We start from the raw sequence: 142231 nt of genomic DNA on the forward strand, positions 1-142231 counted from the left end.
TATTTCAATCGCTGTTATTTCTGTTGGCGATGCTTTATTATTATCATCAATAATCATTAATACTATCGATCGAATTGTTATCTCACTCGCGGCCGCTCCCGTTCCCGCTGGCGACGCGTACGGGTGGCGGCGCGCCGATGCGCGGAGCCGCCCGCGGGCCGCCGTTTTCCGCCCGGACGCGCGAGGCCGGGCCGGGCCGGCGCCCTCAGCGCTTCCCGGGCCGCTCCGGCCGCGCCGCCGCCCTCTCTGTGGCGCTCCGGCGAGCCGCTCTGGCCGCGCCGCCCTCTCGGACGAGCCCAGCCATAGAGCGGAGCGGCGGCGGTCCCGGCCGCCCTCCTCGCCGTTGCCATGGCCGCGAGCGCCGCCGCCGGCGCTGCGGGGCGGCCTGGAGGGCGGCCCGGCGGCCGAGGGGCGGGGCCTGGCCCGGGCCCCGCCCACGCGCCCTGCTGGCCCAGTCAGTCGGCGCCCGGCCTTCGGCGGAGGCGGCGGCGGCGGCAGCGGGGCGGAGGCCGCGGCGGGGACCGCGCTCGGCCGCGAGCAGTAAGGGCAGCCGCGAGAGGGGCGCGCGGGAGCAGCGGTCGGCCTTGCTGGTTAACGTGGGGCTGGGGCATCTGTGGGGGGAAGGGCCGCGCGGGAGAGTGAGTGCGCTGGGGGCTGGACGGGAGGGGCGCGGCGGGGCGGGCATGCCAGCGGAGGGGCTTGATTGGGGGAGTGCGGAGGTCCCGGGGGGAGATGGAGAGGTGGGCCCACCTGTGCTGGGGGCCGGGGACGGGACCCCTGAGATGGGGGACGGGACCCCTGAGATGGGGGACGGGGGACGGGGGACGGGGCCCCTGAGATGGGGGACAGGGGACGGGGGACGGGACCCCTGAGATGGGGGACGGGGGACGGGGGATGGGACCCCTGAGATGGGGGACGGGGGACGGGGGACGGGACCCCTGAGATGGGGGACGGGGGACGGGGGACGGGGGACGGGGGAAGGGACCCCTGAGATGGGGGACGGAGGACGGGGGACGGGACCCCTGAGATGGGGGACGGGGGACGGGGGAAGGGACCCCTGAGATGGGGGACGGGGGACGGGGGACGGGACCCCTGAGATGGGGGACGGGGGACGGGGGAAGGGACCCCTGAGATGGGGGACGGAGGACGGGGGATGGGACCCCTGAGATGGGGGACGGGGGACGGGGGACGGGACCCCTGAGATGGGGGACGGAGGACGGGGGACGGGACCCCTGAGATGGGGGACGGGGGACGGGGGAAGGGACCCCTGAGATGGGGGACGGAGGACGGGGGATGGGACCCCTGAGATGGGGGACGGGGGACGGGGGACGGGACCCCTGAGATGGGGGACGGGGGACGGGGGATGGGACCCCTGAGATGGGGGACGGGGAGGGGACCCCTGAGATGGGGGACGGGGGACGGGGGACGGGACCCCTGAGATGGGGGACGGGGGAAGGGACCCCTGAGATGGGGGACGGGGAGGGGACCCCTGAGATGGGGGAGGGGGATAGGACTGGGGAGGGGGAGGGGGGAGCCCTGTGGTGGGGAGGTGAGGTCTTCTGTGCAGAGGGTGGTTGTTGTTGTTGTTGTTGTTGTTGTTGTTGTTGTTGTTGTTATTCAGAGATCCAGGGTTGGGTGGTGGGGAGAAAGTGTAGAATCTGTAGGGATGGAAAAGTGGCGCTGTGTGCGTGGATCCAGCTGTTGCTTTGAGGGGAAGCCATGGCGGGAGGGCCGCGGAGTTCATAGGGCTGGGTAGTCTCTGTGTGTGTGTGTGTGGGGGGGGTGAGTAGGAGGGGTTTAACTGAAGAGCAGGAGTCCCTTTTTGGTGTGGGTGGAGGTGAGACATGTGGCGTGGTGGTCAGTGTTGAGCTAATCGGGGCTGGGGAGGTTCGGGCTCAAGTCGCTGCCAGCTAGGAAGTCTTGGGACCAGTCGCTGTCTCTCAGCCTGACCTACCTCTCAGGGTTGTTGTGAGGGTAATGGGGGAGGCAGCTGTGTATGCCTGCTTTGTGCTCCTTGGAGGAAAGGGAAGATGTGCACGTGATAAATAAAACAATAAACAATGCTGGGCAAAGCAGAGGTGGGGATGGAAGCTACTTCTGCCTTATGAGAGACCCCCAATTTTGGGGTGGTGGGTCAGGAGGAAGTGTGTGGCACTCTGAGGGCGGGTTAGCAGTTGCTTTGGGAGGGAGCCTCGGGAACTGAGTTTGTTGGGCTGGGTTTTCGGGTGGGCTGGGGTGAGGAGATTGTCAATAGCATGAGGGGGGTGTTGGGGGCAGGGGCTTACTTGGAGGGAGACCAAGAGAAGTGTGTGGGTGGGGGAAGGCTTGCATTTTTGGGCTACACTTGGGTGGAAGGAGGAAGTGTTAGATCTGTGGGGCTGGCAAAAGGGGGTCTGTATGGAGAATGGGGTGTAGATGTTACTTTGAAAGGGGGCTGTGAGGGAGGTTGGGGGGAGGTGCAAGGAGGCTGGCTGGGGGGCACTGCCTGGTTGGAGAGAGCGATTTAAGAGAGCTTGGGAAGGAAGGGGAGATGGAGCCCTTGCCCTGTGGACTGCAGACAGAGAGCTTGTGCTGGCTGGGGTGAGGCAGAGCTGGAAGGGGAAGAATGATGTGGAAGCCGAGGTCGCTGGCCTAGCCCCACCCTCCTGGTCTCTGTGTTGGGGGTGGCCAGAGCTTTGTTGTGGTGCCCTTGGGGTAATGGCTCCTTTGGAGGTATAGGAAATGCTTCTCTTCACTTAATGTAGGGGGAAGTTTTGTCCTGGTACCAGCAGTGTCATTGCAGACACCCCAACAGCAACGGCCAGTCTGCAGAGTCCATTTTCTTGCTGGACAGTGGGTATAGTACGGGTGTCAGGTATTGGGACCCTGGAGTGCTGAAATAAAGTTTGTTGCGAGTAAGAATGCACCTTAAGTTGCAGGTTTGCCATGTGTTGCTAACTGCTGCCTTTGTGGTATCTAAATGCTTTAAAGCATCCAAAAGGTTTGCTGTGCGTGTGCAAAGGTTCTTGGTTAAGAAGTGTACCATAAAACCTCAGTTTGGCGGTGTGTGGAACTGCTAGACTGTGGCTGGAATCTTATGCACATTTACTTGGGAGTAAGTCCTACTGAGCCCGGTGGAACTTATTTATTTATTTCATTTCATTTCATTTCTATACCGCCCAATAGCTGAAGCTCTTTGAGTACTTCTGAGTAAACGTGCTTAGAATTCTGTGTGGTGTGTCACCAGATGGAAATTGTATTCACATTTCTGCATTGCTTTTTTGCAGCTGTAGCAAATACGTCTAAAGGAAATACCCCTCCCCACTTCCGTTTCAGCAGCAGATTGAGAATACGCGTTTACTTTTACGTTTTAGTAGATCAGTATGCAGTGGCAACCGGCAGTGGGTGCTCTAAAAGGAGTGCGATCAGCGAGTCAGGCCTTAAAGGTGATTGGTCAGCTCAGAGAAATGTCTGTCTCACACAAAGGTTATTCCTTTCCGAGTACAGAAGGATTGGAAACATCCATTCATATTGCATTGTCCTAGGCTGAATATGTTTTAAGTACAAATAGGAGTTAGAAGTGTATCTATGTTAGGTAAGAGCCAGTGTGGTGTAGTGGCTAGAGTGTTGGACTGGGAGCCAGGAGATCTGGGTTCTAGTCCCCACTCGGCCATGGAAGCTCACTGGGTGACTTTGGGCCAGTCACAGACTTTCAGCCCAACCTACCTCACAGGGTTGTTGTTGTGAGGATAAAATGGAGCAGAGGAGGATTATGTACGCCACCTTGGGTTCCTCAAAGAGGAAAAAAGGTGGGATATAAATGTAATAAATAATTAAATAAGTTCTGCTTTTGGAGAGAATCGACCCCAGCCTTGCCCTCCACATGTTTTGGACTGCAACTCCCATCACCCCCCAGCCAGCATGGCCAAGGGTCAGGAACACTGGGAGTTGTAATCCAAAATTTCTGAAAGGGAGGCTAATCTACACAGTATCTGGGTTCCAGCTGATGGCATCTCTGGTAATGGAGGGGAGGTTCTGAAAGGTCTTGCTTTTGTTACTGTGGTGGTGACCAAGTCTTCCTTGTTCTCTGTTTAGTTTCCCACCGTCACTCTGTGTGATGAAAAAATAGTTTGAGGAGCTCTGAACACTGGGCTACCTTTAAAAAAACAAACAGGTTGACTCGCCAACAGTAACATTGAGGTACCTTGTGAAATGGCTTTATTCTCCTGGCACTAGCAAAACCTTGTGCTGAATTTGTTCACTGCCTTGTTATAAATTTTGCTGTAGAGATCTAACATTTTCTGATTTGAAATTGATGAGCTGGTCCGTAGCCAATGCTTTGTGTTGTATTCTGTCTTGTGGTTAATGGCTAAAATGATGAAACTCGTGATCACGTGATGTCCCTCCTTAAATCCCCACAGTGGTCTCTTATCTGCTTTTGGATCCAGCATAAGCTGCTTTTCCTTGCCTTCAAAGCCCCATGGCCTAGTCCCCTTATCTCTCTCTGCCCTTAAGCTGATGAATTCCTGCCTGTGGTCTCCAGCTGCACCACCCTTCACTGTTCAAAGGCCTCCCTGCCCCACCCCCAGAAGGCTCTGCCTTTTCTCCCTTACTGCTGTGTATTTCTTGGAGCTGCCTCCCAGAACACGCATGTGAAGCCAGCTCTCTTCATATCTGTCCTCAAAACCTGCCTTTTCCATGAAGTCCATAGCACAGCCCCCTCCCTCCCATGCCCTGCTGTAACTGAGCCTGTAACTAAGCCTAAGCGTGTGTAACTGAAACAATCACGCATGTTTCTTTCGTTTTCACCGCAGCCTCCCTGTCTTCTCCTGTTTCTCCTGTGTTGAAATTCAGATTGTTTGCTCCTTGGGGCAGGGACTTGGCCTCTTGCCGCTCTGGAAAACAACATACACACTGATGGCTCTGTATCAGCCTTCCCCAATGAGGCGCCCAGATGTGTTGGACTACAACTCCCATCATCCCCAGCCAGCGTGGTTAGCTGGGGTGTGCTGGGAGTTAACTAACTTATCTGGAGGGCACTGGGCTGGGGAAAGGCTGGTCTCTAGCAATAAAATTAATGTTGCACTCGGACTCAGACATGGCATGCGTGCCTCTCTTCTTGTATTAAATCATTTGCTCTCCAGATGTTTTGGGCTATGGCCAGCATGGCCAGTGGTCAGGAATGATGGAAGTTATAGTCCAAATCATCCCAGGTTTGGGAAGGCTGCATTTATTTGCTCTCAAGGTGTGTATATATGCAAGGGGCAAAGATGTTTCATGCCCATGGTTTGGAGTTCGCTGCTAAGTTAGTGTGCAGTTTTATCTTTGGAGCTGAACGTGTTTTTGTCTGGTATGTGTTAAAATCCACTTGGTGTAATCTTGATATAGGCTTTGCCCTCAGTAGTTTTGAGTTACACAACTCCTTCCTCCTTCCTTGTGCTTCTGTGTAGCGCAAATAAGGAACAAGAGGAAATGGTTCTTGGGTTTCAGCATTCTCTTTAGCTGGGTTGTGGACTGGAAAATAGGGTGTTTGTTTACTTGGGGCTATCTGCAACAGCCTAGAAGACAATGGTGCATTGCCAAGCTCCAACTAAGGTCAAAATTGCTCCTTGAGATAATCTAGTCTAGTTGCCTGTTGATTTTGTCAGGAGATGTAGCTTGTATGGGGTAAGAGGGAAATGCATGAACATCAGAAGCCTACTTATACCGAGTCAGACCACGGGTCCATCTAGCCCAATACTGTCTATGCTGTCTGGCGGCAGCAGCAGCTCTCCAGGGTTTCAGGAAGGATTCTTTCTTTGCCCTACCCAGCCAAGGATTGAACCAGGGACTTCTGCATGCAAATCAGGGGCTCTATCACTGAGCCACCACACTTGCCTAAGGAGTACTATGAATCTACATGATTTGCGCACTGCTCTTGGTATCATTTAGAACTTAATGGAGCGTGGCCAGTGTTGCATGGTGACTTGTGTGACAGTGGATAATTGAATTGCTTAGGAGAAACAGGCCAAGGAGTCTTGTTGTATCTGTAATTGCTGTGCTGTAAAAGTTTGCTGCCTCTGGGGCTGGAACATTGTGATCCTGTACAACCTAATGTGCTCCCTGTAAGGTATGGTGCTGCAGCAGGAGAGGACAGTCCCTACTTAGTTGTGGTTGAGCTTTGATCTGGCATCTCTGGAATGTAGTCCTGGGAAACATTTTAAAACAATGTTGTCATTTTTGGAGGGATTGTCAAGGGCATTGATCTGGTACTGAACCTGTGCATTATGTGTATAACTCCATCCACATAAGGTATTGTAGAGAACATAGATGTTCTGTTTTGCACATAATGCTAACCCATGGTTTATTTCACTCACGGTTAACCCATGGTTTGTCTGGCAGACGATCAAACAAACCATGGTTTGTTTTCTCAATCCCTGGGTTTGTTTCTCTCCTCCTTTGCCCGCTCCATGTTCGTGGTTAACAAAGCATTGTTTATTAGGGTGGCTGCTGTGCACTTCACGACAACCCAGAATTTAACAACCCATGGATTAAATAAACCATGGGTTAGCGTCATGTACGAGCCAGTTCAGTGTCTTACAATCTGTGTAGACTGCTGTATTCTCAAATGTCTGGAACTTGTCAGCTGCTTCTAAACTTATTTGGCCATCTAGATTCCACTTAACCAAGGTATTTGATGGATGGGATTTGCTGGGCTGGGACAGTTCCAGATACCTACGCTCCTAAAAAGAAAATGGATATTGGCTTAGTTCCTAGAATCTCCTGGTTGTGTGCACATTTGAAATACATTTGTAGCCTTGTTGATGGGGATGATGGGAGGTTGCATGTCTGGTGCTGGGTAGTGAGAGGGAATTGAGTTCAAGGGAGAGAAAGTGAGGCTACAGCTTAAAGAGGGGCATCTTGAATTTTGTAACATCTAATTGTTAACAAATGTGTTTGAACTGTGGAAGATCTTGGCAAATGTATGCTGGTGTTATTCCTTTATTTATTAAATTTCTTAATCGCCCATCTGGCCAGTCACCCAACCACTCTGGGCGATGTACAATAATACAAACCGTTTAAAAACAATAAAATTACACATTAAAACATTTTCTAAAATTTCCCTAACCCACCCCAAATGCCTGCCTGAACAACCAAGTTTTCAATGCATGGCAGAAACTCATTAAAGAGTTTTATTCCTGGGTAAAGAATTAATTTGACCATTTTTGATGCTGGGAAAAGGAAAGCAAAAAATGTAAAATAAGAATTGGATTCTGCCACAAAATATTCCAGTGTGGAATGTCCTGTTCTGACTTCCAAACAGCCATGCCCCCTCCCCTGGGATTCTTGGTTCTATTCCCCCCCCCCCAAAGTCTCTTTTCCAACTGGTAGTCAATATTATGTGTCAGAGCACAGTCAGTCCTCACTGGCTGGATTTTGGGGCAGGTTGGTTCCCGCCCGTAGTGTTTATTTTTACAAAGCTACACAAAAACCACTAATGTGGGGTGGACATTTTTCTGGAAAATTTTCCAGTGTTTTATTTTTCCACTGAAAAATTTCCATTTCATAATTTCATTAGTAGCAACGAATGGATGCCAATTGCAAATACAACATTAGGTAAGCTTGGTGGTTTCAAAGCTGTAATTAATGTTTTTCTGATGATTCAGCATTCCAGTGAAAGATCCTACATGATCTAACATATAAATCACATTAGGTGTGCTTTAATTATTTTCCTCAAATGTTTCAGGACAAATACCTGTGGTGTATTGAGACACAAAATGAATGCAGGCAACTTTATTTTTAGCTTTGTTGGGGACACCTTTACCTTATTAAATGCAAGTAAAATAAACAAGCGGAACTAGATCATTATCTAGGGTGGGGGTGGGTATCTTGTGGCCCTCGAAACATTTTGGCCTACAACTATGATCCCTCATCACTGGCTGTGATGGCTGGGGCTGATGGGAGTTGTAGGCCAAAACATCTGGAGGGCCAAAAGTTGCCTACCTGAGCTCTAGAGCATCAGAAAATTTCCTGGTGCAAACTGAAACTTTTCCAATGCAAATTACCTTACCTTACCTTACCTTACCGTAATTATCTTAATTTGCATAGGGAAAATGTTGTGGAGAACTTTGTGGAAAATGTTTGGTTCAAGGTTTTCTGGAAAACCCTCATCACCAGACTTCTTCCTTGTCCTGACTTCCTCCTTGCCCTCTGTCCTTGCTCGCCTTGTCCCCACCCACTTCATGCTCTGTTTCCGCCCTCCCCAGTTAAAATGTGTCTTATGTTGTGATTTGGCAGCTTGGCTGAGTTTTTACATTCTTTCTCTGATCTTTCCCAACGTGAGCGTCCACATGCGTAGTTCTTAGGTTTTCGGGATTTGTTGTACTTCTGCAACTCTTGGGCTTTACTTGAGCCCACAGAGACCTCCCTCTTGTCTGTGGTGGTGCTCTGGCTATAGAATGATCAGCACGTGCTGTGAAGCTTGCTATTAACAGTGTTATGCGCTGCCCACTTCTCTGAGTGGTGAGAGGTTCTAAGAGCACAGCACTTATCTGGGCTTGGTTCCCTTTGGAAGGTGGTTATTGGAGCCCTGTTGATGTTTTGTGATACGTTTATTTATTTCCAATGCAGGTTGATGGTAGGTGGAGTACAGCTTAAGCCAGCCTACCCCAAGCTGCAGCCCCCAAATGTGTCGGACTGCATGTCCCGTCACCCACAGCCATGATGGGCCATGCTGTCTGGGGATTATGGGAGGTGCAGTCCAGCATATCTGGCTCTTGCCAGGTTGGGGAAAGCTCCTCCAACAGACAGCCAAACTCAGCTGTCTGTGTCTCATTCTTTGACTCCAACTGCAATTTTGTCCTTTTGTTTCTTCCTTGCATTCAGACCTCTAGATCACATTAGCTGTGGGAGTGGGGAGGTGTTCTGCCCCCCTCCAGGTCTGAAATCCCTACCCCCACCCCCAAAGTCTTCTTACTGGAGGGAAATGGTCTAACAGTTCTCATGGAAATGGCCCTGCCATTAACAAGTCCAAGGCTCTGGCCAGGAATTATCTCAGGGCAACTCACATTGATGGTCCTCCTTGGAGAAATCTGATGGGAAACCCATAGCAATAGGAATGATGATAAAATGAGCAGCCTGGCTGGATCAGCTCTTTGTATCTCATTCTCTGACTTCAACAGCACCAAACGTGCGTGATGTCACCAAAATAAACTTGCTCCATAAAAGTGGGTCCTCTGTGTGTTTCTACACCCTTATAATGCTGTCTACTCAAAACCTGTAATTTAAATAAGCAAATAAAAGGGTAAACAAGAGTCCCAAATTAGGGCATCCCTCTGTAATTTTATCCCATCCAATGTGTTGCTTTCAGCCGCATTGCAACTCTCACCTGTACTGTAAACTGGATCAAGATTTTTAAGTACGAGGTAGTTACCATAACATTCTTGGGGCTTTGCTTAAATGGACAGTTTACTCAGGGATAACGTGGAGTTCCTTAATTATTCTAAGCTCTGAGTTGTTTTTGCAAGTTGGAGGTGAATCAGGCTGAAGTGAGTTGAAGGGAGAGAGGGTTTTTTTCCAATATGATTGATGGATGATCCTAGGCATGCTTACTTGGGATTAAGTCACACTAAGTTCGATGGAATTTACTTTCTAATGGGTTTAAGGTTGAACCATAGATAGAGAGGTTAACAAAAAGGTTAAGGTGCCTCTTCCCCCCCCCCCCTCGCCCGCTTCCCCATCTCGCATTGGAGACTGCAGCCTGGGTGGCAGTTTTAGATAGAAAGAAAACGTAAGGGGGAAAAACGACATGTGATGCATGTCAGATGTAGTTGAAGCCTGTGAATCATCCGAGAGCCAGTCAGGGGGTGTGATTCATAACTCAGATTGTATGAATCATTGTTACCTCAAAATTACAGCCCTGAACTGAGAACCTCTGAATGTGGATCATGTAGGTAAGGCAAACGCTCCTGCTGCTGTTTGTTATGTGTAGAGTCAGTACTTTTTTAGGAACATTGGGAGCTGCCTGACTTACACAGAGTCCAACCCTTGATCCATCTAGGCCAGTATTGTCGACACTGACTGGCAGCAGTTCTCCAGGACTTCAGGCAGGAGTTTCTTCATCCTTGCCTGGAGATGCTGGGGATTGAACTGGGGACTCTCTGCATACAAAGCATGTGCTCTACCACTGAGTCACAAGCCCCTCCCTCGGATCAAGTGTTAAGAGGCACCTTAACCGTTTCCTTAACGTCTTCATCTAGGGTGCAGCTGTTACCTCCGGATAGCGCCAAATCGTGGCTGATGCCATCTGTCAGGGATGCTTTGACTTAGATTCCTGCATTGAGCAGGAGGTTGGACTTGATGGTCTTACAGGCCCTTTCCAACCCTACTATTCTACGATTCTGTGATTCTGTGTCCTTGGTTTGGAGGCAAGATGTCGGCTTTAAGGCAGTATGTCAACATGTATGGAAAGAGATTATGTCATGCTGTGCTTGGGAAACAGCAAAAAGTTGCTTTCTGGACCCAAACATGGTTGGTTGCGAGCTCTTCTTGAATGAGACTTTCTGTGCTGATCCAAAGCTTTGTTGTTGTTGTTCAGTCGTTCAGTCGTGTCCGACTCTTCGTGACCCCACGGACCATAGCACGCCAGGCCTTCCTGTCCTGCGCTCTCTCCCGGAGCGTGCTCAAGTCCATATTCATTGCATCGGTGATGCTATCTAGCCATCTCATCCTCTGCCGTCCCCTTCTCCTTTTGCCTTCAGTCTTTCCCAGCATCAGGGTCTTTTCCAGAGAGTTTTCTCTTCACATTAGGTGGCCAGAATATTTGAGCTTCAGCTTCAGTATCTGTCCTTCCAATGAGCACTCAGGGTTGATTTCCTTTAGGATGGACTGATTGGACCTCCTGGCAGTCCAGGGGACTCGTAAGAGTCTTCTCCAGCACCACAGTTCGAAAGCATCAATTCTTCGGCGCTCAGCCTTCCTTATAGTCCAGCTCTCACAGCCATACATTACTACTGGGAAAACCATAGCTTTGATTATACGGACCTTTGTCGGCAAGGTGATGTCTCTGCTTCTTACTATGCTGTCTAGGTTGGCCATAGCTTTCCTCCCCAGGAGCAAGCGTCTTTTAATTTCATGGCTACAGTCACCGTCTGCGGTGATCTTGGAGCCCAAGAAAGTAAAATCTGTCACTGCTTCCATTTCTTCCCCTTCTATATGCCAGGAAGTGATGGGGCCAGATGCCATGGTCTTAGTTTTTTTAATGTTGAGTTTCAAACCAGCTTTTGCACTCTCCTCTTTCACCCTCAACAAGAGGCTCTTTAGAGCCTCTTCGCTTTCTGCCATTAGGGTGGTATCGTCTGCATATCAGAGGTTGTTGATAATTCTCCCGGCAATCTTAATTCCGACCTGTGATTCATCCAACCCGGCATTTCTCACGATGTACTCTGCATATAAGTTAAATAAGCAGGGCGACAATATGCAGCCTTGTCGTACTCCTTTCCCAATTTGGAACCAATCGGTTGTTCCATGTCTGGTTCTTACTGTTGCTTCTTGACCCTCGTACAGGTTTCTCAGGAGACAGGTAAGGTGGTCTGGTACTCCCATCACTTTAAGAATTTGCCACAGTTTGTTGTGATCCACACAATCAAAGGCTTTAGCGTAGTCAATGAAGCAGAAATAGACGTTTTTCTGGAATTCTCTTGCTTTCTCCATGATGCAGCGAATGTTGGCGATTTGATCTCTAGTTCCTCTGCCTCTTCGAAACCCAGCTTGTACTTCCGGTAGCTCTCGGTTCGCATACTGCTGAAGCCTAGCTTGTAGGATTTTGAGCATCACCTTGCTGGCATGTGAAATGAGCGCAATGGTGCGGTAGTTTGAACACTCTTTGGCGTTGCCCTCCTTTGGAATTGGAATGTAAACTGACCTTTTCCAGTCTTGTGGCCACTGTTGAGTGTTCCAGATTTGTTGGCATATTGAATGCAGCACTTTAACAGCATCATCTTTTAGGATTTTAAATAGCTCAGCTGGAATACTGTCATCTCCGCTAGCTTTGTTGTTACTAATGCTTCCTAAGGCCCACTTGACTTCACTCTCTAGGATGTCCGGCTCAAGTTCAGTGACCGCACTATCATGGCTATCAGGGACATTACGATCTTTCCTGTATAGTTCTTCTGTGTATCCTTGCCACCTCTTCTTAATGTCATCTGCTTCTGTTAGGTCCCTGCCTTCTTTGTCCTTTATCATGCCCGTCTTTGCACAAAACATTCCCTTGAGATCTCCGATTTTCTTGAAGAGATCTCTAGTCTTTCCCATTCTGTTGTTTTCCTCGATTTCTTTGCATTGTTCATTTAAGAAGGCCTTCTTGTCTCTCCTTGCTATTCTCTGGAACTCTGCATTCAGTTGGATATATCTTCCTTTTTCTCCCTTGCTTTTCGCTTCCCTTCTTTCCTCAGCTACTTGTAAAGCCTCATCAGACCGCCACTTGGCTTTCTTACATTTCTTTTTCTTTGGGATGGATTTCGTTGCTGCCTCCTGAACAATGTTACGGACCTCCGTCCATAGTTCCTCAGGCACTCTGTCTATCAGGTCTAATCCCTGAAATCTATTCCTCACCTCCACTGTATATTCATAAGGGATATGATTTAGGTCATACCTGAACGGTTTAGTGGTTTTCCCAACGTTCTTCAATTTCAGCCGAAATTTTGCAAGAAGCAGCTCATGATCTGAGCCACAGTCAGCTCCAGGTCTTGTTTTTACTGACTGTATGGAGCTTCCCCATCTTTGGCTGCAAAGGACATAATCAATCTGATTTCGATATTGACCATCTGGTGATGTCCATGTGTAGAGTCGCCTCTTGTGCTGTTGGAAAAGAGTGTTTGCTATGATCAGCGTGTTCTCTTGGCAAAACTCTATTAGCTTTTGTCCTGCTTCATTTTGTACACCAAGGCCATGCCTGCCTGTTATCCCGATGATTTCTGGACTTCCTACTTGAGCATTCCAATCCCCTATGATGAAGAGGACATCTTTTTTTGGTGTTAGTTCTAGAAGGTGTTGTAGGTCTTCATAGAACCGATCAACCTCAGCTTCTTCGGCCTCAGTGGTTGGGGCATAGACTTGAATTACTGTGATGTTGAATGGTTTGCCTTGGATTCGTACTGAGATCATTCTATCGTTTTTGAGATTGTACCCCAGTACTGCTTTTCCCACCCTTTTGTTGACTATGAGTGCTACTCCATTTCTTCTACAGGATTCTTGCCCACAATAGTAGATATGAATTAAATTCGCCCATGCCTGCCCATTTTAGTTCGCTGATTCCCAAGATGTCGATGTTCAATCTTGCCATCTCATGTTTGACCACCTCCAACTTACCTTGATTCATTGATCTGACATTCCAGGTCCAGATCCAGATTCCAGATCCAAAGCTTACTAGCCTGATATCTGGGTTGCGCTGGTATCTATGAACAGCTCTTGCTTTGAGTATATGAAGCTGCCCAATCAACCAATCGTCCATCAGCCCAGTGCTGTTTACTCCAATTGGGCTGAGAACCTTCTTTCCCAGCTCCGCTATGCTTGAACTGGCAACTGAAACTGCATTATTCTAGTCAGATCCTTGATCCAGCTTGCTTGAACTGTCTGCTTTGACCGGCATTTGCATATTTCAGCCCAAACCTCTTATTGCCAGTATCTAAGCCTTAGGAGAGGCAGTTCAGGGTTTCACAATGGGGGAAAAAACTACCCCAAAGCTGGGAAGCCACTGAACAATCTGTGGTGGGGGTAAGGGGGCTGAACCAGGAGAAGGGGGTGTGGCATTCTGGGGAACGTGGGAGGGCTGGATTTGCACCCCTGGATAACTAACTGCAGCTGAGTTACGGTCCTTGTCACTGATCTGTGGCTACCCCCAACCACTCATGGTGCACTCTTCACGTGGATTTGTATCTTGTACCCCGACTGGAGATAATTCCTCTCTTGATGGCAGCCTAAAAATTATTTTTAAAAAAGGAAGACAGTCACTTGCTGGCGTTCCTTTTTTGCAGAAATGTAATCATCTGCTGTGCCGCGCTTTCCTCCGTCTCCTGTGATGTTATGCTCTGTGGTCTTGCATCATGCCTCCCATGTGTTCTCCTGTTCCCTTGAGCCTTTTTGGTCCTCTGATCACTGTGGCTCTGGCAACCTGCTGAGCTCTTGCGTTCCAAGTGTGTGTGTGGGGGCACTGTCTCTGGTTTTGATGCGACACAACTAGTTTATTCAGTTGCATCTCTGTTAAATGTGGGACTACAGCTGCAGTCCTGCAAGAACACGGTAGTTGCCTTATATTGAGTCAGAGCATCTAGCCCAGTGTGGCACCCCACGGACAGGCATTGGCTCTCCAGGAGCTCGGACAGGAGTTGATCTCGTCTGGTCTCGGAAGCTAAGCAGGGTCAGCCCTGGTTAGTACTTGGATGGGAGACCGTCTGGGAATCAGGCTTCTTTCACTGAGCAGGGGGTTGGACTCGATGGTCTTGTAGGCCCCTTCTGACCCTAGGATTCTTCCCGGCCTTGCCTGGAGATGCCTCGAGTGAGTGAACCTGAGGCCTTTTTGTGTGCAAAGCAGGTGTTCTGTCACTGAACATCAGTCCTACGGGGTAGATTGGCTGCACCTTCTCTCTGTATAACTGTATAGCAGCCTTTCCCAACCTGGTGCCCTCCAGATGTGTTGGACTATGGTTCCCACCATCCCCAGGCAGCATCCTGGCTGGGGCTGGTGGGAGTTGTAGTCCAACCTGTCTATAGGGCGCCAGGTCAAGGAAGGCTGCTGTACAAAAATCAGGCCTCAACAGTTAATCTGGTTTTGAGAATTAGGAAGACTTGGACATCAAGCTTGACGTGTGAGGACGCTAGTCGATTGTTTCTTAATTGGAGGAAGTGTGTGTGAGTGTGTGTGTTTTGAGATATCCCTAATGCCAAATGGACAGCTTTGGCTTGCTGCAGATGTCTTCTATGATAAGCTTGTTTGGGTAATGAATGCAACAGATGGGTGGCTGTCTGAGAAATGCCAGGGCCTGTGTACAGTCCGTGTGTTAAAGAATGTCTCAATTGTACTGGGTTGCGGTGCATTCTGAAAGGAAGCTTCTATAACTACTCGAGCAGGTGTGCACATGACTGTTTATCTTACAGCGAGTGGCACAGACTGTTTGGAAAACAGTTTTGTGTGTCAGCATGACATTTTTAATTGAGTGCTCCTTTGCATTGGCTTCAGAATGGACCATCTTGCTAAGGTTGGCTTTTGGGGGTGTTTGCAAAGTGCTTGGATTCAATAACTAGACAGACACGCGTTTAATTTAATCAAAGTATTTCTGTGCCGCCCCTCACCCCGAACGGCTCCCAGCCAGGCATACATGTCATCAGTCAAACAACACAGCCCCGCCCCCAGGCTTACAGTCTAAAAAGACGCAACAAGCAAGGAAAGACAAATGAGGAGGGAAAAGGAAAACATGGAGCCACTTCCCACCATACAGTGTTAAGGTGCGTATGGAGGATGTCTTACACGTGCAGCTGAAACTGTAGAATGTAAATGCAGCAACTGCAGGTTATTGTATATAGGAAGATGGGAGGGCCTTCTAGTCCTCGTCCCACAGTGGCTGGCCAGACGCTTCTGGGAGGGAAGCCCACCAGTGGGGCATGAAGGTAACCCGTCCCCCTCATAGTATGTCCCCAGGATCCGACAATGAGGTATACTGCTTCTGAATACGGAGGCTCCATTTCTGAGCTCCCAGTGTTAACAGCTACTGATGCGTGTGTGCCATGAGTTTATGTGACGCTTTATAAGAGCCTCCTGGCTGGATCAGAAAGGGTCTCTGGAGTATGGCATCCTGCTCCTCACAGTGGCAAGCAGTTGCGTCCAGGGCTTGGCGGCAAACGGCCCTTTCCTGCTGTCGCTCCCTAGCAACTGGTGAGGTAGACTCATCGGGGATTTCGGCTGTGGGTCCCTGCCAAATATCCACACTGTAGTGGCTGTGGGGCTTGCGCCAGAATATGTGTAGCCTTTAGGTTGGCATTTTCTCTCCCACTGGCTCTCTGAGGTTGAAGCAGGCCTCTCTAGGGAGCTGTGGTCACTTCCTGTCACCCAGGAGGCTCAGGTTCCTTCCTGTCTCTTGACAGGGGGAAGGATTTCGAATGTCAGCCCTTGTGGGTGGTGGGACTGGCTGTTCTCTTTCTGATGGACATGACTTCTTGTCGTAGCTGTCCACCTGGCGAAAAATGGCTGGGGAGGCGATTGGTGGGGAGAGGAAAGACGTGGACAAGATCCAGCTTTCTCCTCGTTGCTCCCACTCATCCAAATTTATTGCTGACCCCCGCTTTACAGGGCATCTGATGCAGTGGTCCGGCCTTCCCCAACTTGGTACTCTCCAGATGTGTTGGACTTCAACTCCCATGCTGGCTGGGTGTGATGGAAGTTGAAGTCCAGCCCATCTGGAGGGTACCAAGTTGGGGAAGGCTGGACTACCGTTTTCCTGAGGTGGGAGGCCCCAGGCTGGGTGAGTTAACAAACCTGGAATTTACAGTTTATAAAGAAACCAGTGACACGTATTCGTTTCCCACCTCCCGTGTGCCCTCCCTTTTACGGCCAGTCGCTCTCCTGTTCCACAGTTCTGTTTCATATCCACTTGCATAAACCGGAGCCTTTACTAGCACAGTAAGTTCTGGTTGGCAAAGAACTGTTATAAAGCGTGAGCTTTCGTAGAGGAGAATGGATGAGGAATGGACGCAGGCATTTATATACACCAACAGTAACACTTCAGTTTGTGGGAACAGTAGAAATGGGCTTATATGTAGATGCCTTGTGTTGGTTTGGTGATCCATTTAATGCAGTATGTCCTACTCAGGCTGTCAGCCATTCTCCAACTTCTTGGGGTGACTGGGTGGGGTTTCCAGCCCCCATACCTGAAAGATGTTTTAGCTGGAGTTCCTGGGGATTGAACTTGGGAACTTCTTGGTCTCTGGGGATTGAAGGAGAATAATTCCTCTATGAGGAAAGGTTACAACATCTTGGACTGATGTGCTTAGGGAAAAAAAGGCGAGTGAGGGGAGGCAAGATACAGGTGTCTAAAATTATGCATGTTGTGGAGAAAATAAATAGGGAGATATTTTTCTCCCTCCCTCCTAATATTAGAACCCAAGGTCATCCCATGTAACTGAACGGCAGGAGATTCAGGATGGATAGAAGGAAATACTTCACACAGCACATGGTTAAACTATGGAATTCGCTACCACAGGTTGTCATGATGGCCACCACTTTGGATGGCTTTAGAAGGGGGTTTAGACACATTTGTGGAGGAGAAGGCTCTCAATGGCTACTAGTCCTGATGGCTATGTGCTACCTCCAGTATCAGAGGCAGTATGCCTATATACGAGAGGGTGCTGTTGCACTCATGTCCTGCTTGTGGTTTTCCCAGTGGTTTGGCCACGATGTGAACAGAATGCTGGACTAGATGTTCCAGACAAATGGGTGTGTCTATAAAGCCTTCAGTTGATGCTCGAGAGGTGAGCATTTGGGGTGTCAAGGTGAACAGCGTGGGAGCAATGGGCCTTAACCCAGGGAATAGAGTCTGTTGGTGGTAGGGGTGTTCTTGCATGTGCCCCCATTGCAAAAAAAATTAGTGAGAGATGGATTGTACACTATGTTAGCGCTTCATGGTCTGAGAAGTTTGGCCTCCCTTGCTTGTTCCACATAAGCCCCGGGTAAACGGCTGCCCCGTGCTCTCACCTGGGTTGGGGAATTCAGTATTGTTCAGCCCTGCAGAAGGTCTCTGCCAGCTGTGGTATCTTTAAAACAACAGAGAAGTTTGTATTCTGAAAGATGAAGAGTCCTTCCATTTGGAGGGTGTGGTGAGGGAGGGCTGTTCAGTGTGGGGCTGAGCTAAGGAGGGTGCCTGAGAGAAGTTGTGTTCAAGTTTGGATTCATACATCAGGCTTCCTCTGACCTGTTTGGAGGACAGGTTTCCCTGTTGATTCCTACCTGTAAGGAACTCTGCGTCACTCTTAATTGGAGCGCAAAAGTCTGACGTGACCAAATTCCAGTTGAATGCGGTGAGTGCTCTCAAATGGCAGAGCAGGAAGCGGAGCAGCCTTGGGTTCAGGCAGGAGACAAGAGTGCAGAAACTTAAATAGTACGTACCGCTCTGATGATGATTTTACTTGTGAGAGTGAGCGCTACGTGGCGGGAATGTGGGTTTTAGTTGTTCGTCTGCACCTTTTCTCCTTGACCCTGTCTTGGAGGCATTTCTGTATTCCGATGGCATGAAAGCTAGTCAGGAAGTCGCTCCACGTGCACGCTTCTTTTGTATTGTGTTCGGAGTGACCCTCAGCCTTGGCTGTGGAGTTCATGAAACTGCCTTATATCGAGTTGGATCGAAGTCTAGAGAGCTTCGGCTATTGGGCGGTGTAGAAATGTAACAAATAAATAAATAAATAGACCCATGACCATGCGACGACACTGCCCGGTCTCGCTGGTTCCTGTTTGAAATCCCCTCGATCGCATCCCACGGCCAGACTGGGAGGTAGCTCACCCTTCTCCAACCACCCGTGGCCATGCTGTTGAGCCCAACACATCTGGAGGGCACATGGTGGGGAAGGCTCAGCTAGGCCAGGGGTGGGCAGAAAGTAGATCTGATGTTTTGGATTTCATCTCCCGCCGTTCCTGGCCCTTGGCCACGCTGGCAGGGGCTTCTGGGAGTTGAAGCCCAGAACACTAGCCATCTACTTTCTGCCCACGCCTGAGTGAAGTCATGTGGCTGAGTGGGGAAGGAGAGGATGGAAGGAGAGCATCGTGGGGGTGACTTGTTTCCAGATGTGCCAGGTGTGTGTGCCACCTTGATTTCCTTCAGGGCAGGGAGCAAGGGGCTGTTGCTCCTGTCACAGCTATCAGATGATTCCCCTCCCGCCCCCCCCCCCCCCCCGGCAAGGAAAAGGGTTATACAAGATCCACCCAACCCAGCAGTTATATTCTGTTCGTTATATTTTAGTGATCTATTTCTACGAGAATGATTTGTGCCGCTGGGGCGGGGTGGACAGTGGATCTAGCACACTGCTTGCCCGGGAGTGATTGCCTTGCCTTGGGCAAGTGGCTAACTGCTGGGCTGAGTTAAACGGAGGAATAGCCTCGGTGGATTTGTTTTTTCTGAACTTCTTGAGCCTCTGCGCAGGGTTCAGGGTTTGATCTTGTAGCCATTTCTAGCCTGACTGCCATCTTGCTGTGCTGTGCTGTGTGAGTCATCTGACCTTTTTTACGGTGACTTTTTCCTGGTGCAAATACTTTCCTGAATTCAGAATAGCAATAGCCTTAACTTTCACTTGTGCCTAATGCTTCACTTGGCAATGAAGCTCACTGGGTAACTCGGGGCCAGACACTGACTCTCCGCCTAACCTACCTCACAGGGTTGTCATGAGGATAAAACAGGGAGAAGGAGAACCCTGTAAACCGCTTTGGGTTCCTTGCAAGAGGGAAAAAGGAGGGATCTAAATGTAATAAAAATAAAATAACATATAAATGGAATAAAGATGCATCAGCCAGTGGAAATTAAGCATACCCCTTTTCTGAAGCATTCATCTCTCTGACTGCTCTTGTAGGCCTTGTCCACAAAAACAGATGTTTGTGTACATTTGCAAAGCATTGTGTGGTTCTTCAAATGCGGCTTTTGGACTTGCAACCAAAATGGTTGAGTGTTGCAAAACAGATGGTTAACCCAGAAATGGCTTGCAGGGTGGGCTGGAAGTAGCACTTGGAGGGGAGGCAGATGGGGCACAGGAGAGGGGATGCTGGAGCAGGACTGACATGTCCAAAATATGGTTGGGTAGGGATGTCCGATAGGCGAAAGTGCCTCACCCCAGGGGCTCGGCAGTTCTTTCAGTCTAGGTGGATGCTCAAGAGAAACAGCCAGTAGCCGGGGCAGTGTAGCAGGTGCAAAAGCAGGTAAATGGAGGTGGTTTCAGATACATAAGGTCAAATTTTGGGTGGGGTGAAGGTTTCAAAGGAAGGTGTGTGTGTGTGAGGGGCTGAGAGGCACTAGCTTATCAGATCAGTATATTGTACTCTTTATTTTAAAAAATTGGCAGAAGTAATATGGAATCCCCCCCCCCCTTCTGTGGAATCACCTTATATGAACATCAGAAGCACCCTGCTGGATCAGACCAAGGGTCCATCTAGTCCAGCAGTCTGATCACACAGTGGCCAACCAGCTGCCCACGGGAAACCCACAAGCAGGACACGACTGCAACAGCACCCTCCCGCCCATGTTCCCCATCAACTGGTGTACATAGGCAGACTGCCTTTGACACTGGAGGTAGCGTATAGCCCTCAGGACTATACTGTGAGGACTAGTAGCCATTGATAGCCTTATTCTTCATCAATAATGTGTGTGTGTGCAAAAAGGGTACAGCAGGAGATGGAGGTGTTGTGAGCTGGTTCACATGCTGGCTTTTTTTTAGGTGCGTACTTTAAAACAGTAGAGTGTGGAGGCACCAAACTGCGTTTGCAGGCAAGTATGCCTGCCTGGGAACAGCAATTGCCTGTGGCCCCCGCTTGAGTGTACACCTGGAAGACAACCCAGGTTTGCCAGTTCAGCCTTCTCCAACCTGGCACCTTCCAGATGTGTCGGACTGCAACTCCCATCACTCCCAGCCAGCAAGCCGGCACATCTGGAGGGCGCCAGGTCGGGGACAGCTGCGCTGACTAGTGCTGTTTTGCCGTGGTGGAGGCTGAAGGGAGGAAGCGGGATGTTCTAGCCTACAGTTGCTTGCTGGAGCTGGGCTAAGGAGGTCACTAGTTCTAGAAGTTTCTCTTCTGTAGCCCATCGTGGAGGGCTCCAGCTTCATAATCCAGAGCGCCCAAGTGCCAATGCCCTGTGCCAATGGCAGGACCCAGCAGTGACCTAACGGTCTGGCCCTCCACTTGTTCAAGGGTCGTTCTGCTTCCTCGTGTCCGGCGGAGCCTCCCAGCCTTCTGTTTTCTTTCATCGCTCTTGGTGGTGTTGATGGAGCTGACGTGGCACTGTAATTTATTCACCCCCCCAGTGAGCTGTAGGAAGCAACTGTCTCAGCAGTAGCACTTGCCAGGTCTGTCAGCGCCTCTCATCAGTTTATCCTTCATAAGGAAGGACTTGGCAGCCGTCTTACTGTTGGAATGAGGGCTGAAATGACAGCGATGCCTGGAAGGAGGAGGCAGGCCTGCTTGGGGTCTGTGGAGCCTCTTTACCTTTGTCTTGCCCAAAGGGGAGCGGGATCCCTGAACCTTCCCCCATAACTGTTGCAACATGTAGGTACAGCTGGATAACTTGACTGTCCTGTCTTTTAAAAATGTCATAATCATATGGGTGGAATGCTCAATGCTTACGGCACTTGGCATGTGCTATTGCAATCATCTCTGCAACAACTGTGTAAGGTAGGATGGTATTTCATACGGAGACAGAGTTCAGTAACAGCTCAGGCCAACCTGGTGAGTTGTCACGAGACTTGAACCAGGAACCTCTGAATGCGTTGCTCAAATTCTTACCCACTTTACTATATACCTGTGAGAGTATATGGACCTAGCTTCCTGTTTGTTGGTCATTACCTGTATCTGCTGCTTCTAGTAATTTCTGGAGATGGCCACATCCTCCCCACCCAAGAATCCTAGGAGACCACCCACCCTTGCAAATTATATATTTGGACATCCCTCTTCTTTCTGTTTTTCCTCCAGTCCAGGGCTAGGCAATTTGTACCCCCCCCCCCTGTGCCCAATGTTTTGGCTTACAGCTCCCATCAAGCACTAGCCAGCAGACCCAATGAATGAATGATTTACTTATTTATTACAGTCACAGACCTACAAGAATTTAAGTACAAAGAACAAATACAGCTAGATAAGAACAAATAGATTTTTAAAAAGGGGGTTGAAAGGAGGCCAACATATTTTTTTCTCCTTATCTGCATTGAAGTTTAAAAAAATTGCAGCTCTCTCAGTAATATAGGGCAAATCATCCCTTAAGCAGACCAATACCAGATCTTCAGAAGATCATCTCAGGAGAGTTCTTAGTAGAGGAAGAAGCAGCCTTTGTACAAATTACAATGCAGGAGTACATGATCAGCAGACCATGCTGGCTGGGAATGATGGGAGTTGCAGTCCAACCTATTGGGAGAGCACCAGGTTGGGGAAGGCTGCTCTATTGATCAAGGGACTGGAAACAAAGCCCTATGAGGAGAGACTGAAAAACTGGGCATGTTTAGCCTTGAGAAGAGAAGACTGTGGGGAGACATGATAGCACTCTTCAAGTCCTTGAAAGGTTGTCCCAGAGAGGAAGGCCAGGATCTCTTCTCGATCATCCCAGAGTGCAGGACACGGAATAATGGGCTGAAGTGACAGGAAGCCAGATTCCGGCTGAACATCAAGAAGAACTTCCTGACTGTTAGAGCAGTATGACAATGGAACCAATTCCCTAGGGAGGTGGTGGGCTCTCCCACCCTGGAGGCGTTCAAGGCAAAGCTGGACAGCCATCTGTCAGGGATGCTGTGACTTGAATTCCTGCACTGAGCAGGGAGTTGGACTTGATGGTCTTATAGGCCCCTTCCAACCCTACTATTCTATGATTCTATTACTCCAAAATCACAGGTTTTAAGGCAAGTGTTAAAACTGAGCATTTTTTCATCCCCCAGCTCTTCTTTCCCTACCAGCAACGGAAAAAGCGAAAGCGTGCGGAAGGAGAAACCTGCAAACAAACAAAAGAGGGGAGAGGTGGGGAAGAAGAGACGCTGCGAAATAGGGTGGAGGGAAGGATGTGTAGGGAGGGTTGTCTTTCAAATTATGCCGTGCCCGAGCTCCCCTCCCCAAACTGTTCTCTCCGCTCGAAGGAACTGGCTTTCTCTACCTGCTGGACTGACCATAGCGTTATTTGTTTCCCCCCCAGTTATCATGTGGGCAACATGTTGCAACTGGTTTTGCCTGAACGGACAGCCCGAGGAGATACAGCATCGGCCGCAGCCGGGGACACGAGCCTACGCCAACGCCGGCTACAGCTCCTTCCCTTCTCCCACTGGTTCTGAGCAGAGCTGCAAAGCCTGCGGGGCCCGTTTTAGCAGCTCCTCCCTCAAGGTGAGTGGTGAGCAGCAGTGCGCCTGAGCGGGAGCTCGCCCGCCGTCAGCCGCGAGTGCACAGCGCTCGGTACCAGCGCATCGTGATGATGGCGATCAGGGCTCATGAAAAATTTGCAATGTGTGCCGGGACCAGTCTGGACGCAAGGAAGTGCCAGAACCCCCATAGTGAGACCGCACTTCTACATGGCCAGCTCGATGCAAATGTCGCCGGGGCTAGTGAAGGAGGCAAGGAGCCATGTGAGGGGTTTCCGAGAAAGAGACCAAAATGGGAATGGCCTCGGACAAACCTGTGGTGCGGCTGGGGGCAAGAGCAGGAGTAGGCCATCGCCTTCGTGTCCTGACTGGGGGCTTCCTAAAAGCAGCTGGTTGGCTACTTGGGGAGACAGGATAGTGGATCACCTGGAATGATCCACAGGAGCGGTTCTTCTATTTTAATAGATGTAATAGTTTTTGAATGGACTGTGTGCTCAGGATTGATGGGGGGTCAGCCCAGGGCTGGCCAAAGCCCTTTTCTTAGTTACTTACATCATTTATATACCACCCAACCCACAATGTCCTCTGGGCGGTTCCAATAAGTTTAAAAGCCATCAACAAAGCCCTAAGCATCAAACAGAATAATGCCATGGTTAGGACACGCAAATAGAGCCCTGCTGGAGCCGAGGAGCTTCCATCCATTTCAGCGAGGCACATGTGGGGAACATCCTGGCCTTGTGTCTTGTCACCCTGATCCTTGTCTCCTGCTCTGCCATCCTTGAGAGCACCCAGCCCCCTGAAGCGGTGGGGCAACTCCTGGAGGAGCGGGGTGGCTGGCTGCCTCTGCTTACTGCCTCCTGCACTTCTCGAGCACAGCTCACTTGGTTCTCTTCCCAAAAAAACACCAAGTCCATCTGAGTGACAGGGGAAGGTGAGGACGTAGAATCATAGTAGGGTTGGAAAGCGCCTATGAGACCATCGAGTCCAACGCCCTGCTCAGTGCAGGAATCCAAGTCAGAGCATCCCTGGCGGATGGCTGTCCAGCCTCGTCTTGAGTGCCTCCAGTGTGGGAGAGCCCCCCGCCTCCCTAGGGAATTGGCTCCATTGTCGCATTGCTCTAACAGTCAGGAAGTTTCTCCTGATGTTCAGCCGGAATCTGGCTTCCTGTAACATCTCTGCTTCTAATGACTGGAGAAGGCCCATCTGCTGCTGCCTGCTGCTGCTGCTACCACCCTTGGTCCTCTTGAAAGCTGGTGTGATTTGCTGTTGTTTACAGCAGTTTTATCCCACTCTTCAGCCCAACAAAGGCTCCCAGAGCAGCATACAAAGATTAATAATGAGACAGCCCCTGCCCTCTGGCTCGCAATCTAAGAGACACGACACAAAAGGAAAAAGGATTGGGAGGGAGCAGGAGAAGAAAGCAAAACTAAGGCACCACCTCTCCATTTCAATGTTCTTACAGGTGTTCTGTCTGACAGGGAAAGGCAAAACAAGCTCCCTGCAGCGGTTCTTCTCTAGCCAATGTCTGGGGTCCTGTTGGGCTCCCCCTTGCCATGATGTTTATCCAGGGAGGCGGGGGTGCAGTTCTCTGGCTGATGGATGAGTGTGATGTAGTGATTAGAGCCGCCTTCCACAAGCTGGTGCCCTCTAGCTGTGTTTGGACTGCATCTCCCATCATTCCGGATGGATTGTGACTTGCTGGACAGACTTGTCTCCCAGTTTGCCATTTATAATGGCATCCTGACCCATTGTCTGAAATGGCCATCTTAGGACAGGGCCATCTCTAACACTGGAGTGTTTTGGCTGGCAGACTGGAGCCCTATAACAGCAGGGGGCCTGTGTTGAAAGGGCGAGAGAGCCCATTTGCAGATGCCCTTGCTGCCAGCATGCCCCCAGGACAAGCGAAACACACAAGGCTGCCAATAAAAATAGAGCCAGTTGTCTAAAGGCTTTAAACAACAAAAAAAGACCCCCCCCCAGCTATTCTCTCACCATCTTCTTATCTCCCAATTTTTGTTCCTCTCTCTGTCATGAAGGAGTCTGTGGCAGAAGCCTCTGTTCCCCGCAGTCTGGTTTTTCTATTTATCCTTGTCTTATACATGCACTTAGCTTTCGCGCGCTCAAGCTTGCCAAAGCCGTCTGTGTCCCAGAGAGCAAGATGAATCGACAACATCCTTTGCCCGAGGAAGTCTGTTTCATTGGGGAGCTTCTCCCAAAGTGTTTTTCTGGGAAGGCTTTCTGAGAGGTGGCGGGAGTCCAAGCGTTTAGTTTCTCGGCAAGGATTTGATCTGTGGCAAATTCCCAGGCAAAAGATGGCGAGCGGAACGCTGAGACAGGCGCATAACCTTCGGGTGCTGTGTGTGCGTATGTGCGCGTGGCTGCTGTCAGGGCCCACTTCTGATACCTGCGCTGGGCCCCCTTAATTATTTTTCCTTGGCCTGGCCCTCTGTACTTGGCCCTCGTGGCTATATGCTACTACCAGGATCAGAGGCAGCATTCCTCTCAATATGGGTTGCTGGGAAACAGCAGGAGAGAGTTGTTGCCCTCGTGTCATAGGAACCAAGGAAGCTGCCTTTATATATTTATATTTATTTATATTTGTTTATTTATTACATTTTTATCGCACCCAGTAGCTGAAGCTCTCTGGGCAGTTCACAACAATTAAAATCATAGACTAGACAATAAAATACAGATGATAAAGTACAATATAAAAGTGTAAAACTACAGTATAAAAATAACCAAACAGAAGCAGTGCCAAACAAATTAAAATACAATACCAGATAAGAACAAACTGAAAAACTGAAATGCCTGGGAGAATAAAAAGGTCTTCCCCTGGTGCTGAAACGAGCACAATGTAGGTGCCAGACAAACCTCTCTGGGAAGCACATTCCACAACTGGGGTGCCACAGTAGAAAAGGCCCTCTTAGTAGTAGCCATCAACCTCACTTTCTCTGGCAGGGGCTCCTGGAGAAGGGCTCCTGGAGCTGATCTTAGGGTCCTGGGCATGGAAGGAGATGATCCTTCAGGTAGCCTGGCCTTTATACCAAGTCAGTGCATTGGTCCATTTAGTCCAGTATTGACTGGACTGACTGACAAGCAGCAGCTGTCCAGGTTTCAGGGTAGGAGGTTTTCCAGCCCTACCTGGAGATGCTGCCGGGGATTGAACCTGGGACCTTCAGGACGCAAAGCAGGGGCTCTGCCATGGAGCCACAGCCCTTCCTTCCCTGCTTGTGGGCTGTGGAGAAACGGGATGCTTGTTGAGATAGGCCCTCAGTCTGGTCCAGCAGGGGAGGAAGGGTCTCAGCCATTTAATTAATCAGAAGCGTGAAGCCTTCCCTGAGTTTACACATGGTTGGGGGAGATGGTAAACAGTGAGGTCAGAGGGAAACGGAGTGCAGAAAGTACAGACCTGCCGTTCCCAACCTGGTGTCCAGATGTGTTGGACTACAACTGGCTGTGCAGGGAGGGCACCTGGTTGAGGAAGGCAGTAACAATTACATTTATTAACCGTGGCCACCCAGCCACAAAACAGTTGGTGGTAACACAGGCATCATGGCATTGGCAAGCTAATTAGCCTCGTGTGATTTAAAAAAATCTGTCAAGTGGTCTGAAACAGCTCTGGAGTTCCCCAGATGTGCTCCCTCCCCCGATTTCCCCTCAATGGCCAATTTTTGGTGGTTTCCCGGCTTTTGTGATTTCCCTCATTGTAAAAGGTGGAAATGCCTCTCCTAAGGCAGAGAGTTGGCGTCTGAGCTCCAAAACACAGACAGCACTGGAGGGCAGCGCTTCCCTTTACAGCTTGCCATTCTCCCTGTTTTAAAAAATTAATTATGGGTACAATTCTATACCTGTTTAGGCAGGAAAAAAAGTCCTACTGCTCCCAGCATTCCCCAGCCAGCCATGTTGGAGTTGTAGGACTTTTTTCTGCCTAAACAGGTATAGGATTGCGTCCTTTAAAAAGAAGAGAGAAACTTAAGATCCGGAGAGGCAGCGAGCCTGGTGTGCATCCAGACAGGTGACTGCAGACACATGGGGACCTACCAGCCCCAGGTCCAGATGGCCGTTGCCCGGCTCTTTTGAGACGGTACGAATGGTGTGTCTTTCTCCACCTGACGCTTCTCCCTCTCCCCTCCCCGGGCAGCGCATCTGCTTGGACTGCAAAAAGAACTTCTGCCTGGCCTGTTCACACCAGCCCGAGGACAGCAGCCTCTGCCTCTGCCACCTCTGCACACGCTTCCGTGCCACGGCCTTCCAGCGGGAGGAGCTGATCAAGATGAAGGTGAAGGACCTGCGGGACTACCTGGAGCTCCGGGAGATCTCCACGGAGCTGTGCCGTGAGAAGGACGAGCTGGTGTGCTTGATCATTGGCCAGCAGCCTGCCGGCCCCCAAGGGGACTGGACTACCCAGGTCCCCCCCTTGACACCTGTCTCCGCTGCCCAGGAGCAATGTTCGCCTGCCTCGCTGGACTACCCTCCGGAGTGGGCCCCTCCGGAGCCTGCCTTGCAGACTGAGCCGCAGCCGCAGGTATTTGCCCCGCCCCAGTAAGCGAGCACCGTTGCGCTCTTGGGTGACTTGGCAGCGTCCCCATTGTGTGCAGCGGGAGGCTTCGTGGCTGCATGTGCTCTTGCAGCTGCTGTTGTACGACGGCATCTGAACCGCCCGCCCCCCCCGGTGCCTGTATCTTGGGGGAGCTGAATCTCTTTCAGCCCCGAGGGCCGAATTCCATTTTGGAGGAGCTCTCAGGGGCCGCATTCCAGCCATGGGCGGGGCCAAAGGCGAAAAGGGATGGGGCCAGAAGGACCACCATATTTTCACTTGAAGTGCTCACTGCCAGTAGGTAAACCTTAGAAGAGGCATTTCAGCCCTTGGGAAAGGGGGAAAACCAGCAAAAGCTGGGAAACCTGCCATCTGATAGGCGGGGTTTAAGGGGACCCCAGGAGGGCCAGGTAATACACAGGGGCTACAAAGTCATGGACCGCACAAGAATCTATGGTGTCGGCAGGGGCTGAAGCTTGGTGATAAGAGCGCAGACTTTATGTGCAAAGTTCACTCTCCTGGCATCTGCACAGCTAAAAAGGGTTCTTGTGCACAGCTGGCTAATGCCAGTCACTGTCAGGCTAGCCCAGCCTTCCCTAACCTGGTGCCACACAGATGTTTTGGACGGCAACTCCCAGCCTTCCTGACCATTGGAGGCACTGACGGGAGCTGACGTCTGAAACCCTTGGAGGGCATGGGGCTGGGAAGGCTGGGCTGGACCATACTGGACTGGATGGAGCAGCGTATAGGGCTTCCTTGGGTTCTCATGTGGGCTGCGCAGCTTTCTGAACTTTGCTTAGAAGGCTGACCAGAGCGGATGCGTACGAAGCGACTATTCTGTTTTTGTGCACGCGCCTCCTGGCAGAGTGCTGGAGCTGCGCAGCAGCTGAAGCTTTCTGTTTAATCTCTCCCTCCCTCTTGCATGTACTTAACCTCCCCTCCCGACTTCTAGGTTTCTCACGCAGCCCCCCACTCAACGTCTGTGGCCCGTACTCCAATAGCCGAGACGCTTGGATAGTATAAGAGCGTGGATCCAATTATGCCGCAGATCCATGATGGGATCTCCTGAAGTTTTTGTCTCCACTTTCAAGCTGGGTCTGAGTAGCAGTGCTGGGTGCGGGTTTGTCTGACCTCCCCTACTCTTTCCCTGATCTAAATCTCTCCCCGCAACTCTTTGGACTACTGGGGAAAAACGGCAGATCCTTCTCCTCCTAGTTGGGGCTACTAGCAGCTCTGAGAGAGCAGATTAAGGTCAGGAAGGGACGACTCTCCTCCCCCACCCCCACTGCTCTGATCCGGTGTGTGGCCTCTGTATGTAATTTGATTCTAACTATATCATCTGGCATCCTGTACTGACCTGAGCACTGTAAGAACTGTAGCGTTTCCCCCCTCCCTGTAAATAAATGTCTAGCTATTAAGGTTTTAGAGATCATGAGGATTTCTTGCATAGGGAAAGGTCTGGGAGTGGAGCCTCCAAGCCCCACAGGCTTCCTTGACTGTCTGGCTCCCACCCTGCCCCCCCTTGCAGGCAGCATGAAGAATGTTGAATTTGTGTTCGGATTTGTGTAACTAGGTGGCAGGACTTGGGGTTACCGCAGTGCAGAATTCAGCCAGGGGAGAGAGGGCTGGATGCTACATCCACTATTAAATGAGTTGCCTTCCTCTCCCCACTGCCATCGGACAATGCCCAAAGCAACGTGCCTTGAACCCTCTGTGGATTTCTCTCCCCCCTCCCTGCAAAGTAGTAGTTGGAATCCCTTCTGAGGGGCCGTGGCTCAGTAAGCACCTGCTTTGCATGCAAAGGGTCCCTGGGTCAGCCCCTGCCATCTCCAGGTAGGGTTGCAAAAATTCCTGCCTGAAACCCTGGAGAGTCGTTGCTGCCAGTCAGTGTCGACAGCGCTGGGCTAGATGGACCAAGGCGGGGTCTGACTAAGGATTAGGCAGCTTCTTAAGTTCCCATTTCAATCAGCCCTTAATTCCCAACCATGAGGACTAGAATCTTACGAGGTCCCAGCTTCAATCCCTGGTGGCATCTCCAGGTAGGGCTGGAAAATGTCCTGCGTGAACCCCTGGAAATCCATTGCTGCCAGTCAGTGTCAGCAATGCTGGGCTAGATGGACCCGTGGTCTGACTCAGTAGAAGGCAGGCAGCTTCCTAGGTTCCTAATTTAAATTGCCCATTATTCAGAGCCATGAGGATTGATACCTTACTTTTTCTTTAGAGGAAGGGCCATAGCTCAGTTGTGGAACACACAATTTGCATGGAGACGGCCCAGGTTCAAACCCAGGTATCTCCTGGTTGGGCGGGAAAACAGCCCTGTCTGAGATCCTGGAGAGCCATTGCTGCCAGCCAGTACTGGCAATCCTGACCTATATGGATCTGTGGCCCAACTTGGTCTACAGCAGCTTCCTGTGTTCTTCCTCTACCCACCTTGTGCCACCCCGTGGCAGTTTTTCCCCCTGGCTGTGCTCATGCAGCTGTGTGGTGTCTTGGCTTGGCGCTTTTGTCTGCAGTCTCCAAATGGGAGGGGAAAGGTGGGGCTGAGGACCCCTTGCCCTCCCTGCAGGTGCCAGGCTGGAAAGTTCTCCCCCCTCCAGAGATGGGGCATGCTCTTGGGTGGGCAGCGGCTGTGTCACAAAGAGCCAGAGTCTGCCTGGCATTCTCCGTGATGTCGTGCCACGTCACAATGGAAGGGCAGCAGAGCAGAGCCAGGCCAGGAGCTGCACAGCGCCGTCTCCTGGTGGCTTTCTGCAGCCCAATCATGACTGGCTTGGCTCTGCTTCCTTGGAGACACCACCCGAGGGCCTTACTACTCCAGCCCAGGCGGTCCTAACGTGGCTTAGCCAGCAAAAAGGTGAGGGGTTGCTGCGGCAGCCTAGGTGGGAGCTGTTCTGTTGAGCCGGTGGTTTTCCCTGCCTGCCTCTCGTTGTTCTTTTGGCATTCTCCTGGTCATCCTTGAAGAGTACAAGAGGGACCTGAGAAGGCCCACTCGACTCTCTGCCCCTCACCCCTTCTGGATTTTCTGGGGACTCAGCAGCATGTCTTCCTCTCAGGCAAATGGGCATGTCTTATCGAGCCAGGACGACATGGCGGAAGTCGAGAATGCAGTGGAAACGCAGATCGATGAAGAGACACAGGTAGGTGGGCTGCGGGGTGTTGCCCAGCGAGTTGATGTGGGGCAGCCATCTCTAGGTGGTGCCCTCCAGGTGTTTCGGACTACACCTCCCAGCATGCCCCAGCCAGGGGTGTGTGAGTGTTACATGCACGTACATAAACCCATCTCATGATAGAATATCATCCAATTTTGCTTGTATGGAACAAGTGGGTTGTACCCAGTGGTGTCCTTCCACCAGGGGAATGGACATCACCAGTGAATCAAATTCTGCCTTCCCGTCTGCCTGAACTCTGATTGCATTAGCGAAAGACTACTCCTGTAATAATGTTGGATTTAACCAAAAATGGTTGGCTCACTCTTGTAGCTTCATTCCCCTCCGCCAAACATTCTGTGTTGCTCTTGCCACAGCCAGCTTGGGGGGGGGGAGGGGGGAGGGGGGGTTATTCCCGATTCATTATTTTTAACGAGAGCGGCCGAGCTGTCAAAAAAGCAGTGCCCCGTCCACCTTCTGTATCCTCGTTCATGCAAAGGGACGAACCCATTGATAAAGGCCGCTGTGCCAAGGCCAGAAAGGCTTTGCGGGTGGAGTATCTGCTTGTGTCTCCGGATGCTCGGAAGTCCCAGGACCCTCGCATCCTTGACAAAACACCCTTCTGTGACCGTCTGGGTAGCTAGTGCAGCTGCGGCCGCACCCGAAGAGGCATATTGTAGCGTAGGTGCTGTGAAATATAAACCGGAGCACGTGCCGGAGATGCCGTCGTAGGTAGCGTTTTGAGAGGGGCGATTGCGATAGTAAGTCAGGCTATGGCAGCCTTCCCCCAAGCCGTGCTGATGGGAATGAGGGGAGCTGTAATCCAGCACATCTGCAGGGCACCAGCTCGGGGGAAGGCTGGGCTGCAGCGTTGCCACTCACCCCCCAACGTGCTCCGTTCCAGTCCACCGACTCGGAGGATAACCTGGTTGCGGGACGGAGGGCCTCCCTCTCTGACCTGACGAGCATGGGAGACATCGACGCCCTGTCGGTGAGGCAGCTGAAGGAGATCCTGGCGCGTAACTTTGTCAACTACAAGGGCTGTTGCGAGAAGTGGGAGCTGATGGAGAGGGTGACCCGCCTTTACAAAGAGAAGGACCTCCAGCAGCTGGGTAAGGTGGCTGAAACTAATAATAGGCTTTCAGTTGGTACTTTGATAGTCCAGTAACTGTGGCAATAAGAGGGATTCTTTGGCCTTTAAGATCACAGTGGAACATAGAGAAGAGGCAGGTCCTTTGACGCGTGGGGACCTGAGGCACTTGGGTGTTCCTCGAGGCCAAACTGACCCCTTGAATTGTCTGTAAGGGAGTGCTGGATTTGGGACAAATCAGGGTGTGTTTGGGGCTCCCAGTGCTTCCCCACCCCAGTGCTTTCCCCCAGAGCAGAATAGAAAAGGGCTTAAGATGCATTCCGGCAGTATGGCCTCCCCCTCTCCAAGTTTCAAAAGCCATTTTGCAAGCCTGGTTCCTCTCCTGGGAAGTAATTTTTCGGCCTTCTCCCCCTCCCTCCCTAAAGCTGATGTTGTGGGGTGGGGGGTGAGGGCATGATGGTCATGGTTCTGTTAATGTATCTCGAGTCCTGTGGCGGGAGATCTCAGCACACTCATGGATTTCTTCTTTTGTGTTTTAGTTTCCGACACAGATGATCAAACCGGTAAGCAGTTCCTCTTTAATCAAAATGGTAGACTGCAGAGTTATTTTGTGGGGGGAGTCCTTTTTTTTTTTGGCCTTGCTTTCACTTCTGGAAAGTGACCAGTCATAAATCTCCACGACGTCGTGGCATGACCTCTGTCCTTAAAGAAACTTGCTCATGAATGGTCTGAATGACTGATTCTAGTATAAACCCCCCACCCACCCACCCCATAATGCCTCCAGCAGAGGAATGAAAGGCAGGTGATGTGAAATCAGCCCTCTACACAGGCTCCAGAGGTTGTCTTAGAACAGGGGTGGGCAACTAATCTGGCCCTGTGGTGTTCCTCAGGTGGCCACACCCCTTCTGCTGCCCCCACCAAATTTCCCCAAACCACTGTTTGTGTGGTGGGTTCCCGGGTTTTGCGCCATCTTTCTCCCGTTCTGAGAGGTTGACATGCCTCTCTTAAGGCTGAGTTACTGGCAGTGAGAGCTTGAAGCTACGGTATACCGGGGTTGGTTTGGGGGTATTTTGCGGGCCTCCTACTTTGCCTTTGGCCCTGCTCACCCACTGGACTGCATCCCCTGAGAGCTTCTCTGAAATTGAACTTGAGGCAGGTCTTCTACCTTCTGGAAGTTGAGACCAAACTAGGGGAGGGAGTGCGCGCGCGAGAGTGTTAATTACTTCCTCCCATGACATTTTCCCCAACTGAAATCCACCCCATCCCCAGAAGCTGCTATTTGCCCTAGAGGCAAAAAAGGTGGGTATCTGTATTTTAGCCGCAGTGGGGTGTTGTTTTGACCAGGGGAAGTGGCTAAAGCACCCTCTTCCCTCCCTGGTGCCAATCAAAATCTGACAAAAACCCCCCCCCCCCCATTTCTTTTTAAATGGCACGAGACTCCGCTGTGAATCTCCCATGTTAATGTCTGTTTCGGCCATCAGAGGTATACTGCAGGACCGTTGAACCTCAGGCCCACAGGCCAAATCCAGCATGCCATTCATTTTGTGGTTTCCTGGCATTTGTGCAGTTTTCCCCCCATTCTGAAAGGGGAAAATGCCTCTCCTTGGGCTTAGTTACTGGCCGGAAGAGCTTGAAGTTGCAATAGGCTGGTATTTTTGCCCTTCCCCCATCCCTTTTGCCTTCTGCCCTGCCCACCACTGGAATGTGGCCCCCGAGAGCTTCTCCACCATAGAATTCGGCCCTCTTGCTGAAAGAGGTTCTGCACCCGGCAAGGTGCCCTTTGAGCTGTCCACTCAAGAGATGGGCCTTTCTTCGAGTTGTCTACTCAGGGCCTTCTCTTGTTGTTCTAGCTCCGCCTGGGAATGCCACGCTCCCTGGCTCGGAGGAGAACCTCTGCAAGATCTGCATGGACTCTGTCATCGACTGTGTCCTGCTGGAGTGTGGCCACATGGTCACCTGCACCAAGTGTGGCAAGCGCATGAACGAGTGCCCCATCTGCCGCCAGTACGTGATCCGAGCTGTCCACGTCTTCAGAACTTAAGGGCACCTGAAGCAGGGCAGATGTTTGCCTTAGAAGACTCATTCACTGTGACCTGGGGAGCACCCATCCCAGCTATCCAGCTGCCATTCCCAAGAAGCCCACGGGTGCCAGGCGAGACACGGGATGGAGGACTGAGCTGCGACTGGCGGTGCGCCTTGCGTGATACTGTGCATTCTACCACAGTGCCTGGAGAGCTGGAAGTCCTCCATAGATCTAGAAAGCAACAGGCTCTGCCTTTCTCTTGTCTGCTTGCGACTGGGCATCAAGACTTTTCCCAGACACTGAGGCTCTTCCCCTCTGGAGTGAATAAACAAGTTGGTCTAAAGAGGAAGAGAGAGTGGCTGCTATCAGTTCTCCTTTCTCTTAAACATTCTGAGGCCTTTTACAGGGACTTTGATTTTTTTATTTTATATTTCCGGGACTTGTTCTGTATGAAGGTGTTTAATTTAATTTTTTTTAAAAAAACTTGGTTTATTAGTTCGCCTTGAAACTCAGGCTGAAGGTCACCCATTCCACTGCCTTAGAGACTCCCATATGGAGTAAATCTAACTCCAGAGTCGCCTCGTCAGAACATCTACGATGGCACCTGCCGTCGATGCAAGGCGGGGCTGGGAGTTGATTTGCACCTGTGAAGGAGAAATTTAGTGGGGTTTCTCGCGCACGGGTATCTCCGTGCCACGTTCCCGGTGTAATGTTTTGTGTGACTCTTCTTTTGCCAGCAAGTGCAGCGGCCTTTGGGGAGTTGCGCAAGAACTGGTTAGCCTTGCCTTTTTCTGTCACAGGAGAACCCCTTGCGTTTGTGCTGGATCTCTCTTGTGCAATTTGTCATGGGCACAGTAAAGAAAACCACCCGTTCTGACATACCTTTGTACTCTGTGAACGGCCGTTGTGCGATCATAAAGTGCTGCATTAGAATCTGCCTAGGGCATATGACGCTCTTTGCTTTATTGTTTTGTGATAAGTTGGTCACCAGTGATTCTCTCTGCTGTGATTTCTCCTTGGGCCTGTTGAGGCATTGCAAGAAGCCAAGGTTTCTGGGAAGCTTGGCTTATTGGGAATGGCTAAACCAGCCTTTCTCAACCTGCTGCCCTCTAGATGTGTTGGACTACAACTCCCAGCACCCCCCAGCCAGCCATGCTTTCCATACCTTGTTTGTTGTGATGTCTGAGCTGGAAATTCTAGCTTGCCTCTGTAGAGACAAGAGTCATAACCCAACGAACTGTGGCTTATGACTCTATTTCAGAGTCATAAGCCATGGTTTGTTGGCTTACAGTTCTGGCTTGTTTGGGGAGAGACAAGCCAGAATCTCTAGTCAGATGTCACCATAAAGATGTGTCGGATGGAGAGAGTGTGGCTTGTTGGGCACTCTGCACTGGCAGAAGCAGCCAAGCAGGGACAATCAGGCTGCGGGCACAAGCACGCTTGCTTGACCCTGATAAGCCAGGATCCTCTGGAACCCTGGCTTACTGCGATGTCCAACCTGGAAGAACCAATGTCCAGGCAGTCCTCTCCAGGAGACCAACGACTGCTTTTTTGGGATGCATGTGGCTAGAGAGAGGGCTTTGCCAACGGTAGCTGAGGCTCCTGGAGGGGTCCGTGCGTTCTCCACAGAGATCTGCCTTGGAGCGGTCCTCCCCAGAGCCGTCAGTCTGTAGTTCATACCTTCCTGTGAACCTTGGACTGAACCTCGCTCTTGGAAGGGAGTGTCTGGAGATGACAAAATAAGTGACCTTTCCCGACCTGTGAACAAAAGCTGGCCTCTGCACCAGTCACTGTGGAGTAGCTTATCAGCATCTCCTGACGATGGCTTGGAGCTGTCTAGGGGAGTTGCTCTGCTTGTTTACACACCTCATTCTCCCAGGGCCACGTCAAGAAGCCTGCTTCTGCTGCACTCTCCCACGTGGTTCCAGAGCCGTAAGCACCGTGGTACTTCCCTTTCAGCTGCTTCCTTCACAGTCGTGTCTGAACTCTCAGTGGGACCTTGTGGCCTTCTCAGTTGAACACCTTCCACTTTCTAAATTATTGAATGCCTCATGCTGCTTGAGGAGGCCTTCACCTGCCTTAAACCCTTAGATGTGTGCGTGAGTGTGTGTGTGAGGGTGTGTGTATATAGTGAGATGAGCTCAGGGAACATAGAGATTGGCTGGGGTTGTGGAGACAGTCTTGCTGCTGGCCTGGGGATAGTTGGGAAGCTGTAGACCACATTCCGGTTGTGACAGCAAGCCCTTCTCCTCGTGCCCCCCGATAGTCACGGAGACAAATTTGAAGCACCCAAAGAAAAACCTTTTCAGAAACTAGTGCGCATACCCTTGTAGTATTTCCAAAGATCTAGGCCAGCCTTCTTCCCAAACCCATTGGCCTCCAGATGTGTTAGACTATAATTCCCATAACCCCACAGTCAGCTACGTTTGGGAAGGCTTGGGAAGAAGGCTTGGCTAGCCTCGAACTTGACTGTGGGCATCTTCCAGCCCAAGGTGCCTGTCCTAGGGGGACTATAATTTGGTGGGGAAACAACCCCCCCCCCCCCAATCCTTGTTTTCAGGTAGCTTCTGTTCCACCTTGGCTTGTTTGTCATCACTGCTCTTCGTGCCACTTGGCAGGCACCTTCTCTCCCTGCACGTGTCTCTAACTTGAGCTGGCTTACCGGTTTGGGGGACAGTAAAAAGCGTTCCGCTTTGGAGAGATTCCAAGCCAATGAACAGCCTTGGTTGCCTGCTGCCGCATCGCTCACATACAGGAAACGTTTTTATGACCCACATTGGTGCCTCCAGCGGGAGGAAAAAAGGAGCCACGTCTCAGCCACGAGATGTAACAAAACAATGTGAAAATCACTTTTAAAAAGATTGAGATTTGGAAACCTCCGATGTCCAATTCTTGCCCCAAAGTGAGAGAATATCTTACTTGAGCCACTTCCCTTTGGTCTTTTAACTTTCTCCTCCTCTTCTTGGGAAGAGCTTTTGCAAAATTCTCTGATCTTAAGTTCACACTCCAGCTCTGGGCACTCCAATGTCTGCGAGTATATAGGCCAGGTTAATATGGCAGACTTCCCCAACCTGGCTGAGGGATTCTGGGAGTTGTGGTCTAACACATCTGGAGGGGACCTGGTTGGGTAAGGCTGACATATGGTAACTTAGCAGGAAAATTATGGTCACGTCCATACTTAACTGCAGCTTGAGAAACCACTTTAAAAAATGTATTAATCAGGGATAAAGGAAAGTTACTGGTGAGAAATTTGGGGGTGTGGTGGCGGTGGGGAGAATAGGTGTTAGATAACCAAAGAAGGAAAATATGCAAATCTACCCATGACCAGTTAAGTGCATTAATATACTTAACAGGGGCTATTCATGTTACGCAATAAACTCTAGGAAGCAAACTTGGCTATAGCGAGAAAATGATTGTGCTGTGGGGTGTGTATGTGTGAGAATCATCATCCAAGCACTGGTAATTCAAGTAGCTTCGCTCCATCTCAGTAACAAGTCGCAAGATGTGAACCTCATTTGGTTTTATGATTAAGCACCCCCTCCGGGCTTGGTTGCAAAGTTCGATGTTCTGTGTGTTTATGATCAGATAATCTGGCAAAGTGAAACCCCCTCTACAGCGTGATGCTGGTTCATGACTGATAGGAAGCTGCTGCTGCACTATGCTGTGGAGAATAAGTTCTTCTGAAAACGTATATTATTTTTATATAGCAATGTAGGCCTGTTTGTTCAGCACGGAAGTAAATACCATCTGTGAGAAAATTGTAGTTCGACAGGCCTCACTGGCACAGAGTCCTGCTTTATAATTTTGTAATAAAATGGAAATGTGTTTTGAAACGGGCTCCTGTTGTTTTTCCGATGGAGAATATGCTTCCTGTCAGCGGTAGGTTCTTGGCTATGAGATAGCATTTGGCACGTTGGGGATCATGCAGTGCCCACATCGTCTGGGATGGTATTAGAGATTCTAGGAAACGACTGTTGCATTTCTATGCCTTGGAACTGCGCTCATTTCAGCACACCCTGCCCCAAACTATGAAACTACAGAGCGGTTGCACTGCTTGAGACCTGCTCATTCCTTATCTGAACCACTTCCTTCTCAAAGATCAGAGGTAGCCCCCCTCCCACCTCATGTGTGAGCTAATGCACTAGTTCAAATGGGCTCCTCTAAGCTGCACTGGTCTAGAGGTGTGCAATACAGTGCTTCCTCCCCTGTGATTGGATTTGTTCCTCTAGAGCAGGGGCAAGGAACCTCGGCCCTGGGGTCCCAATCCAGTCCTCCAGGGTTCCCCAGAGAGGGACGCCAAATGTTTGGTGGTTTCCTGGCTTTTGTGGCCCCCCTCCCATTCTAAAAGGCTGAAGTGTCTCCTAGTTACTGGCAGGAATTTCCTGGTATTTTCTGTATTTTTGGTGCCATCCGCCACTGAAACAGGCCCCAGGAACTTCTCCGAAATCGAATTTGGCCCTCTGGCTGAAAGAGGTTCCCCACCCCTGCTCTAGGGAAACTGGAGGCTATTCCTTGCATGGCTTGGTCTGGGAGCCTGTTTATTGAGAAAGGGAAGAGAAGAAAATCCCCTGCTCCTCAACACTGTCCAAACTAGGGCAGAACAAAGGCTTGTGCTCCCGCCTGACACATGGGCGTTCTCAGTGTTGTTCAGGCCATAAGAATGCAGGCTGCACCGATACCGCTTGCTATTTCCCTGTCAGTGTTCTGTACCTACAGTTCCCCAATCAGACCACTTCTCTCTACCCCATTTCCCACTTCACATCAGCCTGTGGTATCAGCTTGCAACTGGTTAACATAGATTTGCATGCAGACTGAAGCTGGTTGCAATAATACATCCTCCAAGCAGAGGCAGCTCTGCCTTTGGTCCCTGCCGTAATGGTTTTTTGCCCCTTGAGATGGAAAGCCGTGCTCTAATATCACCTATTCCCAGAATGCGGTAGCAGCCCCCACTGAAGCCTGGATTTCACTAGTGCCGTTGGCCACTCACCTATTGCACAAAATTGCAAGAGTGGGGCAGCTTTGTAACCGCTCCGAACTAGATGTTTGCATGCAGGTGAGTTTTAAAAAGCACATGAATGCAGGCAAGGGATAACCTCCTGATGGGATTGAGCATCAAAAGTCTCTTGTGAGGCAAACACACAAACGTTGACTCAATGCCAACCTGGTTGTTTTTAACAGCAACGAACGCTTGATAGCCAGTAACGGCTCAAGGCTCCACGTCCAAGTGACGAGCAGCACCACACCTAGCTCAGGACTGTGTAATACTTGATACTTGTTCTGGAGTGGCCCAGACATCATACTGGGCGGTGGTTTTTGCAGGAGTGTTGTCCCATTTATTCATAAAAATGTGAACAGGAAAACAACCCAGCAGCTGTGATGAAGTTGATCTCCATGGCAATCGCTCTCCACGTTGGTTGTGTGTAGGTACTAATTTCATTCCAGAAGGTGTTGATTATTTAAAAAATACATTGTTCAGGAGTCCTTGGAAGTTGCTCTAGGACTAGTTAACGGACGAGCTCTTCCTGTGCCTTCGCACGAGACCAAACGTGAGCTAGCAAGGGGTGACCAGCCTCCTTTTCCGAATACATTCCCAGATCCAGTCAGGGGAGACCTGCTTTGCAGCCGGGTTCTCTTCTACATCCCCCATCACGTGTGTCGCTGAGGCAGTGTCAAACTCTCGGACCAGGTCTCCGTCGTACGCTACGAAGTATCGCCTAATTTTGCTGAAGCCCTCCACTGAAGGAGGCAAGTACAGCTTCACCCCAGTGAATATGTCCAGCAGCGTCTGCTGTTGGAAAAGCACAAGAGGATGATGAACAGGAAAGGGGAGTCATAGAATCATAGAGTAGTAGGGTTGGAAGGGGCCTACAAGGCCATCGAGTCTAACCCCCAAGAGTCAGAAATCCTTCATGGAAGGAAAGCAGGGCTCTTTCACGGGCTCCGATTAAGAGGGAAACAGCCAGTGACCTGGTTCATACAAAACCCTAAGCCACGGTTGTGGTTTCTTGGAATGTGGCTCAGACTGTCTGAATCTATCCCTAAAAACGAACCACACATAGAAGCCATGGTTTTTTGTTGGCTTACCAACAAAATCTGGCCTGTTTAAACCAGGGCTTGTCTGGTGTCTTAACCCAGAACCATGGCTGATCCCTGGCTTCTTTGTGCAGCTTGCCTGCCCTGAAGCAGAGGCATCCGACCGAAACAGCTGGAAAAATGAAGCTGTTCTGAAGGGCTGGCAAAATGGATGGGAGAAAACTAGGACGAGGGAAAACAAGCCACAGTCTGCTCAACTGCAAGACCATTCACAGCTAAAGCAACAAACCCGGGTCGATGGAAACTAGCTTAAGCGTTCTGTGTGAATGCAGCCACTGTAGTTTTCACAGACCAGGGAAAACAAGCATATGGGTCTGTACCCACTTGAGGCACACGATGAAGGGGGAAACGGGAGTCAAAGGAACAATTCCTTTGCTTAAGAAGGAAGGAAAACCAAGGAAATGTCATGAACTGGCCTGGGTGGTTGCAACTGCCCAGCAACGACTACAATCTAAAGGAGTTTCCCCTCGCATAATAACCAGCAGCAAAGAAACCAGCCGCTGTCAAGCCAGCTGAAGAATCTGCATTTTGCTTTTAAAAGGTTCTAGCTCTCAAGGTTGTTGAAAACACCTAACACACACTTGGGCAGCTTTCTAAAGTCTTCCACCAGGTTCCCCCCCCCCCCCTTGTCATGGGCAGAAACCCACTCTGGCAGCTGGGGAAGGATGGATGGATGGACGGACAAAGCGGCCAAACTCCTGCTTAAGTATCAAACTACTTTCCTGCACGCTGTGCTAAGAAGACTTGGCCAGCTGGCTTTTTCCGTCTGCAAATAAGACTAGGACAACCAGCTCATTCCACTTCAACCTTTTAATGGCTTCTAACTGCTGGTGTGCCGAGGATGTCACTAGCTCTTGCATATGGGCTGCTGTTCTTAGTGCCTGCCTTTGCACAAAAAAGTTAGCTTCCCTGCTAGTGCTCTGTTACGCCGCCTCTGCAAGAAAAACAGTGGCTGTGCTGAGGAACTGGCTAAGCCCAACCTTGCCCACTGGGGCTTCCTCCAACCAAGCTGGTCCCTCATTTTGTGGTGGGTGCGCTGCTTGTTAGAAGCAGGAGGACAACGAGCCTGCTGGATCAGACTGAAGGGAGCCACGGTCTTAACTCAGATGGGGGGCGCCAGGTCGTGGAAGGCTGATCCAGACCAACAGTCTTCTTCCAACAACGCTCAACCAAACGCCTTTGGTAAGTCCACAAGCAGGACACGAACGCAACCCCCCTCTCCTCCGCTTGTCTGCAGGATCTGGTAACCTGAGGCAGACTGCCTCTTAATAGGGAAGTTCCATTTAGCTTTAATGGCCAGTAACTGTTGCTCTGTCTATCCTTCAAGAATTTTTCTGAACATAAGAGGAGCCCTGCTGGATCACATCCAGGGTCCATCGTGTCCAGCATTCGGTCCATACAGTAGCTGGCCAGCTGCCCCCGGGAAACTCACAAGCAGGACGTGAGTGCAACAGCACCCTCTCACCCATGTTCCCCAGCAACTGGTGTACACAGGCACACTGCCCCTGATACTGGAGGCGGCATAGGGCCATCAGGACTAGTAGCCATTGATAGCCTTATCCAACCCCTTCTAAAGCCATCCAAATTGGTGGCCATCACTACCTCCTGCGGTAGCGAGTTCCATAGTTTAACTCTGTGCTGTGTAAAGAAGTCCTTCCTTATATCTGTCCTGAATCTCCCACCAATCAGCTTCATGGGATGACCCTGTTGGGTTCCAGTATTATGAGAGAGGGAGAAAAATGTCTCTCTCCACTTCCTCCATACCATGCATAATTTTGTACACATCTATCATCTCTCCTCTTACTTGCCTTTTCTCTAAACTAAACAGTCATTGACATTATAACCTTCCCTCAGAGGGAAGTTGCTCCAGCCCCTTGACCATTTTAGTTTGCCCTTTTTCCAACTCTACAATATCCTTTTTTAGGTGCAGTGGCCAGACAGCACCCTCCTGCCCATGTGCTGACTGGCCACTGCACAGCACTCTCCTGCCCATGTTCCCCAGCAACTGGTGCCTATACCCATGCTGCCTCTGGTACTGGAGGTAGCACCTTATCCCAGCTTTCTCCCTGCTCTTCGTTAAGTACTGCCTGTGTATATCTTCTGATGCATACATTTCCCAGTTACCGAGGAAAACTCGAGCAGGTCTTGAATCCAGGACTTTTCTAATTTCTAAATGGCAAAATGCACAACATCCCTCTGAAATGGGAAGCCAAAAACATTGTTTACAAGATTCCCTCCCGTGTGGCTTTAGGGAAGCATAAAAATTCACATCTATTTCTGCTGATAAACCTGGGAGGTGGCTGGCTAGAGGTAGGGGTGTGTGTGTGTGTGTGTGTGAGAGTGAGAGAGAGAGAGAGAGACAGACACACACACACACAGAATGAACCCTCGCCCCCAGTAGTCGAGAGCAGAGTGAGGCCAACTGGTGCCCTCCATGGTTTTGGACTAAAACTCCCATCAGCCCCAGGCAGCATGGCCAATGGTCAGGGATTATGGGGGCTGTAGTCTAACACAAGGAGCATACCAGCTGGCTTACACCTGTTCTAGAATCTCCACCCTAATTTTTTAAACCCCCTGCAATTTAGTTTGACTAAGCTGACCTAACTGTACATTTGTGCACAAGGGCCCAATTCATCCCAGCAGGAAAACAAAGGGCTTCTGCTCTCAGAAACTGCATGTTTTTGTGAGTGAACTGATCTGGGCTCTAGCTTACCTTTCTCTTGTCTCCCTCTAGCTCAAGCGCTTTTCTTTTTTCTCCTCGCTTCTCCTCGGCTTTCTTCAGCGGGGATCTTTCAACTAGTTTGCTGGCTAAAAAGAGAGCACCCTCAGCATCAGTGGTTTAGGGTTCATGGGGAGGAGAGGGGCGAGAAAGAGTTGCATGCACGGGAGAAAAAAGCTGCATATGCAAGCAGAGGTGGCCGACGCTGACAATGGTTGGTGTCATTCCCATTCAAGAAGTTTCAATTAAAAAACAGTATTTTAAAACAGAACGTTTTAAAATACTCAGTAAAATACTTTAAATGTACTAAAACATGTTGATTTTATAGCCTGCCTCATTCCAAAGATGCATTGTGGGTAACCATTAGTTAAATTAATTAATAATTAAAAGCTACCTGCATCCCTTCAACCTCTCCCAGGTCACTAAAAAGCAACCTGAGCAAAATCCCATTTTATATTGAGCTTTGGCTGGACTGCAGGTTGGTCCAAAGGGTATCTGGAAGGCAGGTGAGCAGAAATCAGCACGGGACATGCTGCAACAATTGCTGAACAAAGTTGGCCTACATGGGAGATTTTGTTTAAAATTTTGGTGCTGCTTTTGCAGAGCTCAAAGCCACTTCCAGGATAAAAGTACAATAAATGGAAATCACAAACAGGCATCGAAAATAAAACGGGGAGGGATTCAACTGGTATCGGCTGGCTTCCACTTCCTCGGAAGGACCAGGTTCAAAGCTGGGGGTCCTTCTAGACTCATGTTGGCAACACTTGCTAGGAGTGCCTTTTAAAGTGGGCCTGGCCTGAGTCACGCGTGCACTAGTGTCATCTAGACTGGACTACTGTAATGCGCTCTACGTGGGGCTGCCCTTGAAGAAGACTCGGAAATGCTAGCTCGTTGAAGCTAAACCAGGGCTGCGGAAACTTAGGGTCAGGGGCCAAATGCAGCCCACTGGGGGTACAAATCCAACCCTCCAGGAGGTCTCTGGACTTCAAGGGGAAAATAGTTCTGGTGTCAGAGCCACCACCGTAACGGCCCTGTTTCTGCAGCTACAGTTCTCACCCTGAGAACATGACGCAGAGGAACCCAGCTAGTGTAGGGGAGGCACTACCCAAGGGAGCCTCTCTGACCCCTCCTTCTCCCACCCCCTCCTGCCACCTCACCTTCAGGCCTCTTGGCTTTTGCAGGCGATTTGCTGGGGGGCGCCTTTACCGCCTTGCGGGGGGTGGACGACCTGGTCTGCCCCTCGTTCTCCCCACTGCTGCCGGCTGTGGAGGTCTCCTCCTCCATGGCAACCACACTGAAGTCAGATTTCTCTTTGGACAACTGGTACAGCTCCTGTCTCCCAAAGGATTCCCAATTTAAAAAAAAAACACTTAAGTTAAAGTGTTCAGCTCCTCTCTAACTGACCCTTCCACCTTCCCAGACCTGGTGCCCTCCAGATGTGTTGGACTGCAACCCCCATCATCCCCAGCTGGCATGGCCCTCCATCATCTGGCCCCCGGAGGGCTGGGGGGGTGTCATCTGGCCCCCCACCATAACCTGGTGCCCTCCAGACGTTTTGGACTACAACTCGCACAATCCCTAATCATGCTGTCTGGGGCTTATGGGACTTGCACTCCGAGACCATCGGAGGGCAGCAGGTTGCCTACCTCCACCCTCATGCTGCTCCTGCCAAGAACAGAGCTGGGGGCAGGTTCCAGCCCAGCCTAGATGCGGGAAGTTCTTGGGAGATATTGGAACTGATGATTTGCTAACCTGAAGTGTTTTATCGCCCTCCCTCCCTCCCTTCCTCCCTGGTGCGCACGTGCACTGGCTTCTTGTTCGTCATTTAGCTGCTGCTGCTGTCAGGTATCCTCTCTTGGATTCTGTGCTTTATGTCAATGGCTTGTAGCGGCTTTCGCCGGAAAAAAGCCGCAGCACGCAGGTTTCCTTGCCACGAATTTCCGTTCAGAGTCTCCCAGAGGGCATTCCTTGACTTTGACGGGGAAGGGGACCAGGCAAACCAGGGCTCAAAGAAGGCCCTCCATGAAACCCTGCAGAACTGGGGAACATGTACAACACATGGTCTGCAGACACCCACGAGCGCATGTGGCTCGTAGGATATTCACAAGCTGAATATGAGCCAACAATGTGATGTGGCTGCAAAAAAGGTAAATGCTATTTTGGGCTGCATTAATAGAAGCATAGCTTCCAAATCCCGGGAAGTACTAGTTGACAATGGAACCAATTCCCTAGGGAGGTGGTGGGCTCTCCCACCCTGGAGGCGTTCAAGACGAGGCTGGACAGCCACTTGCCAGGGATGCTCTGACTTGGATTCCTGCATTGAGCAGGGGGTTGGACTCGATGGCCATGTAGGCCCCTTCCAACCCTACTATTCTATGATTCTATAAACTTAGAGTGGAGGTACAGCCAAGGTGATGCACATGCTGTCGGGAGGGAGGAAAAAGTGATACTAATTGGGAAGAGGACAGAGAAGATGGATCATAGAATTATCATAGAATAGTAGGGTTGGAAAGGGCCTACAAGGCCATCGAGTCCAACCCCATTGGATGAAGAGGTCTAGGACAGAGGTGCTGAACCTCAGGCCCGTGGGCCAAATCTGGCTCACCTGAGATCCTCATCTGGCCCTCCAAGGTTCCCCAGATGGCCACAGCCCTTTCCCCCCAACCACCAATTAGGTGGTTTCCCAGCTTTTGTGCATTTCCCCGATTCTAAAAAGTTGAAGAGGCCCCGCCCCCTTTGCCTTCAGCCCCGCCCACCCCTGGAATATGGCCCCAAGAGCTTCTCCAAAACTGAATTTGGCCCTCAGGCTGAAAGCGGTTCCGCGCCCCTGCTCTAGGAGGTCAGAGGGTGAAGAGGCAGCCTTGCTGGGTCAACCAAAGATCTCCTTGTCCAGCTTCCTGTCTCCAGGTGTTGTCCTCCAGCAGCTTTTGGGGCCGCCCACCAGCAGGATGTGAAGGCAATAAGCTGCCCCCACTGTAGGTCTGCAACATCTGGTACTTAGAGGTGTACTGCCTCCGTCTGTGAAGGATCCATTCCTACAGATCGCAGCTAGTAACAAGAAAAATCTTGCTGGATCAGAGGAAGGGCCCTTCTGTTCTGGCATCTTGGGTCCACAGCTGGCAGCCAGATGCCTCTAGGGGCTCACAAGCCGAGCATGAAGGCAATGGCCCTCTCCTGCTGCTCTGCCCCAACATACTGCCTCTGATAAATGGAGCTTTCATACAGCCATCTCAGCTAGGTAGGGCAGCCTCCCTGCACCCAGATGTTTTGGATGACAGCTCTGAGCATTCCTGGCCATTGGCCATGCTGGCTGGGGCTCGGAGAGCATAAGTCCAAACCATCCGGAGGGCACTAGCCTGGGAAAGGCCGGGGAAGGTGATTGAGGAGATGAGGAACCCGGAGGAAGCGCAGGCTGAGAAGCAGGGATGGAGGAGGCAAAGGCCTCGGGGGCAGACGAAGGCGAAGGATGAAAGAAGGCGCCAAACAGGACTGTGGGGAAGCTGTCATGGAGCTTAGGGTGGGCTGTGTGCTGCTGGCAGAAGAGAGCAGGCTGGCAAGAGAAAGCGAAGGTGAAGGGGAGGCCCTGGGATGTGCGCATGGTGCAGGAGTTGCACATGCTGATCTGCATAAAGCAAGCTGTCCAGCTGGCGGTTCCCCGGGACTGCAGCCTCTGGCCTCATCCACTGGCCAGAGGTCCAAGGGCCACTGAGGGGCTGTGCCCCCTGCCTCCCAGGAAGGACATCACAGCAAGGGGAAGACTAACCTGGCCCCAGACATCAGCCCACAAAGAAAGAGCTACAGGGAGCTGCTTCTGCTCTTCCCTGCCAGAAAGAACACCTATGAGAACGCTGAAACTAAGAGCTGGTGCTGGAGTTTTGCTTTTCTCCTCCTCCCTCCCAATCCCTTTTCCATCTGTGCTGTGTCTTTTGCATCGTAAGCCAGAGGGGCAGGGACCGTCCCATTATGAATCTTTGTGAGCCGCACTGGGAGCCCTGTTTTGGCTGAAGGGTGGGGTAAAAATGCTGTAAACAAACAGGCACACAGAACGATGCTCTGCAGGTCTCTAGGAAACCAGAAGCGGCCGACTCACCCTGAGCTGCGGGAGGGTGGTGGCCATCGCCCAGTCTTTGTCGTCACGGATGCGTGTGCAGCGGGGGAAGCGGATGGAGATCCCATCGGCGGTATGAGCCTCCGCTTTGGAGAACTCGGCGCCTGTGATCTCCCAGACCGGCGCGGCCTAAGGAAGAGCACAACCGTCACCAGCCAGCACCACCTTCCTTGTCGCTGAATGCCAAGCAGCCAGCCCGATTCAGGATTCAGCATTCTGGGAACCCCGGCCTCCTTCTTCGTTTGCCTTCCAAGCATTTCCTGCACTGAGCAGGGGGTTGGACTCGATGGCCTTGTAGGCCCCTTCCAACCCTACTGTTCTATGATTTAAAAGAAAGCATCTAGTCCTCGTGGCGGCAAAGATAGGCCTGCCCGTCAGTGCACGTTAGCTGTAAGGGGTGCAGTTCTGGTATGTTTAGCACACAATGCCTGGATGATGCTCACTCTGCCGGGCTTTCCAGAGCTTGAGGAATTCTAATTTCCCTCTGCTCCGCATCTTCCGGCATGGGTGTCTTCTATCGCTAGAGACAGAAGATCTGAGTTGTTGTTACACCGTGCACGCCCAAGTCTACGCAAACCCACTTTGAGTCCTTAATTTGGAGAAGAGGCGGGACGCGTCAACTGAATGGACGGATAGACTGCAGTGCGCGCTACGCGGGGCTGCCCTTGTAGATGGACGGATAGACTGCAGTGCGCGCTACGTGGGGCTGCCCTTGTAGATGGTTCAGAAGCTGCGACTTGTGCAAAATGCGACCAGATTGACAGCAGGAGCCAGACGGTCTGAACATATAACACCAATTCTGGCTGCCTCTACATTTCTGAGACCAATTCAAGCTGCTGGTTTTGACCTATAAAGACTGAGATGGCTCAGGACTGCAATACCTGAAGGAACACCTGTGCCGGTATGACCTGACACACTACGGCCAACATCGGAGGCCTTCCTTTGAGTGCCTCCTCTGAGGGAGGCTCAGAGGGTGGCAACAAGGGAAAGGGCCTTCCCAGGGGTGAAATACTCTCCCTGGGGAGGCCTGCCTGGAGCCAACATTGTCATCTTTTGGGTGCCCAGGTCAAGATTTTCCTTTACTCCCAGGTATTTGAAAGTTGATGAAATGGCATTTTAACCATTCCTGGGATTTTTATTTGCTGATGGTTTCAAACTGTTTCTATATTTTTGCATGTGAATGGTTTCAGACAATGCTATTATATTGTAGTTTCATGGTTTTAATCTTTGTAAACCGCCCAGAGCGCTTTGGCTAGTGGTGGCAGGGGGGCAGTATAGAAATGTAATAAATGAATGAATAAACAAATGAATATACTTATATTTATTAAGTACAGGTCCTTTTAATTATGACCTGCTGTGAAATAGAAGTTCTGGTGCTCTCTACTCCGTATCTGCTTCACTTCGACAATCCTGCAGCAGCATGATGCTCCCAGACCACTTAGCGCCCCCCCCCCCCCCCCCCCGGGCTCCATGGCACCTTTGCACAGGAAATATCTCCTCCCGCAACTCCAGCCCTCTCAGGCAGCTTACCTTTGGGTCCGGAACAATGAAGTCTGGATAATAGTTCTTATTTATCTTTAGCCACCCTGGAATTTTACTGGGTTCCTAGGAGGGAGAAGACACACACAGACATCAGAACTATCTGGTGCTTCAGCAAGCCCGTAGCACATCCCCAAATGTTTATTAACGATTAAAGCCAAAAGTGGCCCCGAAACATCCACCCGAGAGACTTTTGCGAGGAGGGCTTGCCATCAGCAAGCAATGAACCCCCGTTTGAGCCGTCTAATCAGGCCAGAGACCCACTTGGTAGCTAGGCGGACCAAAGAGAGCTGCGATCCACAGGGATTTGAACAGACAGCTTCAAAGGGGTAGTTAAGGGTCCCAACAACTTGGCTGGCCAACAGAGGTTTTGAACGTTTTGGACTAGAATCATAAAATAGTAGGGTTGGAAGGGGCCTACAAGACCACTGAGTCCAACACCTGCTCAAGGTAGGACTACAACCCCTATAATTCCCAGCCTTTGGCCATGTGGGTTTTATTGGTGTTGTGTGGTTTTAAAAAATAGTTTTTACACTATTTTTGGTATATTTATTGCCTATTTGTATATTCTTGTATGGCTTTAATCTTGTACGCCGCCTTGAGAGGGTTTTACCCTTGAAGGTGGCCTAAAAATAGTTGTAAATAAATAAAGAGAAATAAAATAAAGCTTATGGGGGTTGCAGTCCAAAACAGCTGGAGGGCACCAGGTCTTAAATATTCAGTCAGAAGAAGCACAACAAAATCAGGTTGTCCAGCTACCTCCAAAACGGGAGACCAGAGGCCAAGGCAGGTTTCTTGGAGGCCTACTAGACCTGTGTCTGGCCTGTACCACTTCGGTCTGCAGGGCGAGGCGGGAGGGTTACACATAACAGACAGCCCCCCCATGCCCCCCAAATCCCTTCACATGGAAAATTAGATTGTCAGGGCTCAGCTAAAACGTCTCTCCCCAATGCCTGTCTGTTTTCAGAACATGGAGAAAGACCTACTTCCATGCTAAATTACGTGCTTTTTACCCACATCCCAGTTGAAGTGTTGACCTTGCGGTTTCCCTGGCAAACGGAGGGAATTCATGGCCAATGATTCTGATCTGTAATCAATAAATGTGCCAAGTGGCTTTCTCTGAAGCCCTTATGTGCCCATGGATTGTTTTGGGGACCCCCCCCCTTGTCACAGGTGCCCCATGACCAATGTCTAAAGGTCCAGTCTGGGATGAACCCAGGTTTCCTAGAACATGCCCAAGTTTGTACCTGTGTGTAGGAGAGCATATTCGGTAACAGAGACCTGGGTTCTACTCCCCATTTGACCACGAAGCTCACTGGGTGACTTTGGGCCAGTCACTGCCACTCAAAGTGCCCTACCTCACAGGGTGGTTGTGAGGATAAAATGGAGAGGAGGATCGTGTACGTCTCCTTGGTGGAAAAATGGCGGGATTTAAACGCAACAAGTACAACAAAATAAATGCATGATTGAGGGCTGCGCCGTTCCCTGAAACACAAACCTTGCTGATCTTCACCATGTCCAGCTCCTTCTGCAGCCGGGCAAGGGTGGCATCATCATGCCCGCCGGCACATTTGGTCACCGTGCACCACTTCTGGCTGTCAGGATCGTAGCACCCCATGAGAAAGATGGACATCATCCCGCCTGGAGCAAAGGAGGAGGTGGGAAAAAGGAGGTTCCGGCTTTCAAGAGGCGCAACTGGAAGAGAGCTTTTTACTTGATGCATCACCCTGCCCCCCTCGATCGGCCTTCCCCAACCTGGCACCCTCCAGACGTTTTGGATCCCAACTCCCATTAGCCCCAGCCAGCATGGCCAGGAATCCTGGGAGTTGTAGTCCAAAATACCTGGATGGCGCCAGGCAGTGGAGGCTGGTGGCTCTGATGTCAGTGGGGCAGTGCATCCTTGGCAGAGCACCTTGGATAGCGCCTTTGGGGTTCTGAGTGGTTCTGGCTGCAACCCGGAGCGGATTCATGGCCCCACTGACATCGGGGCCACCCGCCTCCACTGGTGCCAGGTTGGGGAGGCTGCCCCAGATGGACTGCCACAATATTTTTACCCCACACGTGGTTCCTCCTGGTAGCTCAAGGCAGTGCACACGGCCGCCCTCTGCACACGGCCGCCCTCACACCCACCCTGCGAGGTAGGTTATGCCAAGAGCATGGGACCGGCCCAGGTTCGTCCAGCGAGCATCGTGCCGGGAGCTCATCTTCTGTGGCCTAAGGCTAGTGTTCTGGCTCCTGTGGAACACGGACTCTTTCCTCTCACAGCCCCCCTGACGCACCGTCCACACGTCCTCTTCTCTCAGTGCCTCAGCATACATCGCGGGCTCATGCCAGTCCATCAGGGGCCCACGTCAGGCAAACATGGATGAAAACGGCAGCCTGATTTTGTTGTGGGGGCAGCTAATCTATGCCACCCCCAACTGCACTCTTAAGTGGCCCAGTCCCCCAAAGAGCTGTACAACGTGACAGAGCCAAACGTGTCTTTTTAAGTAATCTTGAGGATGTGGGCTCTCCCGCACTGGAGGTGTTCAAGACGAGGCTGGACAGCCACCTGCCAGGGATGCTCTGGCTTGGACTCCTGCAATGAGCAGGGGGTTGGACTCGAGGGTCTTGTAGGCCCCCTCCAACCCTGCTACTCTATGATTCTATGTGGGGAGGGGCTGTAGCTCAGTGGTAGAGCCCCTTATTCACATGCAAAAGGTCTCAGTCCATGGCGTCTCCTAGTAGGACCGGGAAAGAGCCCTGCATGAAACCCCAGAGAGCCTCTGCCAACCAGTACAGACCAGGGATGGGGAACCTTTTTCAGCCCAAGGGCCAAATTCAATTTCAAAGACGCTCTCGGGGGCCACATTTCAGTGGCGGGAGGGGCCACATGCCAAAGGAGTGGAGCCGAATTCACTGAAAATACCAGCCTGCTGTAGCGCTCACTGCAAGCAGCTCAGCCTGAAGAGAAGCATCCCAACTTCTTAGAATGGGGAAAACATGGCACAAAATCCAGGAAACCACCAAATCATAGGTGGTTGGGTGAAAGGGCTAGGGAAAGGGGGCAGGGCCATCTGGGGAAACTCAGGGGGAGGATCCGGCCCCACCCCTGGTGTAGACAACATTCAGCTACATGGACCAATGGTCCCACTCGGCATAAGGCCACTGCACACTGAGACATTTAATCTCGCCTGATCTCGGAAGCTAAGCAGGGTCAGCCCTGGTGAGTTAGTGCTTGGATGGGAGACCGCCTGGGAATCAGGCTTCCTGCATGGAGCACGGGTTGGGCTTGATGGTCTTGGAGGCCCGTTCCAACCCTAGGATTCTATGATTTCCTAGCTTCCTAACAGACATCTGAAGAAAAATATTCCTCCACAGCTGGTTTGTCACTCTGGCTTTGGAAAGACACTCACCTTTGCTCCCTTGGCCATAGAAGGCACCCAAGACCACCAGATCCGCGGTGTCGGCCATCGCTCCCTCGTTCAGGTAATCCTTTTTCACTTTGAGCCAGTGGCGTTTTCCTGGCTCGTAGGTGCTCTATGCGAACCAAAAGGAGGGAGAAGCATCAGAAAGGGTGGTGGGCCAGATCTCTGTCTAGCGCAGCCTCCCCCAACCTAGTGCCCTCCAGATGTGCCGGGATCCCAACTCCCTGTTGGCTGAGGGTGATGGGAGTTGGAATCCTGGCACATCTGGAGGGCGCCAGGTTGGGGAAGGCTGGTCTAGTGCATACGCTATCCAGAGCTGTGCGTTTCACATAAAAACAAAACAAAATCCCCAAGGTTCTAGTTCTGATGCTTGCGCTCACGCATGGACAATGCCTGCTGATATCTCTGAAGCCAGAGGGGTGGGCGGTGGGTGGGTATGAATAAGATTTCCGGAAGAGAAACTTCAATTTTGCAGCCATTTGCAGAAAGAGAGCGTCAGAAACCCAAGCCTACGTGCCTTCACATCTTTCAGCACTAATCCCTCCAGCCCTTCACGGATGACCCGATTGATCATATCGGCAAGGTCTGAAGCTTTCTAAAAGAGAAATGAAAAGGCCGTGTTAGAAAAGGAGGGGCTGAGATTAAGGGCTCATTAACATTTACTGGCCTGGGGAAGGTGCGAGGAGAGACACCCGAGCGCGAGCAAATGGGTTCCCAAATGACGTTTGGAGACTGTGCTACTTCTGCGGCCGCCCCCTCACCCTGACTTGTCGGGCAAGATCAGAACGCTGCGTTTTCTGCAGAGCTTGATGACAGGCCGGCCAGCGAACCAGGTTTTGTCAGCCCTCCGTTTCTGTTGGAGGTTGTCCACCTACCACAACCCATCTCTGACACACCTGTAGTCAGTGCAGGGCAGGCCTGGTTCGGCACCTGCCGAGGGCCCACACCCCAGCAGGGGCCCACTGATAAGAGCCCGACAGAGATGCTTCTTCTCCTTGTCCCCATGGCCACCTGCTTGTTCCCCTGCCTCTTGCAGGGGAGCAAGGGGTGACGGCGGTGGCGAGGAGGAGGAGGAGCGGATGCCGCGGCCTCCTGGCTCCCTGCCTGGCAAGCAAGCAAGCGGAGGCAATGAGGAGGAAGAGGAGGGGGAGCGAGAGCGAGGGCAGCTGGGGACAACGGCAGAGAGAAGCAGCCTCACCGAGGGACTCATGGAGGGTGTCTTGGCCAAGGGCCCTCCAAAACCTGGACCTGGCACGGCCTGCATGAGTTATGGGAACTGGACAGGAGCGAGCTGCTGTCTACAGAGTCATCCCGTGGGTCCATCGGACCTGGCCTTGCCTGTTCTGACTGGAGCAGCTCTCCAGGGCCCAGGCGGAGAGAAAAGTCTCCCCCCAAAACCGTTTGCTCCTTTTAGCTGGGGATTCTGGGGGCCCAACCTGGGAGCTCGGGCGATCAAACCAGGCGTGCCGCAACTGGGTCAGACCAGTGGATTACCCGGCACAGGATTGCCCGCTTCTACTGACAGGCCCCTTCGCCCCACTCTTTCCCAGCTCAGCTACGCAAGATGGCCTTTTTGACAGGAGAGGCCAAGAACTGACCTTCAGATTTGGCTTTGGCCAAGCGTGTATTTTTATTCAAAGCACCTCCAATTGGGGGGACAATGACCATCTGACGCCTGGATGCAGCGATTGAATTTTTGTACGGTTTGGACATTTTTTATTATTGTTATTATTATTTGCTTTGCAAGCCAGAAGAGAAAGGCTCAGAGAATCCCAAGCACATCTTTTGGGGGGCGGGGGGGTGGAGATGTTCAGAGACTCTGACATCCACCCCCAGGACACTGTCAAGCTTCTCCGTGCCGCCCCGTCGCCATCGCCAAATGGTACCCACCGTGACGTGCTTCATCTCGGAGAAGAGGATCCGGTTGGGGATTTCCACCATGTTGTCGTGGAGGAACTTGCGACGCTCACGGAGGGGCCTGGGGGGTGGGCAGGACACCCAGGAGAGGGATGTAGAGAGAGAGAGGGGAAGAGAGAACGATTTAGTGATTTTCATGCCAAAACCAGATGTGCCTTTTTTTTTTAGACACCCTGTGGAGAACAGGTAAGATCGCCTTCCCCAACCTGGCGCCCTCGTCGCAGTCCAACACATCTGGAGGGCACCGTTAAGGATTCCTGGAAACTCTGTGTTCTGCTACCCCCTTTCCGCACCCAAGCCACTACAATCACATTTGCCAGCTCTTTCCCCTGCACTCACAAGACAAGGTTTGGGATGCTGTATCCGCCTAGCCCTGATGAAGGGGAAATGGCCTCTGCTTCACCTCTCCTCCCTTTCCTGGGAAGTCTTACATGCCTGCTTGGGTGAGACACCCCACTTACCATTGCCTGTTAAATACTCTCATAACCCGCTGCTGGCTTTTGACTGGTGAAATTCTCCCAGCCCGCCAAACTTTTCCCCTTCTGGTCTCCCCACATGGCCCCCACTCCCCACCCAGCACCCCCTCCTTCCCATCAAAAGAAGGTTTTTCTCCAGTTTGGGGAAAAAAATCTTTCTCAAGGCTTGACTTTTGACAGGAAAAAGATCTTTCCCCCAAGCTAGGGATGAATTGCACTGGGATTTAAAGTGCCCCGTCTCTGAAACTCAGATGGAGGGGAAACCCACATTCCACCATGGGTCCTCTGGCCACGAGGGCCCATGGTGGTGGACTGGATTCCCTGCCCCCCAAATCTCATTTTCAGGGACGAGGTGCTTTTAAAATTTTCCACAGCCTTGTTTTTGTGCAAAATGGGCTGATTTTTTTAAGGGCTCCGACTGCGATGAAGATCGTAATTGGAGCTGGGAAGGGGGGGATCAGCAGGGGAAAAGGGGGTGCGCGTGACAGCCCCTCCATGGCGCCATTTGGGCACCATTGGAAGGGCTCTCAGAGGCACGGGGAAAGGGCTTCTCTTGCTGCCCAAGGCCTTTTACCCACAACGGGCTGGCATGTCTGGGTTCGGGCAACACACCAAACCATCATGGGGAAAACAACCCCTCCTGCAGAGTGGGTTCTCAGGGTGGGTTGTCTGGGAAAAACAACCCACCCTGAGAAGAACGGTCCAGGTTCAGACGACACACTAACCAGTGATGATTTGTTCCAGAAAACAAACTGTCATTGTCTGGTGTGTCGTGGGACCCCAGTCTATGATTCTTAGGAGAAGGACCGGCCACCACCAATGGGAGTCTGGCGGGTGTTTAGCAGCAGCGCTCCTCCTTGGGCGTAATTTTAAAAACCCTCAGGCGGTGGGTTCCTTCCTAGCTCATAGGTTGGTGGAGGGGGCGGGGGCGGCTAGCTTAATTAACAAACAGCTTGCTCTGCCTTGTGCAAACACGCACAAACCTCTACCCCCACCTGTCCATCAGGCTGATGTCGTTGAAGTAGATGCAGTCGAAGACGAAGAGGCAGACGTTGGCATCTTGGAAGGCAGCTTTCTGCAACGGAACGGACGAGAGCAGAGAGCGTCGTTTTGTAGATGGCAACAAGCAAGCATGTTCGGCTTTCCGTGGGGATGAGCTCGGAGTCAAGCAGGGAAGGGCACCAGGGTGGAGGAAGGAGGGCCTAATCCAGGGGCCAGCAACTTGTCCGGGCCGTGGGCGCATCTGCCAATTTGAGACACTGCCCTGGGCACCTCCACAGAACGGCTGCCATGGGAGGCGCGGCAAAGGGCAAGGAAGCTGCCCAAAGGACTCAGGACAAGGCAGAGGTGAGGTCTGAGCCCCAACACGCTAAGCAACTCCTTTGAACCCACAGTTTTCAGCGCCGACAGAAACCTATTCCACAGCAACCCCGGCAGCCGCAAGAAAATATTTTGATTAAAAAAACATATTGGGAGGGGTGGGACACCTTGGTGGGCACCAAGAATGGTGTCCGAGGGCACCACATTGCCTACCCCTGATCTAATGGACTTAGGGGTGGGGGAAAGTATCCCTTCACCTACCTTATGGACCCCAAGCGTCCCAAAAGGCAGCGGCTTCCCTGTCTCGGTGTCGATAAGGAGGACTTCGGCATCAAGGATCATGCTGTGTCCTCCTGGGAAAGCCTTGGGGATGAAGTCCTTAAAATGGGCCACCTGGTTTAAAACACACCGAAACCCTGTTGACCTTCTCTCCGCGATTACAGAGCACTGTTTGAAAGCGCTTACCCCTTTTATTTATTTGTTAAATTTACATACATACCGCCCAACCGGCAGCTGTCCTCAGAGTGGTTTACCACCATAAAAACACATATGCAATAAAACAACCAAAAAAAGAAAATAAAACAGCGAAACATTAAAAATGCTGAAGAGCTAGCAGTAAAGTTAATAATCAGAGCCAAAGATTAGAGGCACAATCCTATGCCTGTTTAGACAGAAAGAAGTCCTACAACTCCCAGCATTCCCCAGCCAGCCATGCTGGCTGGAGAATGCTGGGAGTTGTAGGACTTTTTTTCTGCCTAAACAGGCACAGGATTGGGGGACTTTCTTCTGCCTAAACGTGCACAGGATTGGGGGACTTTCTTCTGCCTAAACGTGCACAGGATTGGGGGACTTTCTTCTGCCTAAACGTGCACAGGATTGGGGGACTTTCTTCTGCCTAAACGTGCACAGGATTGGGGGACTTTCTTCTGCCTAAACGTGCACAGGATTGGGGGACTTTCTTCTGCCTAAACGTGCACAGGATTGGGGGACTTTCTTCTGCCTAAACGTGCACAGGATTGGGGGACTTTCTTCTGCCTAAACGTGCACAGGATTGGGGGACTTTCTTCTGCCTAAACGTGCACAGGATTGGGGGACTTTCTTCTGCCTAAACGTGCACAGGATTGGGGGACTTTCTTCTGCCTAAACGTGCACAGGATTGGGGGACTTTCTTCTGCCTAAACGTGCACAGGATTGGGGGACTTTCTTCTGCCTAAACGTGCACAGGATTGGGGGACTTTCTTCTGCCTAAACGTGCACAGGATTGGGGGACTTTCTTCTGCCTAAACGTGCACAGGATTGGGGGACTTTCTTCTGCCTAAACGTGCACAGGATTGGGGGACTTTCTTCTGCCTAAACGTGCACAGGATTGGGGGACTTTCTTCTGCCTAAACGTGCACAGGATTGGGGGACTTTCTTCTGCCTAAACGTGCACAGGATTGGGGGACTTTCTTCTGCCTAAACGTGCACAGGATTGGGGGACTTTCTTCTGCCTAAACGAGAACAGGATTGGGGGACTTTCTTCTGCCTAAACGTGCACAGGATTGCGGGACTTTCTTCTGCCTAAACGTGCACAGGATTGCGGGACTTTCTTCTGCCTAAACGTGCATAGGATTGCGGGACTTTCTTCTGCCTAAATGTGCACAGGATTGCGGGACTTTCTTCTGCCTAAATGTGCACAGGATTGCGGGACTTTCTTCTGCCTAAAAATGCACAGGACTGTGGGACATTTTTCTGCCTAAACGTGCATAGGAATGCACCCTAAATGCCTCTAGAAGAGGAAGGTCTTAACCTGGAGTCTGAGTGTATACTTTCATGGCAAGGGATTGAGAGGTCCAGCTCGCCTTGTGAGGAAGGACAGGTTTCAAGCTGCGGCTGAAGTAGCTGAAGTGCTCTCCTTTCTTGTGCACCTGAACACGCTCTCCGTCATACTTGATCTCCGAGTACATCCCGTTGGGACACTTCTTCATGGCATACTCGATCGACTTGCAGGCTTCAGCCTCATGGGACAAACAAGCAAACAAAAGAGGGGAAAAAACCCCACTTCAAAACTTTTAAGTTGCCAACTGCTCAACGAAGTTAGGTCCATGGAACCACCTCCCACAGTCCATCTAGGACAGTACAGTCTACCCTGAGCGGCAGTGATGTGTTAGACTACAACTCACATTGTCCCCACCCAGCATGGCCATGGGCTGATGGGGCTTGTAGTCCAACACATCTGGAGGGTGCCAGCTTGGGGAAAGCTGTCTTAAGCAATAAATTAACTGTGAGCCTGCCCCATCAATACCAAATAGGGATGCGTGGATTGTCAAATCCACTGTCTGAGTTTTGCCGATTGTCAGGCGCCTTTTGTCCCATCGTCTGTTCGTTGACGGAATCGGAGCTTTCGTATGAGAATTTCAAATGTGTACTTGTGCAAATCCTCCCCAAAAGTGAAACACACACACACACAAAAACAGCCCGCAAGTCTGCAGAATCCGCACAACTTGGAAAAAGCTGGTCCTGTGGCAGAATTCCTAGAAATCCGAACCCACTGGAATCTGTTGCGGATTCCTCCCATATCCCTAATACCGAAGATAGATCTGGGGGGCAGGAAGGTGGAGACGACAACTCATATGAGATGAAAAGCATGGGGGAAAAGAACAGTCTTCACTAAGAGACAAAAGGCTGGCAGAGGGAACCAGCAGAGCCTACAAGGGGAGCTTCCAGAGTTGAGGTGCTCCAACCGAGAAGGCCCTGCTGCCCATGAAGCCTTCAGTGTGGTAGGTCTTTACCAGCATGGGCTGAACGGGAGTCATCAGCGAGGCCTGTACGCTGAGAGCTCTCTTCAGGCCTGGCACCTTCTCGGACTCCTGCTGGTTCCTCAGCACCCTCTCCACCACGTCGTGGAGGCTGCGTGACGCCTTGAACGCCTCGTAAGCGTTTGGGTCCAAAGCATCGAGCCTGGACAGGGACAAAAAGAAATGCTCGAGTAAAATATATCATTGCCTCCACCCACTTGTCTAGTCCAGCCTTTCCTAACCTGGGCCCCTCCATGGGCTTTGGGCTGCAATCCCTATCATCCCTGACCAATGGCCATGCTGGCTGGGGCTGATGGGAGCTGGAGTCCATCGTCATGAGACTCTGGTTGGGGAAAACTGGTCTTAAGACACACCACAGGCCCTTTTCGGTGGTGGCGTCTTTCTTCCAGAGCTCTCTTCAAGGAGGATCACAGAAGCCTGTTCTGCCTGCTTTTAGAAAAGGGCGCAAGAGGATCCTTTAACAAAACCCCACAATGTTTTAATTAATTAACAGTCTCTTAATAAGAGTGCCAACATCCTGTATCCCAAGCTGGCCACAGAGATGTCTCTGGAAAGCCTGCAAACATGGCATGAAGGAAATATACTGTTGCTGAACAGAGGAGCTTCCATTTCACTGCCTTTCCCCAGCCCGGTGCTCTCCAGCTGTGTGGGACTGCATTGGTGGGAGTTTATTCACTTTGTTTTATTATTCAAATTTATAAATTGCTTTGCAGACAGGTATCGAAGAGTGACCCTGCGGCCATTATTTTATTATTCAAATTTATAAACTGCTTTGCAGAGAGGTATCAAAGAGGGAACCACAAGATAGAGTGGCATCAAAACAATAATAAATGTTGCAACAAAAATGACACAACAGTTCATTGGCAATAAAACTGCATGACCTGCTGTGTGCTATGAACCACGGCTGGCTGGGTCTCACTTCAGGGAAAGCGGGTGTAAGGAGACACGTGTTAAGAGGACGTCTGAACGTCAGAACCATGGGGGTCTGTCTAATTGGGAGAGGGTCCCAGAGGGTGGTCGCCACAGCACTAAATGCTCCACTGCAAGCCTGAGCCGAGCCTCCGGGGCATGTGGCGCCCTCGGAAGGGCCCCCTCTGATGACTGCAGAGATCAGGCAGGGACATAAGGGGGAGGCGCTCCTCACGGTAACCTGGTCCCAAGTTGCTGAGGGCGTTATACGTTAGCAACGCCTTAAATTTGGTGCAGGGGCTGACCGGCACCAGCACAGTGCTTTCAGCAAGGGTGCCACTTGCTGTTGGAAGGAGGCCCTAGTTGGCAGCTTTGCCCCTGCAGTCTGCACCAGCCACAGCTTCCAGACCAAGCCCAAAGGTAGTCCCACATAAAGCGCATTACCCTAATCCGATGCCTGCACTGTCCAGGAACGGCCACAGTTGGCATAGCAGCTGAAGCTGGTAAGAGGCTCTCCAAGCCATGGAGGCCACCTGGGCCTCAAGGGACGAAGTTGCCGTCCAACTCAGCTCGCAGGCATCCAGGTTGGTGAAAGACTGCCATGGAACCACCATGCCATTGACAGACCGCTCCCCTAATGGGTCGATCTAACTTCCTTTAAAAACATGTTGGCTATTCACCTTCACCACATCCTGTTGCAGGGTGTTCCAGAAACAAACAATGCACTGTGCAAAGAAAGCCCTGAATCTACTGCCCATCTACAGTGCTGCAGTATTTTTATTTATTTATTTACTTTCTTACAGGATTACATAATGCGCTGTAGCCAATAAAATTCCCCAGTGGTGGTGGTGGTGAAGAATCAACATACAGAAATAAAGCCTTTAAAATCAGAATGTTCCGATAAACCCATGGTTGCTAAGTCAGGGAATGGTTGTTTAAATAAAAAGGTCTTCAGCAGGTGCCCAAACTACAAAGATGTTGATGCCTGCCTGACATCAAGAGGCAGGGAGTTCCACAGAGAGGGAGCTGATACACTGTAGATGTGACTCCAAGTGGACTCCAAACAGACTGCTGGTCCATGTGGAACCATTCTTAGTGCCTCTAAGAATATTTATTTATTATTATTTTATTATTATTTATTATTAAATTTATTAATCGCCCATCTGGCTGGTCACCCAGCCACTCTGGGCGATGTACAACATACAATAAAACAGTTTAAAACAATAAAATTCTACCATAAAAACACTTTCTAGAATACCCTAACCCACCCCAAATGCCTGCCTGAACAACCACGTTTTTAATGCACGACGGAAGCTCATTAAAGAGGGGGCATGACGGAGTTCCCTAGGGAGGGAGTTCCACAGAGCGGGGGCCACCACAGAAAAGGCCCTCTCCCTCGTCCCCACCAGTCTAGCTGTCCTGGCTGATGGGACAGAAAGAAGGCCATCCGAGGCTGATCTTGTTAAGCGGCCTGTCTGGTGGTGCTGGAGGCGCTCCTTAAGATAGGCTGGGCCGGAACCATATAGGGTTTTAAAGGTCAAAACCAACACCGTGAATTTGGCCCGGAAAACAACTGGTAACCAGTGCAACTCCTTCAGCACTGGAGTGATGTGATCTCGCCGGCGGCTGCCTTTAATCAGCCAAGCCGCCGCGTTCTGTACCAGCTGCAGTTTCCGAACCGTCTTCAAGGGTAACCCCACGTAGAGCGCATTACAGTAGTCTAAACGAGAGGAGACCAGGGCATGTACTACCGATGGGAGCAGATGGTCGGGAAGGAAGGGGCGCAGCCGCCGTATCAGATGGAGTTGATACAGCGCTGTCCGGCTCACAGCTGACACCTGAGCCTCCATGCTGCTGGGATAAGTGTGGTGTATGTATAGACTGTTTAGTTGTTCAGATGTCTTAATAAATTAGCATGAGCTTTTGTGGATTATAACCGACTTCATCAGATGCTGTATGTGGAACTGGAGCCTTGGAGTCCGAAAAAACAGTTAAACAGGTATATATTTAGTTATTCTGTGCATTTTTCCATCTGTGGCTGTTCTGTGGCCTTCTCCCCCTAGTCTTTATAATCAGTTCTGGATCAGAGAGAAAATGGGACACATCTCTACCGTCTATTGTGGGCTGGTTTTAATTGCTCTTGTATGTAAATGGTTTTAATATTATGTTTTATATTGTGTTGTTAAGGTTTTAAAGTTTTGTAAACCACCCAGAGCTTGGCTCTTGGGCAGTCTAGAAATGTAATAAATCATCATCACCATCATAAAAGAAGCCTGGGACACATGTGGTCTCCGTATGCCTCCATCACAGCCTGTTTTCAGAGTTCAGCATTCTTTCTGGAAATGCTGCCCGCCCGCCCGCCAAACTTACACGTGCTTCGCGCCGGCATTCATTTTCAAATCGTGCTTGATCAACCTGACAATGCACTTCAAGTCGTTGCCAGTGCACCTGAAACAGAAGAGGCTGCTCAATCAGTGGATCGGGCCCTGAGCGGCTGCTTCCTGTGAGAATTAATATAACTGAAAAGGGCCCCAGCAACAACATTAAAAAAAAGTGACAGACCATGAGAGGTGAGCTTGGTGAATTGCAGCCTTGACCAACCTGGCAGTCAAACACTTCTGGAGAGCGCCAGGTTGGCAAAGACGGAATTGCGGGGTTTGTACTGTGGGAAAAAGAATTGCACAAGAAGCCAGGAGTAATGCCTCTGAAGCTTGGCCATAACTGTTGCACTCTCCTCCTCTTTTCATGGATAGCCCATGCTTTAGGATGCTGAAAAAAGATGCATTTATCACCTAGTTACAGGCAGCCAGTAACCTCATTGCTTCCCGATTTCAGCACCGCCAATGGCCAGGCTAGCTGGGGATAATGGGAGTTGTAGTCTATCACATTTGGAGGGTGCCAGGATGGTGACAGCTAGCCTAGAGGTTGTACACATCAGGGATCCACCCCCCACCTTTTGGGGTCGGTGGACACACTTGCAATTTCAAGAGGGTTTCTGGGCACTCTCACAAAATGGCTGCCATCATGGAGCGGGGGCTTGCCCACTCTTAAAGAGCCTGCCATGCCATGGTGGTCACGGCTGGTCACAAAACACTCTTTTAGAATCATAGAATAGTATGATTTTCCCAGAAGGCAAACTGGTGGGACTAAAAGAAAAGTAACCGACCCAAGGATTGAAGTACAAGGCAGAGGTGGGGGGCAGAGCTCCAAACACAAAACCTCTCTTTTCAACCCAAATAAAGATGGCCCTGGAGGGCAGCACTTTGCTTCGCAGCATGCCAGCTTCCCAGTTAAAAACAAAGTAATTTTAAAAGTTGTAAGAAATAAAGCAAAAATCAGGAGGGGTCTATGTTGGAGACTACAGCTGTACATTTTTGTCAGCGATCTCAAATCTAATCAGAAACAATGCCTCTTCTGTCATAGAATAGTAGTAGTAGGGTTGGAAGGGGCCTATCAGACCCTCGAGTCCCACCCCCTGCTCAGCGCAAGAATCCAAGTCAGAGCATCCTTGACAGATGGCTGTCCAGCTTCATCCTGAATGCCTCCAGTGTGGGAGAGCCCACTGCCTCCCTAGGGAATGGGTTCCATTGTTGTATTGCTCTGACAGACAGGACGTTTTTCCTGATGTTCAGCCGGAATCTGAGCCCATGATTCCGTGTCCTGCACTCTGGGATGATCGAGAAGAGATCCTGGCCTTCCTCCCTGTGACAGCCTTTCAAGTCCTTGAAGAGCGCTATCCTGTCTCCCCTCAGTCTTCTCTTCTCCAGGCTAAACATGCCCAGTCCTTTCAGTCTCTCCTCACAGGGCTTTGTTTCCAGTCCCCTGATAATCTTTCATTGCCAACAAGATGCATTAATCCCCCCCACCCCTACACACACCTTCAAAGTCTTATAATGAGGACCAAGTAACTTGGTTTTGTTAAACATGAAGATGGCACCCATATTAATGCTTTTGCCAGCCAATGAAGCACACACCAGATCAGGCAGCAGAATTGAAAGCAAAGTCTGGTGAGCATTTAGAAAGACGGGCACGCTGGCAATGCACGCTGAACAGAGGAATGCAGCAAGGCATATGGGTGATGTGTCCAAGAAGAGAACATGAGATAACTTAGCAAGGCTTTCATGCTAGATTACTTCAATGTGTCCCTGGTTGGGCTGCCCTTGAAGACTGTTCAGGAACACCAGCTGGTTCAGAATAGAGTGCTTCAATTAGTAATGGGGATGCACCCATCTAATCACATCACACCTGCATTATGGGCTTAACGGCCTCCCAGTGTGTTTCTGGGAACAATTTAAAGTGCTGAATTCTCCCGTATGAACCTACCCATAAAGCAAGATCTGACCTGGAGGTTCTCCTCCAGCCGTAAAGATGCTAAAGCTCAGAAAAACAAACAGAAAAGTTCAGGGGATGGGGTAACGGTTCCTATTTCTTCTTCCACTTTTCCCATTTAAAGATGGCTTATGAATTATGGTTTCTTTGGAAGCAGCTAATGATAGTTGCTGGTCCATATGTAACAGGAAGCTATGCCTCTCTGTTGCTTCCTGGTTTTCTTATCTGCTCATGCGAAGGGAGGAGTGATAAAGGCCTGTGGTTTATTAAACCACAATTGATAGCTTACCATGACGTGTGAATGCTGTTGCTATCTACAAGTGTGTGTGTGTGTGTGTGTATCCTGGCAGCATTCTAAATAAGGCATGCAAATGGAGCATGCTTATGCAAAATAAGCTGAGAACTTGTATCGACTCTATGTACTTTCAGCTCAGGATCTGGGCCTCTTATGGCAGGGAATAGGACCATCTGTGGCATCTGTAACTTTATTATTATTACTATTACAAAAGTATAGGTCACTTCCCCCCATGAGAAGCAGCCTTGACCTGACTTGCACACAAATCCATAATTAATGCAACAGAAAAAAACAAAGCCAACCATCAGCTACGATCAGCGTGGTAATACAAACAAGATCATAACAATCTAATCTAAAAAAAGACTACGAAAAGTGATAATCTGCAAGACATAAATCTCTCCCCCCCACAGCCTAAAATGAACACAACAAAAGTAACATACAACCATGGGGCCATGACTAACGTTCAAAAGCTTGGGAAAATAACGTCTTTGTCTGGTGCCAAAAAGATGACAGCATTGGCTTTGCGGAGTCTTTCCACACGTGCTCCCTCTCCCTCTCTCGTTTGTTCCCCATATGCCTCGCCCTCCCTACCTTTTTGCAACCTCCTGCAGCAGGCTTTGCTGGTCATCCTCTTTGGAGAGTTTGGACAGCTGCGTTAAGAACTCATCTACTTCCTGGATGGTCAAGAGGCTCTTGGCTGCAGGAGGGCAGGACCGGCTTTGCTCAAAGAAGATCCGCACTGTTTCAGAAACGTCACCCTGGCGCAATACAAAAAAATACGATAGGAGACAGATGCAAGGAACACTAGGATGCTTGCAGGAGGACACCGGTAAGAATTAACCTCCCTTTTGGCTTCATCTATAATAAAAGATTATAGCTTCAGCAAAGGAGATCGTTACCTTGTCGTGGGGCTGGAGCTTGAGCACCTCAATGACGTCATGAGCTAAACCGTGAAGGGACACCCAAGACGGGAACGTCATGGCAGAGAGGTCAGACTACATACGATCCCTGGGGAAGGAAACAGCAACCCACCCCAGTATTCTGGCCGTGAAAACTAAATGGATCAGTACAACCAGAGATATGTCGGTTCACCATCGGAAGATGGGACTCCCAGGTCGGAAGATGGTCAAAATGCTACTGGGGAGGAACAGAGGATAAGTTCAACTAGCCCCAGATGTGATGACGCAGCTAGCTCAAAGCCGAAAGGACGGCTAGCAGCCGATGGTGCTGGTGGCGAACGACGAATCCGATGTTCTAAAGATCAACACACCATAGGAACCTGGAATGTAAGATCTATGAGCCACGGCAAATTGGATGTGGTTATTGGGGAGATGTCAAGATTAAATATAGACATTTTGGGTGTCAGTGAACTGGAATGGGCCATTTCACATCAAATGACCACCAGATCTACTACTGTGGATAAGAGGACCACAGAAGAAATGGAGTAGCCTTCATAATTAATAATAAAGTGACTAAAGAAGTGCTTGGATACAATCCAAAAAATGACAGAATGATCTCAATTCGAATTCAGGGTAAGCCATTTAACATCACAGTGATCCAAATATACGCCCCAACCACCGATGCTGAAGAAGGAGATCAGTTCTATGAGGATCTGCAGCACCTCCTGGATAGTACGCCCAAAAAAGATGTTATTTTCATTACAGGAGACTGGAATGCTAAGGTGGGTAGTCAAACGACACCTGGAATTACAGGCAAGCATGGTCTGGGAGAACAAAATGAAGCGGGACATAGGCTGATAGAATTTTGCCAAGACAACTCACTGTGCATAACAAACACTCTCTTCCAACAACCTAAGAGACGACTTTATACATGGACTTCACCAGACGGTCAACACCGAAATCAGATTGACTACATCCTTTGTAGCCAAAGGTGGCGGACATCTATGCAGTCGGTAAAAACAAGACCTGGAGCTGATTGTAGTTCAGATCACAAACTTCTTATTGCACAATTTAGAATCAGACTAAAGAGAATAGGGAAGACCCACAGATCAGTCAGATATGAGCTCACTAATATTCCTAATGAATATGCAGTGGAGGTGAAGAATAGATTTAAGGGACTAGATTTAGTAGATAGGGTCCCGGAAGAACTATGGACAGAAGTTCGCAACATTGTTCAGGAGGCAGCAACAAAAAACGTCCCAAAGAAAAAGAAAACCAAGAAGGCAAGATGGCTGTCTGCTGAGACACTGGAAGCAGCCCAAGAAAGAAGGAAAGCAAAAGGCAACAGTGAGAGGGGGAGATATGCCTAATTAAATGCACAATTCCAGAGGTTAGCCAGAAGAGAGAAGGAATTATTTTTAAACAAGCAATGCGCGGAAGCAGAAGAAGATAATAGAATAGGAAGGACAAGAGACCTCTTCCAGAAAATTAGAAACATCGGAGGTAAATTCCAGGCAAAAATGGGTATGATCAAAAACAAAGATGGCGAGGACCTAACAGAAGCAGAAGAGATCAAGAAAAGGTGGCAAGAATATACGGAAGATCTGTATAGGAAGGAGAACAACATCGGGGATACATTTGACGGTGTGGTCAGTGAGCAAGAGCCAGACATCCTGAAGAGTGAGGTTGAATGGGCCTTAAGAAGCATTACTAATAACAAGGCAGCAGGAGATGACAGTATCCCAGCTGAACTGTTTAAAATCTTGCAAGATGATGCTGTCAAGGTGATGCATGCCGTATGCCAGCAAATTTGGAAAACACAAGAATGGCCAACAGATTGGAAAAAATCAATCTCTATTCCCATACCAAAAAAGGGAAGCACCAAAGAATGTTCAAATTATCAAACAGTGGCACTTATTTCACATGCCAGTAAGGTAATGCTCAAGATCTTGCAAGGTAGACTCCAGCAATTCATGGAATGAGAATTGCCAGATGTACAAGCTGGGTTTAGAAAAGGCAGAGGAACTAGAGACCAAATTGCCAATATCCGCTGGATAATGGAGAAAGCCAGGGAGTTTCAGAAAAACATCTATTTCTGTTTTATTGACTATTCTAAAGCCTTTGACTGTGTGGCAAATTGTGGCAAGTTCTTGGTGGTATGGGGATACCAAGTCATCTTGTCTGCCTCCTGAGGCATCTGTATAACGACCAAGTAGCAACAGTAAGAACAGACCATGGATCAACGGACTGGTTTAAGATTGGGAAAGGAGTACGGCAGGGTTGTATACTCTCACCCTACCTATTCAACCTGTACGCAGAACACATCATGCGACGCGCTGGGCTTGATGAAGCCAAGGCTGGAGTTAAAATCGCTGGAAGAAACATTAACAATCTCCGATATGCAGATGATACCACTTTGATGGCTGAAAGCGAGGAGGAGCTGAGGAACCTCATGACGAAGGTGAAAGAAGAAAGTGCAAAAGCTGGGTTGCAGTTCAACCTCAACAAAACCAAGATTATGGCAACCAGCGTGATTGATAACTGGCAAATAGAGGGAGAAAATGTGGAGGCAGTGACAGACTTTGTCTTTCTAGGCGCAAAGATTACTGCAGACGCTGACTGCAGCCAGGAAATCAGAAGACGTTTACTTCTTAGGAGGACAGCAATGACAAATTTTGATAAAATAGTAAAGAGCAGAGACATCACACTGACAACAAAGGTCCACATAGTGAAAGCAATGGTATTCCCCATAGCAACTTATGGCTGCGAGAGCTGGACCATAAGGAAGGCTGAGCGAAGGAAGATAGATGCTTTTGAACTGTGGTGCTGGAGGAAAATTCTGAGAGTGCCTTGGACTGCAAGAAGATCAAACCAGTCCATCCTCCAGGAAATCAAGCCAGACTGCTCACTGGAGGGAATGATATTAAAGGAAAAACTGAACTACTCTGGCCACATCATGAGAAGACAGGATACCCTGGAGAAGATGCTGATGCTAGGGAAAGTGGAAGGCAAAAGGAAGAGGGGCCGACCAAGGGCAAGATGGATGGATGATATTCTGGAGGTGACAGACTTGACCTTGGGGGAGCTGAGGGTGGCAACGGCCGACAGGAAGCTCTGGCGTGGGCTGGTCCATGAAGTCACGAAGAGTCGGAAGCGACTGACCGAATAAACAACTGTAATAAAAGAGGTCATGTATCTGTCTATCTGTCACTGCCATAGCACCAAGACTGTTAAGCCTAAACACCTGAACCTTGGCATGCATGGGTGTGCACCTTGGGGTTATTTTGTTTTTAAGATGCATTAATTAATTTTAATCTGTCTAACTGTGTCCCTGTACTGGAAGCCTGCACTAACATCTTTAGTCACTAGGTGGTAGTCCTTCCTATCCGGCACATAGCTTTGCAGCCCATACAGCTTGAAACCAGGGGAGATTAGTAGGCCAAGGGAGAGGTCTCCGCCTGCCTCCTCCTTGCCACTGTGGGGCAACCCCTGCTCAGAGGAATGGCGTAGAGAGAGTCCTCCCTTAAAGGGCTACAAGAGTACACCTGGTGGGAGCTGTGCCTAGGGGTGCCAGAGGGCATGGCTTCACTCAGAGAGGGCAGGCACAATGTGTCCAACTCTGACAGATGTGTAGATTTGCTTGCAGCCTTTGCTGTATCAATGTAAGGGCTACTCCCAACCCTTCAAAGCTGGGGCCATTTGCTAGTTTTGTCATACATAGGAGAGAGACGAGGTGAGTTTGAAACTGGGTCCCGCTTCAAAAAAGGCCATCAAGACACAAGCGAACAGACATGGCAGCGAGGCTGTCTTAATGGCAGTTGTTTATCTGCAGTAAGGTGAGGGGACCTTTTTTATTGCTTGTGAAACGGACTGAGCATTTCATGGAGGACAAGGTGGAGGTGCAGAGGTTAGAGGCAGTAAGCAAGCAAAGGAAACTTCCCAGAGTGTGTGCCAAGGGCTAAGAGAAGGGATATCTGTACTTTTAAAACGTGCCGTAAGCTACTTCAAGCATACAGGATAGGTTGCTTGTATAAATCAGGGGAGGCCAACCTTGGTGGGTGGGTGGGTGGGGGCTGCAGTGCTCCCTCCAAACCCGCTGTGGGCCATACCCCTCCTCCGCTGTCGGAAGTGGCCACGTGGCTGGATTCCCAGCGATTCTGCTGGGGCTGGAAAATAAGGCGCCCACTCTCTCTGTGTCCCCTTCACAACAGAATTGATGGGAATCTGGCAGGAGGGAACCTAGCGGGGGCCGCAACCCCCTTGGGGGGATAGTGGTTTACATGCGGTCTGGGTGTTGCCCACCCCTGGTATAAACAAGTACGTAGCAGCATGTAACTATATTAAAAGTGCAACCCTATGCATGATTAGACAGAAAAAAATCCAGCATGCTGGGAGTTGCAGGACCTCTTCCCTGTCTAAACATACATAGGACTGTGCCCTCATGCAATTAGCCAGCGATCCCACATCTGTTTACTAACCTGTTCCAGGTCCCGGACCATGTCTTCCTGGCTGCAGTTGAATATCCTACTAAAGAGCTTGACAATCTGCTTGTCATTCAAGTTATAGACACTCTTAATGACTCCTGGCAAGAGCAGCTTCACGGTCAAGTAGAGGTCCCCACAAAAGCCATCTGGAACAGGCAGAGACGTGCGTCATGTGTGAGTGGAGCGGGGCTAGCTTTTCCTCTGCAGGCTGCCAATCCCAGACTGTGCTCGCCTGTAAGAACGATGCCAGGCGAACGCAGGCTCGAACCGCCGCCACCTGCCCAGAGACCTCTGCCTGGGGGCCTTTAGGCGTGGGCAGACTTCAGCAACCGCAGGACCTACTTATATTGTTTTGTACTGGAACCTGAGAAGCACCAACTGGAGTTTTGTGCAAAAGACGTACGCTTAGAATCAAAGAATTCTGTGCCCAGGAATGTGTTTTCAGTACTAGAACTGAATGGGGCTCATAGTTCCTCCATGGAAAAATCCATGGTTAGCCCAGATTTCTTCCTTTCAGCAGTATAATTTAGGGCAGAAGTGTTTTTACTGCTGCTACGACTGGGAGTCAGAAATCCTTCCTAGTCTACCAGAAATCACCCAGAGATCACCCAGTAGATCCAGATGTCCCTTCTGCCCACCCCGGGTTTAGAAGATAAAGCTGAGTATTCAGAAGCATATTTTATTCTGAAAGCTTGTGTCAATGAGCCCCAAAACACCAGATGCTGTACAACAAGTTAAGTTAGAAGGAAGAGGAATGAACTGTGTTCGACCTGCCTCCATCTGGTAATACATTGATATCATTTGCTCTTTTAAGATTGCCCTCTGCTTTGAAACAAATGCCTCCAAATTGTTATTTTTGTTATGAAGGGTGCAATCATATGCATGTCTAGACAGAAAAAAAGGTCCTACAACCCTATGCATGTCTAGGCAGAAAAAAGTCCTACACCTCTATGCATGTTCAGACAGAAAAAAGCCCTACACCTCTATGTATGTTTAGACAGAAAAAAGTCCTACAACCCTATGCATGTCTAGACAGGAAAAAGCCGTACAACTCCCAGCAGGCATATGATTGTGCTTAGGCATATAGGCCATCCTGAGAGTCTTCCCCAACCTGGTGCCTTCCAGATGTGTTGGGCTACAATGGCCATGATGGCTGGGGATGATGGGAAATGTAGTCTAGCATTTCTGGAGGGTAGCAGATGTGTTTGATCTGGTTGGGGAAGATTGGGCTAAGCTCCCAGGGCAATAGGCACAATATAATAATTTTAAAAAGAGGGAGAGAAAAGAGATTGCACCTCCACTGCTTCCCTTCTGCAGAAAGTCCTGGATAATCTGGGTTTTGACGTTGTAACTGGGCTTGTCGGCCACCATAGCACAGAGCTTCCTGAATTCCCGCAGCAAACAGTCCTTGTGCTTCGGGTTGCTCTTCTCGGCGGACAAGCTCGGCTTGTGGGAATAGCTGGGGGCCGTGTCTTCTGAACTGCCCGGCTTTGCTGTACAGACAAGACACTGTCGGTGGAAGATGCCACTGACTATAGCATAATCCGTGGCTTTTTTCCTCCACCCCACGCTTTTATTTGTGCTTCCAGCCCAACCTGGTGCCCTCCAGATGTTTTGTACTACAACTCCCCATCTGGAGGGCCCCAGACTGGGAAGGTAAAGCCCCCCCACCCCCGTCTTCCCCAGCCCTCCTGCCCAAGGTTATTTTACTGTACATGTCAAGAAGAATATATGGGGCTTTCTAAGGATTTCCACCGCCCCTCCACATCCCTTAAAAATATAGCTCACAAAGAAAGCAGACAGATCAATAGGAAGGACCATATGGGAAGGGCCGTAGCTCAGTGGTAGAGCACATATGTTTTGCATGCCAGGTTCAATCCCCAGCATCTCCAGGTAGGGCTGGAAAAACTCCTGCTTGAACCCCTGGAGAGCTGCTGCCGCCAGTCAGTGTTGACAATACTGGGCTAGATGGACCAAGGGTCAGACTCAGGATAAGGCAGCTTCCGATGTTCCTATCCTGGGTTCAAGAGAGAGACAGAATGTGATTTGCTGCCATAGGACACAGTAATGCAGCCTTCCTCAACCTGGTGCCCTCCAGATGTTTTAGACTATAATTACCAGCATTCCTGACTGTTGGCCGTGCTGTCTGAGGCTGATGGGAGCTGAAGTCCGAAACTTCTGGAGAGCACAAGGTTTGGGAAGGCTGTAGTAACAGATGCTGGCTTTGATAGCGTTTAAAAAGGGGGATTAGACAGACAGATTGATGGAGGCGATCTAGCAAAGGTTATCATCTACAGTATTTAAATGGATCCTCCATGTACAGAGACAGTCTATCGCTGAATACAAGGTGCTGGGATGTAATTCCTCTCCTCCCAGACATTTGGTAGCATATGATAGGTTTTTAATCAGGTCATGGGATATTGTTTGGAAGCGTGCATGTACATGTGTCTGCTCCGTTTATATGTCTGTAGCTGAACCTTTTTTATATTATGCATGGTACTGTATTTCTAAGGTTTTTTATCTTTGTGAACCGCCCAGAGAGCTTTGGCTATTAGGCAACATCAAAATGTAATAAAGAAATGAAACAGAGCAGGAGGCGTGTTGCCTTCACATCCCGCCCACAGCTTGCTTAAGATGGGTCCCCCCACCCATTACTACTTCTGAGCTGAAATGCCGCCAACGCATCACAAGCAAAAGGCCTTCTGTTGCTCACGCACCTGTAAAACCTGAAAATTTCTTTGGTGACGGATCAGAAGCAGCTCCGGGAATCTTCTTGGGAGAAGTTATTTGCCCACTGGGAGAAAGCTTTGCCTGGACAACAGCCTTTTTCTTTGGCGTGCTCGCACCTTTGGAAGTAGTGTCTAGGAAGAAGAATCACATGGTCAGGACTTAAAAGCTTCAGCATTTTTAGGTAGGGGGCACATTTGGGATTTTGATGGAGTGTTACGAGTGCTCTCACAAAATGGTTGTTGCCATGGGGGCGGTTTGCCCATTCACAAAATGGCGGCCACGGTGAGCATGGCCAGTCACAAAGGACTCATTTTCCAGAAGGCAAACTGGTGAGACGAGCTCAGTACAAGGCAAAGGTCTGGGCTCCAAAACACAAAACCACTCTGCTGAACCCAAGTAAAGATGGGAGTGGAGGGCAGGACTTTGTTCTGCAGCATGCTAGTCTCCCAGTTAATTTTTTTTTAATTAAAAAAATCTTACAAAATAAAATAAAAATCAGGAGGGACAGGGAAGCCAGTGGGTGCAAAGAGAGCTGATCGGGCATTCTATCGGCAAAAGAACGGAAGCAAAGATGGTTAATATCAGTGGAATTTTGCAAATGTAGAATCTGGGATGATGCATTAGTGTTTAAGCTGACATATTTCGAATACCTTTGAAAAAAAGGAAAAGCAGGCTTAACAAGAGATATTTGCTGCATTCAGACATCTCACCCCTGATGATCCAAGCTAGGGCTTGGATGGAGGATCAGGAATGAGCAATCCCTCTCAGATGCTCCCTCTTCTCTCACATTCCTTAGGGGGCAACCCTTTGGGGATAGCAGGCCACCTCTGAACTCAGAGGCAACCAACTATCCAATGCAGGGCAAGTGGAGGGTGCAGGGGAATCTTCTCCTCCGCACTCTGGCCACCCTGCATTTGTGGCTAGACGATCAGTATCGCCTAACTGGAGTGGCTCAGAGCTGGGGGGGGGGAGGCGGCCAGATGGTGCATGAGAAGCGTCATAACGGTGCTTCCTCCAACCCTGCCCCCAGGAACACCCCCTTTCCCCCTATTTCACACTGCTCTTCCGAGCATGGAGCGGGAGACAAACTGCACCGCCTATAAGGTGGTGGGGGAGGGGGCAGGGAGGCGGTTTTCTGGGAACCAGTCTCCAACGTCGGTCCCCAAAAGCCAAAAAATCCCATGGCTGCCTAGCAGCCACAGGATTGCACCCTTAGACTTCCCGCTTTATTATTTTTGTCCTTTGCCACCATGCCCCACTTGGTGAGCTCTGAGTGATCCTTCCAACTCAGGATTGAAAACCCATAGGATGCTGCAAGTGTTCAGAGCACTTTGCGACTTCACAACAGCCGTGCACAGCAGGCCAGTACTTCAACCTGCAAACAGTGCTTTGGGCAGGATAGTCAACCAGGCCTCTAACTGCAGTTCGATCCAATTTTAGCCCTGTGCAGCTGGGATGGCAGAAGCTGACTTCCCAGTCCCCTCCTCCCCACGGCAGGCAATCCACGCCCCCTGAAAATCCTACATGGAGAGTTGGGGGACCCTGCTGAATGCGGTGAGATGTCGTGGGAAGGGGGGGGGGCTTTCTAAAAGTCGGGTGGAGGTACCCTTATGTGCAAAGAAAACAGATCCCAGATCCAACCCCACCTAAATGCCGTGATTGCCCACCCCGCCGCATAGCTCACCCAAGATGTGCTGGTTTATCAGCTCCTTCTCAGCATCTTGCAGCTCCTCCCAGCCCTCCAGGTCAGTGATGTCCTCAATCTTCTTTGTCGTGGCCCGCGCCCTCTCCAGCTTCTCGAACATGCACTTGATGTGGTACCATTCCTTCATGTCCCCGCCGGACTCCGTGAACGGGTTGGGCACGACCTTGCCGATACGTACCATCCCCTTGAGGATCTTCTCTTTGCACTTCTTGCAGCCGGCTGTGCCGCGCTTGGCATAGTCCACGCAATACCGCTGCTCCGCCATCCCGGAGGCTGGGCACAGGGGCTTGAGAAGCGAGATGCGCAAAGGTGCTGGAAAAGCAAAGCCACTGGCCCACGGCCAGCGTTGCTGGCCAGCCAAAGGCAGGGGAGCGTTTTCCCACAGCCACGGGCGCCCGTGGAAGGCACCAGCCTTTGGGGAGCAGAGGAGGATGGGGCGAGCTTGAGCGATCGATTTCTCACTTCTGCCGAGGGCCCTGGCTCTCTGAAGGAGACGTGCCTTGAGAAGACAATGCATGCAGCTTTCCGAGCTCAATTCGACGCTGTGCAAGAGAGGCGAGAGCAAATGGGGGAAGAGCTCAGGTCCAGAGGGAGAGCAGTATTAGTCCGTTGCATCAACCACAAGAAAGTGGAGGTGACAGCCCAAAACAACTACCGTGGAGGGAAACATGGCGTGTAGGGGATATTATTCCATCAGAATCAGGAGGAAAGCAGGGGCAGTATTTGAGAACTGGCACGTTGTTGATAGCGTCGGTCTAAGACTGGGGACAGTGAGGTTCATACCCATCTGTTCACTCATGAAGCACCTTGGTCGAGCCGTTAGGTCTCAGCTTAACCTCCCTTGCAGGGTTGTTGTGTGCAGAAAATATTGAGTGGGGAGAAGAGCCAAATGTATTTTTATTCACTTATTTAGAGTGCAATCCTATGCATGTTCAGACAGGAAAAAGTCCTAAAACTCCCAGCATGGCTGGCTGGGGAATGCTGGGAATTGTAGGGCTTGTTTCGAACTAAATATACATGGGATTGAGCCCTTAAGGTATTTCTATACAGGCTTTCTGAAAAACACCACAGTGGTGTACCAAGAACACACCAGCACCAACCTGAGCTCCTTGGGGCATGAGCAGGATTTTAAAAAAGTAATAAGCAAATGGATGATCATAATAACAACGGAAATTCGGCATGGCCCATTCACTCACTCTTCCTTTGAACCCCACCACCAACAGCCTCGCCCACTTGGAAACAGCATTTTTAGCCTTTCAGTTTGAAAAATATAGTGCACGTTAAGATCTTTGCACTGCTGCTGGCTTCTACGCTGCTTTTTTAAACTTTGGTTTTATGGCGCTGCTTTAAACACAAAGTTTTTATATCACGTTTTACTGGGTTATATTTTACTCTGATTACTATATACTATGTTTATATTAGGCGTCACTAACTGTACTCTACAGTCTGAAGTTTGGCTCTGTGAGCCGCTCAGAGAGCTTCAGCTAACAGGAAGTATGAGCACATAATAAAAATGAATAAAATAATCCTCAATAATAATAAATAATAGTATTACTTCTTACATTATAAGATGATAACGATGATGATAATAACCAACCCAGAAATACCTGTGGGTTTACCCATCTACTGCCCCGCTCGGCTCACACACACACAGCTCCCCCCGCCTTGCCCCGTGCAACCCAGTCTCTAGCTCAGCATTCCCAAACCTGATGCCCTCTCGCTCTGTTGGACTACAACTCCCACAATCCTGGCTGGATTATAATCCATAATATAATACAACAATAATCCACAATATGCTGTCTGGGGGATTATGGGTGCTGTAGTCCAAGCCTGCAAGAGGGCCCTGGCTGGGGACGATGGGAGCGGTGGTCCAAGCCCACGAGGGGGCCCAGCTGGGGGGGCGCTGGCTGGGGACGATGGGAGCGGTGGTCCAAGCCCACGAGGGGGCCCAGCTGGGGGGGGGGGCGCTGGCTGGGGACGAAGGGAGCGGTGGTCCAAGCCCGCGAGGGGGCCCAGCTTGGGGGGCGCTGGCTGGGGACGATGGGAGCGGTGGTCCAAGCCTGCGAGGGGGCCCAGCTTGGGGGGGGCGCTGGCTGGGGACGATGGGAGCGGTGGTCCAAGCCCGCGAGGGGGCCCAGCTTGGGGGGGGCGCTGGCTGGGGACGATGGGAGCGGTGGTCCAAGCCCGCGAGGGGTCCAGCGGGGGGGCGTTGGCTGGGGACGATGGGAGCGGTGGTCCAAGCCCGCGAGGGGGCCCAGCTTGGGGGGGCGCTGGCTGGGGACGATGGGAGCGGTGGTCCAAGCCCGCGAGGGGGCCCAGCTTGGGGGGGCGCTGGCTGGGGACGATGGGAGCGGTGGTCCAAGCCCGTGAGGGGGCCCAGCTGGGGGCGCTGGCTGGGGACGATGGGAGCGGTGGTCCAAGCCCGCGAGGGGGCCCAGCTTGGGGGGGCGCTGGCTGGGGACGATGGGAGCGGTGGTCCAAGCCCGCGAGGGGGCGCTGGCTGGGGACGATGGGAGCGGTGGTCCAAGCCCGCGAGGGGGCCCAGCTTGGGGGGGCGCTGGCTGGGGACGATGGGAGCGGTGGTCCAAGCCCGTGAGGGGGCCCAGCTGGGGGTGCTGGCTGGGGACGATGGGAGCGGTGGTCCAAGCCCGCGAGGGGGCCCAGCTGGGGGGCGCTGGCTGGGGACGATGGGAGCGGTGGTCCAAGCCCGTGAGGGGGCCCAGCTGGGGGCGCTGGCTGGGGACGATGGGAGCGGTGGTCCAAGCCCGCGAGGGGGCCCAGCTTGGGGGGGCGCTGGCTGGGGACGATGGGAGCGGTGGTCCAAGCCCGTGAGGGGGCCCAGCTGGGGGCGCTGGCTGGGGACGATGGGAGCGGTGGTGCAAGCCCGCGAGGGGGCGCTGGCTGGGGACGATGGGAGCGGTGGTGCAAGCCCGCGAGGGGGCGCTGGCTGGGGACGATGGGAGCGGTGGTCCAAGCCCGCGAGGGGGCCCAGCTGGGGGGCGCTGGCTGGGGACGATGGGAGCGGTGGTCCAAGCCCGCGAGGGGGCGCTGGCTGGGGACGATGGGAGCGGTGGTCCAAGCCCGCGAGGGGGCCCAGCTTGGGGGGGCGCTGGCTGGGGACGATGGGAGCGGTGGTCCAAGCCCGTGAGGGGGCCCAGCTGGGGGCGCTGGCTGGGGACGATGGGAGCGGTGGTGCAAGCCCGCGAGGGGGCGCTGGCTGGGGACGATGGGAGCGGTGGTGCAAGCCCGCGAGGGGGCGCTGGCTGGGGACGATGGGAGCGGTGGTCCAAGACCGCGAGGGGGCCCAGCTGGGGGGCGCTGGCTGGGGATCTCCTCAGACCGCGCCGCAGGGAGGCGGCGGCCCGCTCCGGACGCCCGGCCCGCGTCCTCGGCGCGGCGCGGCGCGGCCCGGCGCCTACCTCTGCTGCGCGCCTCCCGCGGCCGCCGCGGCGCCCCTTTGAGTCCGGGCAGGCCCTCGCGCGCGCTGCGCATGCGCAGGGCCCGGCGGCGTCCCCCGCGCGCCTCGCTCGCCGCCCCGCCCCGCCCCGCCCCGCCCCGCCCCGCCCGCGCGGACGGCGAGGAAGCGCGGCAGTTCCCGGCGTCCCTCGCCCGGCGCGGCTGGCGGGGAACGCCGGGAGTTGCAGGGCTTCGCCTGTCCGGACGCGCGGGGGGGGCGCCCCGCAGGGGTGGGGGTGGGGGTGGGGGTGGGGGTGGGGGTGGGGGTGGGGGGGGCCCCTTCATCCCCTTCTCAGGGAGAGCGACCCTGCGAGTTCTGTATTGCATCTAACGACGCAGACGGAGCGGTGCCTTGAAATGTGCAGCACGTAACATGAAAATGTAACTTGAAATATAACCTAAGCATATAGCTTAAAAAAGCATGGCACGGGAAGGAAGCGCACACAGCTGTTCGCCGTCTGGGGGAGAACTAAAAATAAACGGGGGTGGGAGGCGGGAAGAGCCTGGTCCCGCCTGCAGAACAAGCCATTGCTAAAAGGAATAAATTATGGCGTATAAAGCTTTATATCCCGCTTTATAGCCACTAAGAAACTCTCCCAGTGGCTTGCAGACCACCCTTGGAATAAAACACGCAAATGGGTGCTGTTCCAGTACAATTCTCTCTCTCTCTCGCTGCACACTTACCTGGGAGCAAGCCCCAGTGAGGTCAATGGGACTCCTCCTGAGTAGACATGCATAGTTCCCGAGCTTGTAAAACGGCACGGAAGCCTCCCCGGCTACAAGCGCCGTTCTCAAGCTCGTTCAGGCTCGGAAGAGATTTGCTGGGGGAAGCCCTTCCTTGTCTGAATGAGCGGCTAAGCCGCAAAGAACGACCTAGCGAAGTGCGCCAAATGCTTGTGTCTTGAAATGCTATACTCCGCCCCACCCGTGAGGAAAACTGCCGGCGCTCAGTTTCTAAAATGAAAGGTGCTGGAGAAGCCATCTCCGTAGCCCTAGATTTCTTGCATGCGGTCATTATTACTCGGAATTTTAGTGGCGATGGAAAAGAAGTTCTGTACATGCACAGCAGCTCTTTTTACATCCCAAGAAAAATGCCTCGAACTGCCTCCCATAAGGCCTCTCGGGGGCTACCTCTCTTCTGTCAAATCCCCCCTCCTCCCGCACCCCCAAACCCCACCTTTCCTATGCACCCTTTGGCACAACCCCTTGGATTAGCAAAATAACTCGGCCTATGTGCGTGTCACCGAAATATTCGCAGCATGTATGTGAATGGTGCTATTAATATTAATATGAATTAATATTAATATAATGGATATTAATAACATTAATATTAATAGATAAGCATTTATGGTCCAGCAATCACTGTGGATGGAAGGGATGCTCTGACTTCGATTCCTGCATTGAGCAGGGGGTTGGACTCGATGGCCTTGTAGGCCCCTTCCGACCCTACTATTCTATGATTCCATAAACATGCATAGGATCGTAGGACCTTTTTCTGTCTAAACCTGCATAGGGTTGTAGGACTTTTTGTCTAAACATGCATAGGCTTGTAGGACTTTTTTCTCACTAAACGTGCATAGGCTTATAGGAGTTTTTTTTCTCACTAAACATGCCTAGGGTTGTATGACTTCTTTCTGTCTAAACATGCCTAAGATTGTAGGACTTTTTCCTCACTAACTATGCATTGGGTTGTAGGACTTTTTCTCACTAAACATGCATTGGAATGTAGGACCTTTTCTGTCTAAACATGCATGGGATTGAAGGACCTTTTTTCTGTCTAAACCTGCATAGGGTTGTAGGTCTTCTTTCTGTCTAAACATGCATAGGCTTGTAGGACTTTTTTCCTCACTAAATGTGCATAGGCTTATAGGAGTACAGTACAAATCTTTATTATTTAAAGCCAAAGGCCATCACCATTTCAAGTTAAAATAACAATTAAAATACATGAATAAGAGTTGTTGTTGTTGTTCAGTTGTTCAGTCGTGTCCGACTCTTCGTGACCCCATGGACCATAGCACGCCAGGCCTTCCTGTCCTGTGCTCTCTCCTGGAGCGTGCTCAAGTCCATATTCATTGCATCGGTGATGCTATCTAGCCATCTCATCCTCTGCCGTCCCCTTCTCCTTTTGCCTTCAGTCTTTCCCAAAATCAGGGTCTTTTCCAGAGAGTTTTCTCTTCGCATTAGGTGGCCAAAATATTTGAGCTTCAGCTTCAGTATCTGTCCTTCCAATGAGCACTCAGGGTTGATTTCCTTTAGTATGGACGGGTTTGACGGGTTCCTTGCAGTCCAGGGGACTCGTAAGAGTCTTCTCCAGCACCACAGTTCGAAGGCATCAATCCTTCGGCGCTCAGCCTTCCTTAGAGTCCAGCTCTCACAGCCATACGTTACTACTGGGAAAACCATAGCTTTGATTATGCGGACCTTTGTCGGCAAGGTGATGTCTCTGCTTCTTACTATGCTGTCTAGGTTTGCCATAGCTTTCCTCCCAAGGCACAAGTGTCTTTTAATTAATTAATTAATTAATTAATTAATAAAAGACCGAAAAGAAAAGAAGAAAAAAACCCAGATAAAATACATTCCAGTAAGAATATAAAGGAAGAGAATTAAAATATTTATAATAAAACAAGAAAATGACACTTCCCCCCAGGACAATACCATAGGCACAAGGCTTCCCCTAAGACTGGCTGGCAAGAGCAGTTAAATGCCTTGCCCTCCGCTTCCTGGCAGCACAAACAAATTTGGCAACTTGTAGCGTAATATAATCATCATTACCTGCCAGCAAAGAGCAAACCTGTTCCATAGGGGATCTATTTTCCAAAGAATTAAGAGCATACTGGAGGAATTTGGGGACTCATAGGGGGGGCAACGAAGGAGATAGTGATCAATATCCTCAACCTCACCGGTCTCATATATATGAAGTCGTAGATGGGATACGACTTTTAAAATCTTCCATCCAGGAAAGCGGAGGTCATGCTCTGTACTCTCAGGGCTGTAAATGATTTTCTGAGGGGTGTAACAGTGAGCAGGGTAAAGCAGCGCTCCAGCCATACGTTGTTTTATACAGGGGATACCAGGTGGAGTACGACATATTGGAGATGGAATGTAGATCTCGACGTTGTGCATATAGGGAAATTCTTTCCTTGTAGAGCTGTTTTACTCTGTCAGTGTTAGAAGAGGGTAAAACCTCTGTACTAATCTCATAGTTATATAAAATGTGTTTTACAGATTTTACCCAAGGATTTTGTGTTGATGTTTGCAGTTGTTCTTAAAGACACTGTTTAGGTAAGCGGGAGTCATGCCTGCACGATGCCTTCAGCCAGTACAGAGCAAATGCAGCATGCCCCTGTGCTTCAATAGAGAGCATCCCTGTCTCTGGCCGCAATATGGGGGCTGGTGTAGCTTGGGGGACAGCTAGAAGGGATCCCATGAAGGAGTTCTGCACCACCTCTAGGATACAAACATTTGTCTATCCCCAGGTCTCCGCACCATATAGCGACTGGGGCAATATCTTCCTCAGAAATATCCCAATTGCTGGTGTAACCAGGCTTCCCCCTTGAGATTTAAAGAAACGCATCAGAGAATAAATGGAGTGGGAGGTCTTCCACTTAGCAGCCTCCAAGTGGCATTTCCATGAAAGAAGAGCATTAAACCCAAGTCCTAGATTTTTAAAACTGTGCTGTTGGTCAATGGGTTTATTACCCAGTTTCCATCTTTGTATTTCTATTTCCAAAAACTACCACTTTAGTTTTGGAGTGATTATTAGATCTTCATTTATAGAATCATAGAATCGTAGAATAGTAGGGCTGGAAGGGGCCTACAAGGCCATCGAGTCCAACCCCCTGCTCAAGGCAGGAATCCAAGTCAGAGCATCCCTGGCAGGTGGCTGTCCAGCCTCGTCTTGAACGCCTCCAGGGTGGGAGAGCCCACCGCCTCCCTAGGGAATTGGTTCCATTGTCATACTGCTCTAACAGTCAGGAAGTTTTTCCTGATGTCCAGCCGGAACCTGGCTTCCTGTAACTTGAGCCCATTCTTCCGAGTCCTGCAATCTGGGATGATCAAGAAGAGATCCTGGCCTTCTTCTCTGTGACAACCTTTCAAGGACTTGAAGAGTGCTATCCTATCTCCCCTCAGTCTTCTCTTCTCAAGGCTAAACATGCCCAGTTCTTTCAGTCTCTCTTCATAGGGCTTTGTTTCCAGTCCCCTGATCATCCTTGTTGCCCTCCGCTGAACCCTCTCCAGCTTGTCTGCATCCTTCTTAAAGTGTGGTGCCCAGAACTGGACACAGTACTCCAGATGAGTCCTAACCAGTGCTGAGTAGAGGGGAACTAGTACTTCCCGGGATTTGGAAGCTATGCTTCTATTAATGCAGCCCAAAATAGCATTGGCCTTTTTTGCAGCCACATCCCATTGTTGGCTCATATTGAGTTTGTGATCGACAATAATTCCAAGATCCTTCTCGCTTGTAGTGTGGTTGAGCCACGTATCCCCCATCTTGTAACTGTGCATTTGGTTTCTTTTTCCTAGGTGCAGAACTTGGCATTTATCCCTATTAAATGTCATTCTGTTGTTTTCTGCCCAGCGCTCCAGCCTATCAAGATCACTTTGAATTTTGTTTCTGTCTTCCACAGTATTAGCTATCCCACCCAATTTTGTGTCATCTGCAGATCTGATCAGCATTCCCTGCACCTCCTCCTCCAAGTCATTAATAAAAATATTGAAGAGCCCTGGGCCCAGGACTGAGCCCTGCGGTACCCCACTCGTTACCTCTCCCCAGTTGGAGAAGGTCCCATTGAGAAGCACTCTTGAGTCCCATTCTGTAGCCAACTGTGGATCCACCGGATCGTTGTTTCCTCTAGCCCACTTCGAGCTAGTTTGCTCATCAGGAGATCACGGGGCACTTTGTCGAAAGCTTTGCTGAAGTCGAGGTATATGATGTCTACAGCATTCCCACGGTCTACAAGGGAGGTGACTTGATCAAAAAATGAGATCAGATTTGTCTGGCAGGACTTATTTTTGACAAATACATGTTGGCTTCGAGTAATCATGGCACTGTTTTCAATTTGTACAGAACTTGTTCAGTTCAGTCAATAGTCTCTGCATTCCAATTAGTGTAGTTGAACAAATGACAATGTCACAGGAGGTCTGAGAGTTTTACATCCAGAATTGGGGCAGGAAAGAATTCCAAGCCGCTCTGTTCTTGAATGACGTTGTTTATATAAAAATTGAGCAGGAAGGGAGCCAAAAGGCAGCCCTGGCGTACGCCTCTTTCGGTCAAGATGTTTTCTGAAGCAGGCCGTTTGCCCCAAGTCTGACCCTGAGAGAGGTATTAGAGTGGAGTGTTTTAATTAAATAATAATTAACTATTTAATTAAATTAAATATTAATTTAATATTAATATTAAATATTAATATTTAAATAATTAAATATTAACTTTCTGTCAATATTTGTGGTAGATAACTTTTCCCATAGGCGCCTTCTGTCGATAAGATCAAAAGCTGAGCTGAAGTCCACAAAAACGGCAAATAGTTCTTCTCTACCACGTTGAGAGTATTTTTGAATAAGACGGTAAAGAACAGAACATTGGTCTATTGTGGACTTTCCCTTTCTGAATCCTGCCTGTTGTTCAGCAGTGATTGAGTTTTCAACAGCCCAAGACTCTAGACTGCGTAATAGATATTGGGTGTATAATTTCGAGATGATACTTAGCAGACTAATTGGTCTAAAGTTCTTTGGATCGGACTTAGGGCCTTTCTTATGAATTGAGACTACGATACTCACCTCCCAGCCCTGAGGAGCTCTCCCATGAGAATTTATAAAAGTGAGTATGGTGGCAAGGACTGAACACCACCAGTCAGAATTTGCTCTGAGCAGTTCTCTGGGGAGCACATCCTCACCGGGTGCTTTTTTTGTAGGGAGGGAGTTGATTAAGCCTTTATCTCATCTGGAGTAACTGGATCCCATTCAAGTCAATGAGGGCACAACGTGAGTTTTGTATTATACGGTAGGGCTGTAGCAGTCCAAGGTAGGGATGGTGGAGAATTCCACCATGGATTTCAGTGAGGCCGAATGCACTGGCATTCGGCCCCTCGAAATCTGTGGCGGAACGGCCTGCCCCCCCGCCCCCCCCGCGAATTTACGTAGCCTATCATGGCTGGGCAAAAAAACCAAAAACCAAAAACAGCGTAGGCAAATGGCGACGGCTATGGCGGCCGCCATTTGCGTTCCCTATTTTTAGCCATTTTATCTTACGTAAGTATTTACGTAGGCTATTACGGCGAAAAAAAGGGGAATGCAAATAGCGTAGTGGGTGCTATTTGCGTTCCTTTTTTTTCGCCGTAATAGCTTACGTAAATATTTACGTAGGCTAAAACAGCGGAGAAAAAAAGGAATGCAAATAACGCCCACTACGCTATTTGCATTCCCCTTTTTTTTCACCGTAATAGCCTATGTAAATACTTACATAGGCTAATGTACTATTAGCCATTTGCGTACGCCGTTTTTTGTTTTTGCTTGGCTTTTTGTTTTTGCTTGGCTTGCCGTGATAGGCTACGTAAATACTTACGTAGCCTATCACGGCAAAGACCAGGATGCAAATAGCAGCTGCGGCAGCTGGTCGAAAGACCAGCTGCCGCCGCCTCTGGAGCCGCTGCCGTCCGGAACATCCGCCCCAGGTAAGCTTCGTCCCGGGGGGAATCCGCGGGGGGGGGGGCGGTGGGGCAGGCCGTTCCGCCACAGATTTCGGGGGGCCGAATGCCAGTGCATTCGGCCTCACTGAAATCCATGGCGGAATTCTCGGCCATCCCTACCTTGGACTGCTACAGCCCTACCGTATAATACAAAACTCACGTTGTGCCCTCATTGACTTGAATGGGATCCAGTTACTCCAGATGAGATAAAGTCTTAATCAACTCCCTCCCTACAAAAAAAGCACCCGGTGAGAATGTGCTCCCCAGAGAACTGCTCAGAGCAAATTCTGACTGGTGGTGATCAGTCCTTGCCACCATACTCACTTTTATAAATTCTCATGGGAGAGCTCCTCAGGGCTGGGAGGTGAGTATCGTAGTCTCAATTCATAAGGACCTTTTTTCTGTCTAAACCTGCATAGGGTTGTAGGTCTTCTTTCTGTCTAAACATGCATAGGCTTGTAGGACGTTTTTCCTCACTAAATGTGCATAGGCTTATAGGAGTACAGTACAAATCTTTATTATTTAAAGCCAAAGGCCATCACCATTTCAAGTTAAAATAACAATTAAAATACATGAATAAGAGTTGTTGTTGTTGTTGTTGTTCAGTTGTTCAGTCGTGTCTGACTCTTCGTGACCCCATGGACCATAGCACGCCAGGCCTTCCTGTCCTGCGCTCTCTCCCAGAGCGTGCTCAAGTCCATATTCATTGCATCGGTGATGCTATCTAGCCATCTCATCCTCTGCCGTCCCCTTCTCCTTTTGCCTTCGATCCTTCCCAGCATCAGGGTCTTTTCCAGGGAGTTTTCTCTTCACATTAGGTGGCCAAAATATTTGAACTTCAGCTTCAGTATCTGTCTTTCCAATGAGCACTCAGGGTTGATTTCCTTTAGGATGGATCCTGGTCTTTGCCGTGATAGGCTACGTAAGTATTTATGTAGCCTATCACGGCAAGCCAAGCAAAAACAAAAAACGGCGTACGCAAATGGCTAGTAGTACATTAGCCTATGTAAGTATTTACGTAGGCTATTACGGTGAAAAAAAAGGGGAATGCAAATAGCGTAGTGGGCGCTATTTGCATTCCTTTTTTTCTCTGCTGTTTTAGCCTACGTAAATATTTACGTAAGCTATTACGGCGAAAAAGAAGGAACGCAAATAGCACCCACTACGCTATTTGCATTCCCCTTTTTTTCGCCGTAATAGCCTACGTAAATACTTACGTAAGATAAAATGGCTAAAAATAGGGAACGCAAACGGCGGCCGCCATAGCCGTCGCCATTTGCCTACGCTGTTTTTGGTTTTTGGTTTTTTTGCCCAGCCATGATAGGCTACGTAAATACTTACGTAGCCTATCACGACAGCTTGGCTGGACGCAAATGGCGGCCACTACGGAGGCCACCATTTGCATCCACAGCAGCCCGTCCGCAGCCAGAAGTCCGGCTGCGGACGGCCCTGGCCGGCTGCTCTGTGGAGCCGCTGCAGAGTGGAGCCGGCCGGGCAGGATTCCGGGGGGGAGGACTGGATTGCCTCCCCACCCCGTCGAGGATTCCAGGAGGAGGGACGGAGTGCCTCCCCCCCCCACTGCAGACACAATCCGCGAAAAGTTAAGTGAATTTCGTACATCCCTAGTCCAAGGTGAGGAGTGACTGTAGAGTGCAGAAAAATAGGTGTGCCACTGCATCGATGCGATTTGATTGTTGATAGGGCCACTAAAACCACGGAGCCCTTTGGTACTAAAGCCCCAAAGCAGGATGAGTCCCTTTCCATAGCTGCCAGGCCCAATTCCATCCATGATTTGTGTATGTATTCATTCTTTTCTGAGCACAACACATTTTTATATTTTCTTCAGAGAAATATAAAACAAGTAAAATTTTCAGCAGTCCTCACACCTCAGTGTTCTTATGGCCTTTGCCAGAGTGTGCTTCTGGGATATGCACTGAGCATCAAACCAACCTCTATTAGGAGGTTTCAGTGCATGGATAGCTTTAGTGGTGACTAATAAAGTGTAATCATTTGAACCATTTTCTCGAAGATCACCAGGGGATCTCCAGCAGTCAGAAGTTTATCTCTTAGTAACAGCATTCCAGGGGACACCAGGAATTGAGATATCTCTTCCTGGATCTTTCCATTCCACTGTATATGTCTTTCACCTTGAACAGTCAGATTTTCTGATGGTATTGTAGGTAAGGGAATTGATCCTGTGGTCAGAGAAAGAAAGAGAGAGAGAGTTGGATTGGCATATGATCACTCTCTGGCCTGATGGCAACCTTTAAGTTCAGAAAATGGGCTGCAAGTGGTTGAGAGAGGATCATAAAATCCAACACACTCTTGCCCCTTGGTCCAATATATGTATATGAATCAGTATCATAATCTCCATCCTTCCCATTACAAATATGTAGATGGAATTTAAGAACAAGGGCAAATAATAATTGGCTGACTTTATTAATCCCAGAATCTTTAGAGTTCCTGATGGGGAGCCCCGCCTTAAATACCTGGTGGGCACGGACTTATAGGAGTTTTTTTTCTCACTAAACATGCATAGGGTTGTAGGAGTTTTTTCTGTCTAAACATGCCTGAGATTGTAGGACTTTTTCTCACTAAACATGCATAGGGTTGTAGTTGTAGACAGTTTTTCTGTCTAAACATGCACTGAAATGTAAGACCTTTTCTGTCTAAACATGCATAGGATTACAGGACCTTTTTCTGTCTAAACATGCATAGGATTACAGGACCTTTTTCTGTCTAAACCTGCATAGGGTTGTAGGACTTCTTTCTGCCTAAACATACATAGGATTGCATCTTTAAAGGCAAAGAAGCATAAGAAGGGAGAACAGGTGGGTCTGGAAGCTGCCCATGAACAGCACCAGGACAACACAGTCTTCCCTGGTCACCGTCTTCTTCTCCAATATCATGAGCTACAGTGTATTTCTATTTAAATTACAGTCCTCATTTCTAAATTTGCATCTAAACGTATATATTTGCATATGAAAATGTTACACACGTCACTGTCCTCTTTTATTTTTTTTTAGTGATGCATAAGTGATCGCTCTATCTTCACTGTGGGATTTTTCTGAATTTCACTCCTGTTGGTTAGAGGGTGGGATGATGAGTGATGTCAAGCTGGAGTAGGTGATGGGACCAAGAATCAGGCCGGTCAGCATATTGGCAGGACTTTGGATCCAGTGGATCCAAAGCCATGTGCGTTCCTGGATCTCGGGGCCTTCTAACACTCTGTGGGCATAGTGGAAGCATCTAGGGTAGTGGTCTTACTGCCAGAAGTCATGGATGGCCACCAGCCCCACATCCTAAGTCCCGGCCTCCAGCAAGGAACACCAGCGGGTTAGAATTACGCTGTAAATCTGGACAACCCATAGGTGACAAAAAGAGCAATGTTTTGTGTATTTGTTTTTGTTACTTTTGGTATGTTTCTTGTAGTCTGCTTCTAAATCACGGCTGATTCATCATCCTTGCACATATTTCCCATCCCGCCTCGCTCTTAAATTTGAAATTGTCGGCTGTTTGGAAGCTTAAGAATGGGAAAGCATCTGGGATATTTATCATATCTATTTGAATTGTGTCTCTCTTTCCGAAAGTGGCCTGATGTTAGTATTCATGTGATGGGAGCCCCATCTTCTTGTCGGCTTCAAACACGTCTACAAAATTACCTGGAGAGGAAATCTTAAATGTCTGCAATTTGACATTCAAGATTGATGTTTGGAGGGAGCTCTCTGAAGCCGCATCAAAAGCTCCCACCTATCCAAACTTTCCTTTGCTAATCCCCGTGGAAATGTCACCTAAAAGCTTTTCTGGTTTGTTTTAAAAAATATAATGACCTTGGGTTTGAAATTAATATATCCTCATTTTCTCCCTCTGAAAAACATCTTTCACTCAGTCTGCACAAATTCCCTTGGAATTGCAATCTCTTGGCTGCATTGTTCTGCAAGAGCAGAAACTATTTTGCTAGGTGTTATTTTGACTATGAGGATGGACTCTTAATACAGTCAGTGCCTGGCTTATTATATAGATGGAGGAAGAAACAGGCAAAGGAACATCAGGGCCTATTCCAGTTGGGCTGCCTGCCCCCCGAGACGAGTAACTTCTTCTTACTCCATCCGACTGGCTTGTTTCCCAAACTTGAACGGGTGTATCTGAGATTCAGCAGATCAGGAGCAAATACAACGGCTTTAAGGATAGACCCCATGCAGTGATAGCTTTGCAAATCTTTACCAAGTGTTTAGGGCTTCAAGAATGAATATATGGGTAGTGGTCCCTGGAACCTCTCTCAAGCCGGACAACACAAATATGTTATTAAAGAATATATGTTTATTGCTCAAACAGTCTAAGAGAATAACAAGCTTTAACTAAGGTGAGGCAGATTACAAACATCCCTAAAGACACACCAGTTATAATCACTAAGAGTGTAATAAAAATAGTAGGAAGCATATTGTTAACATAGTAAAACCTAGGTTCCTCTCAATCTTACAGTCAATATCTAGGGAAAGTCTAGGGAATCCATGCAACTTGGAGAAAAAGCTGTTCTGCTGCGGAATCGGCTGGTCAGATTCATAGAAATCGGAACACGTTTCAATCTTTTGTGGATTTCTCTGTCGTCCATACTCAAAGTCCCTCACCAGTCACCAAAGACTCCTGAGCAAACTTAGCAGTCATGGAATAACAGGACAGGACTAACTGGTTAAAGAACAGGAAGCAGAGAGTAGGAATAAACGGTAAGTTCTCCCAATGCAGGGAAGTAAATAGTGGGGTCACACAGGCATCTGTATTGGGACCAACACTTTTCATCTAATTAATAAATTATCTGGAATTAGGAGTGAGCAGCGAAGTGGCCAAATTTGCTGATGACACCAAATTATTTAAGGTGGTTAAAACAAAACAAGATTGCGAGGAGCTCCAAAAGGATCTCTCCAAACTGGGAGAATGCGCCTCAAAATGGCAGATGCAGTTCAATGTAAGCAAGTGTGATGCATGTTGGGGCAAAAAAGCCCAACTTCAAGTATAGCCTGATGGGATCTGAGCTAGTGGTGACCGACAAAGAAAGAAATCTCGGGGTTGTGGTGGACAGCTCAGTGAAGATGTCAGCCCAGTGTGTGGCAGCTGTGAAAAAGAGAAATTCCATGTTGGGTATAATTAGAAAAGGAATTGAGAACTGCCGATGTCATACTGCCCTTGCACATATCTGTGGTGCGACCACACTTGGAATGTTGTGTACAGTTCTGGTCACTGCACCTCAAAAAGGATATTGTAGAGCTGGAAAAAGTGCAGAAATGGCAACTAAAAGGATCAAGGGGCTAGAGCATCTCCTATGAGGAAAGGTTAAAACAGCTGGGATTGTTTAGCTTGGAAAAAAGGAGGGTCAGGGGAGACATGAGAGAGGTGGACAAAATTAAGCACAGTGTGGAGAAAGTGGAGAGGGAGACCCTTTTCTCCCTCTCTCAAAATACTAGAACCTGGGATCATCCTATGAAGCTGATTGGTGGGAGATTCAGGACAGATCAAAGGAAGGACGTCTTCACACAGCGCAGAGTCAAACTATGGAATTTGCTTCCACAAGATGTAGTGATGGCCACCAATTTGGATGGCTTTAAAAGGGGGTTGGACAAGTTCCTGGAGGAGAAGGCTATGAATGGTTACTAGACCTGATGGCTATATGCAGCTCCAGTATCAGAGGCAGTATGCCTCTGTACACCAGTTGCTGGGGAACATGGGTGGGTGAGTGCTGTTGCACTCACATTCTGCTCATGGGTCTCCTGTGGACAGCTGGTTGGCCACTGTGTGAACAGAATACTGGACTAGATGGACCCTCGTTCTGATCCAGCAGGGCTCTTTCCAGCATCGTGACTGGCACAATACACATGCCTCCCCTTTTTGTTTTTGGCCATTTCCCTTATGCAGAAGGGCCATGGTGGCTTAGTGGTTAAGACGCTGAACTGCAGACCGGAAGGTCGGCAGGACAGCAGTTCAAGACCCGAGTGCCGCATGACGGAGTGAGCTCCCGTCTTCAGTCCCAGCTCCTGCCAACCTAGCAGTTCAAAAGCAAGAAATCGCAAGTAGATAAATAGGCACCGCCTCGGCGGGAAAGGTAACAGCATTCCGTGCACCTCGGTGTTCAGTCATGCCGGCCACATGACCACGGAAGCGTCTTCGGACAGTGCTGGCTCTTCGGCTTAGAAACGGGGATGAGCACCGCACCCTAGAGTCAGACACGACTGGTTGGGGACACCTTTACCTTTACCTTTACCTTATGCAGACGTTCATGAGAACGTCTGAGTCCTTCATGAGAACCACCATGGTGGACCAACTTTGAAACTCAGCATAAGGCACATTCATATCTTAATAGAAGATACTGCTGTGGAGGAGGAGGAAGAGGAGGAGGAAGAGGGGGAGGAGGACACCTGTGAACAAACACACAACTACTGCGATATCCACACAAACATTTTCATCTTCAGTTAAGTAGCAGTCTTGGTTTTGGTGTCACACGTATGGCACAATGGATGATGTCATGTCGGGTTGTCTCACTTTAGCTGCCGTCCTCCCTCCCACCCCCATACAGATGTCCCACCTAAGCTTCATACTCTTATATGGTTGTTGTGCTGTGTGTGTTTCTGCAGGTTGTTCTTCTCATTTTACTGCTTAGGGTGCCGCCTTGGTGTCTATTCTGCATTCTCAGCTGCGAGGGAAACTCTCAGTGCATTTAACTCCACTACAGTGAAAAGCTACTCATGGTAAACACCCTTGTACCAAATGTGCCTCGGGGACATTGGAGAGCACAAATGTAGGGATGTTTCGGAGCAGAACAAGAGGTGCAGAGAGTCTAGATTGCATGACTATTCATGGTTCACACACTCCCAAACTCTCACTTCCTTCTCCTCCGCCTCCTCCTCCTCCAAGTGTTCGAAGTGCCTTACTTGCCTTATTGACTCATTATCCAGAACCCCGTAAGGCAGGTCAGTATTATTATCCCTTTACTGCTGATGCTGAGGCAGAGAGAGAGAGAGAGAGAGAGAGAGAGAGAGAGAGAGAGAGAGAGTTAACTAAGGCCACCTAATGAGATCGTGGCAGAGGCAAGATTCAAACCAGGGACTTCCTGATTCAGAGCTCAGACTGTGCTTAGACTGTGTACCTGACCCAACCTGCTCTCCTCCTGATGTGTTGGACTACAGCTCTCAGCTTTCCCTTTGGCTATGCTGGTGAGGTCTGTTGGGAATTGAGGTCCAACAACATCTGGAGGCCCAGACGTTCCCCACCTCTGATGTAGGGGGTGGGTGGGAAAAGTAAAATTACACATATGCACTGTGTAAAATTACTCTGAAGTCACACATGCATTCTAGTGCTTTAATTCTCACTCAGGAATCTCCCCCCAGCTTAACTGAATGCACATTACCTACCAGCTGTCCAGAAATTCGGCTGTTCCCACTTCAAAAATGTCACCACGCACCCTCCAGCCAGTGCGGTAGAAGGCACGCCCCCCAGACCCGCCTACTCTGGATGCTGACGCATTGTGCTCTACGACTGGACATGGATGCAACGCCACAGGTATCCTTTTTGTCCACCCCACCCCCATTTCCTGCACTCTTCCTCTCCGCCACTTTCCAGTGAAACCAGTGAGGCCAGTTTCACAGGAGAGCAGAGAAGGCGCGTCTTTGCTGAAGCTGACAAAGCTTTTGGGGAAACTGACAAAGCTTTTGTCTCTTCCATGGCATGGTTTCACCAAATTTCAATTGCACCAAAGACAATTTCAAAGACAATTTTCTAGAACACTTTCAAAGTGGGTGGAGAAGTGAACTTGCATGTGTGTGTGTGTTGGGGGGGGGGGAAACATTCCAACATGTGCAAAACTCTATGGAAAAACCGGTGGGTAGGTGAAATAAAAATGTGCTTGATATATGAACAGATTTATTTATTTATTTATTTATTTATTATTGCATTTCTACCCCGCCTTTTTTCCTCTTGCAAGGAACCCAAGGCGGTTTACATTATCCTCCTCCTCTCCATTTTATCCTCACAACAACCCTGTGAGGTGGGTTGGGCTGAGTCTGTGACTGGCCCAAAGTCACCCAGTGAGCTTCCATGGCCGAGTGGGGACTAGAACCTGGATCTCCCAGCTCCCAGTCCAACACTCTTGCCACTACACCATGCTGGCTCTCACAGATGCACTCACAGGAAATTTTCAGGGCAGTTGTAATGCAATTATAAATCTTCCTGCCTGATTAGCTATAAATCCTCCTCCTCTGATAAAACGGCACACATGCCATGTCAAAGAGGCACTTTGCAGCAGTGAAATGGGCCATAATAGTCTGCAGAGTTCTCTCTGACTCGCTTGTGCTGCTTTCCTCAAGTCCAAATGTTATTGGACTACATATCCCACCACCCGTAACCATTGGCCATGATGGATGGGGTGATGGAAGTTATAGTCCAATGGATCTGGAAAGCACCAGGTTGCAGATGGCTGAATTAGATAGATGCAGAGTGGGGGCGGGCGGGCAGAAGAAACACCTAATTGTCATACAGGTATGTTATCAACAGTCCCAAAAAGGAATTATGCAGGATGCAGCGTGAGAAATGGAGGACTGCGCATTGCCGTAACATCTTCATGCATGCCCCACACATTAGCTGCTTAAAAGGTTTGGGGCTCAACCTGCTAGGACACAGATCTTGGCATGTACTAATTCATATGTACACATGAAACTTTAGGAAGAAGAACCAGGACTCATCTAAATTTCACAGAAGGCAAAGCCAGCCGACTCATTTCCCACCCAAATCACCCCAAATGAAATCAATTCATTTGCACCACACCCGTGAGTGTGTGTGTGTGTGTGTGTGGGGGGGGGGGGGTTAGAGGGGGATCTCAGGTCATGGAATGGAGAAAGTCACCATGCACACTCTTTCCTCCCAGGCGGTGCCCCCCAAATTCCTCCACAACAAAATTAAGTTTAGGGGGAAATAACTTTCCTTTGGCACCAATGGAACTTTTTCTCCTAAGTTTAATTGTGTGTGTGGGGTGATTTGCGGGGAGAGTTTGGAGCAATTGGAGAAAGTAGAATTAACTCTTGCCTGCTCAGCTATGATCCCCCTGAAAATCCGCCCCCCCAGCAGCTTAGAAAAAAGACCTCCATTACATTCAGTGGAGACTCAGAACCAGTGGAGGGTGGTGGGGCTGTGAATCCATTCTGGCTTTCAATCAGAACCAGCCAGAACTCAAAAGGGGCTATCCAAGGTGCTGAGCCCTGTCCCCAAAATAGGTCTAGCACCTTGGATAGCTCCGTTTGAGTTCTGACTGGTTCTGACTGAAACCTGGAGTGGATTCACAGCTCCACCGAAATCAGAGCCATGACCAGCCTCCACTGCTCAGAACTCTGGGAAATAGATTCGGGGCTTGGGCCCAGTCTGGCAATGCCCCTGCCCCTATACATCTTGTCTGCTGGGTTCCGATGTTCATTCAGCCATCTCTCTGCACACTGCCGAGCTCAGCTATGAACTGGTGCCAAACAGGCTGCTGGCCGCAGAATAATGGAATTCCAGAACTCACTCTGCAAAAGGTAAATGTGCTGAATGGCCCTGGGGTTCCTAAAATCATTAATTGTTAAGTTCATGTCTGTTTTCTCCGAGGTATCCGTTATTATGGGTATTAAATGGTCCATCCAAAAAAAAGAGAGGCAGGGGGAATGAAAAGCCCCCTCATCAGAAAGGTTTTATAAGCTATTCTGCAGATCTCTTTGATAGCATTAATGGAAGAGTTTGCAAATTGATTGTTAGATTAGGAAGGCGCATGATAGTTAATTGATTTTAAATTTGGGAAGCGCGGCAGCGAGCGGTGAAAAATGGCTGCTTCCTTTTAGCACTGTGCTATTAAAAAGAGAGAGAGTCAGCCACAAATTACCCAGGGAATGCCAGAGAAACGTGATGGATTTGTCTCACGTTTTACATCAAACAAGTAATTAAAATGAGGGGGTGGGGTGGGATTTTTGCTTGCCTCCTCTGAATTTCTTACCATACCATAGCTCTCCTCCTAGTTCAAATGACTTCCTTGGAGACTGATCGCTGCCACATTCAGTGCCATAGTTCAGTGGTATAGGAACAGAGTGTTGGAAAGTCTGCTGTGACTTACAGCAGAGTTGCCTTATATAAAGAAAGCGTGGTAACAGAGCATTTAGTATTGATGGGAGAAAACGCAGGCTACAGCCGGTCTAGAAGAAGTTCAAATCAACTTTATTAGTGCTTGTATACACATTGTTGGAGAAGGCTATCTAATGCTGTTCAACTAACAGCACCCCCTAAAGCTGGGTACATGAGTGAAAGTAAGAGAAGGGATGAGATATGGTTACTTGCTTCCCTCGGGGAGAGAGCACATTGCAAAGACGAAGAGGAAATGGAGGGCTTAGGAGAAAGGAACTGATCAAGTTACAGGACGACAAGGGGGATGAACAAGACAAGCGGTTGTTGATACAACACGTTCTCTTTCGCCCGCTAGTGTCTGGAAGCGTGTGGAGTTCTCCCTGTTATCCAACACATAGGAACATAAAAAAATTGGAAGCTGTCAGACCCTTGGTCCCTCTAGCCCAGTACTGTCGACACGGCGGCGGCTGTCCAGGGTTTCAGGCAGGACTCTTTCCCAGCCCTACCGGGAGAAGCTGGGGATTGAACCTGGGACCTTCTATGTGCAAAACAGGGGCTCTACCACTGAGCTAAAGTGCAATAAAATGGCTGTCAGTACTTAGCTGGGTTTGTGGAAAAGACTGTTGTACAGGAGCCGCTCTTAGCCGCGCTGGGACAGTGATTGTGATTGGGGTCACTGGGGGGAAGCAGTGGTCTCAGTGCCTCGAAACTGCTGTGCGGTGATCCCACTTGGGGGAGGGTGAAGAGGTTTTAGTTTCCCCCTCCCTGAGTAATTCTGTCCTGTTTTGTACACACCTATAGCCCCCCGATCCGCCACCTGGCACCACATGCAGGCCTCAGGGACAAAAACCTTGCCCACCCTGGCGGTAGGTTGCAGACCCGCACCACAGTTTATCACCGGAAATTGGGATTTTGCCTGGTGTGTTGGAGGAAGCAAGAGAAGACACCAGGACAGTGAGGGATGATAGGTAGCCAGGGCTGCATTAGAACCAGAGGAACATATGCATTATTTATTTATTTCACTTCTATAACACCCAATAGTCGAAGCTCTCTGAACAGTTCATAAAAATCAAAACCACCAGACGCTGCATAAAACAATATAAAATACGTAAGCTTAAAACCACAATGTAACAGTACAATCAGAATAAAACTTAGCAGCGATGTAGAGATTTAAAATACATATTTAAAACAGCGGAGCTAAAAGACTAGAGGGCTAAAATGCTGGGGAAATAAAAAGGTCTTCACCTGGTGCTGGAAGGAGTACAATAGGTAGCCAGGGCTGCATTAGAACCAGAGGAACGTATTTATTTATTTATTTATTTATTTATTTATTTCACTTCTATACCACCCAATAGGTGCCAGGCGAACCTCTCTAGGGAGCTCATTCCACAGCCAGGGTGCCACAGCAGAAAAGGCCCTCTTCCTGGTAGCCACACGCCTGATATCCTCTGGCAGGGGTTCACAGAGAAGGAGCCCTTACAGGAAGATTGTAAAATAATGAAGCTGATGGGGTCCTGTCACAGAAGGGTGTGTGTGAGAGAGAGATTGAGAGAGAGAGAGACAGACAGACAGACAGAAGAGTTTCCCTACTGACAGATCACTTTTTGTATAATGCAGAGGTGCAGAAACTTTTTTGGTCCAAGGGCTGAGTTCCATTTCGGAGAACCTCTTGGGGGCCACATTTCAGTGGTGGGCAGGGTCGAAGGCTGTAATGGCCCCAGGAGTGTAACCAAGCCACCTGTAGTTTTAGAGGGGCCTAGAGATCCATAATGGACCGCGGTGGCTTAGTGGTTAAGACGCTGAACTGCAGACTGGAAGGTCGGCAGGTCAGCAGTTCGAGACCCAAGTGCTGCGTGACGGAGTGAGCGCCCGTCTTCAGTCCCAGCTTCTGCCAACCTAGCAGTTCGAAAGCAAGAAATTGCAAGTAGATAAATAGGTACCGCCTTGGCGGGAAAGGTAACAGCGTTCCGTGCACCTCGGTGTTCAGTCATGCCGGCCACATGACCACGGAAGCGTCTTCAGACAGCGCTGGCTCTTCGGCTTAGAAACGGGGATAAGCACCGCACCCTAGAGTCGGACATGACTGGTTGGGGACACCTTTACCTTTTTAGACATCCATAATGCTTGGCTTAGGTTCATTATAAGTGCAATTCCCTTGCTAGTGGGCCTCTGAGCATGTGAGTTGAGCCAAAGGTCGATAGTGCGGCCTCAGCACATTCCATACTAATGAGCTGGAGGGTCTTATCAGGATGTGCCTGGGAAGTGAAGCTTGTTTGCCTTAAAGCTGCAGATGTCTGTGCTGGGGAAGTTCTGATTGTTTCCCTTCTGACCGAGCACTGTTAGCCTATGCTGGGAAAGTTGTAGATGAATGCTAAGTAATGCTTGCTGTTGTCATGCTGCCTCACTGCTAACATGTATGGTATAAAACCTATTTTACCCCATGGCTCTGGGTTCAGAGAAGCTGTCTGATCCAGCCCTTGGGTACACCTGTGTGCTGTAAGTGCTCAATAAAGTCTCCTTGTAAGCAAACCTGGGTCTGGCTTATCACTATCTCAGCACCTCCAGACCTTAGCAGCCCACGCCTGGGGCATACAAAGGCAAAAGGGGCAGGGCTAACCCTACTGCCCAAATATCAGCACATTTTAGCTTCAAGCTCTTACTGCCAGGAACTAAGGCTTAGGAGAGGTATTTCCACCTTTTAGAAGAGGGGGTGGAGAAAACTGTGCAAAAGCTGGGAAACCATGAAATGATTGGTGGTCAAGGGAAAGGGGTGTGTCCATCTGGGGAACTTCATAGGACTCTCTTGGGACCCCAGAGGGACCCCAGGTGGGCCAGATGTGCCCCCAGGCCTGGGTTTGGCACTTCTGGTATAAGAGTCCCCTCTGGAAAAGAATTAGGATAGGCTGCCATCAGTCAGGGAGAACTGCCTGTCACACTGTAGGTGTCAGGCCCAGCTCTTCACAACATCAGCAACCAAACACATGTTAAAGAAATAGCAAACTCCTTTATCACAGTAGGACACAAACACAGGCTCTGCACCAGAGTCTTTCATGAGCCCAAGTTCAAATAAACTCAGATAACCCAAACAAGAGCCAGAAATAGGGTCTTAAAGTCCAGTGGTATAATCTGAGACAGGGTCCCAAGGCATAGGGTTCAAGGCATGCAATAGTTCAGGGTTCAAGAGTAGTCCAGCAAAGGAGTGTGTGGTATCAGTGGTGTTGTACCCACAACCCTCGCTTGCCTGTGCACCAGCTGCTGCTGTCAGGAGCGCCCTAGTGGCCTCTTTCAGTAGACTCTGATAGCCAACTCAAGACACAGATGAAAGGATTCTTTTCAAGGCTTTAATCCTTTTACAACTTAATGACACTTTCAGATGCTAATCACCAGCGACTAAGCAATGAACAGCAGAGTGGCCCATGCTCCGGGTAGGCAGTTGGTCCCCGTTTGAAGGAGAATCACTTGCAGACCCTGAACTTATGGGCTAGGGAGAGATCCTCCCTCTTTCCCTTGGGTCCACGGATCGCGGCCAAACGGGCACTACACCTCCTTTCCACTCCCTCCATCGCTCATCGCTCCCTGCGTCTGCGTCGAGCGCCTAGCAAGCCCCCCTCCAGCACTTTCTCACTGCCAGGGTCACTATCTATCTCAGAAATGCCAGCAGGAAGAATCTCTGCCAGCTGCTGTGCCTGTGAGGGATGAGCTGGCTCCTCTCCCACGGATTGCTGATCCTCCTCAGAATCAGAACTGCTCTGGGGTTCTATCGGCTCAGTTTCCACCCTGACAGCTATGTGATGGTGGGGCGACTAGAGTTCCTCACTTGTTCATTCAGCCCTATGGGAAAACTAAGCCTGGAGTTGAGAACTCTGTCTGACTGGCTGTTTTTCCCATCACCTTTTCAGATGGTTGCGTCACCTGGGAGACAGTCTTGGGCATGCCCCATCCTTGGCCGAGTCAGCTTCCTGGCCTCTTGTCAAAGAATGTTTCTCAGGCTGGGGTGAGTCGGCTGCTTTTTCCCAGGCTAGATCTGGCTGTAGGGAAGGAGAAGGAGGAGTTGCCTCCTCCTGACTGCAATCTACTGTGAAACCAGGCAGAGGCGAATTCCAGGCACCCTGACAATCCAAAACTTGACTAGACCCTAAATCAGATTCTTCTATCTCTGAAGCAGACTCTTCCTCCGAGACCACGGAGGCATCAGAGAAAGGCACAACACTAGGCTGTCCCATTGGCTGGGCTGTGGGGCAAAGTGAGTGGGGCCCCTACGGATCCAGAGACTGCACCCGGAGTGGCCAAGGGCTACATGCAGCCCATGGGTTGTGCACCTCTGACTTAGACCAACAAGAGAAAATCACCCCATAAATAAAGAATATATGAACGAGCGGAACATGTTTGCCCTAGAGCACTGTATACATTATACTGTACGTCTTAGCAATAGTATTAAAAACATTTATAAGCTGCCTTTTGATGAAAAAAACAACACCCCAAACCTCCCAGGCAGCTTCGAGTTTTTTAAAAATTTAAAAAGATAACAAAATTGAAGTGGCTCATTGAGACAAAGCAATCCAGCAACAGAAAGAGAGAGAGAAGCAGCAAAAAGCAGCAAACATTCCCCACAAATGGGCAGGCAGGAGGCCCCACCAGCTCTCTCGAAAAGGGATGCCTGCTAGCTAAAGGCTAATTGGAAGAGAGTGAATTGGACGTCACTGGGGAAGGAGTTGCACAACTTTGATGCCACCATGGAGAAGCCCCCAATCTCATGTTGCCACCCATCAGGGCTGGTGTCAAGGGTAGACATGGTTAGGCACCTGCTGAGGGCCCACATCCAAGCAGGGTACTACTGACAAGATCTCCCTGGCCTTGCTCCTCCTCCTACTCACCATGGCAATCTGCTTGTTCACTTGCCTCTTGCACTGGCCCAGACAAGAGAGGTGGTGAGAAGGAAGGAGGAGCTGGAGATGCCCTTGCCTACTTGCTCATTGGCTGTCTACCTCTCAGCAACATAGAATCATAGAATCATAGAACAGTAGGGTTGGAAAGGGCCTGTAAGGCCATCGAGTCCAACGCCCTGCTCAGTGCAGGAATCCAAGCTAGAGCATCCCTGACAGGTGGCTGTCCAGCCTCATCTAGAATGCCTCCAGTGTGGGAGAGGCCACCACCTCCTGAGGGAATCAGTTCTATTGTCGTATTGCTCTAACAGTCAGGAAGTTTCTCCTGATGTTCATCTGGAATCTGGCTTCCTGGAACTTGAGCCCATTCTTCCGTGTCCTGCGCTCTGGGATTTTCAAGAAGAGATGCTGGCCTTCCTCTCTGTGACAACCTTACAAGTACTTGAAGAGCGCTATCGTATCTCCCCTCAGTCTCCTCTTCTCCAGGCTCAACATGCCCAGTTCCTTCAGTCTCTCCTCATAGGGCTTTGTTTCCAGTCCCCTGATCATCTTTGTTGCCTTCCTCTGAACCCTCTCCAGCTTGTCTGCATCCTTCTTGAAGTGTGGTGCCCAGAACTGGACACAGTACTCCAGATGAGGCCTAACCAGTGCTGAGTAGAGGGGAACTAGTACTTCCTGGGATTTGGAAGCTCTGCTTCTATTAATGCAGCCCAAAAGAGCATTGGCCTTTTTTGCAGCCACATCATATTGTTGGCTCATCTTCAGCTTGTGATCGACAACAATTCCAAGATCCTTCTGGCTCATAGTGCTGTTGAGCCACATATCCCCCATCTTGTAACTGTGCATTTGGTTTCTTTTTCCTAGGTGCAGAACTTGGCATTTGTCCCTATTAAATGTCATTCTGTTATTTTCTGCCCAGTGGTAGCCATGATGAGAAAGAGGATGAGGAGTGAAAGCTTCTGGTGACAATGGTGGTGAGAAGGTAGATTCACTGAGGGAGGAAGCCCATTGAGGGTGTCTTGCCCAAGGACCCTCAAAAACCTGGGGTCTGCAATGCCACCCATTGTACTTCAGATGGTGAGAGGGCCTAGCAGGGCCTCCGAAGAAGATTGTAACATTCTCACAGGGGCTATTGATTTATTTCTTATCATCATCATTATGATCATGATCATGATCATGATCATGATCATGTGAGTTGGTTGCAGGATTCTACTGTCAATCCCCCCTAATCCCCCCCCATCAAACTATCTCCCATCTCAAGAAAGGGACACACGCAAAGGCACAACTCCCATAATCCTTGACCCAGTGAAGGCTGGCGGCTTTGATTGGGGGAGGGGGGAGGTTGTGAATCCATTCTGGGCTTCAGTCAGAACCAGTCAGAACTCTAGAGGCAGTATCTAAGGTGCTGAACCTATTTTGGGGATAGGTCTAGCACATTGGAGAGCTCCTTTAGAGTTCTGGCTGGTTCTGGCTGAAACCTGAAATGGACTCACAGCCCCACTGAAATCAGAGCCACCAGCCTCCATTGCCTTGACGGCTGGTTATTATGCTGGTTTATGGGAGTTGTAGTCCAAAGCATTTGGTGGGCACACAACACTGCAAGCCCTTGCACAGGACCCTAAAAGCAGTAGCAAGTGCACCTTGGCATAAAGACAGCAACATTTCTAATCCCACCTGGATGCGTATCGTGAGGACAGCACTGGGATCTTTGTAGTTTGACCATGTCTTTTAAGCCAACCTGAAATACCTGAAAGCTTTCAAAGCATTTGTCTAAAACCACCCTAGGTTTCTACTGGGATGCGCAAAGCTGCAGTGGAAGCTTTCCAATTAATTGAGGCGGCAGTGAAGATAATGGGTTTGTGGAAACAGGATTCCTGTTGCAGGGAGCCGACAAGCTATAAAAGCATTCATCTTAATGGGATTTCCTCCTTCCCTTCTAGTTACTTTTGCTTTATTGCTGCCTGTAAACTGCTTTATTCTTCCACGTCTCTTTGTGGCTCTAAAATGGAGAGAGTGAAGATGGACACAACATTTTTAGAGCAGTGGGGCTGCTTTAAAACTCTTATGGGAAGCAGCTTTTGCTGCAGTCAGTCTAAACCAGGGGTGGGAAACCTCGGGCCTGTGGGTGAGATCTGGCCTGCCTGGGGTCGCAGTTCCACCCTTTGGGATTCCTGAGCTGGCCACAGCCCCTTCCCTTGGCCCCTCCCCTTCCCCCTAATCACTGATCATTTGGGGGGCTTCCTGGCTTTTGTGCAGTTTTCCCCATCACTCTACAAGGTTGAAATGCCTCTCCTAAAGTTGAGTTACTGGCAGTGAGAGCTTGAAGCTGAACTAGGCTGGTCTTTGGGGTATTTTGCCCTCACCCCTTTTGCCTTTGACCCCACCCACCACTAGAATGTGCCCCCCGAGAGCTTCTTCAAAATGGAATTCTGCCCTTGGACTGATAGAAGGTTAAGAAGAGCCCTGCTGGATCAGACCAAGGCTCCATCTAGTCCAGCATTCTGTCCACACAATGGCCAACCAGCTGTTGACCAGGAACCCACAAGCCGGGCATGAGCGCAACAGCACCTTCCCGCCCACGTTCCCCAGCAACTGGTGCACATAGGCAGACTGCCTCTGATCCTGGAACGGCATAGAGCCATCAGGACTAGTAGCCATTGATAGCCTTCTCCTCCATGGATTTCTCTAACTCCCTTTTAAACCCATCTGAATTGGTGGCCATCTCTACGTCTTGTGGTAGCGAATTCCATAGTTTATAAGAACATAAGAAACTCTCCACTCCTGGTCTAAACCTACCCATTTCCCTCCAGGAACAAGCTCTTGGCGGGATGGACAGTTTGACAAAATGGAAGAGGAGCAAGTCCAGGTGACTCTTTTTCAGCAGGTCCCTGTGAGGGTGTGAGCCCAACCATACCTACCCTAGATGCCGGCCCTGTACATTTACCTTGCATTACCAAGGGTGAAGGGAGGAGAAGGTGGCGTTGCTGCTTGGGGGTATGGCTCTCTCATACCATAGGAGTAATGCCTTCCCCAACCTGGGCATCCCCCTCCAGATGTGTGGGACTGCAACTCCCATCAACCCCACCATGCTGGCTGGGGATGACAGGCGCTGTAGTCCAAGACATCTGGAGGACAGCCCTAAGTTGGGGAAATCTGAGTTATAGCCAAATGTAGCACTGGAAAACCGAGGAGAGGCGAACAGTGTAGACCCATTAAGTGGTATTCAGAGTGGATCACACAGGATCTGAATGAAGAACAGGAACTCAGCTGGGGTGGAGATGCCATCGGATCTTTAATTTGGTCTATCGGCCACCAGGGGCTGCTCCCGTTACATCAGAACTTTCCAAAGCTAGCTAACCGGACCTCAAGCATTATTTTCTGCATAGAAATGGCAGCATATTCCCCAGCTTGCCCTGTATTGGTTGTGCATGTGGGAAATCGCTTCTGTTCTTCTGGGCCCATAACCTTTCACTTCCAAATATCTTTCCCAACTCCAATTTAAAGTGTGCGAGTCACTGGCATTGGAAAAGGTTGACAATTTGGGTTTTTATTCGACAAAAAGATTGATGTTGGATCGCAGTAGCCAAACACAGTGTTGGGTAGACATCAGTAAGCTGTGCTTGCATCTGACATGCATACTCCCTGGTTGCTGGCATGATAGAGATGTACAAAATTATGGGGAGACATGATACAGGTGTGCAAAATTATGCATGGTGTGGAGGAGGTGGATAGAGGGACATTTTTCTCCTTCTCTCATAATACTAGAACCCACTGGGGTCCTCCCATGAAGCTGGTTGGTGGGAGACTCAGGACAGATCAAAGGAAGGACGTCTTCACACAGCACAGAGTCACACTATGGAATTTGCTACCACAGGATGTAGTGATGGCCACCAATTTGGATGGCTTTCAAAGGGGGTTAGACAAATTCACAGAGGAGAAGGCTATCAAAGGCTACTAGTCCTGATGGCTATGTGATACCTCCAGTATCAGAGGCAGTGAGCCCATGTACACTTGCTGGGGAACATGGGCGGGAGGGTGCTGTTGCAGTCGTGTCCTGCTTGTGGGTTTCCTGTGGGCAGTTGGTTGGCCGCTGTGTGAACAGAATGCTGGAGGAGATGGACCCTTGGCCTGATCCAGCAAGACTCTTCTTACATTGTTACATTCTTATGTTGCAACCAGGGAGTCACAAGCCATGTCCAATTTTGGGAAATCTGGCTGTCCTGGGCTATATGTTCATACTACATGTCAACTTTCTAATTGGTCTGGAAGTATCTCAATCACTTGGACATTTATTTATTTATTTATTATTAAATTTATTAATCGCCCATCTGGCTGGTCACCCAGCCTCACCTCTGGTCGCTACACCTCTTCCCCCAGAAAGAAAATGGTGAGCGATGAGAGTGTGAAATTTGGGTACATTATGCAGCTGTCAGAAGGCAACAATGTTGCTGGAGGACTATGTTGTAGGTCTACTTATGTGTAATTCCTGCAATGTAAAGTGCATTCGGGGAACCTTAGTATCCCTGCCTGATTGGACCAGCTTAATCTGGGAGGCATCGCTTCTCTAATATATATAATAGTAAACCAGTGAATCCAGATGTCAAATCCAGAAAAATTAGACTTGATCTGCACAACTGAATGAATTAAAAAAAAAAACACAAAACCCTCCTAGGACAGTAACTGCATCGTCCAATCGAGTAGTCTATAAAAAGGGATGAAGTTTCCACAAATCTGCTTCTCAGAATAATAATTTCATGGAGTTGAGTGTGCCAGGTTTGCCATTATCTTAATCTCCCAGACACTCTTAAATGCTCTTCAACGGAAAGCCCATTGGCACACCTCCAGTTTTTCAGCAGCAAAAAAAAAAAAAAATGGCTAGCTGCTGTGCTCAAATTCCACACCAATTCCCTGCCTTCCCAATAAAAAACTCATCCCTTGCAAACCCAAACGTTAAAAGTCTAGGATCCAAAGGGATAGAGCATCTTATCATCCTTTCTACAATACTCTTCTGAACTTCTTAATAGCAGGTTTAAAGTAGTGCAGCGCCAAAAACGTCTCCCACACATTTTTCAAACATTCTCATTCAATTTGATAGAAAAGAAATTGCTTTTGAAAAGAAATTCAAAGGATAAGAAATTCTGGAGAAGCGCTCATGGGTTAGGTTCCCACATCTCCTGCCCATGGGAAGACATCATGAGAAGACATCATGAGAAGACACCATGAGAAGACATTCTTCTCACAGGGTTTTTTCAGTTCAGGAAGAGCAGACAGCCTGGGAAGCTGCAGAGAAAGCAAACACACACACGACCATCAGTCGCATCACAGTGATTAGGCAAGGTCAAAAACACTACCAAAAGAAATTCAAACTAAATTATAAAATGCCCCGAGAATGAAGCTGAAAACGAGGACCCTCTTTCATGGGGGAAGAAAACTTCCAGGAAACTGGAGGTCAGATTTTGACACACAAGTCACTCAACCTCTTCCCTGCAGCTGGATAAAACACCTGCTACAGGGCAAGGTGTCCTCAGCGCCTGCATTAGATTAAAAATGCATCCACAGTCACCCCTCAGAAAGTTAATATCTGGGAGACCTGGGGAAAGTGCTGAACCCCAAAGAGCAAGAACTAGAGCTGAGGCAACATTTCTCAGGAGATATTTTTCTCAGAAAAGTCCAGAGATGATTGTTTTCTTACCCCCGCTCAAAACAAAAGGCTGCTTTGCAGAATTTTCTCCATATTTTCTTCACCACTATTTTCTGTGGTGGGTGCATTCCTGCCCTCCCCCCCATGCCCTGGAATGATGGTCGGTATGGGGTATTGTGAAGGATGCAAAATGGGGGTCAGGCTGCTAATTCTCGTGCCTCCATTTGGGATGGAAGAGGACCCCGGGCTCCTTCACATGGAGCTTTTATCCTGCGATTGAGATGGATCCTTCATGGAAGTTTGCAGGCTCTTTAGATCACGCCGTGACCCTCCAGGGCGTCTCCTGCACCAAATGCCCTTTGTTCCGTTTTTAAATAGATCGCAGATAGTGAGCTATCAAATGACCCCGTTGTGTTCCGCTTCAGTTTCCTCCGTGCAAAGAGTTAAAGCCGCAAGAAGAGGAGCGAGATCAATGAAAGGGAATGGAAGGCTCAGCTACGGGGGGGGGGGGGAGCGCATGTAAAGGGAGTCAGTGGTGATCCTGCATTTGAAATGGAAGCAGAAAGCCCTGGTTTAAATGCAGGATTTGAGGCTGGTGTAGAAATGCCCCCAGAACTCCTCAGCCTGCGAGTGTTTTGGGAGGAGCCCAGCAAATGGACATCCTGGTCGAGCTGCAGATGTCTTCCGCCTGCCTATGTGCCGGCCCCCTCCCCAAACACTCTCAGGCTGAGGCGTGGTGTGTCCTCCTCTATCCCAAATGGAGGCACAACCCCGGCGCGCCTGATGCGGTGGCCGCTTGCGGTGGCAGTGCAAAAACAAAACCAAACACGTCAGGGGAAAAAAAAGGAAGAAGCTGTGCCACAATGGTGAGCCCTGCCTGAGAGAAACTGCTGGACGATTTCTCCTCTCCCTGGAGGAATTCCCCCAATTTCTCTGGCCGCAAATAGCATGGAGAATTTCAAGAGTCTGTTTGCGCACAGCTCTAGTTTAAGGGGCCCTCTGTTTCCCATGTCTGGTGCACAGAGCCGCCTTCTGTCCCATTACGGGAAGAGGTAAGGCCGGCTTGGGCATGTGTGCTCATCGCTTGATGGCTGCAACATCAAGAGACGAGTTGCATTTGTATACAGCACCCATCGCAGACATAAGAAGAATCCTGCTGGATCAGATGAAAGGTCCATCTGGTCTTGCATCCTGTTTCCATATAGTCTTTGGGAAGTCCACAAATAGAGTCAAAGTGCTGGAACGACCTTAGAGATCATTTAGTCCAACCCACTGCCCCAGGCAGGCTCTGCATTTCAGGGTACAGCTACAGCATGGAATCATAAAATCACAGAATCATAGAATAGTAGGGTTGTAAGGCCCTCGTGTCCAACCCCCTGCTCAGTGCAGGAATCCAAGTCAGAGCATCCCTGACAGATGGCTGTCCAGCCTCGTCTTCAATGCCTCCAATGTGGGACAGCCCACCGCCTCCCCAGTAATGGGTTCTATTGTCGCATTGCTCTAAGAGTCAGGAAGTTTCTCCTGATGTTCAGCCAGAATCTGGCTTTCTGTGACTTGAGCTGATTCTTCCGTGTCCTGCACTCTGGGATGATCGAGAAGAGATCCTGGCCTTCCTCTCTGAGGCCACCTTTCAAGGACTTGAGGAGTGCTACCCTATCTCCCCTCAGTCTCCTCTTCTCTAGGCTAAACATGCCCAGTTCCTTCCGTCTCTCCTCACAGGGCTTTGTTTCCAGTCCCCTGATGGTCTTCGTTGCCCTCCTCTGAACCCTCTCCAGCTTGTCTGCGTCCTTCTTAAAGTTTGTCTCCATCCCCAGTAGATGACTGTCCAGTCTCTCCTTCAATACCCCCAGTAAAGGGGAACCTGCGACCTCCCAAGGAAATTTTCCTAGAGCCAGCTGGACCGTTGTGCAGGCTCATGCATCCACATCAGGCAGCGGAGTGGGAAGAGCGGCAAATCATGCCCCTCTCTTTGCCACCGCTGCCTCCACGCCCCCTGCAGCAGATGCCCTGGAGAGCTCTGCCAGGCGCCCTGCCCCTGTGGCATTTGCCACAGCAAGAGAGCAACTGGAGGAGTTCTCTGGAGCAACGTGCTGTTGAGCACCACCACTTTTCCTTACCGTGGCCATGGGGGCCTCACGAGAGCCCAGATGAACTCTCACAACCGCCCGCCAGAGCTCAGCCGAGCTTGGTGGGAGTTTGGCTGAGCTCTCGAGAGGGTTCAGCCACATTCCCAGGGGATGCCCACAGTTGGAAAGGGGCGGTGGAGGCTGGCTAAAGATACTCAGGAAGGCAATAGGCCCCGTTGCTATTTGTGCCCCTACCCTGGAAACAGCTAGCTAGTCAGATATACTGCTTCTGAACATGGAAGTTTCATTGACCTATCGCAGCTAAGACCTCTTCTGGGACGCCTCCTCCTGTCTTTGTCTAATCCCCTTTTCAAGTCCTCAAAGCCCAGGGAATATCCCCATTAGCAGTGCAGTGGAACACCCTTCCCGTGGAGGCTAGGATGGCTCCCTCCTTGATGTGTTTCTGGAGGCAGGCGAAAACATTCTTGTTCCAGCAGACCTTTGGGACGTAGTTGGAACCTGGGGGTAAGCTGCTAAAATGCAGTCTTAAAATGCTGTTTTAATGTTTTTAATATAAGTTTAATTGTATTGTTGTTCAATTATATTTTAACTTTTGTATATTTCCATATGTTTTAATTGTATATGTTTTAATGTTTGTAAGCTGCCTTGTGTTCCAATACGGGGAAAAAGGCAGGGTATAAATAACAACAACAACATCTCCAAAGGAGCAATCCAAGGCGCTGAACCCTATCAGGTTCAGCACCTTGGAGAGCACCTTTAGAGTTCTGACTGGTTCTGGCTGAAACCCAGAAGGGATTCACAGCCTCAATGACATCAGAACCACCAGCCTCCACTGACTGGGATACCAGTTGGTTCTGCACCCCTCCTTTATTGGTTTCCGTTTTGTGCTGGTCTGGATTTGACGGTCCGGAACCGGAGATCCCACCCCTACCGAGAGGCCAGAAACTGCCGGCCAGCCGAGTGGTCAAGTGCAACATTCCGCCATCCCCCAAAGCGAGGAGGCAGATCCCATTTCACCCGCCTCGCTTCTTTGCATGGAGTGCAGCGTGCGTCCTCAGGATAATCAGCTAATGTTTGCACAGCACTCAGCAATTACCCTGTGCAGCACTTATCATGCACAGTGGTTTGTTGATCCTGATCCGGGAAAGGGATTCAGCTGCACAAACATCCTTACAGATGATGCCTCTTTGCATACGGCTGGATTTGGACCTCATCCGGGCTGTTATGGTGATCCCCTCCCTGCAATTTTAAACAACACAGGTTGCACCCTAGTGTCGAAGGGAGGCCTGGTCAGGCACCTGCTCGAGGGCCCGCACCCCAGCTGGCAAAATCCCCCCGGACCTGCTCCTCTTCTTCACCTGTTTGTTCACCTGCTTCTCGCTCCGGCCCAGACAACGGTGTCTGGGGACAACGGTGGTTTGAAGGTAGACTCACTGCGGGAGGGGGCCCATGGAGGGGGTCTTACCCAAGGGCCTTCCAAAACCTGGGGCCAACCTGGCATCTAGTCCAGCATTCGCTTCGCACAGCGGCCAACCCTGGGAAACCCCGAAGCAGGACGTGAGTGCCACAGCACCCTCCCACCCATGTTCCCCAGCAACCGGTGTACAGAGGCATACAGCCTCTGATACTAGAGATGGGACACAGCCATGAGGACTAGTAGCCAGGATGGCCTTCTCCTCCATAAATTTGTCCAATCCCCTTTTAAAGCCATCCACATTGGTGGCCATCATTACATCTTGTGGACGCGAAAGGCCTGTTAGATAGGAACCGTTCTGTTTAGACAGGGCCGGCATCAGGGGTCAGTATAGCTGGGCACTTGCCCAGGGCCCACCCCTCAGCAGGGTCCCCCTGACAAGAGCCCCCTGGAGCTGCTCCTCCTCTTCACCGTTGCAAGCTGCTCGATCCCCTGCCTCTCGCTCCGGCCCAGACAACGGTGGAGGTGAAAAGGAGGGGCAGGAGATGCCGCCACGGCCTCATTGCCCACCGGCTCTCTGTCTGCCAAGTAAGCAAGCGCTAGCCAAGATGAGAAAGAGGAGGAGGAATCATAGCTGGCGGCAATGGCGGTGAGAAGGTGGGCTCCCCAAGGAAGGGGGAACGTTGAGGGTGTCTCGCCCAAGAGCCCTCCCAAACCTGCAGCTGGCATTGCCCACGTATCAACTCAAACGGAATTCAACCCTCAGCCTGAAAGAGGTTCAGCAACCCGTTCAATGGAAGTGTACTTGGGGCTCTTCCGAGGGTTACTGGGAAGAAGGAACAACGACCCCAACTACAACCGAGAAATGTCACAACCAGGCGTTTCTCCGATCCGTCTCCCTCCTTAGGTGCAACAAGGAAGGACACAGGTTACTTGCTGGTGGAAAACAGAAGTAGAGAGAAACTAGGCAGCTCTCGTGGCATCTTAAAGAGTAAGCGCATGTTTCGACAGAGAAAAGGCCTACAATTCCCAGCAGGCTGGGGCCTGCTGGGAGTTGTAGGCCTTTTCTCTGTCGAAACATGCATAGGATCGCGCCCGAAGGCATGGATGATGGCAGGGGCTTTTGCGGTCTGCATCCTGCTTCATGCGGCGCCAGATGTCCTCGCCTGAGTTACAGATGGTTTGTGGGGGTGCGCGCGCGCGTGTGCAAACAGTGAGGCCAGGGGGAGACGAGATGCAGAAAGTACAGACAGTGACAATCACGTTTATAAACGCGGGCCACGTGCAAAACAGTTGGCGATGATACAGACCTCCTGGCGCTGGCAAGCTAAGTAACACAAATGGTGTGATAACAGATATTTTTATGTGGCCTGTTCTTGCTGGCGAGTACCCCCCTACCCCGCCCCTGACCCCAAACAGCTACTCACTAGCAACAACAGCCACGTAACAGAGATACGGACAATCTCTGTCCGTATGGGTGTTACGCCTTCTGCCGATGCTGCCATTTCAGAGGAAGCATCTGATTCAGAGAGAGAAGATTCTGAGTTAGGGCCTAGTTAGGGGAGGTGTGAAGAGAGGAAGGGGAGGGTACCCTAACTCCCAGCACTGCAGGCAGGGACAAAAAGTTGCTCAGATTGAACACCAACCCTGCAAGGTAGGCTGCCACTGCCCCTTACATCCAACTCAGCTGGAGCCAGGGGACTCTCAGAACTCACAGGACATTAGAGAAGCGTGCAAATTGGTCTCTCAAAATTCTCCACCCGAGCTGTGGACAGAGCAATTTGGGAGACAATTTCACTGAATTTCTCCACAGTTTCTCCCAGGTAGGGCTCCCCACTGGCAGGGCTTGTATTATTTATTTATTTATTTATTGCATTTCTATCCCACCTTTATTCCTCCTTAAGGAACCCAAGGCAGCACATATAGCCCTCCTCCTCTCCATTTTAGCCTCACAACAACAACCCTGTGGGGTGGGCTGGGCTGAGAGTCTGTGACTGGCCCAAAATCACCCAGTGAGCTTCCATGGCTGAGTGGAGACTAGAACCCGGATCTCCCAGCTCCCAGTCCAACACTCCAGCCACTACACCACACTGGCTCTGTAGTACAGGTTGTAGTACAGCTTCTTTCTTTTTTCATAAAGGGGTCTGGTTTCTTCGTACTGCCAGAGCATCAACTGTGTTGGCAGACTGGCCCCCATTTTGCGTTCACCGCAATGCAGGCCTGTGTGTGTGTGGCTGGGGGGCAGTGTAGAAGGGAAGAGGCAGAGTTAGTGCTGAGCCAAATCTGTCCTCCAGTTTCCTGGAAGTTTTCTCCCCCCATGAAAGAGGCCTCCATTCTTCTGCCTCATTCTCAGGATGTTTTATACTTCTTTTTTGCGGTGTTTTTGAGCTTCCCTAATCACAGCCAGCCACCCAGGCTGCCTGCACCTCCTGATCTGAAAAGGACCTTCCACCGGGCTTCAACTGAAGTGAAGGAAGCTGAGGAGGCTACAGGCGTCCGGAGAGATGATTGTACAATGAAAAACAGGTCATTTGCACTCACTCCTCAGCTGCCTCCTAAGTAAGGGAAGCCCAAGGAACCCAAACCCAACCCATGAGAATTTCTCCGAAATTTCTTCACCATCAAATTTCTTTTCGAAAGCCATTTCTTTTCCATCAAATTAAATGAGAATGGTGGAAAAAAATTTTGGGAGAAATGTTTGGCCCAGCCGGCACCCTCTGTTTCAAAGCCCTCAGCCTGAAACCGTAAACTATAGCAATAATAACCAAGAGGAAAGTTATGGACTCTGTACCAAGGCTTATTTGGGACGAAGCACATATGTTCAGTCAAGATAGGTGGTAAGTTGACTTACAAACAGGAAAAGGGGCAGGGAAAAAGAGAAAATATTTGGAAAGAACACTTACAGGGCAAAACAACAAAACTGGAGAAACCTGTCCATATGTACCAGCGGCACAGGCCTTCAATAGAACAGGACCAGAGAAAGCGAACCCTCTCAAAGCAAACCTACGATGGGGCAAAATGAAACCAGACAAAGACACAGGCAACTTTCCCCCCTTTGGTTTTATACCCCAAGGCCTTTAGCAAATCCGAGGTGATTCCTGTTAGCCGATCATGAGCTAGCTGGGAACATTCTGCCCAAACTTTTGGGGTGGGGGGCACAGAAAGTTCCCACCAACAGTCAGCTGAACTTGTTCAGTCCAATTAGGGAGGGTCTGGCTTCGGCCTTGAAGCCTGGGATGGCACGAGATAACAGACTTGGGTGGCCTAACAAGTACATCCAGGTTCAACATTACAGAGCTTTACTGGTATGACCCAGAAAAAAAGGGTTTCCTGACAGTATGGGTGGCCAGAGGGCTGGGAATGTATCTCTGCCTGGTTTCAGTAGATTGCAGGTGTGTGTCGGGGGAATGACTCCTTCTTCATTACCACCAGACTTAGCAATGGGAAAAGAACCTGAGTCAACCGAGCTCAAGGAATATTCCTTAATAAGTTGGCAGAAGGCAGCGTTAGCCAAAGAAGGGGTATGTCCTAGTCTGTCTCCTAGGATATGGTAGCGACTGAACAGGCTAGGAGAAAACTAACCAGTTAGATGAAATTCTCGTCCCCAGGCTAAGTTTCCCTGTAGAGCTAGATTGACAAGTGAGGATCTCTAGTCGCTCTGCCCTGGCATAAAAGTCACCGCAGAGGTGAAACAGATTTGTGAGCACAACGTTGCTCGTACTGGACATCCCTTTGCTTGGACCCTGAACTATTGCATGCCTTGATTCCTGTGTTTTCGGACCCTGTTTTGGATTGTACCGCTGGACTTTAAGATCCTGTTTCTGGCTCCTATTTGGATTACTTGCATTTATTGAACTAGGGAACACTAAGGACTCTGATCTGCGGACTCTAGCGAGGTGATTGTCCTTTGTGCTTTGCTGAAATAAAACAGCGTGCTGTCTCTTTAACACCTCTAGTGGCTGTTGTTTTGAGGGAGCTGGTCCTGAAAATGGGGAAATTCCAGCTTGTGGCCCTCAGGGGTTTCCCATCTGGCCCGCAAGCCTCTTTTGCTGTTACTTCCCATTACTGCCAGGAAATAAGAGGGTATTTAAAGGCAATTAACCTTTAAAATTCCTGCAAATAAGTGAGGTGTTGCAAAGATTCTGAGTGGCACATTTTTGCAGCTTGGAGAGCGGCTGCACAGGACTGACTGAGGTGCACATTTTGCAGGCAGGAGACTTGTGCGTAGACATGCAGAGACTTCGTATTTGAGATGCGATATCAAAGTGTCACTGAGTGATTCAGTCCTGCTTATTTCTGAGTAGACATGCTGACTTCTGAGTAGGCTTAAAACGGTAATCACCACATCTGGCCCTGCCTACTTTGCCTTTGGCCCTGCCCACAGATGGCTCTCTCGGGCTTCCCCTTATGGCCCGGACCCCCCAAGAAACTCCTTAAGGATCTCTTGCCACCTTAAGAGCTCCACCTTCCTTCTTTTAAACTTCCCCCTCTCAATAACCTGGGGTTTAGGCTGTAGGTGTCAGGTGATTGACACACTAGACACAGGGTTTAACCACAACAGTTTCTTGGTAAATTAAAGCAAGCAAATTACATCTAAAGGCAATTACAGAATAGAGCTGAGCGATACAAAAGGCATTTAGAGAAAATAAAGGTTGCAAAAACACAAGGTCCTATACCCTAGCTGCACTTAGTCTTCTCCAGGCTGCTTCTTCCTGCTCTCTCTTCAGGCTTTGGTCTTCCTCTCTCTGGTCTCTCTCTCACTGGCTCTCTTTCCCTTTTTATCCCTCCTTCCCTCAAACCAAAAGTACCGTTTCAAACCTGGAGAAATAAAACGTAACTCAGGAAAGTGAAACCAGCCAGGGAAATAAAACTACACTTCTCAGAATTACACCCGCCCAGCAAAACACCCCAGGCCTCTAGGCCTGACTCTTTTTTTATTTTTTATTTTCCTTGCCTCTGTAGGCCTCAAACCTTCACAGGCTCCTGAGACCTTTCTCTTTTTGCTGTTTGGCCCTCTGGCTGACAAAGCTTCCCACCCTCACTTTATCACCTCCACTCTGATTATTTTGTGGTTTTCTTTCTTTCTTTCTTTCTTTCTTTCTTTCTTTCTTTCTCTTTCTTTCTTTCTCTCTCTCTCTCTTCCTTCCTTCCTTCCTTCCCCTCCTCCTCCTCCTCCTCCTCTTCTTCTTCTTCTTCTTCTTCTTCTTCAAATTAAAAAGAGTACCTGGAGTTACACAAATCTGCCCAGCCATTAAGATCAGCCACAGAGGCCTTGAGGCTTTTTGTTATAGTGGGGTCGAACAAAACTGGAGAACATCCAAAACAACCCGATGGCAAAGAGAGAAGTCGTCTCAGGATGTAGAAAATGAAGATTTCTTCTTCAAAGCAGCCCACTCAGGATGTCAGGAAATGGGCTATTTTGAAGAATGAAACTTTATTTTCCTGCATCTTGAGACTTCTTCTCTCTTGGCCATCAGGTCTTTTTGTTAAAGTGCCCGTTTTGTGGAACTCCTGCCCACCTTCTGAGAGGTTTGCCTGTCTTATTCAGAGTCAGCCTGGGGCTGGCTCACGGCATGCCTTGTTTTAATGCCAAATTCTGTTCTTCTGGATATTTCAACAGCTCTGTCTTCCACCTGAGAGGAACAGCCACGGGCTCCTAAAAACCAGCTAGTGCCTGCAGCCCCCAGCATCTACTACCTGAGGCGGTCGCCTCACTCTGCTGAATGGTGGAGCCAGCGCAGAGTCAAACTTTTGGCCTATCTAGCCCAGGGGGGACAACATTTTGGTCCTGAGGGCCAAATGTGTTACCAAGAGGCAACGGTTCTTTTTAGTATTCATAGAATCCTAGAAGAGTAGAGTTGGAAGGGGCCTACAAGACCATCAAGTCCAACCCCCTGCTCAATGCAAGACTCCAAGTGAACGCATCCCTGGCAGGATGCTCTGTTTCTGCATCAGAAACAATAAACACACTACTGGGTGAAGGCTAAACATTTTACTGAGCCGAAGCAAATTAACAGAGTATTAAAGCAGAACACTACAAAGCAAGAGCATAAGAGAGGGGTCCAAATGGCAACGGACGCGACTCCAGTAACGGCCTGGGACGCAGCACCTTTCTGGATCAGCCTGCATTGAGACTTCATTGCATTGAGACCTTGGGAGTGCCTCGGGGATTCATATATACTATTATGCTCATATTGATCTCAACCCGTGGAGGCTGGTTGCTCCCGTTTCAGTGGGGCAGTGAATCCACTCTGGGTTTCAGTCAGTCAGAACACTAAAGGAGCTATCCAAAGTGCTGCGCCCTATCCCCACATTTGGTTCAGCGCCTTGGATAGCGCTTTTAGAGTTCTGACTGGTTCTGACTGAAGCCCAGAGCAGATCCACCGCCCCACTGAAATAGGAGCCACCAGCCTGCAGTGATCGCACCCCTCTTCTGGCCATGCCCCAATGCCTTGGAGAATGTCTGGCAGTAAGCCAGCACAGATAACTCCATGCTTGTCCCAGCTACTCTCCTAACAAGGGGCCAGCCTTGAGATCACGCCAGAAGTCTTCTCTGAAGGTAAATAATAGCCTCTCACGTCACGTTGTACAGTCTCAGGCAGATGATGGACTCTGGGAAATATTGAGAAGCAGCAGCTGAACGTAAAGCAACAGGCCCAACCAGAAGGCGAGGTGCAGAAAGGAGCAACTGTTGTGTACCATCAACTCCTCAAAATAACAATTTCTCTTTACCTCCTCCTCCAGCAATCCTGGTATACATCAATGGAGGCTGGTGGCTCCGATGTCAGTGGGGCAGTCAGTCCGCTCTGGATTTCAGTCAGAACCAGTCAGAACTTTAAAGGAGCTATTCAAGGTGCTCCTTCAGAGTACTGGCCGGTTCTGACTGCTTCGCACTTGGATAGCTCCTTCAGAGTACTGGCCGGTTCTGACTGCTTCGCACTTGGATAGCTCCTTCAGAGTTCTGGCCGGTTCTGACTGCTTCGCACTTGGATAGCTCCTTCAGAGTTCTGGCCGGTTCTGACTGCTTCGCACTTGGATAGCTCCTTCAGAGTTCTGGCCGGTTCTGACTGCTTCGCACTTGGATAGCTCCTTCAGAGTTCTGGCCGGTTCTGACTGCTTCGCACTTGGATAGCTCCTTCAGAGTTCTGGCCGGTTCTGACTGAAACCCGGAGCTGATTCACTGCCCCACTGACATCGGAGCCACCAGCCCCCACTGGTATACATCACTCTTTGCAGGTAGCAGTGGCAGGAAAAGAGCAATCTGTCTCAAGATCCCTGGGAGAAGGGGGTGGAAAGAAGGCCAGCCCCATGGTGGGCTACACTGAAGGCCTTGGGGGCCTCACGCGGCCCGCAGGTTGTGCACCCCTGATCTAACCCAGTGCAACTTGACCAGCCGAAGATCTCCAGATAGGTCCCTTTTCCATCACTTGTTATCTGACCCTTCTAACTGGACATGCCGGCAACTGAACCTGGGGAGCACTGGCACGCAAGCTAGTCCCTAAGAGGTGCAGTAAGGAGTCAGAGGCTGACATCAGAGGGCTCTCAGTTCAAGTCCTGCCACACTTGACATGCCCCCCCCATCGCCCTCTCCAAAAAAAAAATGGTTCAAGGTGTAAAACCCTTAGCAAACGAACAGGTTGGTGTTTCATACACCAGGGAGCTCTGACAGTTAGTTTCCCATTTTCACCTGCAGGGGGCAGGGTTGCCACAGGAAGCGCCATAGCGCTGGTCCGGGAAGGAAGGACTGATCTACTTTTCTTCCAGCAATGACAGGAAAATAGAATTCGAGAGGAGGGGGAAAGACGAAGAAACAAATACAATTTCATTCTCCACTATTCGTCTCTCTCCCTCTCCCCCACCCCCACCCCGCCCCGGGTCTCACCAAACTGCATGTAGAAATCGGGGGACAGAATCCCAGCTGACCCAAGATAAATGCTCTAGCAGAAGCAGGGATGCCGTCTGGGGGGTGTTGGTGGTGCGGCATGGAGGGGGAGGAGGAAGAAAGGGATTAGGATATTGGTTTTGATGCCCCGGTGAGTTGAAAAATGTACAGTTTTGCAAAGATGATAGCCAATGCTTAATCTGACAAATTGCCTCTTATCACAGAGCCATGTGTGACACCCTATTAGGTGATAATAGAATTCGAGATAGAAGCCACGGGAGAACGGTTCCGTGCGATTAATTTGCAAAACTGCCACAAACCACAAATCTCTAAAGAGTTTTCTGTGTGTTTCTTTTTCTTGTTTCTCTTCCCTGCGTCTCTTTCTTCCATCCTTCCTTTCTTCCCCCTCCCTGGAGAAAACGAATTATTGGATGTATCTATTTGTTTTTGCAGGAGGATGGGTACCTGCTAATAGGATTAATATGCCAAGTCGAATGCGTGGCAATGGAAAAATGTTAAGCGGGCCATCATTAGAGAATTATACTGAAGGTGGGGAACTATACAATTCAGGGTAAGGAGGCACACAGCTGTGCCAGAGAGGATGTGTTAAGGCGCTTAGTGGCAGCAGTGAGGTGGGTGGAAAGGAGGCCTGGTTTTCAGTTCCAGATGCTCACTCCATGTTCTATGCTCAGTGGTGTCGTGGACATCACCCCCCACCCAGACTTCCCTGTTCCCTCTGAGCTGAGCTCCAATCCTCACAGATTACAGGGAGAAATGAATCTTCCCTGCAAGAATATCTTGTTCCCGATTGTAATGCAAAGCATTCTGGGATGGCTCGGTCTGGAACGGGCAGTTAAGACCCATTAGCTCTACAAAGGGCCTGATCCTGACGGAGACGAGAACTGCTAGCACCGGTTTGTTGAAATGGACCAACACAGCAGCCTGCGTTTTGGGCCTCTCCTTGGTGGCATGGCTAGGGGGATTGTCATGATGAGCAACTGCATGTCAACATTGACAACTGCAGCACTGTCTTTGCTCCACAGGGGTTAGTCTGAGGCTCTTGCCAGGCCTCAGATCTTGTCAGGCCTCAGATCTCAGAACTGGACATTTCTCAGGTAATGTTTAGATTGAGTGGAACCCCCTCAGTGGTCCTGCTGATGCAGTTCCTGCAGCCATATGTTACGTTATTTCTTTCTTTCTACAATTTAGGAACATAAGAAGCCACCTTCTACTGAGTCAGACCATCTAGCCTAGTACTGTCGACACTGACTGGCAGCATCGGCTGTCCAGGGTTTCAGGCAGGATTCTTTCCCATTCCTACCTGGAGATGCCGGGGATCGAACCTGAGACCTTCTGCATGCAAAGCAAGGGCTCTTTCACTGAGCTACAGACCCTCTAAGTTCCCACACTGCTGTGGTGGCATATACCAGCGAGGTCCTAAACTGGAGGCCAAAAGGGCCACATTTGATAGGGGCAGCCATGTTTGTTCCCACGTTAGCACAAAACGGCCGGTATTATAACGTCCATTGGTAAAGCTCAGAGGTATCGTCATCTGTGGCACAGCCGCATTCGGAAGAGTGTGTCCGGTTCTAGTCGCCCTGTCTTGAAAAGGGCATCACAGAGCCAGAAAGGGGGCAGAAAGGGGCAACGCAAATGAGGAGAGGGCTTCCTGAGGAAGAAAAGGGTAACTAAAATGGTTAGGGGGCTGGAGCAATTCCCCTGTGAGGAAAAAGTACAACATCTGGGACTGTTTAGCTTAGAGAAAAGGCGAGAGAGGGTAGGCCTGCGAGAGGTGTACAAAGTCATGTGTGGTGTGTTGAAAGCTGACGGAGAGACATTTTTCTCCCCCTCTCATATCACTAGGACCCAGTGAGGTCACCCCATGAAGCTGAAAGGTGAGAGATTCAGGACGGATAAAAGGAAGGACTTCTTTGCACAGGACAGAGTTAAACTTTGGAATTTGCTACCACCAGATGATCTAGACCCCCTGAGCAACTCCGTAAGGATCCCTTGCCTTCTGAAGAGTCTCACCTCCCTTCTTTTAAACATCCCCTTCCCGATACCGTGGGATTTAGGCTGTAGATGTGGGGTGGTTGGTACTTCAGACACCTGGGTGTTAACCACAAGAGTTTCCTGGAAAATAAAAGCAAGCAAATTACAACTAAAGGTATTTACAGAATAGAGCTGAGTGACACAAAAGGCATTAAGAGAAAATAAAAGTTGCAAAAACAGAGGTTCTTCTACCCTAGCAGCACTTAGACTTCTCCAGGCTGCTTCTTCCCGCTCCCTCTTCAGGTCTTCCTCTCTCTGGTCTCTCTCTCTCTCCCGTTGGATCCCTCTCCCTTTTTATCCCTCCTTCCCCAAGGACGAAAGTACTGTTTCAAACCTGGAGAAATGAAACCTCAGTCAGGAAAATGAAACCAACCAGGGAAATGGAATGACTCCTCTCAGGGAAGATCAAAAAACCCCTAGGCCTCTAGGCCTTTTACTTTCCCTTGCCTCTGTAGGCCTCAAACCTTCACAGCCAGCAATTTGGATGGCTTTCGAAGGGGGTTAGACAAATTCCTGGAAATTAAGGCTATCAACGGTTACTAGTCCTGATGGCTCTATGCCCCCTCCAGTATCAGAGGCAGTATTTCTCTGTACAGCAGTTGCTAGGGAACATGGGTGAGAGGGTGCTGTTGCGCTCATGCCCTGCTTGTGGGTTCCTGGTCGACAGCTGGTTGGCCAGTGTGTGAACAGAATGCTGGACTGGATGGACCCTTGGTCTGATCCATCAGGGCTCCTCTGAGGTTCTTACGGTGAGGAAAAGCTAAAGCCGTCTAGGGCTGGGCCCCCCACCTCCGGTAAGGCCTGCTGGGGACGCAGCCAAAGATAAAAAAAGCAGACGACAAACATGTTGCTACCTTGTTCCTCTTTGTTCTTTTGTGACGTTGCTCAGGAGACAAACTGCATACATCCATACATCTTTCCCTGTTTTGATGAATAGAACCCTTCGGTCCCGCTGACGCTTACATTTATTCCAGGATAACTGATTTAACCCCACAGCCTAGCTGTAGTTTTTTTTCTTGCAGGCCATCTGATAAGACCCCATCAGAAAAATGCCATCCACTAGCGGTGCCCGGCTTCTTCATAACCTTAATGTTCTCCCTGATATCTCTCGTTAAAGGCTTTTTTTCATGTGAATGCTGGGATTTTCTGGTCACAAGAATGGGAGCTGGCTGGAAAGACTTCACGTTAGGGCCACATCCCAGAACCAGCGTCCCACGAGAAGGTATTCTGATGTTGGGGCGGTCCTCTTGGCTCAGAATTGAATGTGCAAGTGTGCACAGCTTATTGTGGCCTTCCCTGAAACTGTGCCCCCAAGACGTGTTGGACCACCACACCCATCATCCCCAAACAGGGTGTGGATGATGGGAGTTGCACTCCCACCATCTGGAGATCACCAGCTTGGGGGACTGGCTCGCTTCTTGTATGCTTTTTATTCTGGTGGAAGCCCATGGGCTTTTGCAGGGTGGAGAATGGGGTGCTGAGGGTTGTTTTGAGCCAAAAAGTTGACCACATGCCACCACACTTGGTGAGATCCCAGGAGCCAGTAGAAGCTGTTCAGGAAATCATATGAGGAGGTCTGTTGGTTCAGTCTAAAAGTCCATCTAACCCAGTTTCCTGTTCCCAGACAATTCTAGGAAGCTTATGAGCAGGGTATGACAGCCCTCAATTCTCTCTCACAGTCTCTGTTGCTGAGAGGTACACTGCTGCTGAACATGGAGGCTGAATTTAGTTATCATGGCAAACAGACATGAACAGACCTCTCCTCCTCCTCCTCTTCCTCCTCTGTGAATCTTCTGACTAATCCTCTTTCAAAACCATCTAAGCAAGAGGAAGGCAGACTTCAGGTTCAAAGGAACTATTTTTGTTTTTCCTAGAACTCCGGGATCCACCAACTGGAGCCTGAGGCAAAACAAATGCAAAACAAATACACTGAGCATGAAAACATTCTGAATTTGTTTTCGAGACCAGAACTGAACAGAGCTCCACACACACAAAAACACTAGGTGCACCCTGCTTTCTTCATGTCAGTGATATAAGCTAGGACTGGTGTCCCTGACATGGTGCCTTCCAGATGTTGGAGAGCGATTCCCAGAATTCCATGCTAGCTGGGAATTATGGGAGTTGCAGTCCAGCCAGTGGAGGCAGATGGCTCCTAAGTCAGTGGGGTGGGTGGGTAAATCCACTCTGGGTTTCAGTCAGAACCAGTCAGGACTCTAAAAGAACTACAGCTGGAACTCCTTTGGAGTTCTTCTGATGAAAACCTGGAGTGGATTCACAACCCCACTGACTTCAGAGCCACCAGCCTTCACTGAGACCAACACATCTGGACAGCAGCCGATGGGGAAGGGACTGGGTTGGGAAAAGCTGGTTTAGGTCAAACAGTTGGTGGGGTGGGGGAAATAAAGATGAATAAATTAGGTAGACTTTCAGCAGGGCTGGTGAAATGGCCCTGCTTCCCTTCTCATCTCCTGAGGGCAGCGAGAGGGAGAGGTGCAGGGCCCTGATGTTCCCTAACTGTGGTCCTGTCTCTGTCACACTTATTATTATTATTATTATTATTTACATTTCTGTACAACCCATTAGCCAAATCTCTCTGATCAGTTTTGTTTTCTTCTCATCTTCGCGCCCAGGCATAAAGGCATGCAATTTCCGTGGACTGTCTTCTTTGGAATGAGTGCATGTATTTTTCCGCAGAGGCATTTGAATTTTGCTGTCTCCCTTGCCATCACGACACTCAGGAAAACAACAACAAGCTAGGCATATCTCAATCTTGTTAAATCTGTCCGGGTTTCACAGATCATTCTGTTATTTGCTCATTGACGGAATCAGAATTCATAGAATCATAGAATCATAGAAGTGTAGGGCTGGAAGGGGCCTACAAGGCCATCAAGTTCAACCCCCTGCTCAATGCAAGAATCCAGGTCAGAGCATCCCTGACAGATGGCTGTCCAGCCTCGTCTTGAATTTATTCATTTGTTCTACATGTGCTAATTCGCATTAGCGCTAATGCACATTAGTGCAAATGAACATAAGTGCTAATGCCCATTTGTGCAAATGCACATTAGTGCTAATGTGTATTTGTGCAAATGTGTATTAGTTAATGCGAATGAGCACACACACACCCCCCGCAGTGAAAAACTGGTCCGCAAGTCCACAGAGTCCACGTGATTCGGAAAAAGCTAATCCACTGTGGGATTCACAGGTCGGGTTCCTAGAAATCTGAACTCATTTGAATCCGTTGTGGATTTCCCTGACATCTGTACAACAAGATGGCTGGTTTTAAGCTTGGAGGAAAAATCCAAGTAAAAGTCTGTTTAGTATAAAAAGAAAAGAATTACTTGTACCAAGCTGTGATGAAGTTCTCCCCCCGCCCCTTACCCCCCCATAGGATCCTATTTTAATTATCAGCTACTGCTGACTTCTCTGCTGAGTAATGTCTGTGCTTCCAGCAGGGCCTGGTGGCAGGTCTTTCATCTCGCTCCGGCTTATTGGGGAAATAAGCTGTATTAGACACCTTTAATCCTGCTTTGGATGCGCTACCTTTGATCACCTTCACATTTTACACACCCAGGCAGTCCTTGATATGTCTTCTTCTGCAACTACATTAAAGTCCATCTGTTGGCTGGGATGCGATCCGTTCCCGACGTTTATCACCCTGCCCCCTCCGGCTGATGTGAAGGATTCTGGAAGTAACTTACATCAGCCATCTCCCCCAGCCCACTGGATATGTCGGACTACAACTTTCATCATCCCCCGCCAACATCAGGCTGGTCAAGGGTGATGGGATTTGTGGTCCTGGGGCTCTTAAACCATTTGGGAAACAGGGCTCTGATAACCTGAAACACACTCCAGTCGCCAAAATAAAATGGGTAGCATTAATTTCCACCCTTACACCACGCCCGGCTTGATTTTTGTTAACAAATTGACGGAGAATGTACACATTTGTAGAGGAGTTCACCCTATATTCCTGCATAAGGTAGTGAAGTGGGCATGAGTCCTCGTTGGATGCTTGTCTTTAAGGGATGCTCTGTTGAACATTTGCTTCTCTGCATGGCTAGTGTTTTCAGCATTTAGCCCCCTCCTGTGCAGTCCCTAGATACAGTGGGCAGGAATCTTGTGGCCCTCTGGATGTCATTGGACTCCAACTTCCATCAGCCCCAGCTAGCATGGGGATGATGAAAGCTGGAGTTCAACAATGTTTGGAGGGCTAGAGGCTTCTCCTGCCTGCCCTACAAGTTAAATCTCAGTGGGGGTGGGGGTGGGGGGGACAGATCCCATTAGGGGCCTGCAGATGAGGAAGGGTTGAAGAGCTTTAGCCTGGAGCAGAGGCGGTTCAGTGGCACGATGGCTGCCATCTTCAAATTAGAGCTGTGCACAAACGGCTTATCCAAATTCTCCACCTTATTACAGGCAGAGACATTCGGGAGACAATTTCACCGAAGTTCTCCACGGGGAGGAGAAATCCTCCATTTCCTCCCAGGCAGGGCTCCCCACCGGCAGGGCTTGTAGCACGGCTTCTTTCCTTTTTGGTATGGGTGCTTGGGTTTTTCGTGCTGCAACAGCATCGACTCTTTTGGCAGGCTGGCCCCCATTTTGCATCCACCACAATGCAGCTGTGACCAGTCGATGTGTGTGTGTGTGTGTGGCATTGTTGTGTCTAATTCCAGGGATAAGTGGAGTTACTGCTCTCCCAAAATCTGTCCCCCAAGTTCCTGAAGGTTTTCTTCCCCCATGACAGGGGCTTTTATTGCTCTGCTTCATTCTCAGAGTGTTTTATAATTTATTTTTGTGGTGTTTGGGGGCTTACCTGGTCACAGCCAGCCTCCCAGCCTGCCTGCACTTCCTGAGCTGACCTGGAAAAGCCCTATGGGAGGAATTACCCCATGACCCCTTCCGCTGGGCTTTAATTGACGTGTGGGAAGCTGAGGAGGCTACAGGCTGCCAGAGAGGTGATTGTACAATGAAAAACAGGACACTTGTTCTCACTCCTTGCCCCCTGCTATGGAAGGTAAGCCCAAGAAGCCCAATCCCAATCCCGGAGAAATTCTCTGAAATTTCTTCACTATTGACTTTCTTTTTGAAAGCAATTTCTCTTCTATCAAACTGAATGAGAATGGTTGAACAAAATGTGGGTGAAATTTTCAGCACAACACTACTTTGAATAATTGCAGGATTGTCACGTGGGTGATAGAGAAAATTTGTTTTCCGTGGCTCCCGAGAGCAGGACCCAAACCAACAGGTTCAAATGAAAAGGAAAAGGATTTAGAGCTAGGTAACTTTACATAAGTCCAGATATTTTGGACTATAACACCCACAAGTCCCAGCAAGCATGATAATTGTTGCGGATTATGGGAGCTGTAGTCCAAAACATCTGGAGGGCACCAGGTTGGCTAATCTTACAAAGAACTTCCTGATGGTGAAAGCTATTTGACAGTGGGATGGACCTCCTCAGAAATGATAAGATTCTCCTTCGTTGGAGGTTTGAAGGTAAAGATGATGTGGCCAGCCACCTGGGATGCTGTGGCAGGCAGTGCCTTTCTTGCATCAGAAAGGGGTTGGACTAAATGACCTTTGAGGTCACTGCCAACTCTTACACTTCTACCCATGCATGTAAAAGGACACTGAGGTCCTTTTCAATGGCTGAGAACATAAGAAGAGCCCTGCTGGATCAGACCAAGGGCCATCTTGTCCAGCATTCCGTTCACACAGTGGCCAACCAGCTGCCTACGGGAATGCCACAAGCAGGACATGAGTGCAACAGCACCCTCCTGCCCATGTTCCCCAGCAACTGATGTACATTGTCATACTGCCTCTGATACTGAAGGGAGCATATAGCCATCAGGACTAATAGCCACTGATAGCCTCCTCTTCCTCCTCCTCTTCCTCCTCCTCCATGAATTTGTCCAACCCCCTTTTAAAGCCATCCAAAGTGGTGGCCATCACTACATCTTGTAGAAGTGAATTCCATGGTTTAACTATGTGATGTCCAAAGATGCCCATCCTTTTATCTGTCCTGAATCTCCCACCCATCAGCTTCATGGGATGACCCCCTCGGTTTCTAGTATTATGACAGAGAGAGATAACATCATGCATAATTTTGTACGCTGCTATCATGTCTCCCCATACTCGCCTTTTCTCTAAGCTAAACAGCCCTAGATCTTGTAACTTTTCCTCATAGGGGAGATGCTCCAGCCCCTTGATCATTTTAGTTGCCCTTTTCTGCACTTTTTCAAGTTCTACAATATCCTTTTAGAGGTGCCATGACCAGAACTGCACGCAGTATTCCAAGTGTGGTCACACTATAGATTTGTATAAGGGCAGGATGATCTTGGCAGTTCACATTTTCATCGAGCTGTCCACCACGAGCCCAAGATCTCTTTCTTTGTCAATCGCCGCTAGCTCACATCCCATCAGCTTGAAGTTGGGATTCTTTGCCCAACATGCATCACTGCACATGCCTCCGGACGTTCATGTCAGTCTAGAATTTCACAAACCCCACAGTCCAAACGCTCTCCAGGCTTTTAAAGGCGAAAAGCAAGCAGTTTCAGAGGCAGGAAAAACATCATAGAAAGGGGGGACCAACCTGGCCTCATCCTTCAGCCACAGAAGGGGCTTGTTTTGCTTATCCTTGCCAGAAAGAACCCCTATAAGAACTTTGAAACTGCTTGAGTTTTTTTTCCTCCTCCCTCCCAGTCCCTTTTCCTTTTGTGTCCTGTCTTTTAGATTGTAAGCCTGAGGGCAGCAACTGAGGGAGAAGCCATTTTTTGGCCAAAGAGTGGGGTAAAAATCGTGTAAATAAAATAAATAAGAATAAACAATAATGAACACAGCAGGCGGCATAAGGCCTCCAACGATGCCTGAGCATGTGTGCGCACGGGAGAGAGTGCAGGGCTTGGCCGGTAATGCTCAGGATAGGAATTGGGGTGTTACAACTGAACCCTTAATTTCACCTGCCCAAAGTAGGAAGGGTGAGCAAAGCACTGCTCTGGGCATCAATCCGCATTGGAAGTTTGCAAGGGGGGGGGACATGATGCAGGGAGGCACTGAGCTGTCTCTTGAGGATCTGCGTTACCTGCTTCGTGAACGGCTGAACAGTGAACAGCCTGCTCACACTCAGCTGTGGCTCTATGGCCTAGAAAGGGGCAAGGACAGAACAGGGCTGTTGTGACTGTTGATGAAGGGAAAGCGGCCTTTTTGTGGGCTTACTGCTCTGTCCTTGCCAAGGCAAAGCAGCCTCGGCTTGTACGTGGAATTATCCCATCTTGCGCTACCTACTTCTAAACAGGGAGATGTTCAGAGGCATTACTAGCAGCGTTTCTTTTGGTGGGGAGAGAGGGCTGGCTAATCCTGCTGCAAATGGTACCTCTCCTGAAAGTCAAGGTGCATGGTACACAGAACATACACAGAGCTAGTTTTAAAGGAACATTTTATTTCAGCGCAAACACATTCCCGGCTGCTATGCTGCCCAGCCTCCTCTCCCTAGAGGGCCAAAGACATGGGCCCCCAAACCCAAAGAACTGAGGCAGCACCTGACATAAATATTTGCCATAAGTAACAGTATATCTTATGGGTTTATGCATGTTTTACCTTAAGGGTGTTGAACCTCAGATGGTGGGCCAAATCCGGACCACTTAAAGTCCCAATCTGGCCTTTCAGAGTTCCCCATGGGTCCATAGCCAGGGGTGGGCTAGGAACGGGCTTGTTCTCCCTATTTTTTCTCTGCCTCCCCTATTGTTCTTCTTCTTCTTCTTTTTTTTTTACAAACAAATAATTACAAAAATACTTTACAGTTTTGTCTTTAAAAGGCCTGCAAACCAGATAAACTGGCCCCTATTCCCCCCGCCCTCTGAGACTTTAGGCTGGCTATGTGCTAGGTTTACCAGATGGACACCCCCCACTTCATTGGCCCCACCTCTTCCCTCTGAATGCCGTTCGTTCGGCGGTCTTCTGGCTTTTGTGGGTGTTTTGTTCTCATCCTAAAAGGTCGAAAAGCGTCTCCTAAGGCTTAGGGACTGGCAGTGAAAGCTTGAAGCTAAAATAGGCTGGTCGATTTGGTGTTTCGGCCGTTTTGACATAGGCCCACCACTGGAATACGGCCCCCGAGAAATTATCCAGAATGGAATTGGGCCCACCTCTGAAAGAGGTTCAACATCTGCCCCATATTTGGTACGTTTACCAATGAGGAATTACTTGGGCAACCTGATCCTACAGGTCATTTTCTCAACTTACACTGCAATGTCCTGCTTCTTGCTTGTGGTACCCTCGTAGTCTGAATTCTGCAGGTGCTCAGAGGAAATGAATGTATTATTTCTGGTATGCCGGCACCCTACCCTAGCACTGAAAATAGATTCGAGTTTCGAGCTCTCATGGGGCCTGGCTAGATCTCTCTCCATTGTGAGACAAGGCAAGCATATTTGTTTTATTTCCCCCAAGTTCCTTACAAATATAATTAAAGATAAGCCTATGAAATCAGCTTTCTGCAACCAGAACCTATCTCCTTATAACACACCCACACCCACACACTTCAAGCATAATCTTTTTCATTGTGTGTATGTTTTCCACAAAGCCTACAAACAGGTAGGCTTTTGGTTGAATTATTACAAATTCATTTCATTATTTATTTTTTTTATTTATTGGTAATTCATATATACCGCTTAATACAACAAAATCCCTAAAGCAGTTCCCATATAAATATTAAAAATCATATTTAAAGCACACTATTAAAAACTATTTCAACTGCAGCACTGATACAAATCACTTTAAAATGCACAATTCAAAACAATTCCTATTCCAGTAACAATACAAAACCATTTTACTTTCAAAAGGTGTTGAAATAAAATCCCCTGCCCCTCAACAGATGGTTTGGGAAAGAGATCAAATGTTGTTAGCCCTCCATGCGTACAAATGAGAAAAACATTAGTAACAACTGATCAAGAATTTTTTTTTTAAACAAGAACAAAAGAAGTAAAAATACAAACATCCCCCCAACCCCATCGAGGCTTCCAGGGAATAAGAGAGTAGAGAGAATATACAAGCCATACCTGCTGAAATCCCTTCTATCTACAAGAATAGTTTAGGGTGCAATCCTATGCATGTTTAGACAGAAAAAAGTCCTACAGCTCCCAGAATTCTCCAACCAGTTATGCTGGGATCTAGTAGATTCCAATCTAACTTCTGCCCAGCTAGTTTAGAGGTGTTTTTAACTTTTTTCAAATTAAGGCGGAAGTTCTTGCTCCCGCTAGGCATAACAACAGTGACCCACCTTACAGGACTGTTGTACAGTAGACAATTATGCATGATGGAAAGCTCTTTGAACAACCTGAAGTGTGTCAGGAATGGCACTATTATAGTAGACAGAAAACCGTCAGCCCTCTCGGATGGGACATATAGGGCACAATCTTATGCATGTTTAGACAGGAAAAAGTCCTACAATCCTATGCATGTTTAGACAGGGAAAAGTCCTTCAATCCAATGCATGTTTAGACAGGGAAAAGTCCTACCACTCCCAGCATGCCCCAGCCAGGAAACTGCACAAAAGCTGGGAAACCACCCAATGATGAGTGGCCAGGGAAAGGGGGCGTGGCCAAGGGAAGGGGGAGTGGCTATTGGGGGAGCCCCAGAGGTCTGAGTTGGGACTGCAGGAAAGCTGAGTTTGGTTCCCTGAGGTTTGGCAGCCTGGCTTAAATCCTTACTCCGCCATGAACCTCTCTGGGGGACCTTGGGTCTTAGTTTAATCTACTATCAGGGTTGTTGTGAAGGAGACAAAATGGCATTGAGCCCACAGAGAGCCCACCTGAGCTCCTTGAAGGGTAGTTCGGGTTACGAATAGGAACGTCTGAGAAATCTGCAACAGAATCAAATAGGTTTGGATTTCTGTGAGGCTGACCCACAGATTCCTCAGCGGACCGGCTTTTACCGAGTTGCATGGATTCCACAGAATTGCAGACTTGTCCCCCCGCCCCCAATTTTACACACATTTTGTCATAGAAAAATACACATTTTTTTTTAAGGCTGAAAATGGCCATTTACCCCATAGGCTAAAGCATGAAAATGTGCGGGGGGGGGGGGGGAGGGAGGGATTGTGAATTTGTGCCAGTGTGAATTTGCACAAGTGCGAATTTGCAACAAATTTGGGAAACTGGAAAACATCTAATTCTGTCAAAGAATGGATGATGGAATGAAAAGCACCTGGCAATCGCCGAAATGCATCAGAACGGATTTCCGTATGTTGCTGGTTTCAAATGGTATTTGCAGCAGGCTACTGAGTACCCACTTCTTGAGGGGTGTGTGTGTGGGGGGGTGCATTGCCTTCATGCTGTGCTTGTGCGCTTCCTGGAGGCATCTTCTTGACCACTATGGGAAACAGAATATTGGTGAAGATGGACCCTTGGTCTGATTCTGCAGGACTCTAACCTTTTTAACCCCTCCCTTCAAACTGCCCCCAAACTAGCTCTCTCAGCAGCGGTATGACTTGACTGGCTATGCGTCCTCCTTTACAGAGGACAGTCCTCTTGTTTAAAGGTCTGCCCAGTCAAACTCCATTTTAAAGATAAAGAACCCTAAGAATGGAAAGCAGGCAAATGGGCCTTGAAGTTGCCCGTCCACAGTTAGCATGCACACAGCTCACCTGGTCACCATCTGTACCACTACAGGTTTTTTTGCATGAAGCATTTGTTGTGTGCTCATCATTCCCTACTCATGGTGGTTTACGGGGTCTTTAGATGACGTCGTGACCTTCCAGTTTCACTTCTGTGACTAAAGAGCAAGGTTTTTTACAGCAGGGAAAGTGCAATATTATTTATGAAAGCGAAAGAAAATGGCTTTTCTACCTGTATATTTGCACTATTCCTCTGTTCTACAGTGCCACCTAGAGGTTACATAGTGGAAAAGCAGGAAAGGAAACACTCCTCATGTAGTGCTCAGATCTCAATTCTGTGATGAAACCGGAAGTAGATACAGCAGATTAACTGCTGATTAACAGCCTTGTGTAGAAAAACTCTAGGGTGAGATGGATTATATTTCTGCTTAAATTCCATTCCATTCCATTCCATTCCATTTATTACATGAATAGCCAAAGCTCTTTGGGCAGTTTACAAAGATTAACCTCCCCCCAAAACACAATATAATAGCATAAAGAAATAATTTACATACCAAAATATAAAACAATTTTACACAATTGACAATAGAAATCCCATTAGAAACCTGATCATATGCTGTCAAATGCCTGGGAGCAGAGGAAAGTCTTGACCTGGTGCTGAAAAGATGACAAGGTCAGCGCCAGGTGGGTCTCATTGGGGATAGCATACCATAATTCGGGGGCCACCACTTAGAAGACCCTCTCCCTTGTTGTCCTCCTTCAAGCCTCCCTCGGAGTAGTGATGGAATGGTGGTGATGGTGATGGAATGACACACCTCATCTCCAGTATACTGGAAGTAAGTGTTGGAATATATGCACAATTTCTAGTAGAATTGTCCTATGTCTTATCTAGAGATGTGACGGCCCAGAAAAAAACTTGAAAACCAGGAAAACAAAAAAAACATTTTCCTTCCCTGAACTTTTCCACCCTACAGATGACAGAGAAATCTGCAATGGGTTCAAATGAGTTTAGATGTCTATGAATCCAATCTGCGCATTCCATAGAGGACCAGCTTTTTCCAAGTCCTGCAGATTCCACAGAGTTGCAGACCATTTTTTTAAAAATGGGGGGGGGGGATTTGCACAATTCTGTTCGCTTGCAAATGCACACTCGCACAACTGCACATCAGCACAAGTGCACATTAGCGCTGATGCGCATTAACAAACACATGCTTGTGCAGTTGTGCTAATGCGCAAGCGTGCATTCGCAAGCGAACAAAATTCTCATACAAAAAATCCGATTCCGAACACAAGTGGATGATGGAACGGAAGATGCCTGAGAGTCCACAAAGCACAGATGGAACAGATTTAACCAAAGCTGTACAAACCCCAACCCCATTTTTAACATTTTTATTTTCTGGGCCTCCCATCTCTTGCCATCATGGTATTATGCATTTTCCCACTCTTGATCTGCATCACTGACAGCTGGTCGCTTGACCTCAAGGAATCATGAATGACAGTGGTGGTGGGAGAGGGACTTGGTATGTGGCGGCCATTTTTGCCAGCAGTTTGCTTTCCGTAACATCCAGCACCGGCCTTAGACATCCAATAAAGTTCCATTGTTTTGTTCTATGGGAATGTAAGTTATGGAGATCATGCTGCCAACTGGGACCTCACAAGGACAACCGTGTCTGGCCCCTCTGATAGTTCTGCTCTGGCTCAGTCCATAGAATGGGGTGACCTTGCCCTTGAGTCTGATTATGCCGCAGAAGTCTGGAAGCAATGAGATAAACTGGAGAGTGGATCTGGTAAGACCTCAGCAGCATTCCTGCCTTCCTGGATAGTCGCATTTCTCCATCTCTCCTCCCCAGTTGGGACAGCTTGCTGGATAGCTATATTTCTGGCCCGGTAGCCATGAGAGTCAACCTGTGGAAATTCAATTCTGCGGACCCTCTAGGATCTATACAGGCTTGGTGATGAATTATTCAGGAGTGAGGTGGTGGAAGCAAACAAATCCCTCCTAACCTTTACAAATATTTTTTGCAAAGTGTTCCAGGGCAGCATTGAAATAGATCTGATGGCATTTCTCTCTCTCTCGTTCTTTTAGTTGAATCTCTCTGTCCACATAACTTCCCCCAAATAAGTAATGCAGGGCCCAGAATCTGACATCGAGGAGGGAAACTGAATGTTCCCTCCCACCCCCTGCCGCCCGCATAGAAGGTTTGAGCATTGCCTGTAAAATTACAAAGCGTAGGTGGTTGCTAAAGGACCCTGGCTTTTGTATAACATTAGCCCCCGCCTCTCTCTCTCTCTCTCTCTCACACACACACACACACACACACACACACACAGTAGATGATTAAACGAGGAATCTATCTGGAGGCTACCTCTATGGGATTGATGTTTTCTATTAAAAAAAAAAGCACCATGCGGAGTTTGTGTGAAATATTGCCGCTGCTTTGGGTCATGTGGCGCTTTTTATGCAGATTGGGCCTCGACTAGCGGAGGCATGATAGATGATTTCCATAAACTTGGAAACTTGGGGACTGTGACCCAAAGAGTGGGTTTCCTCTGCCACCTCCCTCATCTCTCCAAAAATCGGAGATGGCCCATTTATCAAGCCCATTGAGGCGAGGTGCTTGGGAGAAAGTGCATTAAAACACACACACACATGCATGCACGCCATGCCAACTGCCTCTTTTTGTTTCATATGAAACTGCTTTAGGCAGAATCAGACCATCGCACCATCTCGCATGCTGCGGTCCGCTCCAAACAGCAGCTCCAGTCCCACGGCAAAAGCCTTTGGCTGCGCTGCTCCTTGAGCGGAGTTGCTAGGGACTGAACTTGCTTTCTGCACATGCTCTGTCACTTAGCTACGTGGTACATTTTTGAACTGCGGGAGACCCCATCGCTGTGCTGCCCAAGAGGAATCCCTAGCCATGACCCCAGGGGATCTAAATAGATCATGGTGTTGAACCTCAGGACTGTGGGCCAAATCCAGCACGCCTTTCCCTCGGCCCCACCCCCTTTCCCCTCACCACCATTTTTTGAGTAGCATCCTGGTTTTTGCTCATCCCCTCCCTCCCCAGTTCTAAAAGAACTGCTGATTGGATGAGGGGCTTTCTTAGAATATAAACTCTAAAATAAAGTCATAAGAACATTTGAAGAAGTTGCAAACATGCTCCAGGAATTGCATGTGTGTGTGTGTGTGTGTGTGTGTGTGAGGGTAGATGGTGGGGAAAATATCTTCTTGACTTTCTAGGCACCATCCAATAGGTGCCTTCCATAAGCAGATCCTCCCTGTTCCCAGTCTACCATGTTGAAAACTGGCAGAGTTGTTCTTTAAACTTCTCAAGAGGAAGAAGCATGGCTGTTCAAATAGGAGCAAAACTGCCTCTTCTCCAGGCTGCGATCCTGTGTACACTTACCCGGGAGTAAGCTTCACTGAGCACAGTGGGTCTTACATCTGAGCAAACATGCAATAGGATTGCACGGCATGTCTCACAGCTGTCTGTTTGTATGCATACATACTTTAGCTGTGAAGAAAGGATACAGATTGTTTGACTGTGAGCTCTGCTAAGCAAATGGCTCAGGGCACAAGCTGGAGGTGATCTGGAGGCCTGGGAAACAGGAGATCCAAATGCCTTCCATGCCATGGGCCCCTTTTTCCTCCCCAAAAGTTAACTGTAGACTCGCTTCGCTGAAAGCTCAATTAAATGTGGCACCATCCTCATGTCTTGTGCAGAGTTCAACAGAAAGTGATACAATGGAGAGAAAGATATAGATTTAACTGTCACGATCCGCTACTGGTGACTTTGTTTTGACAGGGAAATGCCAAACCGGGGGAATGATTGTAACTTTAGGTGGGAGAACCAGAGCAACGTCTCAGAAGCTCAAATCGCCTTCCTTCCAGTACCGCTCTTCCATTTTACAGGCTTTCTTCATCCTTCTCCCTCTCTCCCCGACATTCTGCTGGAGAATCAGCACAATTCTCAAGCATCAGTTGATTCCATTCTTGACGGCTGATGTTGAAGGATGAGGAAGGCAAGAGCTGCATGGGCAGATAGACATTTGCAACCATAAAAAGAAATACAACTGGAATGAACAGTGGTGAGATTCCAAAGTCAGGGCCAGTAACATCACAAAGAAGAGATAATGAGAAATGGCCCATGAACCCTTTGGCTGCTGTCTTTTTTTCTCTTAGACAAAGGCTACAGATAGTTCTGATCATAAAAGGCTTCTGTGCTTATCATGACAGCGGGAGAGCAAACTATTATATGTTACTTCTACAGTGAGCTTGTCTCAAAATGCATAAAAATCTGTGGATAGGCAACTTAAAATTCTTGACATTGGTGATATTATGCAAATAGCAAAGCTCCGCACAACTCTTCTTATTCTGCATTTTCAAAAGAAGAAGGAGAAGAAGAAGAACAACAACAACAAGAACAAGAAGAAAGCAGTGGCTTTCATGAAGTTGAATTCTGGAAACATGACCACATTCTCCATGTTTTAGGTGCTCCCAGAGAATCGGCTCTGCTTAGAAATATGCATCTTCACAAATATTCCAAATTTGTTCAGCATTTGGATGGAATGTTCTGACTTTTGAGAGCCAGGGTGCTGTAGTGGTTAGAGTTATTGGGCTTCAACCGGGTGGTGGTGGACCCGAGTTCAAATCCCTGCTCAGTCTTATTAGGCGTCCAAGTTTTCTAGGAGACCTGGGACCAGTCTAAATCTCTCAGACTTAAACTACCACACGGGGTTGTTGTGAGAATAAAAGGGAGGAATGTATATTCCATCTCGATCTCCTTGGAGGTAAGGAAGGACAAGTATGTAATCTGGGTTTTCTTTTCAAATGTGACCCTTTCATCTTTCAATACCTGAAGCCTTCCTAATGGTGGCTTATGACAGAAAACATGCAATTCAATGGCAATAGAGCAAACTCGCAAAATCATAAATTAATGTTAAACAAATCAAAACATTAAAAAAGCCAAATCCAAAACTTCAATAACCAACAAATGCAATATCAACAACAACAACAATACACTTTTACGTTGAAAGACAAAGAAAACAAACAAGTTTTTTAAACCCTCTTAAAAATAACTTGTGGAACCAGCCGTATACCTCTTGGGAGGGAATTCCATAGGTCAGGGGAGATCAACAGGGAGGCCCTTATCTCTAGTACCCAACAATCCTACAGGTCTTAATGGAGAGCTACTGAGTAGGGCCTCTGATGATGATTTTAATTGGGGGTGTCATGGTTCCCCTTATGACCTGGACCCCGGACCCCAAGGCTCTCTTGGCTTCTTAAGAGTCCCACCTTCCTTCTTTTAAACTTCCCCTCCCAGTAACGTGGGGTTTAGGCTGTAGACATGGGGTGGTCGGCACTTCAGATTCTTACTGGTAAATTAAAGTAAGCAAATTAAAAGTAACGGTATTTTTAGAATAGAGCCGAGCAACACAAAAGGCATTAAGAGAAAGTAAAGGTTGCAAAAATGCAAGTTCCTCTACCCTAGTTGCACTTAGACCTCTCCAGGCTGCGTCTTCCTGCTCTCTCTTCAGGCTCTGGTCTCTCTGTCTCTGTCTCTGTTCTTCCTCCCTCTGGTCTCCCTCTTGCTGGCTCTCTCTCCTGTTATATCCCCTCCTTCCTCAAAACCGAAAGTACTGTTTCAAACCTGAAGAAATGAAACCTAACTCAGAAAAATGAAACTTAGTTGGGGAAATGAAACTACTCTTCTCAGGGATACCCCCTCCCTCCCAAACCCCCAGACCTCTAGGCCTGACCTTTTAACCTTGCCTCTGTAGGTCCCAAACTTCACAAGGGGTATAGAACCACTACGGGGTTTTTTTGCATGAAGCATTTATTGTGTGCTCATCGTTCCCTACTCATGGTGGTTTACGGGGTCTTTAGATGATGTCGTGACCTTCCAGTTTCACTTCTGTGTCTAAAAAGCAAGGTTTTTTAGAGCAGGGAAAGTGCAATATTATTTATGAAAGCGAAAGAAAATGCCTTTTCTACTTGTATATTTGCACTATTCCTCTGTTCTACAGTGCCACCTAGAGGTTACGTAGTGGAAAAGCAGGAAAGGAAACACTCCTCATGTAGTGCTCGGATCTCAATTCTGTGATGAAACCGGAAGTAGATACAGCGGATTAACTGCTGATGAACAGCCTTGTGTAGAAAAACCCTAGGGTGAGATGGATTATATTTCTGTTTAAATTCCATTCCATTCCATTTATTACATGAATAGCCAAAGCTCTCTGGGCAGTTTCAAAAGGGGTATAGAACCTCAGGCCTAGGGGCCAAATCCAGCCCTCCCGGTTTTCAAATTTGGCCCTCTGGGTTTTCTCAGATGGCCCACCCCTTTCCCGGGCCCCACCCCTTTTCCCTGACCACCAATTGTTGGTGCTTTCCCAGCTTTTATGCCGTCCCCCCTTCCCCAATCTAAGAGGTTGAAATGCCTCTCCTAAAGCTTAGCTCCGGGCAGTAAGATCTTTAGAGTGTAAGGCTTTAAAGATCTCCAAACCAGTACTTTGAACTGGGCCTGGAAATGCACCATCAGCTGGTGCAGCTGCCTACAGCACTGATGCAATATGGACTATCCATTGAGCCCCAGCAAGGACTGGAGCAGCCTCATTCTGTCACCAGTTGGAGCGTCTGGGTCACCTTCAAAGGCAGCACCATGTGGAGCACAGTACAGTAGTCCAGTCTGGATGTAACTATCACATACATACCTGAGGTTTGAGGGGGTGAGTGTAAGACGCCTGGGTCCCACCTGTACAGTCGCTGGTTCGAGTCCGTCAGCAGCACCTCACAACTGGATGAGCAAATTGACTTAGGAATGAATGGCAAATAGAAAGGTTGCCCCATAATCAATGGCAGCGAGTCCAACTGATTCTTCACGACAATAAAAAGAAGAAGAAGAAGAATCAGGTTTTGCCTTCCGCCTTGGTGCAAAATGTGGACGTCATTTGGAAAGCACCTGTTGCAACTCCGGCAAAGGACTGAGGTATCTCTGAAAACATCACACAAACCTCGTAGTGGCTTTGCTCCATCTCTTTCCTCTCGTTCCAGACCTTCAAGAATGGCAGCTGCCAGCATGAAAGACTCCGGAGAGAGACAGCAAACACTTCCGTCTTGTTCTTTTCAAACAAAGCTGCTTTTGCCCCCAGCCCCAAAGCCCCAAAGCCCCCTTCTCTGATGTGTGTTGTATGTTTGAAAAGCATCCCAGTTTGAAACTGGAAAAGTGGAGAGGGGAGAAAGAAGTTTTTGAACTTAGTCAAAGAATCCTTTGCAATAACCACAAAGCTGGAAGGCATTTTTGTTTGAGCTAGTTTTATGTTTTCTTTCCCTTTTGAATCTTACACACACACACACACACATCTGAGAGTTCATCTTATCTGCCAAGATCTGGCTGCAGCCAAATTGAAAATGGCAGCCGGCCAGGTGTGCAGCATGATGGGACTTAGGCAGATAAATTTTTGTTTTTTTAAAAAGGAAAAACACAAATCCGAACCCACATGGGTTCAATTTAAATTTAATTTCTACTGTGAGCCTTATTCTTGTCTTTCAACAGATGCTGTTTAGAGTCTCTGATGTGGGTTGTTGTTGGCTCAGGAAAACCAGCGGCTGTGTGTCCCAGAGGAACAGCAGTTCCAGACATCTTTTTAGAGAGATGTCCAATGCAGTCTAATGTTTAGAAGGCTGGGCCTGAGGGAAGTATGTTCAAATTTCAAAGCCAGAGTCTAATTTCAGAAGGAGAGATGTTGGAGGGTGCTTGGAAGCCACATTTACTGACCAGCAATCTCTGTCCCATATCCAAGATGCACATGGAAAGTTGTTTATGGTTGTTCAGTCAGGAGGCCCACATGCTCCGAGGGCTGAGCTGACTCCCTCCCATCCATGTACTCAGCATTTGAAAAAAAAAAAAATAGAAAAAACAAACTTGAAGTTTGAATTCAAAATCTGAATTTTAGTTGAGAGCCTTCAGCTTTCTCCAACCTGGTGCCTCCAGATGTTGTTGGACTACAATGCCCATCATCCCTGACCACTGGAGCCAATGGGATTTCTAGTCCAACATAATCTGGAAAGCACCAGGTTGGGAAACGCTGAAAGCTCTGAAATGTAATCGAATACTGAGTACTAAATTGCATATTTATCAACTATTAAAAAATTACGGCATGTTATCACCAGGCAATATTTCATATATGACAGATAATGTAAAATGGTATTTGGTACTGGATAGAAAACATGCAGTGGCATTTAGTATTTGATAGCATCTATCTCTCAAATGCAATCAAATACTAAATAGTGTTACATGATACCTATCAAAAGGTCACAAAACAAGGATACAAACACAGGGACCAGACCCTGCAACAAACCCAGATGCTCTGTCGCCATATCTACTCTGGAAGCACTATCGCAGGACCTGTCACCCAGGACATTAGGGGCTCACTCACTTCCTCATCTTCCAATGCGATATATGCCGTCTTCCATCAGCAAAGCCCTTCTGCCTTCTACGTAGGGCAAACGGGCCAGTCTCTATGCAAAGCAACAAATCTGACATCAGAGATGGCAATCTTCCAAATGCAGGGGCAGAATCCTTCAGCCTCCCAGGATGCTCTGTCACTGGCCTTAAAGTGACCAGAGCAAAGGAACTTCCAAGGGAGATTAGAGCAAGCGTCTGCCGGGTTAGAATCCATCAGCAGGTTCAATTCTGTGGCCAGAGGCTTGAATCAGGATAATGGATTTTTATCACACTACAAGTACTAATTGGCTTACCTAGTGCCAGGACGTTTGTGTTACTAGCAACACGTGCACTGCAAATGACCACAGTTAATAATGGGATTGTCTCTATCAGTACTTTCTGCATTGAATTTCTTTCTGACCTCACTGTTGACCATTGCTTACATATGTATTATATATAAACCTGAAACTCTCTACGATACTCCATGGATCTGATGAAGTGGGCTATATCGTCCACAGAAGCTTATGCCAAAATAAATGTGTTGGTGTTTCAGGTGCCGTAAGACTCTTTGCCGCTTTCACCATTACGTGGCATCTCTCAAATGCTATAAAGGGCCAGAGTCATGTATTTGGTTTGGAGGCATGGATGGTCGGCCAGAGAGCTCCTTTGACCAGCCAGAGTCAGTACCTTTACAGGGCTGGGTGGTATCCTATTGGCCTCGTCGTGTCACCTGATCCCTGCAGCGTAGGTAGCTGCAGTACCCCTTCCGGCCATTGACAGGGGTGGTGTCGTGAGCTGCTTGGGCACAGAGTGGGAACCTTCCAATTTGTGTGCTGCTGCCCCCTGTGGCCAGCCACTGAACTGCAAGCTGCAGTGTCTGCATATGCAGCTTGATGTCCTCAGACCCTGGACTAACTCCACCCACCCAGGTTGGCCACTGGCTCCTTCTGGACAGGAAGGAGAATAAGAGGGCTTCCTGTTCCAGCTGAGCAGGGGTGGGCAAATTTGGGAGGTGTGGGGGACATTTTTACCCCCCCCGAACCCCCCCCATGACACATGATGATGTGGAAAAGACACGTGCAGCATCTACAGTGTTGTCCCTCGCCCCTTGCCCACCGTGGCTTATTAGAACTAGCTGGGGAGGTCTGACCAGGTGGGTCCAGAGAGTGGTGCCAGTGCCCTTAAAGAGATGATGGTGTGAATGCTCATGGAAAAAACCCTCTGTCAACCCAGAGGTCTGCGATAACTACTGCCCAGCTACAAATGCCCCCTTCTGTGGCAAGGTGCTTGAGAAGATACAGAGTATCTGGACCCATTTCAGTCTGGGTTCAGGTCTGGGTTGGGGACAGAATCAGGCTTCACTGCCTTGATGGATGACCTGTATGGGGACAGGGACAGGGGGAGTGCAACCCTGCTACTTCTCCTTGACCCCTCCGTGCCTTTTGATCAGCGCTGTGCCAAAATTTCTCCCACATTTTTTTCTGACTATTCCCATTTAGCCTGATAGAAAAGAAATTACCTTTGAAAATAAATTCAGTGGTGAGGAACGTTTTGGAGAAATTCTCATGGGTTGGGCTTGAATCATAGAATCATAGAATAGTAGGGTTGGAAGGGGCCTACAAGGCGATCGAGTCCAACCCCCTGCTCAATGCAGGAATCCAAGTCAGAGCATCCCTGACAGGTGGCTGTCCAGCCTCGTCTTGAACGCCTCCAGTGTGGGAGAGCCCACTGCCTCCCTAGGAAATGGGCTCCATTGTCGTATCGCTCTAACAGTCAGGAGGTTTTTCCTGATATTAAGCCGGAATCTGGCTTCCTGTCACTGGAGCCCATTCTTCCGTATCCTGCACTCTGGGATAATCAAGAATAGAAGCTGGCCTTCCTCTCTGGGACAACCTTTCAAGGACTTGAAGAGCGCTACCCTATCTCCCCTCAGTCTTCTCTTTTCAAGGCTTAACCAGCTCAGTTCCTTCAGTCTCTCTTCACAGGGCTTTGTTTCCAGTCCCCTGATCATCTTCGTTGCCCTTCTCTGAACCCTCTCCAGCTTGTCTGCATCCTTCTTAAAGTGCGGTGCCCAGAACTGGACACAGTACTCCAGATGAGGCCTAACCAGTGCTGAGTAGAGGGGAACTAGCACTTCACGGATTTGGAAGCTATGCTTCTATTAATGCAGCCCAAAATGGCATTTGCCTTTTTTGTAGCCACATCACATTGTTGGCTCATATTCAGCCTGTGATCTACAACAATTCCGAGATCCTTCTCGCTTGTAGTGTGGTTGAGCCACGTATCCCCCATCTTGTAACTGTGCATTTGGTTTCTTTTTCCTAGGTGCAGAACTTGGCATTTATCCCTATTAAATGTCATTCTGTTGTTTTCTGCCCAGCGCTCCAGTCTATCCAGATCACTTTGAATTTTGGTTCTGTCTTCCAAAGTATTAGCTATCCCGCCCAATTTTGTGTCATCTGCAAATTTGATCAGCATTCCCTGCGCCTCCTCCTCCAAGTCATTAATAACAATGTTGAAGAGCACTGGGCCCAGGACTGAGCCCTGCAGTACCCCACTCATTACCTCTCCCCAGTTTGGGTTTCTTGTGCATACCTTACTTAGGAGGTGTCCAAGGAGCATGTGCAAGTGTCCTGTTTTTCATTGTACAACCTTTTTTCCAGCAGCCTGTAGCCTCCCTGGCTTCCCACACTTCAATTCAGGCCCAGGGGAAGGCATCATGAGATAATTCCTCCAACGGGCCTTTTTCAGATTAAGATGTGCAGGCAGCCTGGGAGGCTGCAGAGGAATGGAAGAAGTGTAATAGAAAGAAAAAGACACATACAGCGCTGTTGGCTGACTCCCAGTGTGCACAGCTCTACTTTTGATACCATCGACCATGGTATTCTCCTGGTCCGGGTCTGTGAGACTGGATTAGGGGACACTGTACTGCAGTGGTTCCGTTCCTACCCGTGAGGTCGGTTCCAGAGAGTCACAGTGGGGGATTGTGACTCAGCCTCCTGCCAATTGTGCTGTGGGGAGACATAGTCGTGTTACCCGGTGCTGCATGAAGCCCCTGGGTGCGTTCATTAGGAGATTTGGAGCTCTTCAAGGACTTGAAAGGCTGTCCCAGAGAGGGAGGCTAGGATCTCTTCTCCATCATCCCAGAGTGCAGGACACGGAAGAAGGGGCTCAAGTGACAGGAAGCTAGATTCCGGATGAACATCAGGAGAAACTTCCTGACTGTTAGAGCAATGCGATAATGGAGCCAATGACCCAGGGAGGCAGTGGGCTCTCCCACGCTGGAGGCATTCAAGACGAGGCTGGACAGCCACCTGCCAGGGATGCTCTGACTTGGATTCCTGCGTTGAGCAGGGGGTTGGACTCGATGGCCTTGTAGGCCCCTTCCAGCCCTACTATTCTCTCATTCTATGACTCTATCTGAGAGACTGCTGTCTTCTTAGGGGTGTTGTGGGTGTCCGGCTGGGGCTCGAGGCCTGGCGAGAAATCTCCAGCTTGGCCCCACGTACGCCAGTCCGTGGATCCCCACGCAGTACACATCAAGTAGGGCAAGTGTGGGGATCTCCAGTCTCTCGCCAAGCCACAAAATGGTGGCGCAGCCTTTTTCATAAAGAGTGATTGTACACAAATGGTGGCCGTAAAATCACCATTTACACAACATTATAGGCCTCAGCGGCAATTAGCTCCTGTAATCTCATGTAAACGGCTGCTTTACAGCTGACATTTGAGTAAAACCAACCTTTACGGAAAAGGCCAGGCTGCCTTTTTTTTTTACACAAAATGGCAGCTCAGGAGGGGATCCGTGGTGAGGGATTTGTGGTGAGCAGGGGTGGAAGGCCTGTGAGGGTCTGGCACACGGTGCTCAACCTGGACCTCAGAAAGTTTGCCCATCCCTACTTCTTCCATATAGGCCACCCCGGCCTTTATGTTCTGAGTGGGAAGGCTTGCTGATCATATCATGACCTACTGAGGTTCATTTGGCTGTGTTGTGGAGCACGGCCTTCTCAGTTGTGGCAACCTCCGTGTGGAAAGTTCTCCCCACTTAGATTGGTTGGGCTCCTAGTGTGGAGTGCTTCCACCAAATCGAAGACACACTTGTTTGGCCACACTAGCATTGTCAGGTCCCCTAGTCATTTTAACTGAGATGTTATAATTTTCATCTTTGCTTATTGTTTTAATGATTGGCTTTATTGTGTTTTATCATGTTTTTATATTGCAACCCACCCTGACATTTTTTAAAATGAAAAGTGGTATAGACATTTTTTGAAATAATGAAGTGCAATACAATAAAAATAATATTATGGGAGAAACCTCCCATTTTAGAAATGAATCCTTCTGCTCCTTTGGGTTCCTCCAGTGAGCATACTTCTCACCTCCTGGTTTCTTCTGGCTGCAAATAAATCCTGGCTGTTCCTCGCATTATAAATAACTTAAACCCTCCAACCCCCAAATTTCCTGGAGGAATTTGTATTTGGTCTGTGTGTGCTACTCTGCAATTGTTTGATGAATAAATAATACTTTGCATGAATCTATGTTGGAGGGATTGTTTTCTGTCAAAAAAAAAGTGTGTGAGAGAAAATGATAGCAGGATGTGCTCTAAGTATCTATATAGAAGCATCCACTGATCTCCTGCCATACCCATGTGGCTGTAATCTCTTCTTTGGAGTGGAATTGACTCCTGCACGGTGGGAGCAGGTTTTAAGAACATAAGCAGAGAGTCCTGCTGGAGCAGAGCAAAGGACCATTTTGTCCAGTATCCTGTTTTGCCTCCTGGAAGCCAACAAGACAACAGATCTCCGAGGGCGGCGGGCTCCTGTCTGGAACAAGGCAGGAACCAGGAACTGAGACTCCAGACCAATGAGTAACCAGGATCAGAGGATGAACCAGAAGGCAGGACCAGAGAATAAGCCAGGAGTCATACGGTCCCAAGTTCTTTGCAACCAGGATCAGAGGACAAACATTGGTTCCTAAGGTCTTTGATCCCAAGAGTGATCAGGATCAGAGGACAAACCATTTGGTCCTTAGCAATTTGGTCCCAAGAGTGATAGTGATCGGAGGACAAACTAGAAGGCAGTACCAGAGAAGAAGCCAAGAGTCAAGACCAAAGCGCAAGGCCAGAAACACAAGACGTGTCAGGGCTTAGGTGGACCTTGCTGCTCAAGTGAAGTTCCACTGAAACAGGAAGCCCTCTTATACTCCTTCCTGCCCAGAAGGAGCCAAAGACCAGACTGAGTACAGTCAGTCTGGAAGGTTCTTTGCTGAGAAGGTGGAGTGCCATGGCTCACCACATCGGGCAGTGATCAGCAGTTCCTGACCATGCCCCCAGCATGTGATAATGAGAGGTATACTGCCTTTGAACAGGGAAGCCCCATTCTTAGATCCCATGGTTAATGTCTGCTGATAGAT

The 142231-nt window shown here is 49.3% G+C and overlaps 2 protein-coding genes across 8 annotated transcripts; one reads left to right on the forward strand and one right to left on the reverse strand.

Moving 5' to 3' along the window:
• Window positions 1–431: 431 nt before the first annotated feature.
• On the forward strand, window positions 432–37660 carry RFFL (ring finger and FYVE like domain containing E3 ubiquitin protein ligase). 3 transcript variants are annotated; one of them, XM_084822862.1, is made up of 8 exons: window positions 464–540; window positions 22621–22699; window positions 22872–23056; window positions 27173–27556; window positions 30622–30705; window positions 31619–31826; window positions 32344–32367; window positions 33655–37660. In XM_084822862.1, the coding sequence occupies exons 3-8, from the start codon at window positions 22877–22879 to the stop codon at window positions 33843–33845; spliced, it is 1071 nt and encodes a 356-aa protein (XP_084678988.1). In that variant the 5' UTR covers window positions 464–540; window positions 22621–22699; window positions 22872–22876; the 3' UTR covers window positions 33846–37660. The 3 variants fall into 3 exon arrangements, with proteins under 3 accessions (XP_084678989.1, XP_084678988.1, XP_084678987.1); XM_084822863.1 differs by lacking the exon at window positions 22621–22699 and having other exon boundaries at window positions 432–540; XM_084822861.1 differs by lacking the exons at window positions 464–540; window positions 22621–22699 and adding an exon at window positions 2511–4179.
• Window positions 36811–77047, reverse strand: LIG3 (DNA ligase 3). 5 transcript variants are annotated; one of them, XM_084822858.1, is made up of 20 exons: window positions 76975–77047; window positions 73535–74097; window positions 71838–71981; window positions 70416–70613; window positions 69115–69266; window positions 64329–64495; window positions 61484–61561; window positions 58178–58346; window positions 57248–57403; window positions 55668–55799; window positions 55082–55161; window positions 53584–53671; window positions 52211–52288; window positions 51682–51805; window positions 49785–49927; window positions 48278–48352; window positions 46730–46876; window positions 43797–43971; window positions 42634–42728; window positions 36811–39612 (listed from the first exon to the last, which is right to left on the reverse strand). In XM_084822858.1, exons 2-20 carry the CDS (start codon window positions 74070–74072, stop codon window positions 39379–39381), a joined length of 2973 nt encoding a protein of 990 aa, XP_084678984.1. In that variant the 5' UTR covers window positions 74073–74097; window positions 76975–77047; the 3' UTR covers window positions 36811–39378. The 5 variants fall into 5 exon arrangements, 4 of the variants coding, with proteins under 4 accessions (XP_084678984.1, XP_084678982.1, XP_084678986.1 ...); XM_084822856.1 differs by having other exon boundaries at window positions 36811–39615; XM_084822860.1 differs by having other exon boundaries at window positions 73535–74395.
• Window positions 77048–142231: the final 65184 nt, after the last annotated feature.

This window comes from Heloderma suspectum, chromosome 16 (genome assembly GCF_057233095.1).
Source record: "Heloderma suspectum isolate Gila_16-S chromosome 16, 16-S_ref, whole genome shotgun sequence".
NCBI lineage: Eukaryota > Metazoa > Chordata > Lepidosauria > Squamata > Helodermatidae > Heloderma > Heloderma suspectum.

Excerpts from the sequence above, each read along its gene's own strand:
- LIG3 (XM_084822856.1), bottom strand. The coding sequence starts at position 74,072 with ATGCATTGTCTTCTCAAGGCACGTCTCCTTCAGAGAGCCAGGGCCCTC. Across the intron at positions 70,614-71,837 it reads GAAATTTTCAGGTTTTACAG|CAAAGCCGGGCAGTTCAGAA; the intron begins GTGCGTGAGCAA and ends TTGTCTGTACAG. Across the intron at positions 55,162-55,667 it reads GGACGCTTGGGGTCCATAAG|AAAGCTGCCTTCCAAGATGC; the intron begins GTAGGTGAAGGG and ends GTTCCGTTGCAG.
- RFFL (XM_084822863.1), top strand. The coding sequence starts at position 22,877 with ATGTGGGCAACATGTTGCAACTGGTTTTGCCTGAACGGACAGCCCGAG. Across the intron at positions 27,557-30,621 it reads AGACTGAGCCGCAGCCGCAG|GCAAATGGGCATGTCTTATC; the intron begins GTATTTGCCCCG and ends TCTTCCTCTCAG. Across the intron at positions 31,827-32,343 it reads GAAGGACCTCCAGCAGCTGG|TTTCCGACACAGATGATCAA; the intron begins GTAAGGTGGCTG and ends TTTGTGTTTTAG.